The sequence below is a fragment of the Canis lupus genome, chromosome 17, assembly GCF_048164855.1.
Source record: "Canis lupus baileyi chromosome 17, mCanLup2.hap1, whole genome shotgun sequence".
Taxonomy (NCBI): domain Eukaryota; kingdom Metazoa; phylum Chordata; class Mammalia; order Carnivora; family Canidae; genus Canis; species Canis lupus.
The window spans coordinates 25,204,325-25,348,503 of NC_132854.1; the positions used below are offsets into that span (position 1 = coordinate 25,204,325).

Sequence of the window (144,179 nt, forward strand, 5' to 3'; positions counted from 1 at the left end):
GGATTAAACAAGATTCGGTTAATATCGATTGCTCAACTCTATCATTGAGAACTATTATTTTTTAAAACCTGAGGTGCTGAGGAGGTAAGATATATCCCAAACTCAGAATGATAGGTGAATGTAATTATATACATCTATATAGTGATTTATCTTAGTATTTCACAGGCTTCTGCAAAGGTGGAAAAGTGATGGGATACTTTTAGATACCAAAAGCTAGGAGAAAATATGCATTTGTAACTAGGTAAAAAAATCTAATGTTAATGTGATTTTTTTCCACTAATCTTTTCAGATGGCCAACTATATAAAACATATACCATATAACAACTCTTCACTACACGTTAAACAAATTGCTGTTTTCTGTATTTGTGGCCTCTTGCATGGTGAAATGAGTAGACTTTTAGAAAGCAATTGTATTTGAATCATGGTTGTAGCCTTTTTAAAAATAAATAAACTAAAATTTCTATTTGTCTCAAACTTTTGAGAATGAGAAGTGTTTAAACAATCAGATAAGAAAATATTTTGTGCCCGTGTTTTTTACTGGTAATTAAAATTTTAACTGGGCATGGAGAAAATGACAATTGCCTTAAAACATACATAAAGAGGGGATCCCTGGGTGGCGCAGCGGTTTGGCGCCTGCCTTTGGCCCAGGGCGCGATCCTGGAGACCTGGGATCGAATCCCACATCAGGCTCCCGGTGCATGGAGCCTGCTTCTCCCTCTGCCTATGTCTCTGCCTCTCTCTCTCTCTGTGACTATCATAAATAAAAATTAAAAAAAATTAAAAAAAAAAACATACATAAAGGTTTTATACCTGGAAAGATAAAAGAATGTATTTATTTATTGTCATATATTTAAATGTAGAAATAATTATAAAGATACTATAATATTCAGCAGAGTTTACAAGAGGATATATACACAAATGCCATCAGACAGAATGTTTTTTTTTTCTGAGATATAATTTCCTAACTTGTCAATGTGCTTTCCCAACTTAAATGTCTGTTCTTCTTCTTTAGAAAAATAATTCTAATATACATATATATATGCATGACTTTTGCATATTATTAACACCTTAGTATATATTGGTGCTTTTAAAGAGATTCCATATATAATTGATGTAAGAAAGAAGTAAAATATCAATGCTCACTTAGGTTTGACTTCCTAGATATTTTATTATCAGTTTAGTGGTAATGTGCCAGAAAATACACATGATTATTCTAATTACACTTTTATTTATATTTAATAACATAGAAACATTTGTGCACGGCTTTCATCCTTTTGAAAATGGCTTATTTTTCCAATAGCAATACATGTCAAAATGCCAAAATGACAGCTTCTTTATCTTCTTGAACCTCAAATATGATGTAGCTCATTACATTAGCACCAAGAAAGCAGGCCATAAATTACCACAGTGTGTTCAGGCATGTCTGCAGGCTTGACATCGCCTTCCTCATAGAATATCCATCATTCCGGAAATGTCTTGGATATTGAAGGGACAGACTGCAAAGAAATTAAATCCTAAAATAGATCCATGCAGTTTCTTATTGTTAATATCAGATACAAGATACTGTTATATCAGTTGAATTTCTACTTCATTGATGAACTTAGTAATCAAGACACATTAGAAAGAATTACATGCTTTAAAAACTAAGGAGAGTTTACAGTTTGCTTAGTTTATAGAGATTGGAAATGGGTAAAAGTGAAGTAAAATTAATAGAAAACAATTTGAAACATGAAAAAAGTATTTTTATTTTTTGCTTCATATGTTTTAGGAAATAATAAACTTTCATAAAATAAACTTGTAGAGTTATTGATAAAAAAGTACTTTCAGGACTGATAAATACATTATTCTTAAAGAATATGCTTGGGGTGATGATCAGGAAATTTTCATTGCACTACTTACAGTGTGTAACATAGGACTACAGTACAAATAATGTTTAAGTTGCAGAGGGAAAAGAACATGCTGAAAGGTACAAATTACAATGTCTCCTTCTGGCCTAAGAATGTTAAGTTCTCTGAGGGAACAAATGATAAAAAGGAACTATTTAAATGTAGTGCCCATTCAGAATATTAATTAAGTATGGAAAGAATATTCCATCACACATTCATTGATTTCTGTGAGCATCAATGCATGGTCTTATTGGTGAGAGATTAAAAAGGACAAGACATCAGGGAGTTTAAGATCCTATAACTTTTTTTTTTTTCTGGGAAATGGAAATGGAAAACTGGGAGGTAAAATATGTATTATATTTTAGTATTCATCTTAATAGTTTTCTTAACTGAGTATCTAAAACATCAATGTTTTGTTAGATTTCAGGTACTTAATTTTATATCTGATTCAAATTTTGTTTTTTCACAGCTAAAACACAGATCATGTTATTTAGTCTGTAGTTAAGCTAGAAACATCATATTTAAATTTAGGATGGCTATGTTAGAAAATGGTGAACAATGTATTGATATTTTGGAAAATGTGACAGACAAATGCTGAGATAAATGAGAAGGTAAACCAATCCCTCTGGACCTAAGGCTATGATAGAATAATGTCCTCCGCCAAACATGCAATGACCTCATCCCCAAAACCTATGAGTATTACCTTGCATGGCAAATGATCTTTGTTGATGAGGTACAATGAAAGAGAGTGAAAAAAGTGATCTTTTTTGATGGAATGGCACATGCCATAAAATAGTGAGAGCATCCTGAATTAGCCAGGTGAACTCCATCTAATAATATTAGTCCTTATAATCAATGAATTGTCTCCAGCTGGAAAAAGAGGACAGCAGTGAAAAATGGCAGAAGGGAAGTTGGAGAGAATTGAAGTCTGAGAGGGAATCTACCTACCACCTGGTGGGGGATATGGGTGCCACAGAAGTGTTGGGAGACAGCTGGAAAGCATCAGAATAAATATGGGCAAACTCTTGACACCAGCAAGGTCATAGACTTCAGTACCAGGAACTAAGTGCCTCCAGAACCAGAATGAGTTTGGAAGCTGTTTCATTTCCAGAGCCTCCCAAAACAGAAGGAGCTTGGGTGACACCAACTTTGGCCTCTGAGACCCTAAGCTGAAAACTGGCTGAGTCCATCTGGATTTCTGACCTCCTGAGGTTAGTTAATAAATGTGCATTGCTTTAAGGTGATAAATTGTGGTGATTTGTTAAAAGGGCAATAGAAAATAGAGCAGTATAGAAATCTCTATCAGAGAACTGTTTCCACTTAAATAATCAATGTTAAATGGTTAAAAGTTTGAAATATATTCAAGGTCTTTATTAAGTTGTATTTTCATTCTAATATAAATATGAAGAATGAAAGGAGATAATATTCATGCACATATGTTATTATGACAATTTTTAATACAAGTATGGATACAGTATGTTTCAGATCCTTCCAAATTGAAAATAGGGGAAATTATAATCAAAACTTCATGTGAGTAGAAAACAGTGAGGTGCCTGGTTTCCAATTTGTTATGGTAGCCCATCAGAGTCTGATATAGAAAACTTGGTGAGTAGAGTCAGATATTTGTAGACCTCCACTCCAAAGCAAGCTCATATCTAAACCAATTCTCAGTTGGTTCCATTAGTAATGAAGTAGCTCAATTGACCTGAGTTTTGTAAAAATTGTATTCCTTGCCTCATTACAGCTGGAGATTTTAGCAGTCATAAGAACAAAAAAACTGACAGGGCAGGTATGCAATACTTGTTTGACCTCAGCTATGATAAAAAACAAACAAACAAACAAACAAACAAACCCTATCTTCTTATGTAGGTGAATGTTTTTACTTGGGACAGCCTAAACCCATTTAGGGCAATGGTAGTGACAATGGAAAATACAAATAATTATTAACATTGCTGATCTTATTTCATGTAAACTACCTGGTCATTCACCCCTCATTGGCTGTGTGTGCCTAGATAGTTTTTCTCTCCCAAAGGATAGGTAAGTCCTAGTTTTAAATCTCTGATAGCATTTCCATGTAAATTCTGAGTATATTGGTAGAAATATAATAGGTATTGATGACAGATTTTGAAAATATTGTATAAGATACGATTTGCAGGTGAAAATTGAAGAATGGACACATATCAAGGGCAAATTACCAGAGTAAAACATGTTTAAATTTAGGATTCATTCTGTTGTTATCATGGGCAAGAATGGAAAGTCTTAGCAAACATCTATCCTCTAAATCAATCAACTGTTATGATAAGTCTTTGTGGAGTGCTTAAAGTACAGGAGAAAGTAAGTTATCGTACCCTGCTCTCTGTGTGTAAGAGTTAAAAGAAATACTCCTTTGTTAGATTACATTTGAGTTTATTTTAATGTGTTAAAGAATTTTGCAGAGAGGAAAAACCAGTGTTTTAAAATCCTCTTTACTCATTTAAATGTCTAGGTGAGAATCAATAAACTCTTACCATTTCTGGTTATATAATAGCAGAAAGCTTTCTGCATCTGCCTCATTGCTTGTCAATAACTGTCTTTTTTTTGTGTGTTTCAGAATATTACAAAGAGGACATAACCTTGCCATTGCAATTTTAAGCTGATTTTCTTTTCGTGTTCCCTATCTAGCTGCTTGGATTCCAAGGTCATCTCTTAGTTCTCCCTGTAGGCACTGATAAAAAGGTAAATTGAAAGAAATATGAATTTAAATTCTGTAACAACACCAACAAATAACCTACATAATATTTTGAACTGCCAGTTTAAAATATGAAGGCATCCTGACCTGAAATCACTAGGAGGTAAGGTCATAGGTGACCAAACAAAATAATAAAAGATTTAAAAGGCAACCTATTTTTAAAAAAATATTTAGTAACAGGTAGTCCTTATTAAATGAAATAATGAAGTAAGATTTCAAATTTTAGAGAATGCTAAATTCTCTAAATGATTGTAATTATGTGCCTATATTAATCTTTTCATGCATTATGGCTATAATATGTTCATGGCTTGAAAAAGTAATGAATCTCCTATTTTGTCATAAATAATATACTTTAGTCTTGTATAGACTGTTGCTCATTGTATTTGTAAATTGAAATGACAGCAGTAATAAAAACATTTTGTCTAACACAAGATCATGTTTGGGAAACAAAAAGGAAATAATCAAAGTAGAGATTTGGGTTATGGTTCCAATATGAAGAGCAAATAGCATGTCAGAGGTATTTTAAAGATAAAAACACACCAGAGGAATCAACAACATATGTCAGTCTAATGTGATTTAATTGTTAAATATGAATTTAGAATATTTTTAAATAATGAGGTAGTTATGTTAAGATAGATATTGGTATTCTGAATACCAATAGAAAAAAGTGTATTAATATAGAATAAAAAACTATACTGGAACTACATGTAGCAAATAAGTCAATTGCTAGATATTAAGTCATTTAAAAATTAGGGATTATATACTTTGTGTATTTCTTAAAAGCATTGCATCTTAAAGAGGAGTTAATAAGGCAAAAATGTAGATCTGCCATGTGATAAAATTTAATTCAGATAAGTTGGTAATGAAAATACTCACCTCATATTTAAGAATATTAAATTTCAATGGTCTATTTAAGCTAAGCCCACATATATCATAGGTATTGTATAAGATATATAGCATCCAGCTTATTCATAATGCTGCCATGGAAAAATATAAAGACCTTTAAAATGTTTTAGACTAAAAATCATAAGCAATAGGGCATAGAAAATTGTCTATTATGATATATCCTGTGATGGTCCAATATACATAACCTCTGTTATGGTTAGTTTTATCTCTGAAGCTGTCTAGGCTGTGCTGCCCCATTATTAACCAAATGCCAATCTAGGTACTACTGTGTAGATAGATGTGCTTAGCCACTACATAATCCGTTAACAGTAAGAACAGGATTACTCTCAATAATATGGTGGGCCTCATTCAGTGATTTCAAAGCCTCTGGTAGCACAACCTGAGGTGTCCCCAATACTCAGACAACATTATCCCTCAAGATTCAATATCAGCTCTTGCTGTAGTTTCCAGTCTTGTGGCCTGCCTGACAAATTTCAGGCTCACTGGCCCTGGGATCATGTGAGCCATTTTGTAAAAATAAATTTCCTTACAAAGGGGTAGGTAGATAGATTCTATTGGTTTTATTTCTCTGGAGGTACCCAGTTGATAGAGCATTGCATATAAAATGTAAATATCAGAGGTTTTCAATAATTACTGCAACAAAGTTATTTGACACATAGAAATAGAATTAACAAAATGCTTCAGAAGTTCACTTTTCTGCATTTATTCTATTATAACACACTGAATCCTAACTGAAGGCTATTTCCTAAGCACTAGTTTCCATGAAAAGGAAAAGCAGAGCTGAAATTTTATTCATTTTTATTTTTTTAAAGACTTATTTATTTGAGAGAAAGAGCTTGTGAGTCAGCACACAGAGTGGGAGGGAGAAGCAGATACCTTATTGAGCAGGGAGGCTGATGCTGGGCTTGATCCCAGGAATCTGAGATCATGACCTGGGCCAAAGGCAGACAGCTTAACCATCTGGCACCCCAGAGATAAAGTTTTAAAATCTTTTTCTATCTAGTATCCACATTTCCTTGGACTCTTCTCTTTTTGTATGTGAGATTGTGTGTTGTCTGCATTACTAATTGGATCCTTGCTTGTGATTGATACCTTGCTTACAAAAGCATCTGGACCTATATCTATTCTGGGGTTATTTTTATGTTTTTTTTTTTTTCAGTATAAACAGTACTAATAGAAAACTAAAACAAAAATAATAGAAAAACCTCATCGTATGAAAAACCTCCATCGTATGTAATACTATTCATTATTGTCACTTTATTACTTGAAACAATGATATGCAAAGATGTTTTTTACTCTTTTAAGCTGTAATTTTATTTTATTATTTTTAAAAAGATTTTGTTTATTTGACAAAGAAAGAGTGCAAGCACAAGCAGGGGAAGCGGTAGCCAGAGGCAGAGAGAGAGGAAGAAGCAGGCTCCCTGCTCTGCAAGGAACTCAGTGTGGGACTCCATCCTAAAACCCTGGGATTACGACCTAAGCCTAAGGCAGACACTTAACTGACTGAGCCACCCAGGCACCCCTAAACTGTAGTTTTAAATGGCCAAACTCTATTTATTTCTTCCATCCCACTGTCCTCTTTTAGATTCAGGTAACAACAGAAGATGAGACTACTGCACTGTTGTCAGAGATTTGAAAGAAATAGTTAACAGTGAAAAATTATGTCAGTAGATACCTGAGGTTGTCCTAATAAAACATTCTTTTTGATACTTTGTGATTCATGTGTGTCTATATTGCAATGTAATTAGGAACCCACAAGAATAGCAGCTAAATTAAGATTGTCAGTTTCAAGAACATCCCAGAGTTTCATAGATGTTTAGGGGAGAGAAAAAAAAAAAAAAAAAGAAGGAATTAGGTCAAAGTATGTGTGGGACATACAAATTAGCAATGAAAATCATGCAGTATATATTCTTCCTTTTTACAAATATATGAACTTATTTTCAAGTGACATTATAGAATTAAGCTCCAGGAATTAATTTCACAAAGGATAATTTAGGTCACTTGACTGACCAAAGGAAGGGCCACTATGTCAGGTATGTGGCCATAGAATAAGCTATTCAGTAGTTGATATAAATTTTGCTACTAAATATGTGATAGATTTTAGAAGTATAGATTGCCAAAGTGTATATGAAGCAATATATCTAAATAATTAAAGCATAAGTAATCAACCCATCAATTAAGATATTGTTTTCCTTTCTAGAAGTAAAAATTATAGCTAAAACCTATATATTTTACATTTTCAAATATATATTTAATTTTTTTCTTAGGAACAACTTCCACATACTGGCAGACATTTTGTATCCATCTTATATTGTTCTGCGTGAGAAATGATTCTCCTACGTACCTTATATTAGCAAATATAAGTTAAATTGTTATGTATATGCAATAAAAAATCAATAAAGTTTAGAAAGTTTAAAAGAATAAAGACTATAATTTTTTTTCTGATAAACCCTGTTAAAAAGAAAATTGAATTATCACAGTATATTATCCTTAAGATTGTTTGATATTAATTCATATAATCATTATAATTTTAATATACATGTAGCAATGAAAGAGTAAACAATGAATATCAAGTGATCATGCACCATTGATTGAAACATTTTTATTATTTTTAAAAGACATTTTTGTGTGATTTCACTTTGCTAGCCATTCAGCCACTCAAATATATATACTAAAGAGCTTTAAAAATAATTTAGATTAATAACTTTGATGAAAATAAAGGTACAGCCCATCTTCCTTTATAAGAGTATCTGTTTCTGGAAGATATGAAAAAATATGGACTTTATATAAAATATGCTTTTTATAACTAAAAATTTAGGTACCACTGGAAATGCTCAAATTAAGCACTTATGGAAAAAACTATAATGTGTTTTATGCTCAACTTATTTGAGCATAAATATTCAGAATGGTGATTGAAATAATTTCATATTTCTAATTTCAGAATTGTTGAATGTTACAGGCACTTATTTCTCATTTGTATTAGTGAGTCCTGAAATATTTAGATGAGGACCTGTAATTATGACCACTATTAGATTGTGGTTCAGGTTAATTCATTTTCAATCTGTGTTCAATTCAAATAGTAACTGTTTAAAATATGTAGGCATTGTCTCAGTTACTGCGGGTATTGGGGCATGAGAGGTGATGGAGGCTGTTGCACAGATAAGAGTAGAAGCTGCCCATCCTTTCCCTTACACTCACAAAGCAGAAGTGAGAATGTTGAGAATGTCAAGATAGTTTTGGATTTGAAGTGGTTTATAAACTAACGTAAAAAACTCCCAGCATCTACCCCATAACTAGGACACAGCCACGATGGTGGCAACATGGTTGACAAAATGGGTTGTGTCAGAGAAAACAAGACCGCACTCCTTCCACATGATGTCTCCCTCACTAGTTAGCATCCAGGTCTGCCAAAAACCCTACTCAGGTTCCAGAGAAGAGTAGATTTGTGGTCTGCATAGTGGAAAGTCAAGTGAGTTCTCATCAGATGGCCTTTTTATTTTCCTGCACAAAGATTGAAGGAAAGAGATGCCTTATTTAGAAGTGAAGAGACTGGAGGAGTTAGTGCAGGGCAGGGCTGTGATCCTGAATGTGACATCAACTCCCTGGTCTGCATTGCAGATGAGCTTACCTTCCTCCAGTCTGTACTAGAATCAACTACAATTATATCAGTCCACAGTGGTAGTTTTGCTGGATGAAGGACATGAAGAGCAAAAGGCCAAAGTCACTGAGAATACTGGTAACAGGGATTTCTATGATACACATAGAAAAAGAAGGAAGAGCAGAAGTAGAAAATAGAAAATGAAATAGAAGAGGGATTAAAAGATCAGAGTCAAAATGGTAGAACAGACATGGTAGAGACATATAGAATCAAAATATTGGAAAAATGTGATCAAATAGTACAAAAACCCAATTGATTATCTTGCAGACAAAAGAGTTTGAGGCAATGTTGAGTTCCATTGATGTCAGTCCGAGTATTTGGCTTACACCTACAGATTACTTTCACTTGTCCTTTTCTTCCACTGTCTGCTCCTTCCCACTGCTCCCCAGCTCTCATTTGTACTGACTGCCTCACACCAATCCTAACTTTCCACAGAAGAGCACATAGAGCAGAGCAATGCCTAGTATTGTTACTGTGGAATTCTGCTAACCATATACAGAGCTGATTTGGTGTAAGGATTATTGTAGTGCCTTCCTATGTTAAGCATTCCAAATAGTTTTGCATAATAGTAGAACCTTATATTCTTCCTTTTATGAAACTGTAAATGGTGAAGTGTTGTACGATTGAAATTCTGAGATAAAGACGATATTGTTTTCCCTTATATTGTACGTGGCTATGCTCGTGTGATACTGTCCATTCAACTATTAAGGCCTCTAAGGAATTCTAGGTTTCAGCTCGGAGTTGGCAAGCAAAAAGCATGAATGCTGCCTAATTGATAACTGCATTTGTCTAGCTGTGTAGAGAATTAACTAAAGAATTCTTCTTGACATACTGTCTCAATCAATCACTATGAATTCATCAGGATTTGAACATCAGAAGCAAGCTATTTGACATTTTTAGCCTCTCCTAGGGAAATCCAGAAGGATCTCTCATAATTGTCTTTGGCTCTAGTACCACAGGCAAATGTTCAAGGACAAATTACTTCTAAAGGGACAGGGAGGATTTGGTTTCATAGCACTCATGAGCACAGTGGGCTTTCTGCAATTTAGTCCATCTAAAGCTAACATCCACAGAGCATACTAAAACCAGATAACACAGAGTTTCTTTTTTTTTTCCATGTAAACTTCTGTTGGATCTTTGTGATTGAATTTCATGTTATTAAAGGGGGCACTGATTCTGCTGTTCATCACAGTTGTGTTTCACTATTCCCATAACTGGTGAAAATAGTGATATATTTATTGTACCTTGGTGGGCTGTTTGTCTTAAGAAATATGGAAGCATTTTACAAATTTATACAAAATTCCAAACCACATATATTCTTATATTCTCAAAATAAGTATATCTAGTCAATGTTGTCCTTTTATACTCATTCCAACATTATAAAATTGGGGAGTTGCTGATGTACAAAGGAGAAAATCACCTGCACATTTAGAATCTCAAGATTTCCAAATTTCTCAAAGATCTTTAAGGTTCAATATAGTTTATGTTATTATTTTTTTAATATTGACAGTAGATTTTCAGATAAAAGGGAGATTTTGTTGTTGTTGCTTAAAATTTATTTAAGAGGAAGAGAGAACACATGTTGGAGGAGGGGCAGAGGGAGAAGGAGAAGCAGACTACCTGCCCATCAGGGAGCCTGATGTGAGGTTCAATCCTAGGACCCTGAGATCAGAACCTGATCGGAAGGCAGATGCTTAACCCACTGAGCCACCCAAATACCCCGAAAGGAATTTTGTTTTATGACAGTTATATCATCATCTTCCCATATAAATATGGGAATATGTTATATATGGGCTGTCTGGGTTCTTTATTCCATGTATTGAAATATGTGGCTGTGCTTACTCTAATACAGTGTTCTGTAATTATAAAAATTGTTTATATTAATAATTCTAATTCTTTATAAATTATTTGATTTTCAGACAAGATAAGTTCACCCTAGCCCTCCTTCTTCTTACATATTAAGCATTATATTTTCTAATGTTTCACATTTAATATTCCTACATTCTTAGGATTTGTCAAGAAGCAATATTATTTAAATGCATTTCCTGGTGATCCAGTTCTATTTTCCTCATAGAGTTGACCTTTCTGTGGACTACCACACTCTTCTTTCTTTGTTAGTTTTAGAAAAAAGAAGTAAACAAAAACACTCACTGCCCCTATAAGTTTAAGCTACATCACAGAAGGTGAAATTTTGGTTTAACATGTTTTGTTTTGTTTTTTTTCTATCTATATATCATTATGCCACTCTGGTATGACTACAGTCACTGCTTTATAGTCCCCCTTTTTAATGTATCATTTACATATATCCCTTCAAACTGAAGCATGTGGCAAAAAGTAGCACACCAAGTTTAGGGAACCGTGTCTGTTCTCTTCCTGATTCTCATCTGCAGCTTTGGTGTCACGCTGATTCAGCTACTGTGAAGGTCTATGAAACAATTACCTGACATGATGAAGCAGTCAAATATTTTATTAAGCCAATTTTACATATGGACATAGATATATAAATCAAGCAGGATTTTTATTTCATAGAGAAAGCCCCCATTTTTCTTAAACAAGCATTTCAGATATGATTTAATTGGCCAGAATATATAAAGTTGTTTTGCCAGAAACACTGCTTCCATTAAAATGCATGCTATGTGGGGGTGCCTGGGTGGCTCAGTTGATTAACTGTCCAACTCCTGGTTTTGGCTCAAGTCATGGTCTGGGGCTGTGGGGTTGATTTCCACAAGGGTTCCACATTCAGCAGAGAGTCTGTTTGGGATTCTCTCTCTCCTTCTGCCCCTCCCCCATTTTCCCTTTCTCTCTCTCTCTCTCTCTCTGTCTCTCTCAGATAAATAAATAAATGTTAAAATAAAATGCATGCTATATGTAATTACTTGTTTGACCACTAGATTGACGTCATGATATTGGACATCATAAATATCTGCAATCTTGAGCTTATTTAACTTCAAGGAACCTCGCTCTCATTTTTAAAAAAGTGAAAATATTACCTCGAGGAAAATAATACTTTAGATTTGTGGTTTGAAATATGGACAATAAACTGGGGAGACTACATTGTAAGCTCTTATTATGTAAACTGTGAAAAGTTATTATGACATAAGTATGCCACATTACAGTTCCCACTTTCCTACAAGACTGTCAGAATTTATAGTTCATTTTCTCATTTGTTTTCATTGCTCTGTCGTATAAGCAACTGCATGGGTGGCAGAAGTCAGTAACAGATTTCAACAGTTTATTTCCAGTGAGATTTCTGAGTCCCCCCCCCAAAAAAAAAAACTATTTAAGAGGCAAAGTAACAAGCACTTGAGTCTGTTACTTTTAATCAAATGTGCCACAAAAGCTGAAAGAAGTAATGAAACATTTTATGTTTTTAGTATTCATCAGGTAGTGAATTGGACAGTAGGGAATATATTGTTGTTTATATGATATGAAAATGATATAAAAGAAGAAATCAGCATTTAAAAATACAACACACAAAAAAAATAAAAAAATAAAAAAAATAAAAATAAAAATACAACACATTCTTGTAAAATTATTTAAAATATTGTATCTGTCTTTGTAAGTTTTTATTGGAATATAAGGAAAATGTTATTCCATTGTCATTCCCCTATCCACTCTCACTTAATTTTCTGAGAAATAAAATAAGCCACATGGATTCAAATTCCAGTCTCAGATATAAATATTTGTCAGTTGAAGAATTGACAAGGGACGTCTGGGTGACTTAGTGGTTGAGCTTCCGCCTTTAGCTCAGGATGTGACCTTGGGGTCCTGGTATGGAGTCCTGCATCGGGCTCCCCTCAAGGATCCTGCTTCTCCTTCTGCCTAGGTCTCTGCCTCTCTCTGTGTCTCTCATGAATAAATACATAAAATCTTAAAAAAAAAAAAAAAAAACCCTGCAAATTGTGCCCTCTACCTGCCAACCCTACGCAGGGCATAATTTGGCACTCACTGCCCAAATACAAAAAGTAGGTAAGATGCTGTGTGACAAACAGTTGGGCAAATGGAGTTACCTCTCCCTCTGCCCTACCCACAGTCCAAATATAGCATCTCTGATCATGCTAGGAGCCTCATTATAATGTTCTTACAAGTTAGTATTGCCTTATCATAGCATGGAAACTCAGATCATTTTATTCTATTTCTGATGATGTAGCATGTAAGATAAATTACAATAAAAATATCCATCAAAAATGAATTATTTCCTGTTGTTTTTCAGAGTATCAGGGAGCCCTTCCCAATAAGAACTTGCTAACAAAATTTTCTTTAAAAACTTTAAAAATATAGTCATTTGCTTTATTTTTAGTTTATTTTTATCAATTAAAACACATTAAAAATACATGTTATAATGCTTATAACATAATCGCAGTCGCTTGCCTATCCCTTTCCATGCTAGTCAACTGCTACAACTTTATTATTTGCTTTATATTTTATTCACTCCCACTTTAAAAAAAAAAATATTTTATTTATTTCTTTGACACAGCATGAGGGAGAGTAGAAGCAAGGGAAGTGGCAGGCAGAGGAAGAGGGAGAAGGAAGTTCCCTGCTGAGCAGAAGTTCCCAGGGTCCTAGGACTATGACCTGATTCAAAGGCAGACGCTTTACTGACTGAGACACCCAGGTGCCCCTCATTTCCACTTTCTCACCAAAAAACCTGTTATTTCTGATTCTTTCTGTTTTAGACATAATTTATTCTTACTATGGAAAATCAACATTTAGTCAACCTAATACATAAACTCCTTCCACCCCCACCCCGGCACACTTTTTCTCCCATTCTCTCTGTACATAATATAACTTTTGGGGGTAAATATTCAGGATTTAATCTTTATATCCATATAAGTTTTTGTTGGTGTGATATGATTGTATTTCCTCTCTTATAACGTTCCATTAGGATTTTGTGAATTTTTGGTTTCCCCTTTTCTATCTAAATTCATCCATAAAAGCACAAAATAATTAAAATTTATATCTCAGTACAGAGAATAGAATCAGGTGCTATCAGGTTCACTTCAATCCTAGAGGTGGAGATATTTCTGAAGTCCTTCATTTCAGTTTGTTCTGAATTCATCCTAGTCTTATTCTCATCCTTAGGACTTTCTTTGTTCATAATCTTGAAAATTTCCTTTACCTTTTTTTTTTTTTTTTGGTTGATTGTGTCCTTAGCTTTGGCTTTTATCTTCTTATTTGTTTTCCTTCCTAGTTTTGTCTGCTCACATTCACCAGTAGTTCCTGAAAATAATCTGTGGGGAGATTTTTTTGAGAACCTGTATGTTTGAAGATTATCTTTGCAGTTGTTGAAAGCCTAGGTTAGAAACCTATTCCCATCAGAATTTTGAAGAGAGTATTACACTGATGTCTAATCTTCAGTGTTATTTAAAAGTTTACTACCATGCCAGATCCTTTATATATGAACTACATGTTCGTACTCATCCATATACCCATAAATATAAGGCATTTGGGAAATTTAAACTACCACATGGTTACAAATTAATTATTAAAACAATTCAAATAAAGCTTTAAGGTTAGTTTTAACCAAACAATGTGATGAATGTGTTAATTCTTCATTTTTTTTTTTTATTCAAAACATACCATGCTAATTAGTGGCTGAAATAAGCAATTTTTCTCATCAGTTTTACATATTTCCTTCCAAATCCACATTTGATGGGCTGGTAGAAAAAAAAAAATGAAACTTGCAGAATTTGGCTTAACATCTATTTATTTTCATCATTGTATCAAAAGACATTTTAGAGGTCACTGGACTAGAAATGAAGGGTAGTGATCTTTCCTGATAGATTTCAAGCAGAATAAGAGTAGAGGTTATGACTGCCTGCTTCCACTTGGATCTCCAAAAGTTAGCATAAGACCTGGCATATAGGAAATATTCTGTAAATGTTATATGAGGTTGTGTGTATGTGTGATGTATTTGAGTAAAATAATTCACCAATTAAAATAACTCACTAAAAATAACAGCATGATGTTTATAAAAGTCACCAGTGCTAAAAAAAAAATTAAAAACTAAAAATTAAAACTCACCAGTGCTAAAAGATATTTCCAATATCAAAATATTCTTTCTGACCACAGTAATATTTGGATGGGTGAAGGTTCAATGCAACTTTATTTATTTCCTATGTTCCTCCCATTAATAATGTTGTAATAGTTTAATAGTTCACTGTGTGAAACTATTCAAGCTTCAAAGATGATATTACATGTTTCTATTCTGCCAAACAAAGATTTTTTTTTTTGGTAAACTTGAAACGTGTCTTAGGGCCATTTTGAGATATCAAGAACTTACGAGGTAAAGAAACTTAACTTGTTTCTGCAAACTAAAATTATAATAAAGTAGTCTAACCAAAGATTTCTGGAGGCTTATTTTGGTGTTATAACCTTAATAATAATTAATGATCAGGATTTAGTAGGTATATGGATCATGCTTATTCATGTCTTTAGAATTCATAGACTAAACTTGTATAAAGCTTGGGGATAATATTGTATGGATGTTGAATTTATGCATTTTTAATGCTATTAAAGTAGAAAGTCTCAAATTTAAGGAAGACATAATTATTAGCTTATACTTACTGAGAGACTTTGAAAGTTGAAGAATATTGAAAAAATAGCTTGGTGATCAGAAGTCATGGGTGTGTTAAAAGGCAAACTGAGATACATTTCATTTTTTTTTTCAAGTTTCTTTGAGCATAAAGAGATTAGAAATGGCCAGCACCAAGCCTAAGGTGGTTAGAAGCACTCCACTGATAACAGCTAGGTTTTTATGCAGAAAATGCAGAAGCAAAACAAGGAGATTATTTGATTGGCTAGAGTTTAAGCAGTTGCTTCATTCGGAAAAGCTTAGTCGACTGTTGTGATTGGCTGTTCTTAAATTCTGTTTTCTTGGACTTGAGTGCATTAACTCTGGCTTAGGTTTTGGTTTGCTGACTAGGCTACCAAGGTATTAGTGACCTCAATGGCTCCCTTGTTTAATGACTTCAAAGGTGATTTTGTTTGTTTTCATTGAAGGGAGGAGGAAAACAGATTAAAATGATACTATCCTTCAGTAAGACAATATTTTTTCCTTTAAAGAACTTACAACTTATGTCGTCTACCATTTCTTTTAAAATATATATAAAAATAATGACTTAAAATATTGATAAGATAAATAACAACTAAAGGAAAGAAAAAAAAACCATTACTATCATGTGCAATGTAGATTTTCTCTACCTTGATATCTTGAGAATTACTAAATTATGAAAATAACTGAGAGGATAATTTATAAGTATTTTCTCATATGGCTGATTTTAATATTATGATTTGCAATGCCTAAAAAACAAACACAGGAAGAACATGGGAACAGTTTTGTATTTTCTGAAGATCAACTCATGGGGCATTTATTTTTAGTATATTTAAAACCATCTTTTTAAGGCTGTGTTTTCTCATGTTTTAATAGTTGGTTATTATTCTTATTAACTTTAGTTCATTAAACATGCCAGTTACCAATGATGGAGTGATGACTAATAGATTTCAGCCTTAAAGGAGTGTCTAGTCTACTGGGGGAGAAAGGTGACTTAAAAATGTTTCCTGGCAACAATTATAAATGATTCACAAGATCCGAAGATTCTACACAGTCAAGTAGATGTCTGAAGAGTGCACAGTATTGCATCAGAGTAGCCACTCTTTTCAGAAATATGACATGATTTAGTTTAGAGTAGATAAGTGATGAGATGTTTATAAAATTAAAAAAAAAACCCTCATTCAATAGTTCTGTGACGGAGATCACCTAGACCAACATAATGAAAATTCAAAGAACTATACATTTAGCTACTTTATCCACATGTGATTATCAGCATCATCAGATAATGTTATAACTAAAAGTTACAGCATATAGTGATAACTCATTCATAAAAAAAGGATTTTTGTTCAAATCATATAAAATCATCTTTACTACATTACCTTTAATCTTAGTTATAAACAAATCAATTCTGTCATGAACTGAATTCCTGATATTTAGTGAAAGACCCATGACATTGGAATATATTAGTTTAGCATACATGTATAATTATTGATAAGTATTGATTACAGTATATATTATGTCAAATTTAATAGTGAACCGAGGGCTTATAAGTATGCCCAGTCAATGGATTTGCAATTTTTCTCATCAATTGCTTTATGTATTTTGTATGAAAGTCCATCCATTTGCAGATAAAGTATTTATGTAGCATGCAGTCAAATCAACCTCATTAAAATATAAGAAAAAAATCTGCTTAACTTTAAACATTGTAAATCACTAAACCTTTTCATTTGAGGTCAATGACCCAGAGATACTTGAATTAACTACGTCCAATATTTATTGCAAAGGATGTCTTGAACCCTGTATCACTAAACTTTTCATTCCAAGAGCATTTTATGCCCTGTTCGTATTTACCATAGGATGAAGCTGAAATAAGCAATGATTACCTGACTTTCTCATTACTAGATTTCTTTCAAAAATTGATAAAACTCCAGGTGATTGTAAAACATAGCCAATTTGTTCTGCATGTCTAGCCAAGGCTAGTTGCCTGGATAGAAAAAAAAAAAATGGATCAAAGAAGATGCTAATTGAAGTACACATTTGTTTTTAGTGGATCCAATACACTTGCTGGAAGAAAATTTCAGGAGTTGGATAGAAGTTTAAGGGAAGGTTTAAAAGAATGTGTGTGTAAGCAAGAATTTTTGAGGCAGAATTTTTTAGGTAGATATAACTGAGCTTGAAACCTGAAGGAAATAAATATTGAATTTAGTATACATTTTTACAAGGGTAAGGAAAAGAGGAAGTTTTACATTGCCTCATCTGAATCTCCAGGTTCTGCTAAAGTATAATGAATGCTTGATTATTGCTCAAAGCAAGGAGAGAAGATAATACAGGAAGGAAAGGGAAATTGTGGATAGTTGGAGGTATGACAGCTTACAAACCAGTAATTTGAGTATGAAAAATGCTTTGAAGTTGATCTATTCAAGGAATGGTAATAATTCATTGTATCTTAAAGGAGGACAGCAATAACTAATGGATTAAAGCCTCATTTTTCAAATAAGTACATTTAGCTTATTAATAAATTGACTAAATTGGTTATAGTTTCCCTGTAAAGACTTTACTTAAGTCTTTAATTTTACCAAATATCTGCTTTGTGGAAACAGAACATTTATATTCTACTTTAACCATCAACCTGTTCTCTCATATTAATCTTGCACTAATTAAGGTGGTTTAAAAAAAAATAAGGTGGTTTAAATAATTTGATAATTCACAAAAGGTATTTATATTAATACTTCTAAAATAATTTAGCTAGTAAATTACTGCCACATTTGAAATTTATTTATTTATTTTTTTCTTTTTACATTTGAAATTTAAAGATGTGTTTCACTTATTGTATACTTTGACTTATCTGACGTTATTTTTATTTGTTTAGGATACATTGAATATTTTTGTTTTTCTTTTTCTTTGAGCCATTTTGCACCACTAAAACTAAGCTGGTGAGAAGGAACATCCTGGAGGGGTAGAGTATACGCAGGGTGGGGGGTGATGGAGATAGGATTTAGTGGATGGGATGTAAATGTCATCTGGGCATAGGACATCTTTGAGTTTAAAATATTCTATAGTGGCAGACATGTTAGTCATTTTTCCTTTTTAAAGTGAGAAGTAGGTTTAAATACCACCAGAAGAATGTCAAATTTTAGGAAGCTGGGAAAATTCCTAGTTCCTTGTTTGCACAGATGATTATATGCATTTATGCCTGATGAGTTTTCTAACTCTGGGTATTAACTTCAGATTAAGCATTACATCTAGCCTAATTTGGAGGATTTTCTAGCACTGTATAATATAGTTCTTTGTTTGCAATAGGAAACTGAGTACAATGTAAAACCATACTAGATTCTGCAAAGCCGCTGTCATTTGTTAGCATAAAGTAGACAGATATAGTTAAATGGCATTTTTGTGAACCATTTGCAATGCAATACTTAAGAGCCCAAAGTAAGAGCCTTTGATTTCTGGCATATATAGAAGGCAATATTCAACAATGATAATATATGAATAGAATTTTTAAAGATCATACAGTTAAAGCCCAAATAGATTTAAAGAACTTTAGAGTTATATATCCATCTGTAGCCTTAGCAGACTTAGAGAATATAGTTTATGTAGATTATTACAGATAATAGGTAGAAAATACACTGAGAAGTCTCTGAGTTCCTCTCCCTACTTCACAAAACTAATAGGAATGGATTTAAGCCACAGTAGATTTCTATTATCCTATGAGACCAATTGTCTCATTATGATTATAGTCCCAAGACATTTTAACACTGGTTACCTCAAAACAGTGTTATTAATTTCTTGAGTCATAACCATTGAGTCCTCCAAATTTCTTGTGAATCACAGCCATTGAGTCCTACATCAAAAAGTTTAGGTGAGCTACAACTCCTCCATTTCATATATATGATGTCACTGCCACCTGAATTTTAGTAAAATGAATTGAGTTTTATTTACTCATTTTTTTAGTTTATTTTTAATTCCAGATAGTTAACATATGTTTATATTAGTTTCAGATGTACAATATAGTGATTCAACAATCCATATATCACTCAGCCCTTATCATGACAAGTGCACTCCTTAATTCCCATCCCCTATTTAATCCTTTCACCCTATCCCCTCCCCTCTGGTAACCATCAGTTTGTCTCTATAGTTAAGAGTCGATTTCTTGGTTTGCCTCTCTCTGTTTTCCTTTTGCTAATTTGTTTCTTAAATTCCACATATGAGTGAAATCATATGGTATTTGTCTTTCTCTGACTTATTTCATTTAGCATTTTACCCTCTAGCTCCATCCATATCTTTGCAAATGGCAAGATTTTATGTTTTAAAATAACATTCCTCTGTGTGTGTGTGTGTGTGTGTGTGTGTGCATATGTATGTGTACACTCCTCAATATTCTTTATCCATTCATCAACTAATGAGTTGTTGGGCTGCTTCTATATCTTGGCTATTGTCGATAATGCTGCTATAAACATCAGGGTGCACGTATGCCTTTGAATTTAGGTTTTTGTATTCTCTAAGTACATATCCAGTAGTGTGGTTGCTAGATCATAGGGTAGTTCTATTTTTAACTTTTTGAGGAACTTTGATATGGTTTTTCAGAGTGGTTGCACCAGTTTGCATACCCACCATAAGTGCAGGAAGGTTCCCCTTTCTCCATATCCTCACCAACACCTGTTGTTTCTCGTGTTATTGATTTTAGCCTGTCTGACACATGTGAGGTGATATTTCATTGTAGTTTTGATTTGTATCTCTTTGATGGTAAGTGATAATCAACATCTTTTTATGTGTCTGTTGGCTATCTCCATCTTATTTGAAGAAATGTCTGTTCGTGTCTTCTGCCCATTTTTTATTTAGTTTATTTGGGTTTTGGGTGTTGAGTTTTATAAGTCTTTTATATATTTTAGATACTAACCCTTTATTGGATATGCCCTTTGCAAATATCTTCTCTTCCATAGGTTGCCTTTTAATTTTGTTTTCGTCACTGTGCAGAAGTGTTTTTATTTTGATGTAGTACCAATAGTTTATTTTTGCTTTTGCTTCCCTTGCCTCAGGAGACATATCTAGAAAAAAGTTGCTATGGCCAATGTCAAAGAAGTTACTGCTTGAGTTCTCTTCTAGGATTTTAATGGTTTCAGGTCTCACATATAAGTCTGTAATCAATTTTGAATTTATTTTTTTGTATGGTGAAATCAAGTGGTCCAGTTTCTTTCTTGCATGTTGCTGTCTAGTTCCCCAGCACTATTTGTTGAAATGAATCAAGTTTTAAAACTAGGTGATGGTGATATGAATATTATATATCAGCATTTATTGTGTTATTTATAACCCTAAAATGGTTTCAATTTGATTAAAGCAATGTTGTCCACTGGATTCTACATCATGCTCAAAATTAGAATTTTCAATTACAACATATGTTACCATTTCTCAAAGTCTGCAGTAACGTGAGTAGGTGGAGTATCAAAGAGAAAAGAATGTAAGCATTAGAGTAAGATAGAGTGAATGTTACATACTAAATAATAAAGTATAGCCACTGTACCATATATATAGATAGACTGTACCATATAGTCTTACATATTATAGATTTATAATAATATAATCAATATTATAAATGTATTATAAATCTTTATAATACATATGTGATATATCTATGTATCTCATCATAGTGCTATAAAAATTACCCTAGTAACATTGTGTATTCTCTCTCTCCATATATATGTATGTATATACATATGTGTGTATATATATATATATATATATACACACAAAAGTAATAGCATAGTAGTGTAAATTAAGAATGACTCTGAAGATTTATTATAGTGCTTTTAACCAAGATTGAGGAAAATTAAGAGCATGTTATAGGGACAAACAACGATGTGAGACATTCTGTATTCGAACGCCTGTGCTATAGGAGAGTCAGTAATTACATTCAATAAATGATAATAAGTATGGGTCATAAATGTAGCACAAATATCAGAACATCATAAATTTGTGAAGAATTTATGAGAAGAATAAATGCTGCATTGAAAGCCACCAACATGGGCAATATGTGCTATAGAGTCTGGATAAGGAGGCAATGAAAGTATCAAAAACAGAATCTTGAGATCACTAAGTTTTGAAGAGTCATGAAAAGAAGAGAAACATGTAGAAGAGGCTGCAAGTGACTTCTGAACAAAAGGAGAAAATGGAAAGTGTGATTTAGCAACATAAGAGACAGAAACATTGAAGACCTAGCCTTTCAAATGCAGCCAAGCTTTCAAGTGAAATCAGTTGTCATGGATGCAGGCTTAGTTAAAGAGGTAGGAATGAAAACAAGACTTCGTGATTCTAAGGTGTAAGAAGCTGAAGAATGGACACAGCAAATTGAATATGTCTTTAAAAAAGCACGTCTATGAATGAGACAAGATATGTGAGGTGTTTGATAAAGGGAGCTTCAGGACACAAGGAGGCCTTCTGAAAAGAAGATGAGAAGAATACAGCCTTGCATGATGGATTGTCCCAGTGAAAGAATATAATTATAAGATAAAAGGGAAGGTAGATATCAATTAGATTGATTAGGGTTTATGAAAAATACGAACAGGTATTATCCACAGGAGAGATAAAGAGAGACAAGAATTAGCTTTGGATTGGAGGGACACATGTTACCTGCCGCATTAAAAACGTGAGGTGATAATGTATATGTATATATAAGTTGAAGAATAAGAGGCTAAAATGAATCCTAATTCCTTATTTTTTTACTTATAAATCAGAAGTGGGGTCATTGGTTTCTTGGGAAGGGAATTAGAAGTGGGTAGCCTGGCTTAATTAGACTGATAATGTTTAGTATATTAAATAACAGAGAAGAGGGAGAGAAGGAAAGAGGACACAGAACATAATCTTAAAGAATAAGGATATTGGAGAGATAGGAAGAGACGGTAGGGGCTGAAAAAGAAACCAAAACAGTGGCCAGAGAAGTTGAAAGGAATCTGAGGAATAAAGTTTTCATGAAGATATATGGTCAGTAGGATGAAATGTCTTTCAGTTATTTATATGGAAATATTTAATACTTGTTTTGGCAAAATAACTGCAATTTCAGAGCAATTAGACAAATTTTGCATAAAAGCATGATTTAAAAAATGGAACATGGTGACAATCAACTTAGTTAATTCAAGGAGTTTGTGCAGGAAAGAAAACAGATGGGGTCATATGGTTGCCAGGCAGACCTGAGATCAAGGGATGGGATGTGAATAAGAAAGAAAAATCAAGTATGCTCAAGTAGTCAATGAAGGATCCAAAAAAAAGTGTCCGCTGAAGGCAGGACAAAATAAGATTAATTAGCAGATAAATATATCTGAAGAAGGAGGGGAAAAGAGAATGAGATGATTATTGCCAGAAAAAGGTAACTTCTTCTTGAATATTGGCAGCAGAAAGTTGAGCATTTCTGTTTGTGATTTTGAAGGAAACATTGTCTATTGAGAATGAGGACGATGGAAGATAATGTTTACAATATTTTCTCTGGAGAAAGGGAATAGGCAATAACTTGGAATGATTGACTTTATAGAGAGCCCAGATTATGTTGGAAAACAAGGATAGACACTGGCACAGATTTATGAAATTGAGCTATGTTTCTCTGGCAATAAATTTGAAGCCAATCATTTGTCATAATTCAGGTTCAGAGTGTCCTGGAGATAGGGTGGTATGGTGAAGGGCAATACACAGAGGGACTATACATATACTGATAAGTCAGTGGTTGAAATCATGGAAATGGGACCTAAACTGAATATGGAAAAAGGAAGCTGATGATAGGGAAAAAAAATCGAAGGACTAGAGTCCTGATGAGTGCCAGTATTTGATAAGTGGAAGCTCCAAGTAGATGCAGCCAATGTGATTAATGAGAAAAGTAGGACATTGCAAGGATCATTTTTCCCCAATAAAATAAGGATGAATTATGACAATATAAATGAGCCTCAGAGAACTGAGGTTTGCAAGAAAAAGCATAAGTGTGGCAGTGGCAGAGAGGAAGGAACACCTAGCTTGTGGGAGTAAGTTGTTCCTTTACTTCACAGAGATACACAGGAGATAGGTCCCTCAGGGGAAAATCTATTTTTGAAGACAAGGACATTCAAGATGCATTAGTGAAGAGTTTTTGATTATACATTCTGTACTCAGAATAGTGCCTTCATAGGGAATCATGAAAAGATTTGGGTAAGAGTGGGACAGTGAAATTTGTGTTAGTGAAGTAGAATTAATGAGAAGTATAAAATAGACATTAACATGAGATGACATGTAACCAGTGGGATTTGCCTTGTGGGTAATACCAAAGGATATTAGGCATGATATGGTAGTTTTAGTGGTGTCACATAAAAGTTTTTTAGTCCTATGAATCTAAAATATAACTAAAAAAATTTGTCTTGTAACTAAACTTAGGTGTGGCATGATTGTCTATATTTTTTCTTTCCAAATCACTTTATCAAGGTATACTTTGAATGCCATAAAATTGACCAAGTGTTAAGTGTACTATAGTTAGTAAATATACAGAGCAGTGCGACCATCACCACATCCCATTTTAAATTTCATCACCCAAAAACTTTCCTTGTGCATATTTGCAGTCAATGTGCTTACACTTAGCACCAAGCAAACACTGATTCACTCTCTGTCTTTATAGGTTTGCCTTTTCCAGAATTTCCTTATAACTGGATTCTGGCCTCTTTTGCATCTGGCCTTTTAATTAAGCATCACATTTTTGCTTACGTGCCACTTTATGTACACCACTTTATATTTCCATTAACAGTAATTTGTTTCTCACATTCCTGTAACAGTTTCCTCCACGTTTGTGCAAATACTTGATATCATAACTTTTACTGACAATCACCGTTCTAGTAGTACAGAGTGATACCTCACTGTTGTTTTAATTTTCATTTCCTTAAGGATATGTTTGCTATCTGTTCACATATCTTCTCTGATGAAATGTTTATTCATATCGTTTTTTTTTCTTTCAAAGCTGGTTTTTCTTCTTAGTATTGAGTTTTAAGTGTTCTTTACACATTCTGAATAAAATTATTTTAGACATGGGATTTGTAAATATCCTCTCCCAGTCTGTAGCTTATCCTTTTTTTTTTTAATAGTAGTGGTATCCTGCTACTTTGTTGAATATGGTTCTTAGATTTAGTAGTCTTTCTGTAGGCTCCTTAAAATTTTCTACATACAGGATTATGTGGTCTGCAAATAAAGGCAGTTTTACTTTTTTTTTTTTTTTTCCAATGTGGATGCCTTTTAGTTGTTTTTATTGTTTTAATTATCTGGCTAGACTCTCCAATACAGTATTTGAACAGGAGTAATAAAAGCAAACATTCTTGCCTTGTTCCTAATCTTAGGGGGAAAATAGTCATTTACCACTAAGTACAATAATAGAGATTGTTTTTCATAAATGCTTTCATTAGATAAATATATTGCCCTTTACTTATAGTTTATTGTGAGTTTTTAACATTAATTGGTATTGGGTCTTGCCTGATGCTTTTATTCTATGATATGATATGTTTTTGTCCTCTATTCTATTAATAAATATATTAAACTGTTATCAGTTGTTGAACAAACCTTGCATTCCTGGAAAAATTCCAATTTGTCCTGGTACATAATACTTCATATGTGTTGTGGGATTTAGCTTGCTGATGTTTTGTCAGTAATCTTTGTATTCATGTTAATGGAATTTCTATAGTTTTCTTGTGCTTTGTTTTGTTTTGGAATCTAGGTTATATAGCCTTCATTGAAAGAATTGGACAGTGTTTCCCCTTTCTCTCTTTCTAAAAGAGATTAAGATTGGCAGTATTTCTTCTTTAAATACTTGATAAAACTTATCAGTGAATTCATAGAGCCTGAAACTTTCTTCATAAGAGATTTTTAAAATTAAAAATTAAAAATTATTATTGATTTAATTTCTTATCTATAATAAGTTTAGTCAGATTATCTCTTTATACTGAGTCAGTTTTGTTAACTGCTGTCTTTGTATTAATTTGTTAATTTTATTTAAATTGCCTGATTTACTGGCATAAAAATTGTTAATAATATTCCCTTACAATGCTTTAAGTTTCTCTAGGGCCATAAATAATGGCTTTTTAAATTTCTGATTTTGATACTTTCTGCTTTCTCTATTTTATCTTACTTAATGAATGATCAGTCAAATTTCTGTTTTTTAAATTAATTTTTGGTTTCATTGATTTCATTTATTAATTTTTCTGAATTCTTCTCAGATATCTACTATTTCACTTCTGCTTTAATTCATTTCTTTTTCCTTTCTCTTGAAAATTTTCTCTGTTATTTACATTGAATAAAGATCTTTCTTTTTAAATAGAGACACTTAAAGTTACCAATACCTACAACCTATATTGTTTTTTTTTTGATTCAGTTATTTTCTAATTTCTTTGAGTATTTTTATTTCAACTGTAGGCTTATTTATATTGTGCTGATTAATTCCAAATATTTGAAGATTTCCCAACTCTGTTTATTTCCAATTTAATCCTATTATGTTTGGAGGAGGATATAATTTCAATTATTTCAACCCTTTTGAGTCTTTTTTATAACATAGCAAATGTCATATCCTGGAGAATATTTCATGTGCACTTGAGAAGAATATGTATTATTCTTTTTGTGTGTGCTGTGTTCTATAAATGGCAGATCAAGCTGGTTCATAGTATTATTCAAGTATTCTATATTCATGGTAATTTTTTATATAGTTGTTTTAGTAATCATTGAGAATGTGGTATTATGAATTTTCCATATATTCTTTCAGTGTTGTTGATGTTTGCTTCATGTATTTTGAGTCACTTATGCTAGAATGAATTTTTAATTATAATTCTTATCTCTTATGGATATATGTGCCCTTTCATTATTATTAAATATTTCTGTCTCTTGTAATATTTCTTGCCTTAACTTCTATTGTATTTGATGTCAATATAGCTACTCCCATTCTTCTGCCATTACTATTTGGCATGTATATCTTTATCTGTCTTTTTACATTCAACCTATTGGTGTTTTTGGTATGTATGTATTTCTTGTAGGCAGCATTCATTGAATTGTGATTTTTCATCTTGCATTTTGATTGAATTATTAGCTAAAATTCATTTAATATAATTCTCAGTATATTTGAGTTTCTGACTACAATTTTGTTTTCTTTTTATATTTCTCATATCTTTCTTTCTTCCTCTGTTCCTTTTTACTCCCATTATTTTGTGTTAATGATTGTTTTAGTGCCCATTTTCATTTCCTTGGTGATTGTCTAACAATATATTTATAGGGTTTTTATGCATTTTACTTTATCACAGTCTATTTCATTTTTTAAAAAAATTTATTTATTCATTCATGAGAAACACACACCCAGAGAGGCAGACACACAGGCAGAGGGATAAGCAGGCTCCATGCAGGGAGCCCGATGCTGGACTCCATCTCGGGACTGGATCCTGGGACTCCAGAATCACACCCTGGGCGGAAGGCAGGCACTATACCACCGAGTCACCCAGGGATCCCCTATCACAGGTCTATTTCAAGTTAATTTCAAGAGCTGTAGAAATTTTGATATTTTGCCTTACTTTCAATAACAAATAGCCTGCAAGAGTATCATGGAAGCTGACAGAGTATATATGACTCTTAGGGAAGAAGCACAGGACTTTATTACTCACAGCAATAAATGGAAGCAGAAGGATGGGCATTCCAGAACTAGTTCTTTGAAGCCTATTTCCCACAGGACTAACTGAAAAAGGTCGAGTGGCACTTGCAAACACAGTGAATTCCTTTACAGGAAGGAAACTCTGAGGTTAGCTTACTTAGATCTTCTATATAGGACTGTAAGCTCACCTGTATTTTGCTCCAGTGGGAAGACACTATCTCTATCTTGCAAGGCTGTTCATTATACAGATATCCTTAAAAAGATAGTCCAAACCAAAGCCAGAAATATATATTGTCTCTGCTGACAAAATATATGGAGATGTGAGGGACCTATGGGAATTTGCCTTCCAGTGATTAATACCGTCAATCCTAGTTAATTACAACAACTCTGCACTAATAGAACCCTGTCCCAACCCTTTTGTGCTATAATTTATATATGTCACATCTTCGTATTTGATCTGAAAAATGCAGTGTTGTAATTATGGCCTTATATAATCATGTGTCTTTTAAAGAAATTCAAAGAGGAAAAGAGGCATATTTTTAAAATAATTTAATTTGCCACATATTTGTCATTTCCTCTACTCTTGATTTCTTTCTGTGTATTTGTGTCAATATCTCGTGTAATTTCCTTTCAGTCTGACAGTTTCCTTTACTATATGTGGAATGACAGATATACCAGTAATGATTTTATCACAGCTTTTGTTTATCCAGGAATTACTTTATTTCACTTTTTTTTTGAAGGGGTGTGTGTGTGTGCATGTGTATGCATGTGTGTGTGTATGTGTGTGTGTATTCTCAACATGCCATTCTTTGGCCTTTTAACCCCCAGTTGTTTTGATGAGAACTCAGAATTAATCTTACTGGTGCTGCTCTCTACAAGGCAAATTTTTTTTTCCATTGCTTCCTTCAAGATTTTTTCCTTTGTTTTTGGCTTTTGAAAGCCTGTTTATTCTGTATCTGGGTGTGCATCTCTTTGGTTTTGAACTTCTTTGTCATCATTTTTAAAACCAAATTCGACAAGTTGTGCGTCATCATCCTTCTTTTTTTCTTCCAGTCCCCCTTGTCACTCTCTTCTGACTCCCAATTTATCTATGTTGGTGTGCCTGATGTCCTCTGGGTCTCTAAGCTTCTGTGTATTTTCTTTCATCTTTTCTTTCTGTTCTTCAGATTATGCACATTCTATTGATCTGTATTCATGTTCATTGATTTGTTATTCTGTCATCTTAAACCTCCTGTTAAGCATATCTAATTTTTTTATTGTTTTTACTGTTCACACTAGAATTTCCGTTTGGCATATTTGTAGGATTTCTGTTGTTTATTGATATTACCTTTTCACTAAAACATTTTCATGTTTTTTATAATTATTTAAGGATAGTTTTCTTTGATTCTTTGAACATAGGTCTAATAGCTGTTTTGAAATCATTGTCTATAAAATCTAATACCTGTGCCCATCAGGAATAGTTTCTAGAAATTAATAGTTTTCTTGAGTAAGGTTTACACTCTTTTATTTCTTTACATGTCTCTTACTTTGCTGTGGGAAACTGTACCTTTTGTACAATCTATTGTAGCATTTCTGGATTCTAGTTATCTTTTTTTTTTTTTTAACAGAGAAGTGTTATTGCCATTGCTAATTTTTGTTGTTTTGTTTTGCTTGATGCTGTAACTTTCCTGCACTTGATCTGTGTACTCTGTCTTCTCTGAAGTTGTGTGGTCACTGATGACTCTGCTCATTTGATCTTATGTTTTTAGCCCTAATTCCTAGTTAGTCTAGTAGGCAACCAATGGTTGTTGAAAGAGCCTGCTCAAACCTAAAGCTAGTAAGGTTTCCACTCTCTTACAATAGCTCTTTGTACCAGATTAGAGAATATTTCCAAAGTCAGGCAGTTTTCAAATCTTTCCACCCAGCTCTTTCCTGTCTCCCATGAGCAAGTGCTAAGTTTTCTATTCTGCCGTAGTTTCTTGGAGACCTTGGGGCCATTTGAGTCTCCTCTTTATGTACATAGTGCTACCCATAGAGCTCAGAATATGGAATTGCTTATCTAACTCTACTATGGCTCTTAATTTCTAGGATCCCTCAGCTAAAAGTTTTGATTGGCTAGTGGACTTCCACTAACTCCAGGCATGATTATTACCTTAAGCTAAGAGAGCTATAGGCTTTCTGTGTTTCCAAGTGTGTTTGCTATTTTTATTAGGAATATTGCTGGAGCTAGACTTCCCATTTTCTGAAACAAATTACATTTGCTTCCTCTGCCAGGGAAACTTCCAGTTTTCACAGTTGGCACTGCTCTTGTAGAAATACTATGCTGACTGAAATGATGGGAAGTGGGTACAGGAGAAGCCCTAGCAATAATGACACAGATTCTCACTGTTCTTACCTGAAATCCATTGGTACATCATTTAAAAATGCTTCTGTTTTTGTTCATTTGTTGGCCTTTGACCAATTTCCAGAATCTTGAAATAGATATAGATATTTGTGACAACTTTGTTCAGATACCAATTTGGATTTGAAGGAGACCATTTTATGACTTCTGTATGCCTCCATAACCAGAAGATCTCTGTGTTCTTTTTGATAAGACAAAATGAAACAAAACAAAAACCTTGATTTAAACTCTTTTAAATAACAGACTTTTGTAATTTTTCTCAGATATTCCTTGCTTAAAGAATTCTCCCTCAAGGCACCCGGGTGGCACACTTGGTTGGGGTTCTGACTCTTGGTTTCAGCTCAGGTAATGATCTTGGGGTTGTGAGATCAGGCCTGTGTCATGCTCTATACTCAGCAGGGAGTCTGCTTAAGGGTCTTTCCCTCTTCTCTGACCCTCCTGCTCATGCTCTCTCTCTAAAATAAATAAATCTCTAAAAAACAACAATAAAAAAGTCCTCTCATCCAGCCCACTCTTCCCTTTGTTGAGTTTTCAGGATCCTCTAGCAAAATATACAGTGAACTGTTATCACTGCCCTCATCAACCTGTTTGGATGGTTCCTCCATCACTTCTGCTGTTAGATCCCCTCTAACTGACAGTGAGAGCCCCTATAAAATTTTCTGCTTGTGTTCTCCCTCATGGCTAGTTTCTGTATCTCTTTTGGGCATGGGCAAGTGGGATTGTAGGTGTCCATCATGCACTACTGAGGAAGTGCAGGAGTCTGAGGAATTCTGTGTTTGCTGTCTCAGGCTTGGACACACAGTGCCATTGTGATGACTGAGAGAGGCTTTATCTTGAATTTGCAGCACTGGTCTCCTTTAAAATCATTTCTCCAAATGTCAAGAAAGTTGCACCATTACAACACCTCACTCCAAAAGACTAGATCTTAAAAACAACAACCCCCCACACACAAAAATACAGGTAGAAATTATAATCTAAATATCATATCTACTTTGTTCTGACTCTATATCCTCACATACTCTCCAGCCCTCTTTCTTCACAGTTCAGAGGATTATATGGTTGGGAGCAAAGATTCAGCTTCCTATATCTTTCTCCTTTATAGCAATAAGGAATATTTTTATTTAATTTAAAAGCTCAGTATTTACTAGGTTTTATAATCTTTTCTCAAGACAATGTCATTGTTCTGTCTCAAGACCTGATTTGAGAAGATCATCAGAGACAAGGGAGAGACATACTGCAGTTCGTGTATATCTTCCTGCCACAATTGCAATAGACTTTTCAAAATAGAATAAATCCTGAACATTCTCTGATTAGTAAAAGACATCTAGGCCTTGATTTATCATATTTCAAGGTGCACCCTTGACCAGAGGCACAGACTGGCAATGTGAATATCACCACATGCTGGAAAAGCAAGAGCCTGTGATGTTTGGGAAACACTGAACTTACAAGGGAAAGATGTGGCTGGGAATATTCTAGCCTAGTGGTCTCTATGCTTGTTGCACATTTTTAGTTGGTCAGGGAAGAGTTTGAATATAGCAGGGTTCATGTTCCACCTAGAAATCATGATCTAATTGTCTTGGGATATGAACACTGTTTAATTCTGTGATGTAGCCACAGCTTGTTTCAGCCTTTTTTGGGGGAGTTAGCAGAAGACTCATTTGGTTTTATGAATTTACTGTACATACTCTCAGAGAGGCGCTATATGAGCAAATGAAAGTCTTAGGTAGTTGAAAAATGCCTAGACTGTAGTCACTGGTGGCTAAAGAGTCTCATTTCTCTACTTTCCTTGATAGTCTTTTATCTTTCTACTTCCTATTACTTCCTATTATTATCATTATATTATTTATTAACGTCAGGGTCCCCAGACTAAAACACCCAGGCTCTGATAATATTAATGTTCTAGAACATCAAAACAGAGAACCTAGTCTTGAACATAAATAATGACCAGCTTGAGTTTACCTGCTGAAGTACTTCAGAATATATGCACTTTTTCTTTTTCTTTTTTTTTTTTATCTTAGGGAGTGTGTGCATGAGTGGGGAGGGGCTGAAAGTGGGGGAAGGGCTGAGGGAAAGGGAGGGAGAGAATCTCAAGCAGACTCCCTGCTGAGCATGGAGCCCAATGTGGGACTCGATCCCATGACTCTAAGATCATGACCTGAGCCAAAATCATGAGCCAGATGCTTAACCAACTGAGCCACCCAGGAGCCCCATCACTTTTCCTTAAATGACACATACAGCACTTCCATCTTTAAATTTTCACAAGTATTTGTTTATGGAGAATAAGCTGTCTGAGGCCAGCATGGTAGATTATTTTACTAGGCTTGCCATAATGAAATACTGCAGACTGGGTGGTTTAGAGAACAGAACAGGATTTTCTCACAGTTCTGAAGGCTGAAAGTCCAAGATCAAAGTGTTATCAGGGTTGGCTTCTCCTGAGGCCTCTCTCTTTGACTTGCAAAAGGCCACTTTTCTTCATATGTCCTCACATGGCCTTCTTCCTGTATACATACGTCCCTGCTGTCTCTGTGTCTTATCTCCTCTTTTTATAAGGACACAAAGCAGACTGAATTAGGTACAACCTTAAAAGCCTCATTTTAGCTCCTTCACTTCTTTAGAAACCTTACCTCAGAGGGGGTTGGAACTTTAACATGAATTTTGAGGGGACAAATTCAGCCTATAACAGCTGCTGATGCTGCTGAAAGAACACGGAGAAACAAAGCTTGAAAGAAGGACTGTTTTAATCTATGATCTTGTGACAACTACTTAAATTTTATTTTTTCTTGTTTTCTTTACCTATAAAATGAGGGGAAAGTGATCATCATAGTAGTTAAAATTAAAACATGCATTAAAATTAGGCTGCACAGTATTATGATATGAATCTCCATGGATTCATTGTGTTTCTGTGTGATCTCTTGACTTCTGAGCAAAGGGCATGCTTGAAAAGCAAGTGAAATTGGAAATTAAAAATAGTATATCCCTCTGGAGAAATTTGGAGTCATCCTAGGGCATTGAAGATGAAGCCTTCTTCCCCTCACTTCAACATATGCTTACATTATGGAGCAATAACCTAAAGATGGCATCCTAGTTTCCCATGGAGGAATTTTGCTTACATCCTATGGTACTGAGTAAATTTCACTCTCTCTGAAAGGGAGGATAGTAAGGTCACCAAAAACTCTGATAAAGATCAGAATCTTAAAATGGCAGATTTCCTTTCTTGTGGTGACAGGTTCTCATGGTGTCTCCCTGTGGGAATTGGGGTATAGTGAATCACTCTAAGTTATAGCTCTGGTTGCCTTTCACGTCATACATAATAAACTGTGCTTTTGATCCAGGGATCTTGTGTTCTTCTGTCAGTATGTAAACATAAAATTCTACTAGGCTAACTAGCTACTTTCAAGTCTGGTGAAATTTCAGACCCTTCACAATATCTGACTAATCCCAGATAAGCATTAAATAAATGCCAGTTCTTATGATAATTTTGTCAGGAATGTAGATTACTTTAAACTGGAAAGTACATAACAGAGAAACTTGGAAATCCTCTCTTGGAATTCTTTCTCAAGGGTGCAATTTAATCACTATATATTTACCATTTGTATGAATTAAAACTTTACTGAATTCACTTGTTCTTTTTATGATTGGAGGCAGAAATAAATTAGGAGCAAATATTCCACTTGAAATAAATGAGGAACAAATACTCTGCTTGAAATTTCTTGAAATATATTAATAATTAGAATATTTCTTAGACTATTTTAGAGATTTCTTGATTGTGTTAATAGGATATTTTTAACAAACTCTAATACAGTGGATGAGTTCAAAATAATCAACAACAATAATCATTCTTTTACACAATTGGTAGAAATGACTTTTGTTACATTTATTTAACAAAACTCCTTAGCTTAGCTCTAATTAATGAATCTCTTTGTCTTAAAAGAAAGGGATTGGGACATAGAAAATATTTTCAGTTTAATTTTTCCACCTTACTAGAATATGCTTGGGTTCACGGTCTTGAAAGCACAATCTCAGTAGAATCTGTGACAGAAACAAGATGCAGTATTTATAGCAGATTAACCTATTTGATACCAATAGTTATAATACCTGCCTTAACTATTGCACGTAATAGACCAGGCAGTAGAAGAAAAGTGCATGGATCAAAGTATCTCTAAGTACTATAAATAATGTACTATAAATACCAAGTATATGTATAGGATAACAAGTGCATGGGATGGTGTAATTAAGCTTTAAATTTTAACATATGGCTAATGCTAAAATTTTCTGTTCCACTCATCTCCAGTCCTGTCCCATGCTTTTTATTCTATCCTCTCAGTATGTTCCACTAACCAACATCAATTCCTCTCTTCCATTTTTCAAAGTGCAATTTGAAAAACAAACTAGAATAGCTTTTGATTTAATCTAATTTTTTGGCTTCATCCTAACCATGAAGAGACCTGCCTTAGAACCACACTTCCAGGTGATTCTTATGTGCACTAATTTTGCATTCTACTTTCCTGGCCTTTAAGTCTCTGTGAAACTTTCTCATTATTTTAAAATTCAGGCCTAATAGTTTAATTATGTTCTTAATTGACTTCTAGTAGATCCTGCCAGACAGTGCTAATAGCGCTCATATTGACACTACGCAGGCACTTCGTATAAGTTATCTCTCCTAATTATCACACCAGTGCCATGGAATGGTTTATTCCCATTTCACCTATCAGAAAATGAAATGAAGAGTTAAATAGCCTTATGATTCACTGGCAGCTTGTAGCAGAAAGAACTTGGGTTCTAGAATACCAGAAGCAGGCTGGTAGCCAGAAAAAAATAGATATTAATTCTATCTAGAGCTAGGCATTTCTGTCTAAAAATTTTCATACACCAGTCACCACCAGTCTGTCCCCCAATAATGTCTATCTACAATCATTTGCTTCTTTGTATCCCATAAATAGCTTTGCTGAAAAAACGTTTTTGAAGTAGTCATTATGAGAATAGACCATCCCCTCCTTTGAGATTTCTTTTTGATTCTACCTGAGTTTCATCATGTCTTCCTCCAATCACTAATTTTAAACTAATTGTAAAATTCTCCATCTTGCCTCCCAAAACTTTCTGGGAAACTGAATTAAAATGCCATGATTTTGTTCTCAGAATCATTCTAAGATTGAATTTGTATTTTATTCTTTTAATAATGTAACAGAATGCTCAGTTGTGCTTCTGTTGTTGCCCAAAATTGACAATGGTATCCAAAACTGGGGACTGAGAAACATCAAGCAACAGGCAGTTAGAGGCCAGATACTCACTTCAGCATTTAATAAGAGAAGCGACATTGGCTGTGCTACCCTGATTCTAATCTAGTTTCTGAGCCCTCCATTTTAAGCCAAGTAAGAATGTTTCCAACAAAATTACTCACAGAGTTTTAGGGTTGCCTTCTTTCTCCATTTGAAGGTCTGTTCTTTAAACTATCAGCTACATATGCTTATTTAGGCAAGAGTTGGGGAGGGAATTGAAGTGAAAATGCTAGGCAGGAAGAAGGCACAAAATGGAGCAGCAAGCATAACCATCACTCGAGGTGGCAAGGATGCATAAGTTTTCTGTGGTATTTATAGTACATGAAAATCAAATTTGAGACATGTTGCCATTGCTGGTATCTCAATCAGGAAGCCTGCCAAATCTGCTGGCTGCCAAGCGAACAAAAGACTGTGGGGTGGTAGCAGAAGGGTTGGAAGAAGGCAAAACAAAGGAATCACCCTCTTTGCATATCTCCTGTCTGTAAGTTTACCCATGTATACAGTGAGATAGCCAACCTTCACACTGTTACACAGAACATCAGTGATGACCTAGATATGGGAGGAAAGAAGATGCAGCCAAAAGAGACACTTGTTCTTTTCTACTCCTCTTATTCCTATCCTGGTCTAGTGAAGGAGAGCAGAACCTGAAAGAAAAAAGAAAGCAGTGAGAAAGTAGAAACTACCACCTACCCCATGTGGGCTACTAGGGCCAGAGTTGATCCTGACGTAGGCAGAGAAGTCTAGAAGATAAGCATTGAATGAGATAGGATTTTAGTCTATTGCACTTGATGAAACTTGTTTGACTTTTTCAAATCTGATAAGAACCATAATGTTATTGAATCTTCCCACAATTGGATGAAAGGACAAAGCCACTGAATCTTTTTCTCTTATTCGGTTCACACTTGTATAGCAAACAAGAGAAAACTAAAATACAATCCTATTCAGAATAATGGAGATTTAATTTGGCTTTGCATTTTTAGCCATTCTTACATGCCAGGATCTCTTTATCCTTTTTTAATCTAGGAGTTTTGAAAGTGTAGTGTTCATATGAGCTGCACTGACATCACTTGAAAGCTTGTTAGAAACATAAATTCTCAGGCCCTAACCGAGACACACGAATCAAGAACTTGGAGGTATGGCCCAGTGATGTGTTTTTTAACCCGCCTTCCAGGTGATTTTAGTACAAACGGGAGTTTAAGAATCACTGTGTATTTTGTTTTCTGTTTTGCATGTCTTGAGAGAAAGAGTTACACAGATTTAATATTTAAATCACAATTTTGTAGCTTCAAATATTCATCACTTCATTTCTATAGTATTTGGTTTAACTTAAAAACATTTTGGATCTTTTATTACAGTATTTCAATACTGTACTATACAATATTACAGTACAATGTTATTCAGTAATTTAAATAGTTTGGAATTTTTGTATTTTTTCTAAATGAAAATGTCTCATTTCATATATTTATATTTGTAATTAGTTACTGATTATTTAATATAAACTATTAATGAGCTATCCTACTGAGGAGCTATTCCATTAAAATTTCTTTAGAATATCATGCATGGCCTTTAAAAAATGTAAGTATTTCTGTAATTCAGTATTATGCTTTTTTTTTTTTTTTTTTTTTTTTTTTTTTTATTTATGATAGGCACACAGTGAGAGAGAGAGAGGCAGAGACACAGGCAGAGGGAGAAGCAGGCTCCATGCACCGGGAGCCCGATGTGGGATTCGATCCCGGGTCTCCAGGATCGCGCCCTGGGCCAAAGGCAGGCGCCAAACCGCTGCGCCACCCAGGGATCCCCAGTATTATGCTTAATTCAGAATGACAAAGTTAAATGATTAACACATTCCCAAAATTTATGTCTGGCTCAGTAATTCCTTAACAGTTTGTAACTGACCCATATTTAGCTGATAAAATATTTCTATTGCTTTGAAAATTTTATCACAGCCAACTTAAAGTTAGCTTCTCAAAAATGTCTTATGTCTGGTTTAATCTCTAAAATGCATTTCTAGCCTTGATTGGTATCTGATGATCTTTTTTTTTGTAATTTAAAAATTGGTAAAATCCTTTTCACTTTAATAATCATACATTTACATAGTAGTAAAACAAGGAAGAAGGTTGTTGTCCGTGGCCATAATATTTTTTATAAAAATACAGATACGTGTGTGTGCAAACACACACACACAGACACACATACATATTTCTAATTAAATCATGGCTTGATTCTACTTTGGAGTTAGAATAAGGGTGCATAAGGACTTGTTGGATAACTGTTTCTGAGTAAAATAAACTTTAAAAATTCTCAAATTTTACCATGTTGTGAAGCATAAAGCATTGCCATGTTATATTTAGAAAACTAGAGAAGAGACTAATGATAAATGTGCTAAATGTGCATAATAACACAAAAATGCATTTCTGCCAAAAAAAGGTGATCAGAGCAAAAGATATATTTTGATTTCATGTTAGTATTTACAATATATCCACATGCCCTTAGTGTAATGGAATTTGACTTAACTCTGCTAGAGTGGATTCATAACAAAAATAACAATATCACTGTGTTTTGGGATGTTCGAAGGATGTCAGGAATCTCTGTAAATGCTAAAAATACAGTGTAGTATACCAAACAAAGGGATGCTAAGAACATGTGAGGTCTAAAATTTGTGGATTTGGGCCAGCTGAGCACAGCAACAAGTAGTTCATTTTAGCAGCATGCACAAACACTTCTTTCATAGAGGAACACTCTGTCACTATTCCAGCCCTCTGCTCTCCCTGAAAAATCCCATACATGACATTTGCATTGACTTCATCAGCTTCAAATTGCACCATCATGAATACTAGCACGTATTTTGTATTCTTTGCATCAATAGCCAGGACAGGAGGCTAATTAGTGTACCACCAATGCTTTAAACACAGAGTTGCCATAAAGAGCAATTCTCTCTTACAAAAACCTCAACTTCAAAACTGTCAATTTAATCAGAGATGGGATTTTTTTTCCCCCTAACACAAAGTGAACCTGAAGAGCTACCCTATGTTAAAAAGTTTTAACCCTTATTACTAAAATGTCAAATAATATTTTAAAAACTATTCCAGCTTCAACTAAGAAACTTCAAATTCTATGTGAAATGAAGTCATTCATGGAAAGAGCTCATAAATTAATCTGACTGCTAGATAGACTTCGAATTCTGTGATAAATTAAATGCAATAGCTTATTGAAAGCTATTATAAAGTAACATGTGGTAACTTTATAGTATTTAGAGTATTAGTTGTGAGAAGGAAACTCAGAGCCTTTATTTTTAGTATCTGACCCCAAAGTTGTAAGAATGAAACTGAGAGCCTTTTTTTCTCGTATCTGATACTTGTGCTTTGAGCAAATATCACTGGGTTTAGACCTGCCATAGTTCTTAGAAACTCATAAATTTCCACTAAATAATAATATCTTGAGCATGAGAGTGAATGACCATGTATAATATTTCAACAGAATATATATACCTGTATATATATTTATATGTACTTATGCAGACATGTACAAATACACACTCTTGAAAAAATAGATACAAACTTTTGGTTTGTAAAAAACAAAAATTGGTTTTGAAATTGGTCAAGGGCACTTGATGGGATGAGCACTGGGTGTTATACTATATGTTGGCAAATTGAATTTAAATTTAAAAATTTTAAAAAAATTGGTCAAGGGAAAAGAAGATAAAACATCCATATATTATCTGAAATTGTTTAAAATTCTCCATTCGTAACCATGTAGTAGTTGTGACTGAGAGAAATCTCTCCAGTTTCGTTTTTGTGGAATAGTAAACAAGTGATCATTACCATCTATATGTGAGTCAGACTGTTATAGTGAGGTCAATACTTCTGTGTAGTAAACTTTTCAAAGCACAATTATAATTGAAAACAATGTTAACAATAGTTTTTGAGGAGTTATTTTGCACCTGTGATGATAAGGTTTGACCTTTAATGGCTTTTTTTATACCTGTATATATTCCAAAATAATCACCACAGTAAGTCTACTTAACATCCATCACCACACATAGCTACAACTTTTTTTCCCTTGTGATGAGAATTTTTAAAACCTGCTCCGTTAGCACCTTTCAAATATATAATATAGTAGTTAAAACTGTAGTCACCATGCTGTACATTACATTGCCATGACTTACTTTATAACTGAAGTTTCTACCTTTGGACCCCCTTCACCCATTTCACCCATCTCTCACCTTCCTGGAAATCACCAATCTGTGTTTTATATCTGTGAGCTTTAGTTTTTGTTTATTTGATTGGTTCATATAAAAATGAGATCTTAAGTTTGTTTTTTTGTTTCATTTATTTCACTTAACATAATTCCTTCAAGTTCCATCCCTGTTCCTTCTCTTTTATAGCTGAATGATAGTCCATTGTGTGTGTGTGTGTGTGTGTGTGTGTCACATTTTCTTTATCCATTGATGGAAAGTTAGGTTGATTCTGTGTCTTGGCTATTATAATAATGCTGCAGTGACCATGGGGATACATATATCTGTTTGAATTAGTATTTCCATTTTCTTCAAATAATGTCAGATCATATGGGAGTTCTATTTTTCATTTTTTGATGAACCTCCATACTGTTTTCTTTCCATTAGTGGTTGCATTAATTAATGTTCCTACCAACAGTATAAAAGTGCAATGCATTGTATATGACACAGGAACTACAGATTAAATATGTGATCTCAATGTGTTTAGAATGAATCTTCACAATTAAAGAACAATTTCATATTTTGTTTTGTTTTGTTTTTCTTTTTCAGAAGCCATTAACAATGTGGCTTTTAAAAAAGACTATGCACTATGGTTTTTATATAAAAGGTTTAAAAAACATAGCATGTATTTTTTAAAACCAGTGTAATAGGAAGCATATCATTTAATAATTTTCTTATTATGGCTACCAAAACCTCGACTGAAAATTGTAAAACATTATAGAACATCATTCAACTAAAAATTTTCTGAGATGATAGCATTAAACTAGCAGAAGAGTAAATTAATGAGTATATTAATTTAGAAATCATTAGCTCATATCTCATTTAGCTGTACTGCTAAACAAATCAGAGTAACTGAAAAGATTTTAATTATTTAGTTAAATGTGGTCTTAAACTAAACTCCTCTCCTGCCTGTGTTGAAAATAGACTACAGATGATTACATTTCCATAGACTTCAAAACATAAGCTTCTTTTGGTTTGAAATAAGAATGTTAGAGTTGCCAAGTATAAAGTTTATAACTGCTGTTATTTTGGATTATATAGAGTTATGAAAATCCAAATGTTTTACAAAGTTAAAAAGTATTCTTTTTTTTTGCTCACTTATAACTCAAAAATCTCTAAAGTCATTCTGCCAAAATATGCCAAGAAGCCCAGCTTCTTGCCATATGTCTGCATAATCTTATCGAATCACTGCTATCCACGTGCACACTCTCACACACATACAAACAGGGGATGCCAAAGATTAAAAATATACTTATTTTACAGAAGCTTGAATTGAGACCATGACCTCGTTTGAACATAGCATGTGGCCTACTTCTAGGGTTATTTTTAAGCTACCATTAACAGAAGTATGTATGTATATTTTACTTAATACTTCCTGTATTACCTCCTATAATTTCAATGTATCTTACTAGTCAAGAACTATTGAAATAATCTAATACATAATTTATTTTTTAAACTTCATTTACTATGTACAGTTTTCTTTATTTACCAGTTCATAATAGGAAACCATATAATAGTGGATGGTATTCAGGAAGCACTAAATAAGCACTAGCCATAATATAATTAATATTTAATAGTATTATTAAAACACATGTACAAGTTGATTCTTAGACAAGACCATTAATGTCTTAAGTTCTTAAAATAATTAATTCTTTTTTAAAAAGGATTTTATTATTCATGAGAGACACAGAGAGAGGTAGAGACACAAACAGAGGGAGAAGCAGGCTCCCTGGAGGAAGCCTGATTTGGGACTTGATCCCAGAACCCTGGGATCATCATCTGAGCCAAAGGCAGAAGCTCAACCACTGAGCCATCCAGGTGCCCCAAAATAATTAAATTCTATTAATAAGCTGTCAATTCGATTCTTTTCCTTTGTGAAACATAGCAGCTCATCAGTCTGTTCTGAGGTCATGATTGTCCAAAGTTCCATGTTTTCTGTTTCTAGATACCCATCACATACCTTCCTATAATATTAGTCTTCAGTTCCAGGTCCTGTGAGAAAACAGACACCAGGATTGTATTTTCCCTTGAGACATGGACTAAAGGGAATTTCAAATTTGGATGTTCTAAAGTGTTTAAAGAGTACCTACTGCATGCCAAAAATAATTAAAAACCATTCCTGTATGTCTGTGTTTTGGGAAAAAAAATGTGAGTGGGAAAAAGCAGGAGGAGTGAGCTCCTCTCCTTATCTCAAATATCACCACATTTGTTCTAGAATAAGTAAGTCTCAAATGCTTCAGGATATTGGAAGTTCTTTCCAAGCTGATCTCTGTTCACTCTTCTATACTAATATTTTACTGATTTTTCTAATCCAAATTACCGTGTCAAGATGTATGTCCTTTCAGATTATAATGTGCATTTTGCACCTTTACCCCTTGAATTTCATGTTTCTCTGCTATTTATATTCACACTGACTTGTGTGTCTTGTTAATTGTCTTTCTGTTATCCAGTTGATAGTGAGCTACTTTAACTTTGCTTTTATTCTTAGTCCTAGCTAAAGAACTCATGTTTATTTAATATGTGAACAAATGAAAACTTTTTTTTTTGAGAAATACTGAAAACTGTATATAATCTACTCAGTGGGAACTACTGCCATTCAATCCCACTATAATGAATTTAAATCACTTCAATGGCACTCAGCCTTGGATGCATGTATAATCACTTGGAAGTTTTGAAAGAAATCATGTTTTAAAGACCTGCTCCAAGCACTTACATTAAAATACCTGGAGGTAGAGGAGACTTGGCATTAATCAGTTTTAAACTCTCCCAGGTGATTCTGATGGGTAGCCATGGTTGAGAACCACAGGCATAGATGACCTTGTATCTATCTATAAGATTTAATATCACATGTACTTACAAGTTAGGACAAGGCATCAATGGGCTGGGCTGCCTATAATGTGGCTAATATGGATCTACTTCCTGGGCACTTTTCCAGTGCATAGTAATGTAAGAGGTTTTTTATGGAGTTCAGACCTACGTTTTATAATCTATTTCTTATGACTCAATTTGGTCATGGTTTTGTGACATAGCTGTGTCATTTTAATCTCTTCTACAAAAGAGATTTTGCAGATGCTTCTTTAAACTTTATTTGAACAAGCCACTTTGTGTTTTTTTCTGTGACACAGTCTATACCTATTAATAGATTGTTCTAATTCTAGTCAATTTCCTGTTAAAAAAAATAAAATTCAGCCAAGTAAATTTGAAGATCTAATTAGCTTTATTAAAGGATTCATGAATCAGGCACCATCCTATCTGGTAAGTAGAGAGGAGCTGGGAATTGTACAAATGAAAGGAGGGTGGGGCATCTTTACTACCAAAAGAAAAGGATTGTTCCAGGCAAGGTTGATTTTGACTAGGGGGAAAAATGGGGTCTTATCCAGCAGATGACCTCATTTTCCTTTGGGGGATGAAGAGGGCCCACATAGTAGATTGCTTCATTGACACCAATGAAGAAAATTCCTGACTGACTGGTTCAATTTCTGGGAGACATTGAAACAGCAGCTGGATTGAATATTAAACCTCAATTTGGGGACTCTGCATAAATGATGCCATTTTGGGCTGTAGTTTCCTTTTTAACATTCCTCATTTGGATTGATTAAAAATCAGCTTCCCTGGGACACCTGGGTTCAGTTGGTTGGGCTTCTGACTCTTGATTTTGGCTCATATCTTGATCTCAGGTTTGTGAGGTTGAGCCCTGCATCAGGCTCTGTGCTGAGCATGGAGCCTGCTTAAGATTTTCTCTTCCTTTTACTCCGCCCCTCCCCTGCACACACTAGTGTTCTCTCTCTCTCTCTCAAAAAATTCTGCTTCCCTATAGTTTTCCCCGGTCTTTGTACATGAAAGAATTCTGTTTACCATCTGTAAGTCCATTGAGTATTTGAAGATGATTATTTATTTTTTCCAAACTGTGTCTTTACATTCCTCTTATGTTATTTGGCTTTTGTATTACTTGGTTTGTAACAACTCTAATTAAAGTACAATTCTGCACAAATATTTAATAATGGAAAATGCATAGTGAACTAGCACACACTACAATAAAATCATATATTTTAAGGTGACAGTTTTGACTTGGTAAACCAAAGTTACCCCTCCCTTCCTACCTAGCCTGTATTTTTATTGTTTTTTTTTCCCCCAAAGATTTTATTTATTTATTTATTTCAGAAAGAAAGCATGCATGAGAGCATGCATGTGTTGGGGGAGGGGCTGAAAAAGAAAGGAGAGAAAATCCCAAGCAGATTTCATGTTGAGCACAGAGCTCTACAGGGGGCTGATCCCAAGACCCTGAGATCACAACCTGAGCCAAAGCCAAGAGTCAGACTCTTAACCAACTGTGCCACCCAGGTGCCCCTATTGTGTTTTATGTCTAAATACAGATGTTATTTTTATCGTGGCTTAATATTAGTTTATTTCACAATTCTCATCCTATATTCTTGCAGTCTAATTGGTCTAATGTAAGAAAAAAGAGATTTCTTGAGAAAGCTGGAGGCAGAGATGTTTTTCAGAGTCATTTGGGCACTAACTATGAGTTCTTCCTCTGGAAAAAGTATGGCCTTGCTGATAGAGAGTTTGTTTGATTCAGGACGCCTATGTATTTCCTTAAAAGAAAACACATTGATTGATAATTTGAGATTTTCTAAAATGTCAGCTGAAGTTCCATGCATGAAATGTCAAAATCATGAAACAAATTGACGTTTTGGAAACTGGCAAGACCCTACCTTGTTCAGACAGTGTGCTATGTAATGTGATTGCCTTCCTCTACCAGGGACTACATCTGTTTGGGCATTTTTATTATGATTTTATATTTTTAGATAAATAAAATGACAATGCAGTCTGTGTAGAGTATGTTTATCTGTGTGTATGTATGTGTATGAACATGTGTAATTATATGCTTGCATTTTGTTTTGCTTTGGTAAGCAGATAGATATTCCTTTCCTCTTTATTCAGCTTGTCTGAAAAGCAACGCTCATCAGGCGTTAAATATTTCTTCCCGTTCTGGCTGATGCATGGCATCAACATCCAAAATGACTTTATCAAAGATGTTAATAAAAATGCTGAAGGGAAAAGGTACAAAGATAGGACTTTGTAGCATACCACTTAAGAGGGCTCCCAATACTTCCTACCTGCAATTTGAAAGCAATCCATTACTCAACATTCCTGGGACATTATTTTTCAAATACTTATATCATCCTTCTACTCGTGAACACACAAGGAGAAGGCACCAGGTATAAACCAGAAAAAGGGCCCTCACCAAATAATGCAATCATGTTGGTGCCCTGTTATTGGACTCTGAGTATCTGGAACTATGAGAAATAAATTTTTGTGTTAGGGGAAAAAACAACAACAACTAAACTAAACATGGTATCACTGGGACACCTGGGTGGTTTAGTCAGTTAAGTGTCTGCCTTTGGCTCAGGTCATGATCCCAAGGTTCTGGGATGGAACTCCACATCAGGGGCTCCCCTGATTGTGCTCTCTCACTTTTTCAAATAAATAAAATCTTAAGTGATATCACTAAGAATTCCACTGGCTTCATATAGCAAAGGTTTATTTCTCACTACTGTTCTGTGTCCTCTACTGTGGGTTCTATTTCTTAATGTTCTAGAATTCAGGCTGAAGGAACAGGCGTATCTAGGATATACTGGTTTTGTGGCAGCAGTGGAATAAGCAGTAGAATAAGCAGTGTCAAACCCGTCCAATGGCTCTGAAAACTTGAATGTGATTGTGGTTGAATGTGATGTATCACTTATTCCTTCTTCTCCTTGGACAGAGACAATTCTATGGTCTATTGGCCCTGATGCAAATGGGAGAGGGAGGGTATATTCATCCTACAGGGAGAACACTGAAGAGATGTTTCATAGATTGGAGCAGTGGATATCTAGAAAAAATAGTACAATCTACTACGGAATTCTTTAAGGTCAAGAGCCTTGCCTTACCCATGGCTATATTTCCAGAGTCAACAATAATGCATAGTACATAATAAGATCTTAATACTTGTTTGTTTATTGAATGGAAGGATTGATGAATGACTGAATGAACAATTGAACGATTAATTTTCTGATATTAAATACAGATGCCATTGAATACCAAGCTAAGCCCCTTAACATTTTAACTGTTAAAAGAATAATTAATCATTAGAAGACTTGACTAAAAGATAGCTAGAAATTCCTAGTGAAACTATGGAGCAAAATACAGCCAGAAGACCATCTTCTTAAGAGCCCTCAGAGAGATTGTTAAACATGCAGAATACTTGAGCTAGATATTTTAGTTCAGATTCTACAAAAGTGCCTAAATAAGTTCATTTTCTTTCAATGGATATATTTTGTAATTTTAAAGTACCCTAAAAAATAAAGTACCCTAAAGTTTTAGAACTCCTCACTGATGCATATAAGAACAAAGAACTATTACCTAAACATTTGAGCTTAGAGAATTTGTGGAGAAGTGGGTTCTGGAGAAGAAGCCAAAAATATCATAAGAGAGATGAAATTGTTGATGTGATAGGATTATCTGTTAATCCTGCCTTTAGGTGTACTATTGTTTCCCCCTCCTTTTTGTGAATATTTCTTCCTTTTACATCTAAAAATGACAAGACCTTTCTTAGGTGAAGTTAGCAATTACTCAGAGAGTAACATTCTTCTGACATATATTTGCAAATTCTAACCAGATTGCTGGATTGTCACCTGGAGGGAGGGGATAGAGGTAAGTGATGGTGTAATGAGGAGGTGGCAGGAAGAGGTAGAATGAAATAAAAGGTATAAGAACTACACCAGAAATTGGAGGATAAAAAATTAGGCATTTGGCAGGATATTTGAGCTGAGTTCTCAAACTTGTTTTCAGATGTGCTATAAAGTGTTACTTTTACTTTCTCAGAAAAGTAGAAGCATTTAAAACATATTAAGCAACCAAAAAATGTTACCTATTTCAAATATATATATTTTAGTTTAGCTTCCTCATTTAAGTGTATTATTTTCACATAAATGTTCATTGTTTTAGATTTTTGTCTCCTGCCTATCTAAATATAGATGAAATATATTATGAATTAATAGATAGTATTTTGTATTGCCATAAAATTTTAAATAAGCTATTGTTTTTACTATCTTGCTTTATTTAGCAATAAATTTATATAATTAATATAAATTATGTAAATTAATAATTATTTTTAAACATCTGGAGCCATTCCTAATGTCATCGCTAGAATTTCTTTAAACATTCTCGGATATCATCATCCCCTATGATTGTTATTAATAGGATGTTATCCATTTATATGATATTGTGGTTTCTTTTTTTTAATATTTTTATTTTTTTTTAATTTTTTATTTATTTATGATAGTCACAGAGAGAGAGAGAGAGAGAGAGAGGCAGAGACATAGGCAGAGGGAGAAGCAGGCTCCATGCACCGGGAGCCCGATGTGGGATTCGATCCTGGGTCTCCAGGATCGTACCCTGGGCCAAAGGCAGGCGCCAAACCATTGCGCCACCCAGGGATCTCGATATTGTGGTTTCTTAATACTTTCCCATTTCTTATAAATAATCTTATTATAATACATTGATTAAGAAGACACTAGCATGAGACTACAAACAAACCTCACAACAAACCTCAAATTACTCATCTATAAGAGAGATATAAAATACTGTCTATCTCAGAGAATTATGAGCACTGAATAAAATATGTTTAAAGGCATAACACATCAAAGAGTAAGCAGTCAATATTAACTATTATTAGACATTGGTATAATAATTATAAATTATATGGATGATATGTATTGCATATTTCATTGGGAAAATTTTAATTTCACTAATATCAATACATATTATAATATGTTGATGAATCTGACAGTTTTAAGGTTTTTGACACATAAATTTTATTTTATAATAATTTTCTAGAGAGCATGCATAGAGGTAAGCCTTGAGTACTCATATTTTCACATTTGTTCTTTCATTTTTAATATTTGTTTGGTTTGGATATAGAATTCTAAATTCCAAATCAGTTTCCCTCCCATCAGCATCATATTGTTTGAGTTAGTATGGCTGTATTCAACATCACCTGTCTGATAAAACATGCTATTATTAATTATTATTATTTTTCAAATTTTCTTAAAACATTTTCTGCATAATCGAGTTTTGGTAATGAGAAAGTTGACACTATTATTTTCATTCCTTTGTAGGCAATTTTTCTTCTAAAAGCTTTTCATATTCTCCATTTTTCCTTATACTTCAAAATTTTTACCATGATATGTGTCTTTGTGGGTCATTTTTTATGCTTACTTCTTAGTACTTGACAGGCCTTATAAGTATACAGAATTATGTATTTCTTCAGCTCTGGGAAATTTTCTTCTAATATCCCAGATTTATTTTAAGAGTCTCTAGTCCTAATATAATTACTAATGTGGTTATATAAATATATGCATTAAAATTATTTTCAACTTCCCTTGTATACTTGAAACTGTATACTCTTTTTAACTAACGTGTAAAAACAAAAATTCAAAATGTATAAAATCTTGATCTCATTCAAGGAGAAATGTGTCAGAAATCTAAAAAATTCATTTATGAAAGCACAAGCAGTGTAGTAAAATTGATACAAATAATATTTTTCAATAGACTTTATTTTTTTTAAGATTTTATTTATTTATTCATGAAAGACACAGAGAAAAAGGCAGAGACATAGAGGAAGAAGCAGGCTCCTCACAGGGAGCCTAATGTGGGACTCAATCCTAGGACCCTGGGATCATGACCTGAGCCAAAGGCAGTCCCTCAACCACTGAGCCACCCAGATGCTCCTCAATAGACTTATTTTTTGAGGGTTTTAAATTTACAGAAAAATTGAGCAGAAAGTAGAACTTTACCATAAATCACCTCACCTTTCCTCTAGTTTCCGCTATTATTAACATCATATATTACTTGAATATATTTGTAAAGTTTAATGAGCTAATATCAATACATTATTAACTAAAACCCATATTTAACATGAGGGTTTACTTTGTGCTGAACATTCTATTGGTTTTGACGATTGTATCATGACCTTTATTCACCATTACAATGTTATACAGAATAGTTCACTGCTCTGAACTTTAGTGTGTTTCACCTTTTGATCCTGTCCTTTCATTCTAACCCTTGGCAACCACTGATTTTTTTTTTTTTTTTTTACTGTCTCCATAGTTTTGCCTTTTCCAGAATACCATGTAGTTAGAATCATATAGTATGCAGACTTTTCCTATTTAGCCAGTTTCTCTTAGCAATATGCATTTAAAATCCCTTATTGTCTTTTTGTGGCTTGATAGTTATTTTTGTTTTTAGTGTTGAGTCATACTCCATTGTATGGATGTATCACAGTTTGTTTATCTAGTCACCCATTGAAAGACATCTTAGTCACTTTCAGGTTTTGACAGCTATGAATAAAGCCTCCATGTGCAAGTTTTTGTGTGGACATATTTCACCTCATTTGAGAAGATTCCATAAAGTACAATCATTGAGTCACATGTAAGAATACATTTAGATCTATAAAATTCTGCCAAAATTGTTTTCCAAAGTGGCTGTACCGTTTTACACTCACCAGAAATGAGTGAGCATTCCTGTCACCTTATAACATCGCCAGTATTTGATATTTTGGTGCTTTGAATTTTAGGTATATGATGACATTTCATTGTTGTTTTAATCTGCTATTTCCTAATAATACATGATGTTTAGCATCTTTTCATGTGCTTATTGGCCATCCATACATCTTCCTTAAGGAGTTGTCTATTCAGACCTTTTGCCTAGTTTTTATTGCATCACTTATTTTCTTACTGTTATTTTCTTATTTACTTTTAAATCTTCTTTGTATTTCTGGAAACGAGTTTCCAGGTGTTTTGCAAATATTTTCACCTAGTATGTGGTTTCCCTTTTATTCTCTTAAAAGTGTATTTTACAAATTAAAAGTTTTTAATTTTAATGAAGTTCCAAGTTGTCACTGTTTTTTTGTTTTGTTTTGTTTTGTTTTTGTTTTTGTTTTGTCTTTCATGGATTGTGCTTTTGGTACTGTATCCACAAAAACATTGTCAAACCCAAGGTCACCTGATTTTTCTCCTATGTTATATTCTAGGAGGGTTTTTTTGTTGTTGTTATTTTTATTTTTATTTTTTATTTTTTGAGAGAGAGAGAGAGAGAAGGAACATGCACCTGGTGGGTGGGAGAGGGGCAGAGGAGAAGAGAGAATCTCAAGCAGGGCTCGAACTGAGGACCCAGAGTTAATGACCTCAGCTGAAATCAAGAGTCAGACATTCATCCAACTGAGCCTTTATATGCCCCTAGTTTAGGAGTTTTATAGTATTATTTTACAGTTATTAGGTCTGTGAGCCATTTTGAGTTAATTTTTGTGAAAAGTAAAAGGTGTGTTCTAGATTCATCTTTTTAGGCATGTGGAATGTCTAGTTGTTCCAGCACCATTCATTGAAAAAGATAATCCTTTTGTCATTGAATTATGTTCTTTTATCAAAGTATACTCACAATTATACATGTGGAGAGAAGGGAATGTTTTAAGAATTGATTGTAAGAATTAAGAAATAGGAGTAAAAACTGCCAGCTTATTTATAAATTTATGTTCAGAATTTTATGCTACAGAATTCATGTTCTAGAAGGCAATATAATCATGATTTTGAATTCTTCTGGTCAGAAATGATTTGCATCTCTACTAAATAAAATTCATGGTTTAGTATGCAACTACAGACTCTGGGTCAGAATTAGTAGCAAATAGTATCTCAAACAAAAGCACATCCCATACGGATTTGAACTCGAATGTCACCTCTTCAGGAAGGCCCTTTCTAACTATGATATTTTAAGTAGTCTCTTCCTCAAGAACATTTTATCAGATGATATGTTTATTTCCTTCTTTATATTCCTAGCCTCTGTGAATTTTAGTGACATAAGTGTAAAAGAAATTGACTACAAGTAATGAAACACCTCTAGGCATGGGCATAGGAAAGCCCATGTGAAACCTTTCATTTACATTATACCTGCTACAAAATGCAAGAAGGTCTTGTTTGGAGGTGGAGGAGTAATGTTAAGATCTGAGCAGCCTAGATGACTGATTAGCTACCTGGATGGTAAGAAACAATCTCATCTAAATAGATGTCTGAGCATAGAGCAGACACAGAGCAGCAAGAAATAAACTTTTGTGTGTATAGAATTTGTGCTGTTTGTTAGTGTAATAAAACCCAAGTTGTCATAATTAATATAGTATGTAAATATTAATACCCAGTGAATTAGATACATAGTAAAGGAAAATAAAGAAAATATGTTTATCCTGATGAGAAAAATCCTAAATGAAGCAAAATAATTTCATTAGAGGACACAAGTGAATTCATTTGGTCAGGTCAACCTTCCAGAGAATTGTGGGAGATTTCAGTTTAATTATATACATGTGCTTCACATGTCTGTGTGACCCATGTACTTAGTAATCTCTTAATTAACTAAAGTAAAAACCAAATTGAATCTAGTAATGAGATTCTCCCGGAGTTACTCTAATGTTTACAGGCAGAAAAGCCAACAAAACCGTCATGAGGGTAAGGAGCAAACATCATAGACCTATCCAAGAGCCAATAAGATCAATTCTCACTTTCTATTTATGTGGTTAATCTTCTCAAGTTCAAATGTTGGTCTTCATTTTTGTCTTTGCCTATTTAATTTTGTTCTCTATTTATGTACTTCTCTGCTCTCCTATGTCCTTTAGAGCATGGAAATTTATAAACTGTATTTGTCCCATGTCTTACTGGCTGGCTTTCTAATAGTTCTGCCAATAGCAATCATTGTTGATAGAGATCAGAAGGAATGAGAAAAAGAAGAGCTTCCTGATTCTAGCACAGCAGTTAAAGAGGTCCCCAGTTATTTGTTTTCACTTTCCATGGTTTCCATTACCTGTGGCCAACTGGGATCTGGAAGCAGATGATCCTCCTTCTGAGGTGTCCTAATGCTGTGTCGCAGGCCTACATCATTCATCTCATCCTCTAGGCATTTCATCATTTCACATCAAGATAGGTGAGTATAGTACAATAAGATATTTCAAGAGAGAAAGAGATATGTAGATATCACAGTTACATAACTTTTATTGCAATCTACTGTTGTAATTCTTCTATTTTTATTATTGGTGGTGTTAATCTCTTACTGTGGCTAATTTATAAATTAAACTTTATCAGAGGTATATATGTATAGGAAAAACCATAGTACATATAGGTTTTGATACCGTCCAGGGTTTCAGATATCCACAGGGGTGGGGGTTGGTTCTTGGAAGGTATCCCCCATGGATAAGGTGGGGGGATTACTATATTGGCAGTTGCTAGCATTATTTAGAGCAGTGGTAGCCATGAGGTATTATTGGATACTTTTTGATTGTGTCAATGACTTTCATCTTATTAGTGTGTCCAGAACTACTACTATAGCCTCTTCTAGTGTGCAGTAGCTGATGAAAGGTGGTATACTCCATTTCAGATAAATTATTAGCAAATCAGATTTTTTTGTATTATCTCTTCTTCCCTTTTATTCCTTCAGTCCATTATATCTCTTTTGATCATTCAGCCGTCTGCCACCTGTGTAACCATTCAGCCTCTTTGAACAATATGGATTAATAATTTCCCTTTCCCTGACTTAACTGTAGAGTTCATAGTGACAATATCTTTGACCTATTACAGGAAGGCAACAATGAGGGAACTAGCAATTTGTCAAAAACTAATGAGTGAATGTGATATAATGTGTATCAAATAGACATATTTCTATAAAACTGATATATATATATAAACTGATTATATAAACTGATTCCTTTAGTAATCTAGAGTCTCTTGAACAATCATTGAAAATAGAAATAAGCCATTACAGTGATTTGGGTAGCCTGAAATAGTTGTCTAAAGTTTCATGCCCTACAATTCATGTACTTTACTCTGCTGGATAGATCTTGGCATTTTATTTTACATGCTATTCTAATAAGCTCTTTCATTTTTTCAGCCCAAAGCAAACTACTTTAGAACAATAATTTTATATGGGGGTGTTAGAATAACTCTTAAAAGCATAGTGACCAAAACCAAAATTAATAACTGACAGCTTAAACATAGAGGAAAAGGAAATAGTCAAAAAGCAAAACATAGGAATTGTTCAAGTATTATCATACAGAACAAAATGTATAGGGATACATTAATTTACTATATTCAAAATATCCCCACATATCTAAAATAGTAAATTTTCCTAGGACATTTAGCCATTAATAAAAATTATTTTAGCTTTTAAATTTTAAAATAGCAAGTGTGTACATTGAATAAGTAAAATTACATAACAACTATAACATGATCTAATTAAGTAGAATATGTGCATAAAGAGCTCTGATACCTAAATGTAAATTCTATTTCTCTCTATATATAACGTTCATGGAAAATTTCAATTTATATTGATCTTCCCAGCATAATTTTAATGGTATTTTTCTTTCACACAGTTATTTCAATTTGTACACGAAGTGGCTATACTATCTACTGGTAATATACTTATCATTACTATAAAACATGTTTTTTGCTAATATCCAGTAGTGAACACAATTTCTGACACACAGTGGGAGTGGCAAAGATTCTTGCTTATCCTGAGTATCCATATATCCATACTCCTATTTTTCCAAGATTATGCATTCCAATTCAGAATATCACAGGACTTTTTCTTTATTTTTTCTTTTCTTTTTTCTTTTTTTTCTTTTCTTTTCTTTTCTTTTCTTTTCTTTTCTTTCTTTTCTTTTCTTTTCTTTTCTTTCCTTTTCTTTTCTTTCTTCTTTCTTTATTTCTTTTTTTCTTTCTTTCTTTCTTTTTCTTTCTTTCTTTCTTCTTTCTTTCTTTTTTATAAAGCATCAAGTGTGATTGTGTGGATAAATTCAGGTCAGATTGGGTAAGGAGAGAAGCATAATCTGGAAGTTTCCAGAAATTTAAGAGAGTTGGCAGATACATTTTGACTTTTTCATCTCCACCCTGTTGCTTCTTGGGATGTATATGTTCCATTTTGGAACATATAAAAACATATAAAACTTTCAGAATATAGCAGAATTCTGAACAGGACAGTCCTTGGTTCCCTGGGGAGTTCATAGACCAGACACAATAACTCAGTCAGGACCACTCACATCTAGAGTGTGTTTATATAAGAGAGACATAAACACATAAGGCATTTATTTGTAGTCTTTACTGAACTAGTGGATCTTCAATAAATGTCCAAAGAATGAATCAATTATTGAATCAAGATCAAACTAACATTCAATTAAACTTAGAGACAATGTTTTATTTAAAATGATTTTAGCAGCAAGGTGCAGAAAATCCAATTCAGATAGCTGTGAACAATATTAATATGTATTTAATCACATAACAGAAATCTACAGTTACCATGAGATTCAGAGTCTGATGATTTAATGGCACAATAGTAACACAATTTTTGCATGCTCTTTCCATAGTCTCATTCAGTCATTCTTTGACAGTCATGGTAGATTTAGGATGATTGCTGGAAGCAATAACAATTTTATTCAGCAGGAAAGAGATGACTGCTCCTAGATTTTATAAGTGGAAAACTTTTCTGGGTAAATCAGTGATAAACTCCTGTTGGTTTCTATTGTATTCATTCCTTTCACTGTGAGAGTATTAAATGTTGATTGATTTAGGCTGGGGTTTCTGGAGCAATAAATGGCAAGGGAATGAGATACTCATTAGAGTCTTTGACTTTATAGCCCATCCAACATCTACATAGTAGATGGTTGGGAAAATAATGATAATTTATGGAGTTCAATGACAATATCTAACAATGCTTAGCACATTTGCCACCTGACATTGATGCTTCCTTCATTTCTCATATATACTTTCAACTGTCTCATGTCTAGCATTTCAATGTAATACACATCCTTCTTCATCAGATGCAGATATCTTTATTCATGGCTTGGTATGTATATATAGCAAATCTATCTCCAATGTATGTGTATAAACATATAATTTTTTTAAAAAAAGTAATAGAGCAAAGAATTTTATTTGTAAAACTTTTAATAGAAAAGACTACCACTTTTATTTGTTCACATGTCACATCATATTGGAAAGGGAAAAATAATTCTTTGAGGTGTTTGTAGAGTCCTCTTTAGGAAGAGTCCTCATGGCTTCATCTGAGATTGATGAATATTACAATTTATACTAAATTTTAAGTTATACTAAAAATTATTGTCCGCCAGTGAATTACAAATAATGTCGAGGTAAAAATAGCAACATGTTATATTACTAAATTATTTCAGCATTATTATTGACATCATAGTACTAACAAGGAAACCTAGAAAAAATAAAATATTTATCTATAAGAACATTTTATCTATGCAAATTACCTTTACAAGTTAGAAAATTATCTATTTCGTTATGCAAATTACAGAGAAGTTATGTTTAATAAGAATAAATATAGAAAAACATGTTTGGGGCAGTTTGCTTATATATTTTTCCTTAAGTTTTCTTTACAAGTAATCATTTATGCAGTCTAATTTATTAGAGATTGAACTTTAGCAGTTCATCACCATTTATTTAACTTTTTATAGAAAAAAGTATTCAAGAAAGTGGAAGTTGATTTTTAAGACTTCCTTCCTTCCTTCCTTCCTTCCTTCCTTCCTTCCTTCCTTCCTTCCTTCCTTCCTTCCTTCTTTCTTTCTTTCTTTCTTTCTTTCTTTCTTTCTTTCTTTCTTTCTTTCTTTCTTTCTTATAAATCTAGCTTCAAGACTACTTTTCTCTAAATATTCCTAGGGCTACAATCAGCACTAGTACAGAGATTTCAAATCATTTGATCTACAAAGTTATACCTGGCAGGTCAGTCTTATTTTTATTTCATTCTTTTGAGTATTTGGCAGGACTAATCATGTTGATTGATATGTGGTAAAAGAAACTGCTGAGAAAACTGCTTCCAAGCAATGTGTTGGTGATGAAAATGGGGCTATTTAAGATTTTTAAAATAAAGATGGAATAACTTCAGTATTAGGAAGAAATGCATGGATTTCAGTGGGAATTGGAATAAGGCTTCTATTTGGACTGATATAGGCTAATAGTCATGCTAAATTGGAAACGTCATTAGCATTTGCTGTCAAAAGAAAAATTGAGACTAGAAAATGCCTAGAAAAGTTTTCTTCATAGTTTATTGTTGCACGTAAACCAATCTGGAAAAATTATATAAGTGGTTGTCAATGGTTACAAGGTGAAATGTACATTTCCCCTACTTTGATATGTATGATTTCACTCTTCTTAACTTTTTTGGTTAAATTATAACATGGTAAGAACAGATAATAAGGCACATTTTTAAATCACATACTTCCTATTTAAAATTATTTCTAATTTTATTAGAAAGTTATTATAGAAATGTTATAATAAAATGTATCTCTAAATGTAAGAGTTTTGAAGCAAAGGGGTAAAGAAAATACTCTGCTAGAGTCATGGAGCATGCACTGTCTTGTAGGGAATGCCATCAGAACTCCACAGGGAACATCCACCAAATTCCATGAGGAGAGGAACATATTTGTTTTATCCATGTCTGGATCACCAGGAGTTAGCACTGTGCCTGGACAAAACAGATGCTCATACATATATTGATGAAATGAATGCATAGAATGTTGCAAGATCTTGTCTTCTCCACAGAGTGTCCAGTAGACAAACATCAAGTAGTGGATTCATGAGCCAAATTTGATCTAAGTCCTATTAATGCTAAGACTGTGTTTGGTGATACTATGAAAGAGGAAAAGAAACATAGGAACTTTTGTTATGCAGAGAAATGAATTATTTCTTTTTCCCAGCTTATGTGTTTTGTAAACTTATTTATATTCTATAATTATTATATATTTATATAAATGAATACGTAAGAAGGTATGTGTCTTAGTGCTAAAATGTCTATCAATAGAGAAATCATTCCAATAAGAAAAATCCCCTTACGTATAATATCAGTACACCACTGTCAAAAAGTAACATTAGAGTAAGACCACATATTGATGCTCAATATTTTATTGCTTAGAAGTTTCAGACTTCTCCAGTAATGTTGTTTTGTGTTGTATCTGTAATCAGAAATAGTTCCTGCATATATCCAAACAAATGGTGCCAAGCTTACAACAGTGGAAATAAACCAAAACTAAAAAAAAAAAAAAAAAAAAAAACAGTAACACAGGAAATTTACAGTTTAGTGTTGCTTAGACTGGGAAACCAAAAGGGAAAAAAAAGTCCCATTTAGGGGGGATATTAACTACTTTAAAAGATTTTTCTAGGATTTCAGAAATTCACTATAAAGTAAGTATTTTTGTTTTTGTAACTCTAAATTCCAAGAATACCTTTTAATTCTATAGGACTTCAGCAGGAAAACAAATATCCACACATGTTTAGAAAAAAATTTGAATATAAGTGAATTCAAAACGAAGGGCATTCAAAGGAAATAATGAGCCTGATTTTTTTATTTTAATTTTATTCATCTATTCATGAGAGACACAGAGTGAGGTAGAGACATAGGCAGAGGGAGAAGCAGGAAGTCTGATAAAGGACTCTGATCCCAGGACCCAGGGATCATGCCCTGAGCCAAAGGCAGATGCTCAACTACTGAGCCACTCAAGATGCCTAATGAGCCTGATTTAAAGAAATGTTCCCTGCTGCCCTGCACCACCCAAGCTCCTGTGCATGTTCTCACTGACATTTAAAGGCATGTACAAGACTTTTTTTCCCAACTCACACTACTGACATACTTTTTATTTAGAAACTGCTTTTTTACAAATGTATGTGAGTGTGGCAGTTTTTCAGTAACAGATATACTTTACCTCCATACCTACACATGGTAACTGCAAACAGAGTGCAAATGGTATCAGAAGAATATGTTGGGTTATAAAGGAAATCAAAATGCTGTACTACATGATATAATCCAACATTGCTATCTCAATATTTTCCAGTAAAACCATGGAATTCATAATGTAGATGACATTAACAAAAGATGACAATAGATCTGTTACTTTGGGTAGTACTTGAAATTGTAGAGGAATGATGAGTCACTATAGCTTTGAAAATAAATAAAAATAAATTACCCAGAGAAAGAAAAAAAGGTAATATTAGAGATGAATGTCAGAACATAAAACCCCACTAAGAAGTACTTCTCAGTATCACTCAATATTCCTAGCATCTACACTACTGAAAAGATAATAGAAAATATGCCAGTAAGTCTGGATAAAAGTAAAAAAGTATTAATTTTGGTTTTATATGGTTGTGTTTTCTATGTGCAATTACTATAAAATGATACATTCTGTGAGAGGCATTAAGAAATATATGTAAATATATATATTTTAAAAAGGTATATCTGTATACATAAAGAATGATAAACATCATTAATAGCAATCTGTCTACTTTGAGTCCCAGATAAACTTCATGAAACATTCAGAGCTGTATAAAGACAATAATCTTGTGATAATTTCAACATTCATCATTAAATGTAAATACAATTTTAAATTATTTTGCTGTGGTAAAAATTCATGGATTTTGGATTTATTTTCCTAAAAATTATATGATGATAAAATAATTGAACTTTTATTTGCTATGCACATTTCAGCTGAAAACCACATTTCTTGGAGATTTATAACGATAATAATAGGAGTCAGAACATTCAAATTAATAGCAAATACTGAATGTAAAATATGGGTAAAATGCCATAGCTTTAGGAAAATCAAATTATCCCTATGCAAATGTATATTTTATTTGCCATAAATTTACAAATGATTGCATTGTCTTTCTTTGTAATAATATATACAAGTATAATCACCAAATTGTGTTGTTGATATTTTACAACATGCAAGATGCTTTCAGCCATAAAAATAGCCAGTTATTTTGCTAGCAAAATGAGTCTATTTAGGAATAGCAGAAGAACTGCAATTCAAGACAGACAAACCATTGTAAACAACAGTAAAGTTCGAAGAGACAAAGGGAAGGTCAGCTTTTTGGGTTTTAGGAGGAAATTGGGAAGAGTTGTTTGAACAGAAAGAAGTTCATTGGAGAAGAGCAAGAATGATGAGGTGGTGGTGGTTTCTCATTGGCTACAAGTGGTGGTTAAAGTGTTGTGGCTGGGGCCGTTAGAGATCTGCCTTATTTTTCTTAAAGGCAGAAGATGAAATTCCTATGCAAATGGTGTGTCCTGTCTGTTCAGGAAAACATATTCATCCGGTGGTTAGGCCCACTACAAGGAGCGGTACCTTTGGGAGAGCGCCCCCTTCAGGGCTTCCCAACCCCACTTTAAATGAGGTTTCCTTGATTAGTGTTCAAAATTCGAATACCGTAAAGTTCTTATTCTTAACTAAATTTCAGCCTGAACTCATCATCTAGAGGCAGTCTCTTCACCCCTCATCTTTAAACCAAGTTACTTCTTAAATTTAAGCTTTGTTTCAAGTGTAATTGTGAGTGAATAAATTAATCATGTGCTATAACATAAGAGAGGACAATAGGCCTCAAGGGAGAGGTGAATGCAAATGAACTGAAGAATGTAATGTTCAACTTTACTGCAATATTATGATTTGCACTTGAGCAGATGAGAAATAGCGGGGGTGTGCAATCTGAAAATCATCAGTACGGTTAGCTCTTCCCTGTTCCCAAACTAAAAATCCATCAACAATCTGAATATCAGAATATAACTCCACACTCCAAAAGCCTTTAATGGTGCAAACTCATCTGTGCTACTGCTCTATGTACAGCATACCAAATGTACCTATTTAATTATTTAGTACCTATGTAAATTTGTGTGTATGAACTTGTATCTTGCAAACACCTGCTTCTAACATGCATAATGTAAACATAGTCCCAAACGAGAGGAGTTGTATAAAGGATTCCTCATAGATTTTCCAATATACTTCACCCTGCTATTTTCGTGATGTTGCAACTGTGTCTAAAAATTAGAATATAAAATACATGTAATGAGTTTTATATTTTTTATTGCCTAAAGCAGATAGGTCACAGAATAATTTAGATGGCACTTACATTTTGTTATGTTGACAGTTTCCAGAGAGCAATGAAATGGAAGCTACTTTCACCTATGTCTAGCATGTCAGGAATATTCCATATTGGCTCAATATATAAAGAGATTTTGTAACTTGTTAGTGATATCTGAGAACCATCTGGAACTTATATCTTCAATACTGGGTTTTGAGTATTTAGGTAATTTAGCCAGAGACAGTAGAATCAAATGTGTCCTTGATTTCCCCTACTACTGCAGAGCATTAATTTGGTAGATGTTAAATTATTTTTTTTTATGTTCTTGAGTAATCCATGGAATATACACCCTACAACCTAGACATCTGTAACTAATGCCCACAGGAGACAGTGGGGGAAAACTCACCACAACTCTACAGCTGTAGATCTAGATTAGCCCTAATTTCATAAAGAGTAGAAAGAGAGCATATATGTGGGCTGAGAGGAGAGAAATGTATAGAGGGGGAAGAAAAAAAAAAAACTCAAGGTGCTCCTCCTAGATAAGGTATAAAGTTTGAAGCTGCAATTACAGATTATTTTGTAATGTAAGAAAGAAGACACATAGCTTCTTCATATATATAATTCCAAAGGAAAGAGATTTTGGGTTTAATGAGGCATGTAAATAAATTCATTTTTATGGTAAGGATAAAAATCAATCAGAAGGATGTTGAGGATTTAGACAACAAAGACTTCACTACTAGACTGTAGCAAAGCAACTTAGCATGCTATTTTTCCTGGAAGTGTATCTCTCAAGTTCCTGGTTGGAAATTCTTGCTCAATCTTGTCTTCAATTAAAAGATTTTGTTGAATTTCTTTTGATTTATGATGCTATGAAATGTAGAGAGGATTGTCTGTGGCACAAGAGGACTAACTCAAAAGCTCATTATCAATAAGCATTAGGTGAGTGAGCTTAGAAGAGTCATTCAAACCCTAGAGGTTTCAGTTCTCTGTGGTTTGCAGTGATAACATTTGTTTCAGATTTAGATAATGAGTATAAATTGCACATCTAGCATAGGGCAAATACCAGATACTACAGGACTATCATGGCATTCTATGATAACACTCTTTTAATAAGACTTCCATTTTTAAGATAAAATATATACAAGTTATTAAATTTTACTCAGTGATGTCTGCAAAATAACCCAGATGTTTGCTATTCTGCCCTTGAGTCCAATGACCCTTGATTATCAATAACAATTACGAACAACATTTTGGCCATGTGTTCCTATCTTTAGTGCTTCTCAACAAATAGTATTGAACAACTGACCACAAAAACCTAGGTTAAAATATTTTCATAGAAAATTTAACATTTTATTGAGCATTGTTAGTGGTATATACTTTATATAGGTTATTTTAAAAGCAGATCCTCTTTTCCATATTTTTCAGATTGTCACTGAGGCTTAAGAAGTTTAAATAGATTGCCCAAGTTTATAAAGCTACAATTTAGGCTCAGGTACAATTAGGCTCCAGCTTCCATCTACTGTGCAACACAATATTTCTGTAGTTGTGTGGATGGACAATAATGAGCTGGAATGCCCCACAGATCCCTTTAGCATCTTGTTCTTGTGGATTCTGATCAAAAGAGATCTCTAAATATAATGAAAAAAATTCCAAAATGCATGGTATTATGTCAAGAAAGGTGTTTTCAATTCTATCAAAATTATGATTCTTGGATTACACAAATAGAAAACAAATTGCAAATGGAAGACAGCTGGAGATCTAGATTAGCCCTAATTTCATAAAGAGTAGAAAGAGAGCATATATGTGGGCTGAGAGGAGAGAAATGTATAGAGGGGAAAAAAAAAAAAACTCAAGGTGCTCCTCCTAGATCAGGTATAAAGTTTGAAGCTGCAATTACAGATTATTTTGTAATGTAAGAAAGAAGACACATGCACTGCTTTTCCTTTCATTAGATATTAAGTTACCTGCATCATATTATTGCCACAGATTTCAGATCCTTAGAGATAACACTTGCTTTTATCTCTACATTTCCCCCTTTCCACAGGGCTAATTTATCTTCCTCTTCAAGCTCTGATATTTCTTGTTTTCATTCTTATCCCACAAAACTGCTCAACTCATTTCTATTCTATCTGTTCAACATTTTTTTTTAATCAATATATATTCTATTCTTCTTTTTCACCTTTGGGTAAAGGACTATATCTGACCTCCAAGGCGACATAAATGGTCTCTTTTTCAGTACACTTTTAACAGTACTTCACTGCCTCCCTTACACTCCCACTCCTGCTTTGCCTTCATGTGTTCTGAGCGCAAGCCATGTACTCCATGCTTTCAAACATGGTCTTCTCTATGAACGAAATCTCTCCTCCTTATCTACCCCATTTAGTTACATCAGACTTTTAGGTCTCAGCTGCTGTGTAATTTGCTCTGGAAGGACTTGCCTTTTTCTCTTGGCTAAGTTGGATCCATCATTCTTTTGTATTTCCACGTTTATAACATTTATTACATTTAAATTATTTGTTCGTTGTCTTTGTCAAGGAGGGCAGTATTTTTTTTTTTTTTTTTTAATTCACCAGAGCATTCTGAGGACCTGGCATGATGCCTGGCATATAATAGAAGCCCAGCTCAATTGAATTACATTTTTCTGTCATGAAAATTCTACATACATTGACGTGGGCACTGAAGTTAAATTTAAAAAATATATATATAACATATGCACTACAATATGTGAATAGAATGAATGATGTATGCTCCATGCTGTCAATTTAATTTATATCCTGGCTTACATATTTCTATTTCTCCATAGTTGAAACAAATTATACTTATATTTTGATGGAGTTCAAATGGTGGTAATTAAGGGTACAGTCTATCACTTACTCTTGTGGACAGACCCAACAATTTAGATAACTGGGAACCCAGTGAGCTTTGAATTATTTTTTCTGTTGTTGAAGAGAAATTCAGATGCACATAGTTTACACAGAGAGAAAAGTTATAAGGTTGGTCACATACAAATTTTAAGATAAATATTTGTTATGACAAATGGCAAGATAATGAGTCTCTGCTAAAAACAAAACAAAATGATCCCTCTTTATTACAGGCTCTCCACTGCACTGGTACATATAATTAAGACAGGAAAAGTTTTTATTAAATCCTCTCTGAATTTGCTTGATTATATTCTGCTTTTAAGCAATCTGTAATCTATTCAGAATCTTTTTAGAGATCTTGAATTTGATTGTTTTAATTATAACTCTGAGCTTCACATAAAAGCTTGGTTTCCTTTTCTGTAATGGTGGGGAATCTAATGGCACACACACTCATACACTCATGATAAAATCCATGAGTGGTTATGCCTGATAAACAAAAATTGACTCTTTCCTTCCATTTTTTTTTTCTTTCTTAAAATACATGCCTCAGACTATCAAAGTCAAAAACTCTGGTTCTGCTTCTTCTTAGACATGAGATTTTAAGTAATTTCACCATAAACCTAAGTCTATTTCCTAGTCCATAAAAAGCATATATGATATTTCCAGGTCACTTTCTTGGTTAGTTTGCTTAGTGATAAAAATTAAACAGTGGCTAGAGAAAAGCTTGGATAATATGAATACTGTCATATAGGGATCCCTGGGTGGCGCAGCGGTTTGGCGCCTGCCTTTGGCCCAGGGCGCGATCCTGGAGACCCGGGATCGAATCCCACATCGGGCTCCCGGTGCATGGAGCCTGCTTCTCCCTCTGCCTGTGTCTCTGCCTCTCTCTCTCTCTGTGTGTGACTATCATAAATAAATAAAAATTTTTAAAAAATACTGTCATATAGATTTAAAATAATAAAAACTTAGTCATTTCTTTTTTCTACTCTAACCTACTCACAACAATGTTGTTGACCTTTATAAATAAGGGATCCTGTAAGGATCTGTGCCTAGTTATTTATTTATATAGACATATTTCTAGGCAGAATTTTTACAGTGAATTTAATTCCCCAGTCAATGACTCATTTTAGTATACTGTTGTAGAGTTTAAATCCAATATCCACATAAAATACATTGAGTCACTTTTTTAACAAAGATTTGACAGCACAAGCAGGGGGAGCAGCAGGCAGAGGGAGAGGGGGAAACAGACTCCCCACAGAGCAGAGAACCAAACATGGGGCTCCATCCCAGGACCTTGGGATCATGACCTGAGCTGAAGGCAGATAGTTCTCCGATGGAGCCACCCAGGTGCTCAGAGTCATTCTTTTCTATGCTAGTCTACACCTGTAGTTCTCCAACTATACCATGGAACAAACTTACCTTCAGAGTTTGCCAAGGAAGAAACTCTGGAGGTGGGACCCAGTAACCTAATGAGGTTGATTTTTTTTTTTCTATGCAAGTTCCTCAAAGCGATCTATGCTGCTACTCCAGTGGTAGCATCTTGAGAACTAGTGTTCTAGCAGTGCTTCTCAGGTTTTTAAGATTTTAGCAATGGCCTGGCTTTATTAGCCCAGTTATTTCATTGCCCTGAGGTATTCTTCAACATCGCTTTTCCCCCTCTCCAAAAAAGAAATAAGAATTGAGATTCACTGCTTTAGAAGCAGTGTTTCTTGGCACACCTGGATAGCTCATGGTTGAGCATCTGCCTTTGGCTCAGGTTGTGACCCTGGGGTCCTGGGATCGAGTCCTGCATCGAGCTCCTCACAGGGAGCGTTCTTTTCCCTCTGCCTCTGTCTCTACCTCTCTGTGTCTCTCATGTCTCTTTTTAAAATCTTAAAAAAAAAAAAAAAAAAAGCAGTATTTCTCAATCCCCTTGCCAAGACCATATCCAGTTAAATCAGAATCAAAAGGCAGGATTATATATTGTCATCTAAAATACTCAATACAATTTTATCATTCACTAGGAAAAATCTATTTGAATAACAAATAAGCACTGTTTATCTAAATCATCCCAACCTAGCTATATGCTGTTACAGATATCTAAGGGTTACAATGATCAGAGGTGTAGATTTTTCTCCTTTCCTGCCTTTAATTCAATCATGGGATTTTATTTATGAAAAAAACTCCTCCTATTGTGAGCATTCTGATGCAGACAGTAACTAGTATACCAAGATTGTGGTGCGGTTAACCAACTAAGTATGAGAAATAACTTTCCCAGGTTCCATTTCTTTATGATAGAGATAAAATTCCCGAATTTGTAACCATCTGAAAAAGTAATTGCAAGTATCTTCAAGGCAAGAGGACCCTTAATAATCACCTTTGTTCCAGTTTGAGATTTTGGAATGTCTTTACCTTTCCTAATACATACTTACCCTGATAATAAAGCTTTGATTATGTACTTTCATTATGGAACAATAATTATGCTGCCATGGACTTTTACAGATCATCAGCATATGAGATTTGACATTTCATAAATGCTTCTCAACAAAAGAGTACATATGTATTTCCAATGTTTACGGAATAACATCATTTCAGGGTATAATACAGAAGTGAAAAAATTATGATGAAAGAAAAATTGTACTTTTAAAAATAATTTTAACTCTTATAAGCTTTTGTAAAATATAATAACCATGTTGGTATTCTTTAGATGCATATCGCGTATTCCTTAATCATTCATTAAATCCCTGTATTATAAATACAAGGATAAAAAGTTTTCTGTCTTTGAATCATTGATAAGTGGAAATGAGCACTTTTAGAATGTGGTTTTTAAGTTATAAGTCCCGTTAGATTTTTAGAAAATTTAAAGATCTAAAGAAACAAAGTGGAAAAAGAAAAGCCATCTTAACCTAATACAAAGATAGTAGCTTAATTATTGTATTTTTTTCATTTTATTGCAGATTACTAAATATTTACTATCCCTTTATTTCATTTTAAAAGTTTAACATAAAAAAATCTCATCATTTTTCATAAATATTTTAATGGTAATTAGAAGTAGCACTTAGATGTGTTCATTATATTTAATGTCCCATTTGGTAAAATCCGTATTAATTTTGATCAAGTGTTTTCACAACACAAGGAGACAATTATTTTTATATCTTTTACAATGAAGTTCAAAAAGCCACTCTATGTTTTTTGAAAGATTTTTTAAAAAGTTGCAGTAGTCTGCTTCTAATACTTGTATTAAACATTTTTAAACTCAGTTTAATATATAAAAATGCATATATATGTAATTAGTGATTTCACACCTGTATAACTATCATGCTGTTCAAGAAATAGAACATTACCAGCTCCATGGATGTACCTTTACATCAAGTTCCAGGTATTAGCATAACTTCTTATGCCATAGGGTAGTTTCACTTGTTTTGTAGCTTTATCTTTTGTGTATAGCACACACACAATCTAGCTCCAGATACCTTTTGAGTGAGATTTACACATCTTTTTACCATAACCAAAAGCAGTGGTTGGTTCATTTCCACTGATGTTTGCTACCCAAATGAATATATATACCTAAACTTCAGTTTGACTCTTAGCTGCCAATAATCAATGGCATAATATGTACATGTATAAAAATGTGACTAAATTGTCAACTAGAAACTGAATAAGGTTTTAAATAACATAATGGACAGAGAATGTCCATTTGCTATGTTATTAAGTATTCATTATGTTTACATAGTCTCCATAAACTATTAAATTCTCAAGCATCTAAAAGCTTTAAAAATATATAATTTTGCTAATATATAATACTCTAAAAATATAAGTCAAAACACATACCATTTTTGCCTTAATATCATGAATTCCCACTTTCCAACCTTAAAAACAATGGTAAGAAATGGTTATTAAATGATCTCTTTATCATACAGGTTTTACATATTGATTTAGGGAAAAGAATAATCATTTTTTGTTAAGAATTGTCTTAAATAGTTAGTGATTCTACATGTAATGAAATAGGTATTTATGAAGTTAACCAAATAGGTAGTTGACAATTAAGAGTTAATAGACAAATTATTAATAAAGTATAATGTATTTATTATAATAAAGCTGAAATGAAATGACAGTTATACAAATACAGATCAGTCAGTAACTCCACACTCAATAGCTATGGTTAGGAAGATTCCAGTAATGCTGATTATCTACCCATCTTCGATCTAACTCCCCCCGCCCTTCTCTTATGAAGTGAACCTCTGATCATACATGATGCCATGCATCTCAAGGGAAGCATGACAATATTATAATAACATTGTTTACATTATAGAATGTGGGTAATTTTAAATATAAGTAGTCTTGAAGTATAAAAATCAGTATTATAATCATGTTATTTAGAGAATTCACATCATCCTCTGAGATTCTGTTAACAACTGACTGGCTCTGAATCATATAGGATTTTCTTGAGGTGAGCCTACAAAGAGTGTGAGCAGGTTCAATGTTGGAGATCCAGTTTACCATATATTAAGTGAGAATTTCTAAGATAAAGTAAGCTAGAAAAGAAATAAATATAAAAATAGAAATAGCACCAATAACAAAATAACTTTTTCATTTTAGATAAATTTGTGGTTCTATAGTAGACACTTTTCAACTAAATAAAAAGTACAAAACCAACAAATATTTTAATTAAATCTATAAAATGATATTTATATCTAGTTATATTTAAAATGTCAGCCTGGCTTCAAATTGTAAACTTACAAGTTACATATACATATTATCTAACAAAAACATAGACATACATATTACCAAACTTGAAAGTTCCCATACTGTTTAAAATTTATGCCTATACATATATTGTGTTTTACAAAAGTGTGTTTCAGTGAGCAGCTGAATTACACAAATGTAATTGGACAACACAACAGTGTACCAAAATTTGATAAGGAGCCCCGGGACTTATTGCACATTAATTTGAGAAATGCCCACTGAGGCCCATTGTTAGATCCAATGAAGTCTTGATCCATTTCAGTATAGGTGACTTCTTCACCATCATTGGTTGGCAAGCCTTTCACGGGTAGTCCCTTCCTACCATGATTAAGATACAGGATAAGAAACAAGTGTCTTCTTGGCATTAGAAAAGACCGATAAATTGGGAAACACTTTTTCACTTCATATTTTAGTTGCTGTTTGAACACAGGTTGCATCTTCTAATAGGCTTTAAGAATTCAGCCACTGGAGACAAAAATAATACAACAAAATTTATATTCCTTGACTACCCTTGATTTGTATTAGAAGGGCTTATTATTTACCCTTGCTATACATGAAGAACATTGCTGGTCTAATTTTTGAGACTTCCTTTCATAAAGAAGAAAATCTTGCCTTGCTGCTCTCAGCTTCATTGAGAGAGATATATAGTCTGTAATATCTCTCTAGGTTTAGCCTGGTTTAGTGGAGTTTATTAAAATTTCAATTCTCCAATTTTTTTTCTCCCTCTCTCCCTTCTCTGTTTGTACCTCTCTTTCTCATGGTTGCTATAGAAAGACCGATTCATTTGACCAATGTGGACATAGATTGTCACTGACATCTAGTAAATAAGTGCTCTGATTTCCATTTTATCCATAAAGACATAACCCTATAGTAAGTCAATGTCTCTATTATCACATCAGATCATAGCAATATCATAACTTTACTATTTCCAGAAATTCATTTTCAACATTTTTTTTTGTATATGCAATTTAAAGACCTAATTTTCTTAAATACACATGTGACTTTGTTTGGCTTTAAATTCTGGCCAAAAAACATTTGTACTATTATTGTTGTCTTTAAAAATCTGATACAACAACCTTTATCATAGTATCAGAATTCCATTAGCATTCTTTAATCTGGAATGGCTTTTGCATAACAAATATATTAAAGTCATAATGTAGTTTTTCTAATGGTAATGTATACACAGAAAAATAAATTTTCTTGGTAGGTAGAGAATGTATTTTAATGGATGTTTAAAGAAACCATGGTAGAACATATTATTAATGTCCTAAGAACCATAAGGAAAGGATAACATGTTAAAAACAGAGACACAAAACTTGATGTCAATACCTATAAACAATTATACAGATTATGAAGATGTGTTATAATGTTTTAAATTCTAAGGAACACTTTTTAAAAATTATTTATTCATGAGAGGCAGAGAGAGAGGCAGAAACACAAGCAGAGGGAGAAGCAGGCTCCATGCAGGGAGCCCGTTGTGGGACTCCATCCTGGGTCTCCAGGATCATGACCTGAGCCAAAGGTGGATGCTCAACTACTGAGCCACTCAGGTGTCCTTAAGAACATTATACAAGGTTGAGCACTCTATTTTACCACATTCAAATATTAAGACAGGATATACAGAGATACTTAGAGAATCTATGTATGTAATCAGTCTGTGCTTCCAACAAGAGTGTATTTGTAATGTATTATACATCAATTATACACATTATTAATGTATAACTCCTTTTGAAAAAGATACCATTTTCTCTTCAAATTTGATTAATGCATTCTACATAACAGTACCATAATTTTCATTTATGACTTCTACGATATTCTTTCACAGGAAATTATGTTAACTACATTTCCTATAATACTACCTCAACTAAACAGCTTTAAAGTTACCCTGCTGTGTAAATGTAAATATGTTCTACCCATGCTGTTTCATGCTGCTCTGTACCCCTATGCTAGAGTAACTTGTGCATTCCAATTGTCTGCAATAGATGGCTTAAATATATTATTGGTCTTTAAAAACTGGTAATTTAAATATTAACTAAATGATTATAAAATATTTCTGTAAATAATTATTTAAATACCAAATTTTACAGAGTGTTTTAAAAATATGTGCCCCATAAAGAGTCGGGGGAGGACTTTAGTAATTTTTATGTTATTTTCCACATACTTGTGCATGTGTGTGTTATAATCATTGGTATGGTAGACTATTGAAACTGACATAAATTCTAATCTCATTAAATATTAACTTATTAGCTTACCTTAACATCAAACATGAACTTATTCAATTGTGTGACTTTGGGAAAGTTTAACTGCTTTGTAGCAGTTATATAGATTATTATTATTATTATTATTATTATTATTATTATTTTGGCTAATGAATAGTAGGTGTGATGAGAGGACTGATTACTTGATACTGTAAATACACAGAACTTGGTTTCTAATAGATGCTCAGTAAATGGTACCTAAAATAATTTCCATATTTTCAAGGTAAAAAAGTCTTATCTTTCTGATACTCTCCTTTGTCATTTCTCCCTTTAGTTCTTTCATGATTTGTTTTATTAAATACATGATACCGCATCAGATTTTTGCTTTGTTGTTAAAGAGCATAGTTGGAAAATAAAAGTAGGTAGCTGCAAATCAAAACATAAAACATTTATTTTCATGTGCAGTTTAACTTGCATACAGTGCAGGTACCAAAATAAAGATGCAGGTGTAGGTTAAAGGATTAAGTTCTGTGTAAGCCATAAACAATTGGTTTTTGATAAACATTATATTTAACCACATTACATTTAAGTTGTTATAATATTAGCATATAAACTTAATGGTTTTATTTTGTAAAAAGCAATTGTAATGTACATTTCATTAAAATAAAGCTCTTTAGACATTTCTGAAAGAGAGAGAGAGAAAGCTAGATTTCTTTCAGTCATGGAATTTTCTACTCTGAATTAATATTAAGTCATTGAAGTATATCTCCATCCAAGGAAGTAAAATTAGAATAATAGGAACACTAATATTTGAGTTTTCTCCATGTTGCTTTTCTATTTTTTAATCCATTATTGGCTATTTTATGTGTTTATCTTGTGAAAGTAAATTCTTCAGTACTTCTAGGCTAAGAGTTTAGGGACGACTGGGTTTCAGCCTCATCCTCACAATAAAAAGAAATATATTTGAAAACTCTGGGACTTCACACCTTGCCTGCTGTCTGAAATATTTTACTCTAAGGGTATTTCAAGTGTCTGAAAATAATTAACTTCAGAATATGTACTCTTATTAAACTTAGACTACCTAGCATTTGGTCAAATTGGTATTTTCTTTCATCTAGATTTTTTAGCTTCTAACATCTTCAAAAAGTATCTGAGGCCATTTTTGAAGGAAAATGTAATTCACATTCCATAATAGTCTTTTAAAGAGTCCAATTCATTTGGTATACTAAAGTGGGACAACTACCATCACTATTTAATTCTAAGAAATTTTCATCACCCTAAAATGAAACCTGTACTCATTGGCAGCTACTCTTCAGTGCCTTTTCCCCCAAATCCCTGGTGATCACTAATCAACTTTGTCTTTATGGATTAGCCTATTCTGGCCATTTCATGTAAATGGAATCATAATACATGACCTTTTATCTGGCTTCTTTCACTTAGCCTCATGTCTTCAAGGCTCGTCTTAAACTCATTATAGATAGCAAGATTCTTAATTTTGCAGCACAGTCCTTACTGGTTTAAGTAATGCTCAGACCATTTCAACTTCTGAAAAAGTTTGATTTATTGCAATTCTGCAATTTTCTTTCAAAGGTGGAAAGACAAATGTAAGCCATGTCCCTTCTAAATGAAGTGAGTTGGAGTTCTCATCCTTCACTTTATGCCTTTGCTTGATTCGCTAGCTGTTCTGTGAGATCTGTGAAATAAAGGTGATGTCTGGCCCTTGTCTGTCACAGTTGCCTGCCAGCAACCATTATGGGCTGCATAAAAACTACATAAGATCCTTTTATCATGCACTGGAAGGTTGGCAGTGCAGGTAAAACCTTTTTCTGTCAGGTAATTCATTGTTCTCACCTTAGAACACAATTTAAAAAGGCCCAAGAGAAATGGAAAATGATCTTAATGTAGATCTAACACTTTTAAGCAGAAGAAAAAATGATGAACTGCTTTTACCTCCTTCAGAAATTTAATAGATAAATCAATCTCTAAATTTTATATAAATGGTGGAATGCATCAAAGATAAATCAAAGAGCCCGATAAGAGCAAAGTAGGTGCTGGAAAATCTCTGCGAAGTTACGAACAGCCATATTTTAGCATGCACAGCCAATTTTCAGGGCTCTAATTAATGTTGAATGTTTTTAAATAATGCAATACTAATTACAGGCAAGAACGGATACCCAGAAAAGTACACATGCTGAAATACAATTGTACAGTTGTATTACTAACCTAGTTCATATTAATTTTTTTAATGGGATACTATGGCTGAGAAGATAAAACTTTGAAGACCTTGAAGTGAAAAATTCTCGAAGGCTCAATTTAGAGTTAATAGTGTAGGAATTTTGCTGTTCACTTCAGTTCTTTATTAGGATTAAATAGGCAACAGTGAAGGATCTTTGACAATTGATTAATTTGAATGTGGGGGCACAGATTCTAAATTTAATCCTAGTCATATTAAAGTGATATCACATTTGCTGAATAATTAGCTGAGATTCAAAAATAGAGGAAAAGCTAGGCATAGTTACCAGACAACCCACCTGTCTGTCAGAGGAATCTTGGAATTATAGATGAAAATGGACTTAAATGCCATAAATATTCTATACTGTGTGAACTCCAGGACTTCTAGGTCCTACCTGGGTAACTTTAAATTAACTAATGATGTTTGTTAATAATAGCATCAATAGACAATTGTGAAAACTCAAGAAATGATATTTTTAGGGGCCGGGTACTTTGCTTGGCACATGATTAACTCTTGGCATTACAATGATAGCTTCTATTTGTTGTCTTTCAAGTTGGATCTTCATGTTAATTTCTCCCACCTGAAGTTTTAATCCAATTAACCTCATTTAATTCAATCTTTATACTTTCTTTTATAGTCCAGCTTTTAAAGCTAAGCCTAGTAAAGTAGAGAATGGATAAGCTAAAACCAGAAAACTATAAATGCACTGGATTCTTATTCCAGCAGTGGTACCTTTAGGGTATGTTTCAGAAGTTCAACATCTTCAAGGGCTTTTAGGCTAATGAAGAATAATAGCAATTTTTAGGAAGACTAACAAAGTTGACTTTACAAATTAAACTTTGGTTTGAATTGGGATTCACCATTTTGTTACTCTTTTACATTTATTAGTATTAATAATTTTCAAGGTTAACGTAAACAAGTAAACTCACATTTTTCTCATTGCTTTCAGGTTCAGTATTCTTATGTCATAATGTCTGTAAGATGTAGCAAAAGAGGTCAATTACCTTTCCAAAGTCATAAAAATAAATGAATAAATAGAGCCATAAAAATCTAGTCTTTATTTAAGCATTTCGTTTCCTAAAATCATTTATGTTAGGACTTGGTAAAGAGTTCAGTGAATCCATAAAACCTACCATCCATGAATTTGTAATTTAGTTTTAACTGAGCTACGCTTTCATCTTTTTTTTCCTCCTTATCTTGCAAAAGTTTGGTCATTTGAGATCTCCCTGGCACCTATGTCAGAGACCATATTGAAGCAAAGAAATTTTAGCTAATAGTAAAAGTTTAAATTTTTGTATAGAGAGATTAAAGAGATTAAGCACAATTAAAGTTGGAGATTGTCTCTGAATTTCTCTTATTCTCATACCATTCTACTTGTTTGCATCTAGCATACAGTGAATAACTTCCTAATTTTGAGATATTTACAGGTATTCAAAACAAATGTCCATATTTTCTGTTAGGAAGTAATGGCTTGAAAAAATAACCACTGAATAAATACTAGGGTGAAAAAGTTTCTAAACATACCAAACTGAATCATACCATCTATAATATTCCTAAAAATTAGTAACTTTTATCATGGGGATTTGTCACATTCATATTTAAGAGACTGAACAGTGAAGGTGGTATTTTCTGCATGGTTACAGGTAAATTTCTTCTCTTTAAATTGAAATCACTCTTTGTTGTATTTTGATCTCTAATATGTTGAAATTTATACAGGTGTTTTTTTATATACAGGTTTTGATTTTCTAAAGAAAACTCAAAATCAAATACTTTAATATTTGTTGGTAGATTTTTAGAAAACCACATTTTGGTAGGGTGCTTAAAATGATTTTTGTACACGAGTGTTTTAGAGTTGTGATATCCTTTCAGTCACTAACACTAGAAATCTTTTAACCCTCACCTTAAAGAATGGTCTAAATTATTCTATCATATTTACTTATTGCCATCCTGCTCCATTGTTCATTTAAGATTTCATAATGCCTTATCTAGTAGTGGTCTAATTGTTCACTCAAAATCCAATTTCATTGTCTGTTTATATACTCTTCACATTGTGGCTAGTTATTGTCCTAATGAACAGTTTAGATTGAGCTACTGTTTTACAACTGTTCAGTGAATATTAAAAAACAAGCTTCTTAAATTTACATACAAGGCCTTTTGTAATATGTCACTACATCCTATCATCTTTCTGTTACCCTCAAACCTGTCTTTGAGTGTTTATGACATGCCAAATTATCTATGATCTTAACAACACTGTGCTAAATAGGTCTAGTTGAAAATGAGTATGAGGAGGGTCTGACCAGTTGTCCCAGACTGGACAGCTAATAGTATGGCCGAACTAGAATGCTTACTAGGCTAGCTTCTTCCAAATTTCAGCCAGATTTGTGATTTGCCATTCTCTGAAAATTGAGGCTTATAGTGTTTTCCAATGCCTTTTCTAAAACCCTTCCCTTTTTTCCTTCCTTCTCTACTTCTTCAGAAGCTGTTATTTTCTAATGTTGAACCCAAATTTGAGATTCTAATTCCTTACCCAGATGAATAATTCCATCTTCCATAATCAACTGGAATTATTTATACACATAGTACCATGATAATATGTCTATATTCTATTAAAGATCGAAGGTATCTTGAATACAAAAATTATATTTTCTTTTTCTCCTATATTTCCATTCATGATTAGAAACACATCTTTATACTTATATAATCTGAATGACAAGCAGATTCAGTATGTTTAATTCCATTTACTTTTATTTTTTTCCTAATTTATACAATAGAAATTTAATGATAGATTTCAAGTACATTACTTATTATATTTTGGATTCTTTGTGACAACATGATTTTCTAAAGTTTGAGGCAATATTAGAATAGTATCTACTGAGTCTCAGAATCCTGCTGCATACTAATACTGATTACATTGTAAATCTTGGGCAGAAACATTATAAATTAGGACCATCAGGAATTGAAAGAATATACAATCTCTTCAGTAATTAGTATTTTCTTTAAGCTCTTAGCTAAGTTTTGGAAGAAAAAAACATGTTTCTTCAAAAATAACATTTAAATACATATGTCCTTGTTTCTATATTAAAATATTTGTTAATATATTTCTAAAGTGCCTCTTTGTAATATTCTTTATGAATGATATAAATTGATTGTAATAACAATACAATAGAGAAAGTTTTCTCAAATGCACACGTAGTATGGTAAATGTATGTAAAGCATAGGTTTCTAGAAGTCCCTTCTAAAAAGAACAGAAAACTCAAATATTATAAGTATCATTTTCAACTTTATGTTGGTTAATAAGAAGAAACGGAACTAGATTAGTTATTTTTCACATAATGTGTGAATTTCATAAATACATTATAGAACTAGTTTTTGCAAAGCAGAAATAATAAAACATAAACAGTACTTTGATAACCAAGAATCCAAACCACTTACATTTTATGGTACATCAAAATTCTAAAGACTAGGAAAATCAAAAATTCCTGAAGATAGTTGGATTTAATTTTTAAGTAGTGATAAAAAGCAAATAATTATAAAAATCACTAGATAGAATAGTCATAGAATTAAAATAATAGTAAACATACTTGGTATTTAATTCAGCAAACTAAGTTTACCTGTGAAAGTGCTTTATTTAATATTTTTATAATTCACATAGAATTCCAGTTCAGTAAAATTTAATTAATTTCAGTACTAATTTTTTAGAATTAGTTACAATTTGTTGGGGGTTGCAAGGATATGTGCCTATACTAATTATATAAAAAAATTTTATAAGGAAGTAAATGATTTTTAAATGCACCATATATGATGACTAATATATTGATTGATTTTAAAAAGCTTTTAAATTAACATAATATGCTGGGACAATTTTTATTAGACCAACTTTACTGATCTAATAAAAGATGTCATTTATTGAGTATTTATGACTTGCCAAATTATCTGTAATTTTAACAACACTGCTAAATAGGCCTAATCGAAGAAGAGTATTATGAGGTTCTAAAAAGTTGTCCCACACCAGACAGCTAATTATATGGCTGAATGAGGATGCTTAACTAGGCCAGCTGATTCCAAAGCTGATGAATAAATAGAAGCTTAAAGGATTCCTTATAGTCTAGGTGAGTGGCTATCTCAGATTCAGAAAGACTAAACTAAAATTTCCTTGTCTTGATATCAACATATTGAATTAAAATGTCAATGACTCAATATAATGGATTTTTTAAATATTTTCCAAATGACTTTGATGATCAGCAAAATATGAAAATCTAGGTAAAGATGGTAGCCAAGGACACTACAATTAGCCACTGAATCAGAAAGAAAGTATGTATTTTATTTCTATCCTGCTATTTAAAAACTGTTAGGCAAGTCCTATAATTTTTAATGAATTGCCATGTGGTGTCTCCTTTGTCTCTTCATTTCTTGGTATGAATAATGCTGGCTACTGATGGCAGGAAGTGGCAAGTACTACCAGCAATGCTGGGAAATCACCCCAAACCAACATCAGTTCTAAACCACTACAAAATCTTATTTCACAGATGCTTCTTTAACTAGTGCCTCAAAAACAAATAGCTTGCCCCCTATTCTGCATTCTGGATTATGTTTTGTGATGTGTCTTTCATAATTTTCCAGCAATAATCCTCAGTGAGCCTTGGTTAGGCAGGCTATAGGACCATGGTCCTTTTTTTTTCTCTAAAGGTGAGACATATTTTAGTGACATTTTCTCCCTAGCACTCAAGCATCAGCTCCTTCAGGCTGAGTCAGAAGGTGATCCAAATGACTTATACTCCAGTACTTCTTCCTGATCCTGAGGATTTTTAATGGCTCATATTAAATACTGTAGCCACCTTTCCATGACAGTGAATTCTTTTCCAGAGGTTGACTTGATATCTTCTCTAACTCAGTCCCCCAAACAACTTCTCAACTGATCTTAAAATAATGTCTATGAATGATACAGCATTATAGTGATTACAATATACATTATTATTATTTTTTAAAGATTTTATTTATTTTTTCATGAAAGACACAGAGGGAAAGAGAGGCAGAGACACAGGCCGAGGGAGAAGCAGGCTTCATACAGGAAGCCTGATGTAGGACTTGATCCCGGTACCCTGGGATCACACCCTGAGCCAAAGGCAGGTGCTCAACCGCTGAGCCACCCAGGTGTCCCAATATAGAGTAAATTATGAGCTGTACTCTATATTGTACACTATGCATATTATATATCTAGTGCATATGTGTATTATATGTATATACACACATAGAATTTTTTTTTTTATTTAACTTTCATCTATCCCCCATTTATTTTGCAGCAAAAAAAAATTATGAAGTGGTTGTAAATTATTAAAATTGTGTGGAGTAAGACATTAAGACAGAGAAGTTAGCTAATTTGCCCAAGATAAAAGAGTTAATATATTACAGGTGAGATTAAGGATCTAGGCATTTTGGTTTAGAACTAACATTCTTTATGGTGGCAATATTTATATTGTCTGTCTCTGCCTTTCTTCTTTCTCCATATTAAATTGATATAGTCATATAAATGCAATATATGCAACTGTTTCATTTAAATATGAATGAATAAGTCTAAAGCCACAAAAGAAGATGTGTTACTATTCAAATGGTTTAAGTATATTAGCCTGAGGATTTCTTTTCACTTTGGATGGTTTCTTATAAAAGGTCAAGTTAATAAAAATTACTTACTCTTTCTACTCAATTAGTCATATATGTATAATATATCCACCTTGTGGTTGGTACTATGTTTGTCAGATTTTTAAAATATAAAAGTAAAACAGAAAAATCTTATTGGTGATCTGAGAGAGCTTTTAGTTTTACTTATGGGCAAAATTAACACAGATTAAAATTAGATGTCAATAAAGTAATAAATTATATGTTCTACTCTACTACCAAAGAAAAGGCAAATTAATTTTAATTATCAATGAGGAGATGGGACTTGAGTTCAATGCTGAAGGGTGGTGGGACTCTAAAATCATCAAAATACATGGAATTTTCTAGAATATGTTTTTTGAATATCCTATAAATACGAAAATGTTTACATTTAGGATGATATATTTGGAAAGAGATAAAATGGAATAGATCTGGTGTGAATTCCCAGGCACTGCTCAGTAATATGGAGTGATTCTCATTGCATACATAGGTTTATTCATTCAGAAATAATGTTGAGTGATAACATTTGTGCAGCGTCCTGAGCAGGTTATGTTTTCTGTTGCTGAACAATTTTTACCTCCTTTTCTAATGGTAATATAAAATTCTTTTAAGATAGAAATTATATATTAGCTCTCCAACCATATAGAGCCTGCAAATGGACAAAGTAGCCTGGATGAAAGGGAGATTCTCAAGTGTAAGCAAATTCAACCATGGCCTACATAATTACAAAGAAATAGCTTAGGAGAAAAATAAAATGGTGTCTCTGTGTGTGTGTGTGTGTGTGTGTGTGTGTGCATTTTTCATTATTTGCACATAAAATTTAAAATACTTGTGATGGCAAGAGTACTTACATTTAGTTCTTATTAAAATTTTTTTTAGCAGATTCTGATTATTACTCTTACGCTAGGAGTCTAGAGACCTACATAATTTTAGCTGTAGTTAAAACAAAAATAAATTTTTGTAGTTTTGGTTTTCTAATTACACATAGGTTATGCATTTAGAGTAATGAACATTTTCACTTATCTAAATAAGTGACATTATAAAGACACAGATTAAAACTGGTTTGCTCTACATATACTGTAGAGGAAAAATAGTAATCAAATTACTGTAATGAAGATGCACTCTAACAGATTCAATGAGGATTTTACTACTGAGTAGTTGATAATCTTGAGTGATAATGACTTTTGTATATCTACCAAGCTTAATCTTTAAAAAATTAGTGTTCTATCCTTTATAAAAAGATCTAACCTTATGTTAAATAAATATTGTCAAGATTAATATATTTGTCATTTTGACCTCAGATGTCCAAATTGCAATGTAATCACAAAATATTTCTAAGGACATTTTAAATTAAGGGAGGAAATACATAATTGTAGCATTCATTCATGCAAAAAGCAAGTAGAATAGATTGATTTGAACATGAAGGTAAGTTAGAGAAAAACAAGCAATGTTCCTCATCTAAAAAAAAAAGTCTTGTTTACTTAAGAGTAATCATAAAAATAACTTCCATAGAACAAACACACATAATAAATCTAGATCTAAGGGAAAAGGTACATTATGAAAGACATATACAGATGCATTCACTTTGCTCAAATAATTTCCACAAGAAATAGTAATTGCACACACTTTTTTTGTCACCATGGAGCTAGGTTCTGGGGATAGAGAAACAAAGATAAAATCATTTTTGAGGAGCTAACAGCCTGCCATGGAAAATAGTTACTTGAACTTATAAAAAGATGTACAACTACCATAATGGAATATACAGTTGATTAAAAAAAAAAAACTAAACTAAGAAGTACATTTCTCCAACTATTTTAGCACAGGGTGTTGGTACTGGAAGGGTATTGGAGTTGGCAGATGGTAACTGAGAATGCACCCTGCAGAATTGATTACTAGGCTGCGTATAAAATAATCATATTAGATGATATCTAGGTCTATAAGGACAACTACCCAAAATGGGTGCCATGAACATATGCAGGAGATAAGCACTGTTTTAGAAACACCTAAATGATTATATTTTTCTAAACACCAATTTGAATTAGACAGCAGGGGCAGTTATTGGAGAAATAAGGGGCTATATCTAAAAAAAATGTCAAAAAATGTAAACTATTCAAAAGGCAATTATGTTATTCCAACTAGTCTGGCACCAACTATACATACTATGATTCAATTCTGATACTAATCACATTGAGTTGGCACAGACCCACAGATGAAGGGCAGAGTCCTCTACAAAAGACTTCTTTCACTTCAGATGCCAGCTGCAAGTCTTGAGGGCATCCTCAGACCCTCCCACTTCTGGCCAACTGGCTACAAATTTAGGGGTTTCCACAATGATTCCCAGCAGGTTTAATAATATGTTAGAATGATTCACAATACACAGGAAAATACTATGTGCATAATTTCAGTTTTATTACACAGGGAATGCAGAACTTCTATGCATTCTCCTTAGGGAATCAAGGAGTGTCACCCTCCTAGCACATTAATGTGTTCACCCACAAGGAACCTCTACTAGGTTTGGGCATACAGAGAATAAATTGAGATTTCATTATATGAAATGATATATGATTGATTAAATCTGTCCATGTATTTGAATTCAATCTCCAGCTACCTTCCTCTTCTTAGAATTTGGGCTAGCTCAATGTTCTAACACATTAATCATGAGATTGTTCTTTCTGATGACCAGCCCCCATTCTGAAGCTATGTAGGGGCTGACCATGAGTAACATCATGAAGACGTTTCAATATTTATCAAAACTTGACTAATATTGTTTCATCCATTTGCCTTTTTTCTTTCCTCACATTATTTTGAGTCAAATCATAGATACCATTTGTTTATAAAGATTTTTAAATTATTTGTTGTAACTTGGCTTTGCTCTTAGTCACAAACATTATTAAAGACTAAAGCACAGGGCAGCCCCAGTGGCGCAGTGGTTTAGCACCGCCTGCAATCCAGGGTGTGATCTTGGAGACCCTGGATCGAGTCCCAGATGCATTCACTTTGCTCAAATAATTTCCACAAGAAATAGTCATTGCACACACTTTTTTGTGCTCTCTGCATGGTGCCTGCTTCTCCCTCTGCCTGTGTCTCTGCCTCTCTCTCTGTGTCTCTATGAATAAATAAATAAAATCTTTAAAAAAAAAGACGAGAGCACAAAGAAATACAAAGAATGAAATAAAACTGTGTAATGGAAAACATGATCTTATTAACTCTAAGTATACATGAAAATTTAAACAGGCCACTTTAGGGCTATGACAAAAGTGAAGGGAAGCTATGATCTTTAGAGTCAAAAAGTTTAGGCATTATTAGCAAATGTTAACTAATTTTACAGTCATCAATTTGACTACTGTATTTTTCCACCTTCCATTTATAGAAGCAGATAAAATACTTTACAATATATTTTACCAGCTCAGCATATAGTGTATGGATTATATCAAAGTAGTAACCAGGGGCACCTGGGTGGCTCAGTCGGTTAAGCACCTGACTCTTGATTTCTGCTGGGGTCATGATCTCGGGGTTGTGAGACTGAGCCCCTTGTTGGCTCCAGAGTTTGCTTGAGATTTTCTCCTTCTCCCTGGGCCCCAACCCCCTACTTATGTACACTCTCTCTCAAATAAATAATTAAATTCTTTTTTAAAAAATGTAGTCATTTGGGTCCTGTGGAAACCCTGTAAAAAATAGTACTTTAGGCATCTGCTAATTTTTTTAAATGGAAAAAAAAAAACAGTTTGCTGTTTTGGAGTGGTACAAATTTAAATTATTGCAAAATACAAAGAGATGCAGAAATGTTTACCACTCTGACAACATGTTAGTAAATAAAAGTTTGATTTAAAGTAATATAAGTGAAACCTTTAAGAACAAATTTAGAACCAAATAAATTATGAAAACAGAACTGCCAATTGATTATGAAAGCAAATTTTTTCTTTTTGTTAATTTGTTGTTGAATTTCAATGCTATAACATTTTATAATTTATGTGGGTTTTTTTTTCCTCCTATAATGAACATCAACTAAATTTAATACATTGCTAAATGGGAAAATGTTTGTTACTCTAAAATAAAGCACTTTGTTAAAATGACTAAATATTAAACATTCCTAGAGAAATCCTTTTAAAAGATTTCCTAGAAGAGAGAAAATTAAGAAATGTTGCTCAATTTGTAGATATTTTTATGAGTCAAATTAATTACAGGTGGGCTGCTAAGAATGGTATATACCAAAATATTTATTATTGGGATTTGTTCATATAATTGTGAAAAGGGTTAAACAATTTAGCTATAACTATTATTTCTTGTCAGGTGGTGACTCTAAAGAAATGAGGGCATGCAGTACATCAGGAAATATATAGTGTCAGAGCAAAGACAAACTAAAACTTGTGAAGATAAGCTAAAACCTATGAGGATGAACTGGAAACCATATTAGCCTCTCCACACCTCAAATTATTCAACTTCAATGATAGGGATGATTTGCAGAAGAGACTGGTGCTGTTTGTCAAGGGCATAAATAAAAATCTGGCTCAGGAGTCAGTGGAGCTGGAGGAGGAGATCTAGCAGATGGCAGAGGAGGTGGAAGCCCAGTTACGGTTTCATGCCAACAAGGTGAGTCAGCAAATATGAGACACTGTGCATGAGCTATAATTGTATCCGATCCTACACTGACACCCGGAGCCTCAATCTAGCTGTTGTTCACTTCCACCTTCTAAATCTTACACATAATGTTTTTCTTATGGCCAAGCTTAGCCCAGAATATAGAGGGAAAGAAACTCTGGGAAATAGCATTCCAGCTTAGTTAAATTGACACAATAGAAAAACTATCAATATTCTTTTGCCATCCTGAAATCTATATGCACTTTTATAACCACAAATGAATTCTAAAATCATACTTCCTCTTAAAATGATGCTACATACTAACCTTCTTCCCAAATTCACTGAGACCTTATATTTGTCTTTGGTTGATGCTTATTCCTCTTCAGGATGAGTCACACTTTGACATTCTGTAACCTAAATATTGAGATACAAGGTTAGCCACTGTTACCATGTCTTATATTTGCTGATTGTGAGGAAAAATGCTTAAATTGGTCTCTTACTAAAATAAATAACTATTACTCAACTATTGTAGACCTCATGTCAGGCATTTAGTCATGAGTTCATAATTGGTGTTTTTCACTACCTTTTCCCACTCTCATTCTGTATTGCCTTTATTCCCAGCAATCACCTCAGCCCACTGTGGTTTCTTGTCTGGTTGAATAAGCGAAACCTTTAAAGTGGTGGGGTCATTACACATTCTGACTGAACTGGATTGATGTGATTTCCCATGGACTCTAATCATAGGATTTGGGAGTGCCCGTAAGATCCCCGGAAAACCAAGCATTCTTCTCCTTACCTCCTATTTCCTAATTGCATCACAGTTTCTCTTTTATACTTAGGACCAACTCCCCCCACCCATCTGCCAGCCCGCCCAGCCACAGAGCAACCCTTCCTATCCTATTTATCTACTGGTATGAGTAGCTCTATGAGGTTACATGGTATATTCAGTCGGCAATTATTTGAAATCATTGGTGTGTCTCCCCGTGGAAGCTGGGTTTTATTTAATGATACTGAATCTGTGATATAAAAACACATGTTCTCATGTATAAAAGTAATATTTAAGATTTTTTTACTCCTTTTTGTTACACTTGCCCGGTCTGTGTATAATGATATAGAATGAGTTACAAAGCTTTCTGTTAACCCCGCCTTCCAACCTAAACCTATTTTAGCAATTTTTAAATAATCTGTAAATTATCTATCGTTTGGTGGTTCAGTGGTGTTCTTTCCTGAATACATTTGGCTTTATTTAGCCCCTTCAGTTGGTCATTAAGTTCCTTTTCAATTTTTTTTAATCTCTTCATATTTTCTGTTACATTTTGAAAATGAAACTTCCCCTTAAGTAATTAACCTCCTGGCTAATCAATGCAGTCCTGACTGTTCTCTCAGATTTTAATATTACTCTGTGGTCACACTGGGAAAAATCCTCTTTTTGGATGCCAATTCTTTCAGTTTTTAGGTTCTAAGTTTTTATTGCTACATTTCATCATTAATCATATGTGCCTTATTTTGTGAAAACCTAAAGTTATTCTTGTAGAAATATAGTTCTCTACCACGTATATGTATAGAATTCCTTCATCACTGTTTTATAAGTGTTGCATTCTATTTCCTTGTTTTTAATTTTGTTCATCTTTTGAATGCAAAATATATAAAAATGTCCGGAGAATAGTGTGACACACATGTATCTCAAATAAGAACAAATTTATGTTGAAATCCTATGCCCATTGCATTGATATTAGATGATGGACCCATTGGGAGGTTATTAAGGCATAAGGGTGGAGCCCTCACAAATGACATTAATGTCTTCATTACAAGAGGCTCTCTAGGGGCACCTGCTTGGCTTGGTGATTGAGCATCTGCCTTTGGCTCAGGTTGTGATCCCATGGTCCTGGGATCAAGTATCGCATTGGGCTCCCTGCTTCTCCCTCTGCCTATGGCTCTGCCTCTCATTCTATGTGTCTCTCATGAATAAATAAATAAAATCCTTAAAAAAGAGGCCCTTGAGAGCTCCTTTGCCCCTTCGATCATATGAGGATATAAGAAGTCTGGGACCCTGAATCACGGGTCCTCTCCTGACCACACTGGTCCTCAGAATAGTGAGCAATCTGTTTTTTTATAAGCCATGCAGTCTGTGGTATTTTGCCTGGACAGACTAAAATACCACTTATAGAATCAACCATGAAGTCATTGAATATACTTAAAGTAGGCATATTAACATTTTTATTGTTCATTCTACTTATTTAATAAATCTTTCCCTGGTGCCTAATATGTGGCTGACAATGGTCTAGACATTGGGAACCCGGCAGTGTATAAAACATAGTTTTTGCCTTCTTGGCATTTATATATATTGCCTCTAACTTTCTTGATATGTTCACATGTCAAATGGTCTTATACTCCACTGCTCTTCAGACATTCAATTACAGGTTTATTCTCTAGATCTTTTCATGATCAGTAACAGCCACCTCCTCAGACTAATCTCACTTGCAAGTACATCAGTATCTGATTAACACCTCCTTTCCACCTCACTAACTATATTACTGCAATTACAACAATCCTTCTAACCCACCATAGTCTACAACTAATACTTCCAACTATTTACTGTCTATTAATACTAATATCTTCTTTATCCCCATAACCTGATTAAATTTCATGATCATTCACTGTACTCATTCTGTGGCAAACATCCTCATTCCTTTCAACTCTTATTTTTTCATGCTCAGTTGCTGAAGCTGCACCCCTGGCCTGGAACTATAATGCTGAATATGGCTAAAGGCAAACTAATCTTGCTGAATCTTCCAGTTTAGATTCATGATCAATGATTTCAATTGAACACTCACTGCTCTCCCACAATCACATTTTATTTCTCTAATCCATCCCTTCTCCCAGGCTGAAAGATGACTATTTTACATCTTTTTGGATTTCAAACATTTAACATTTCCTGCTTCTACTTACACTCTACTAATACCCCTACTTTATATTTTACCAACAGAATAGAATACAGAAGAGAATATCCATAAACTCTCATAATTTTATCTACCTCGTGTCCATGCACATACCATCTGTTCTGTCATATTGCCATTAATGAAGTGCCAGACTTCTTCTAGATTTAACACTTTTACTTACACATCCAATTCCACATCCTTGGTAATGTTTCAAACCATTGCTCCAAGATTTCTCCCTTTCTCTTTTGTATCATTTTTTTTTCCCTTGCTACTGAATCCATATTTACAGTATAAAACCTTTTTAAAAAAGTATTTTAGAGGGAGATAGAGCATGTGAGTGAGGGGAGGGGCAGAGGGAGAGAATCTCAAGCAGAATCCTTGCTGAGCATGGAACCCTACTCAGGGACTGGATCCTAGGACCCGAGACATGACCTGAGCCAAAATCAAGACTCAGGAGCTTAACTAAGCCGTTCTTATTATTTTCATGTTGAACAAAAGACAGGACTTCCCTCAATCTTATTTATTAATTTGTCCTTACTTCTCTACCTTCCTTTGCAGCAAAACTTAACTTTATCATATATATATACCCTCTGACCTTATTTCCCTTCTTATCTTTCTCAAACCTGCTCCTGCCAGGCTTTTGCCACTATCACTATATCAAAATATCTGTAGTCAAGGTGCCAAGACATTAAATGATTTCTCAGCTGCTAAACATAATGGTCAATTCTCCATTTTCCTCCTGAGCCACAGTAGCATCTCATATAATCTCTCTCCCTCTTTTTCTTTCTCTCTCTCTTTCTCCGCCTCCCCCACTTTCTCTCTCTCTCTTTCTCTCAAAGCCCTTTCCCCCCGTCCTCCAAGTATCTTCCAGGTTTGGTGTCTATCTCCCTGATCATTTCCTTGGATTCTTTCTCATTTCTTTGCAAATAGATCTTACAGTACTTCAGGTGTCTATCCCTGAAATATTTTTGGCCTACCTGCACTCACTCAGAAATTTCATTGTCTCATGCTGTATTTCCATACTCTGAAGAATTACAAAATTGTGTCTATAGCCAGAATCTCTTTCCCAAATTTGACTCAGTTATTTAAAGGCCTATTGACATAATCATATGAATGTCTAATAGATATTTCTCTAATAGATACTTACTTTTGGTAAAGTACCAAAAATTGAGACCTTAATTACTCTCCCACCTCCCACCCCAAATTCTTCTCTAGTATATTAGGGAAGAATTTTCCAAGTTCCTTATGTCTAGTTGGTCGCACCAAATCCTTTAGAGTTTTCTTAACTGATTCCTCCCCCCTCACATTATTCAAGTCTATTTAGTAATCTTATTTGCTTTATATTCAAAATTAATCTGAATCCAAACATTTCTAATACTTCTGATATTAGCATTCTGGTCCAAACCACCAAAATAGGTCAAAGGGAATACAGCTTGGACTGCCACACTACTTCACACTGCTCCTGCCTTTTTAAAAATTATACTCCATTCTCTTTAAAGCAGTGGTCAGATCACATTGCTTTAGCTCAGAATCCTCCAGTGCTTTCTCATCTTGCTTCCAGGAAAAAGCATAACTTTTACAAGTTGACAAAGTGCTATGCAATCTCTAGATCTGTAGGCACATTATGGGTGTTTTGCACAGGTACCCTAGACTGTCCCCCCATCTCTACCCCATCCCTGTGACTCTACTTCTAATAGCACAAGACTGCAAGTCTCCACTGAGGATTGCCCTAAATGACTGTAGCCATTTAGGCCAATGACTGAGCCAATGAGCTGAGTGTCCCTGAGAATTTGTATTCCTTCAAGCAGTCTTTGGCTTGAGGACTGACTTGTGCTGGCATAAGAAAACCTAGCCATGTTGACTGCAATTGAGATCAGATCTGGAGGGTGATTTGTACTCTAGAACTCCCCTGCAAGATCACAGTCTTTCTTTGCTCCTTCCATATCCATTCTTGAGTACACCTCTCTTTTATCAAGTTCTTCTGGAGAACACTTCCATAATAAATAACCTGTGTGAATGTATACCCTCAAGGGTATGCTTCTGGAGACCCAAACCCAAGAAAATCCTCTATTCCAGTTACCTTCTGGGCCACATCTCCTATTACTATACCCCTCATTTTCTCAGCTTTAGGTCTTTCCTTCCCCCTTCTGGCTTTTCCCTATGAGAGCAAGCATGTTCCCTTCTCTGGCCCTTTGCATTTATTCCCTCTGCCCTCTTCATCCAAGTATGTTAAGCCTGGTGTTTCACCCTTTTTTTTTTTCTTTGTTCGAAGTATACCTTCCCAGGGAGATCCTCACTTTTAAAATGCAGTGATATTCCTCACTCCCAGCACACACTGCTTCCTATCTTTCCATCTTTCTTTTCTCCATTGTAGTTATCAATCTCAAGTACAATGTGTTTTATGGGTAACACTTATGTACTGCCTCCTACATCACAATGTGAACACCTTGAAGGTAGGTGTTCTCTACCTCCAGATCCTTCAACAGTCCCTGGTCCACTAATGTGCCAACTAGTTTTTAGATGAATTGGACATGTTTTTGAATGCATATATGTAAATGTTAATTTTTTTTTACAGAAAATATATTCTACTCTTATCATTGTGAAGCATGTTTTTTTGTCATTCACATTGTTTTTGAGGTGAATCCAGGGTGATATATATACATAAGGGGCATTCATTTTTAATTGTTTTAGGATATTTTGTCATTTCAAAGTAGTTCTGAGAAGGGAGGAAAATATATTTTTAGTCAACATTTAAATACAATTTTCTAAATTTACTTACAGAAAATCTGTACAGTTATTTTTTTTAGCAATGAATAAAGTTAATATAAAAACCAATTCAATAGGAAAAAAATTATCACTAAGCATTTCTATAATGGTTTTCTCTTTTAGACTTTTACTTCTAAATTGAGATTTTTTTGTACAAATGTCACATTGTCATAGTTTATAAATAGACAGTCTTACTCTTTAAAAGAAGCACTAATTGCAGAACACTTGCTGCATAGATAGATAGGTGAATGACAAAATATCAGAGCATAGTAATTCATTCTTTAAAATCCAGGCAAGGTAGTCTAATTTCAAGTACTAACATTTTAACTTAGTCTTTAGTTTTGAAATAATTGACAAAATACTTGTTGAGATGAAGACATACAATTGGAATGAATAACAAAGACCTCTCCTAAAAGCAATGTCTCTAACGCTAGGGATATATTTATGAAATGTTGTTCATAAGAGATTTTTCTTGAAATAAATGTGAGATTATATTTTTTGAAATATTCCATAAGAGACCCCAGTTTCAAAAGTGTTGCTCTGTGATGGTGGGTTTAAAATGCACACATAAAATATTTTAAAATAAACTGGATTTTTAAATGCTTGCTTACCTTCAGAACAAAGTACCATTTGTGAAACAGGGTCAATATTAACAGTCAACTTGATCTTTCAACAAAGAAACATGATTTAGAAAATTATCAATCTATAGAAATCAGTCTTCTGTTTTTTTCTTTAATACTGCACTGAAACAAAGTGTTTCTCATTGTCCCGGTTTGAGATCAGAAGGTCAGTTTTATCAGTGTATTGTAGTGGAATTATATTATGCAAAATAGGAGACCTAGATTCTGTGCTTCCTCTACCTAATATTTCAAAGATGACTAAAATCTGGAGATTTATTCAGATATAGTGTTCCTATATTTGAGATACATATAGTTTTTAGAACTGTCTGTAAATAAAATATACTATTTTTACCAGAATGTGAGCTATAATAATATAAAGCAGTTTCACAGTGTTCATTATATAGTTTTAGTATGAAAAATCAGGTGGTAAGTAACACATCATGTTATCTACTGGAGAAACATCACTGTTATTAAGGATGCAACTGCAGGAGAGCTTCTAATAATGAAGCTGTTACACATTAAATTTCCAAGCGTTTTCAATTACAACCTATATTTGTGCCTAACATAATTTGTGAGACAATGCAGACACCATTCCTATCTTATGAAGGAATTCACCCAGTTTTATTGGTAAATACTATAAATTATGATTTTTTTTTTTTGGGGGGGGGGCTTGTTTGTTTTTGAGACATCATTCACGAGTACACCACTGAGTGTTCCCTCTTTTTGAATCAATTTTGGCTCTGAGGTGACTTCGACCAATCGATTTTAGCGGAAGTGATTTGTACCAGTTTCCTGGCCTAACTCTTCAGATTATCCTCCCCTTTATGCCTCTTAAAATATTGGAAAATGCCCAAGCATTTTCCAAGTTCTTGGAAAATGCCCAAGCAATTGCTGAACAGTCCCACATGGACAAAAACTGAGGCTCCCAGTTTATGGCTAACTAAGCTGTCAGCCACCTTCAGCTGGATCCTTAAGCTGTGGTCAGTCATCCCAGTTGGCAACACATAAAAGAGAGATGCGCTTCACCCACCAAGCCCAGCCTAAATTGTCTTCTAAATTGAGATTTTTAAGCAAGACAAATTACCATATTGGCTTTTAGCCATTACATTTTTGGGTGGTTTGTAATGGTATGTTAGATAACTGAAACACGGAGACATAGCTTAAATGCAGACAAATTAGGACCGGACCCTAGGTTTATTAATACCTAATGGCAAGTTCTTTCAAGATCATCATGCTTCTTTTCCTATCTCCCCATAATAGTACTGGAAAATGAAAGAATGTGTGTCCTATCCTGAATAATATAGAGAAAAAACCAAAAGGAATGATTAAACTATTGTTTTTCTAATAATATTTGACAGACTCTTTCCAAGTTACTATTGTGGAATCAATGCTGGCATTCTGAGTCAATGTTTCAGAAGTATATAATAATCAGTTTCTCCTTTCCTGATTATAAGTTTCCATGTAATAAGCATAACATTTGGAAGTCAAGTCATTGGTCTTTGTTATGTGTCTAAAATTAGTATCTGTTTTATTTGCTGACAATCTCAAATACAATGAATAATAATAGTGGAAAAATTGGCAGGAAATGGAGCATATAAATCACTAAGTCAAATTGTAGTAACGTTAAAAAATTAACTGTAATGTACAGTTTCTTATTGGTATATCTGAAAACATAATTTTGTCGATATTTAAAACAAAGCAATCAAGAGAGAATCATTGTTAATAAGTTAATGTGTCAGTAATTGTAGACCCTTCCAGGATTACATTATTTAATAACCTGCTATTAGTGAATAAAAAATAAAAGTACAAATCAAAACATTAGGTCTCCTTTCAAATATCACAGATTCAGGTCTTGATTATCTGTCACCATGAATATTTTTGTGGCATTCTAAATGATTCTGTTATCTTCCTTCTCTAGATCTGTTACTGCAAAATACACCTCTAAGTAAATAGATTCTTGTACAGAACATCTTTTAATTCTCTAAGGAATAAACCCCAAATCCCTGTATTCTCTGTGAAAGCTCTCTTTTCAACTCTCAAAACTTCATTCTACATCTTAAACTAATTTCTCTCTTCCCAAATATTTTTCACACATTCTTATCCCTACTTTTGACCACAATGACATCTCTATTGGAAAGTCCCTTCCCTCCATCTGTATTTACTGTTGTTCCAAGTCAAATATTAAGAACCAATTCAAGAATGATGCATGAACTATTCCCAACTACCCATAACCAAAAATAATAGCTCATACTCCTATATTCATTTTCTAGTCTACTTTTCTATTATAGTACTTCAGGTATGTTAATTTTTTATTTATTTCTATAAAAGCACACTTGTATTGCTAGTAATTCTCTAGTTTCCAATCTTACTTTTTCTTTATTAGCATTCTCTGCTAGCTTTAGTTTAGTACATGGGTGCACATACAGAATCACTTCCTACACCTTTTGTAGAGGTAGTATGTAATAAAGTCCTTGCCAATTGTTATAAGAATAGGCCTTTCCTTTTTAAAAATTAGGCTCTGGTTCTCCTTTTAATTTTTTCTCCTTCCCATGAGATGGGACTTGGATCTGGCACTGGTCAACCAAGTTTGAGTATGCAGATAATGGCAATAGTTGAATGAGATGAGACACAAGAGTCAAGATCCCTAAACCCTGGATGATCTACTAGAGCAAAACTGCTATTGAAAACTGCTGTTGAAAATCCATATTTTCAATATGTGGGATTACCCACTTATCTCATTGTTATGAGTGAAAAGCAATTATATATGATTCTGTATGATTCATCTAGACTATATATCCCAATACGCTAATCCACTAATCTCCAACCTTTCTGAGTATAGAAATAGTGTATTGGACACCTTTTGCTCTCTCTTATTCCTAGCATAGGGCCTTGCAGACATTAGGTGTTCAAAATATCTTGTTAAACTGCAATTCACTAAAAAAAACCTAATTCTATCTGTAGAAAAAAAATCATATAAACTTGATCATTAAATTGATCTCATCAGCATTAGCTTATTTTAGAGTCATCTTTTAAAATAATTAGACCATTACTTGTCATACTAAAACATTAAGATATTCACTGTTTATGATAAAAGTATATTTCAGGATTAGAGATATGTGGAAAGGAAATGCTGGCTGAGAGGATAAAAAGAACAGAGAAGAAAGACTTCATGAAGTATCTGTGCTTCATTTATAGTAATGCTATGTGCATAAAGGAGACTCTTAAAAATGATCCACAAAGCAAATGGTATTTCAATAGTAAATATCACAAAGACCTAAGGAAATTTAAATCTAATTCAGAATTATTCAATAAAGGTCAGTGAGAAATAGATGGGGAAAAAAGAATATCAGAAGATAGGAATTTTCAATAATGTCCTCATCAGAAAGGTCAAAGTTATTTCCCTACTGTTTTCAAAAAAGATAAAACTTTTCAATTAAGAGTTGCTAAATAGTATTGAGTAATACTAAAGAGAGGACTTTCCCCTCAGCAATTTTTACTGAAAAAAAAATCATTTTATCTTAATTCATCACTGTATACAAGAACCAGGACTTAAAAATAACAAAGCTAAGATTTTGCTATAAGCCCCCAAGCATAGGTAATATTTCTCTCCTCACTCAGCTTCTGTCATCTTGTAACCAGAAAGGTAGAAGTCCTGCTGAAGGCTGCCTCTGTGCAGTTTTATAATTAAACATAATTCTGAGTCACAAAGTTCTCACAGCTTCTGTAAAAGCTAAGGGAAAATATGCAATTGAAATAAAATGTTCCATATAAATTCAGGTAGACCATGGGCACCATGAATCTATGTAAAAAACCCTGAATTGAAAGATTTTACCATGAAATGAACTAATCCTTTACTTTTAGTTCTCTTATATTCTGACTTAAATATACAGAGTTGAGTTTAACGTTTCTAGATGAAGGATTCCACAAAGTATCTGATTTCTGGTATATTTAGGGAACTGGCCTCAGGTGTATGTTTATAGGAGCTACAAGTCCCCCCCCCCCCCCCGACCTAACCCCACAAAAAATGTTCCATGCATAACAGAGTGATTATAGGGTAGCATGGTCTAGAATTTAGATGGTTTGGACATTTCTGAGTAACCTTTTTAAAAGAAGGTTGCTGGGGGTCATTGTGTGAGTGAACAGATGAAGTGCTCATCCTTAGACAGTAGAGTCAGAACACAAGGCACTATTATAAGGTAATTATCTCAAGTGGACAGAATGACAATAGTACATAGTGATTAAATTTAGAAGGAAGTAGAACCACTTTCTTCATATGCGTGTAGAACATAACACTGAGCTTTAAATGTGGCAGGAAACAAACAAAAATCTTAGCATATACCAGCATCTTTAAGATGAACAGTGAGAGAAATCACTCTTTTGGCACATATCAAAATCAGTGATGTCATTTGGACATCAAAAGTCTTAATAGCACAGAGAGGGCAAGATGGCGGAAGAGTAGGGTCTCCAAATCACCTGTCTCCACCAAATTACCTAGAAAACCTTCAAATTATCCTGAAAATCTATGAATTCGGCCTGAGAATTAAAGAGAGAACACCTGGAAAAGTCTTAATAATATATTACTATAGGGCCCAGATTAGGGAAGACGGAATTTGCTGAACAGTGGAAATAATGCTGTTAGTTTGTCTGAGATATCCAATGGACCTTCTAAATATTACATAAATATATGTGGGAAAAAGAGCACACGGTCCTAGTTATAAGTAATCTATGAAATTAAGTTAAAATATGAGATTATTTTGCAATTAAAAATGCTAAGGCAGTCTTGTTAAACATAAGAGTGGGCATGCTTATACACTGTTGAAACAAATATAAGCTTATCTTATAGAAAATAATTGACTACTTTTATAAAAACTCTAGAAATATTCTTTCAGTAATTCCAGTGAAGGAAATTTATTCTAAGGAAATGGTCACAGAATGTATATTTACAAATATATTTACAAAAATATGAATAGAACATGTTGCAGTGAAAATCTATATAAGGAAATTTGTTAATAAGGATGGCATAGTTACATATGGAATATACACAACCTTGTGAATTATATCTTATTTTGCATGGTATTTATTTTGTGGAAAATATACAATATTGAACAGGATAGCAGTAATGATTCATTTTTTTCCTTAAAAAGTAAGATCAAGTTTCATAATTCTTACTTTGAGAAGAATTCTTATTTTGAGAAGGTCAGTGTTGTTGGAATATCTAATACTGATTTTTGAGCCTAGAGAGGAGACACTGGTAGGTTAGTATAACAAGGTTCCCTTGAGTTAAGGAATCATCATAATGGAATATGTTAGTGCCTGGGTCTTGATTGCCATAGAAAATATCTTTTTTTTTTTTTTTTTTTGCAAAAACAAGTGTTGGGCCAGAATTAGTCTCAAAGAAGCCACCTTAATATTGTGGACATTCACTTGGGAAGAGTGTGCATGTGTGTGTATACTCAAATAGTTCATTGGGAACCAAGAATTATGGTGGTATCAAATAGTATGGTTGAGAATAACACTAGAGAGAATTTTTTTTAATCCAAGAAACAAAATTTTGAAAATCTAGCAGCAATGTCCATGATCACATCAACACATAAGGGAGAGCATCATATAGAAATTGCCTCTTTGCAATAATAATATTATGTATAGTAAAAGCAGCAATGGAAGCAGAGAATGGATTCTGGTTGCTCGATGATCATATCTTCAAGTTTTACCCGTTGGACCAAATGAAGACACTGACTCCTTGGACACAGTAAGTACCCGGTTTTTGGCTTTGTATTTTTTTTTTTTTTTTTGTAACTTGTCACTGGCGTGGACACTGTAGAAGAAAAGTATATTTTCCACAATAGGCAAAATGGAAGAGTAAAAATAGGATATTGTGACTTTATATTTTTAGAAAGCCTATAAAAATGTGCTTGAACACTTAACATGAAATGACATGATCATATTTGCATTATAGTACTTGATGTTGACTCTCTGGAGAATAGATATAGTAGGATATGACCAAAACCAAGGGAACCACTTAGGATAGTTCTATAATAGTTATATATCTAATATAGAGAGAAAAGGCTTGACCCTGAGCACCTGAAATAGAAATGAAAATTAAGGAACTTAAGTATAGACTATTTATTAAATATATGTGAAAGATAATTAAACATATCAATAGTTTCTTAAGATTGGAAAATAGATGGATAACAGTACAAACAGAAAATACAGAATTGTTTATGCATAGACACAACTGATTCAGTTTTGGAGTTTGTTCAATTTGATATACCTGTAGGATATCTAGATGGCGAGGTGAGGAAAAGCAAACATGATTATATATACAAATCTTAACTTCAAGGTCTGATCTTAAAATAAGAGGTTTGGGAATCAACATAGACAAGGTCATTGATGCCACAAGAATAAGTAAGTTTGTGGGGAAAAATGAGCAGTTTGTGAAGTTAGAAGACAAGTGGGTCTGGGAAAAATCTATAAAACAAATATATGGAATGTAGGAAAGAGATTAATGTGCTCATAAAAAGAGTAAAAGTAAGAATGAGGAAACAAATAGTGTTTCAACAATATCAAATGAAGTCATGTTCATTAGATATGGGAATTAGTAACTCCTTGGTGATCATAATAATAGCACTTTTAGCTGAGTGCTGAGAACAGAAGCCAGACTGCAGTGGGTTGAATAGTGAATGGGAGGTGCAGAAGTAGACAAAGTGTCAAGGTTTTTCCTTTGAGAATTCTGGAGTAGAAATGGAAGACAGCAACTTTGAAGTAGCTGAAAGAAAGAGAGGTCTGTGCTAGCATATCAAAGTCATTTTTATCTTCTGCCTAAAGACTCCCCCTTTAAGTATATTTAATAGTCTGGATGTTGGTGAAAGTTGAAACACGGTAAGGATTATTCTTTGTGTTTGAAAAAAATCAAGGCCCCTTTGATAAGACTTTTAATCCTGTGATTCTTACTTATCTTTAAAGTATAGTTAAATTTCACTTTCTTTTTTCTTTTTTAAAGATTTTATTTATTTATTCATGAGAGACACAGAAAGAGAGAGAGAGAGAGAGGCAGAGACACAGGCAGAGGGAGAAGCAGGCTCCATGCAGGGAGCCCGACATGGGACCCGATTCCAGGTCTCCAGGATCGCGCCCTGGGCTGAAGGCGGTGCTAGATCGCTGAGCCATCCGGGCTGCCCTAAATTCCACTTTCAATCTAATAAATATAGCATCTTAAAAAAGATTTTGGAAGATGAATAGGAATCAACTGGATTTTTCAGGATCCCTACAATAATATCTAGTTTCTTCATATCAACAAATAATATTAACTATATTTGATCCCAGGGCAGCATTTGCATAAATAATCAGAAATAAACACTAACTAGGGAAATGTGGGAAGTGACAAATTCTGATTAGACAGTAGCCAAAACCAAGCAGTTCCATCAACAGTATATCAAAAAGGGAATGCAATAAGGGGGGGGGGCGGGGGTTACATCCTCTGTAGAAAATTTAAATACAATAGTGAAATAGAATAAAAGTGGGTGTATGTGTTATCATCACCATATGCCAACAATTATAAACAATTTCTGTCATAAAATACCCTTTCCTTCCTTGCTGGACTGCATCAAATCCCACATTCAGCCACTGTCCAGGTATGTATAAATTATCAGTCAATAACCAATAAGCACAAAGTATTTGTAAGCATCCACTGTGTTTCTAGCATCTCTCTAGATGCATAATGACATACACACCTGCATATATTAAGAAGACAATTGTGACATTGGCTTATTTTAGGTTGCCTGAAAATTGAGAGGAAGGGTAAGTGATAATTCTTGTGTGAGCACTGTGCCTGGTTAACACCCCAGAAACTTTACACATTTCAACTATGCAAACCTTATGTAGACAAATTACATAGTTTAAAAGTGTCTTTTATGCACTGAATGAACTGAAATTCAGAAGGTTAAGTGACCTGTCAGAGAACATATGACCACTAACTGGTAGAATTAAAACTTGACTCTAAACTCTGCTTTTCTCCGCTAGTAGTTTTTTTTTTTTTTTTTTTTAAAGATTTTATTTATTTATTCATGATAGTCACAGAGAGAGAGAGAGGCAGAGACACAGGCAGAGGGAGAAGCAGGCTCCATGCACCGGGAGCCCGATGTGGGATTCGATCCCGTGTCTCCAGGATCGCGCCCTGGGCCAAAGGCAGGCGCCAAACCGCTGCGCCACCCAGGGATCCCTCCGCTAGTAGTTCTTAAATTGTAGGCCAGAGTTTTCCTAATTGCAAAATCTTTCAAGCTGCCAACTTGATACAAAGATACAATACAAATTACCTTTCCCCCAACACTTAGAGAACAAATATAGGGAGAAATAGAATACTACCTAGAGTAAGAGTAAACAAAACATGCTGCATGGAACACATTTACATAAATGTATTTGATGCATTTAATGGGTTAGAAACTGCTCAAAAGGGAGACTAACCCTATAAGACATGGACTGCCTCTTATCAGCCAGCACTGTCCTGATTCAATACTCAGAGTCCTTTTCCAGCATCACATTGCTGCTCTACTTAAGAAGAGAGGAAGAACACTTTTCAATACCAAAAAAGAGGAGGAAAAAGGTATGTATAGTATTAATGTCATGGAAAAATACCACGTGCTTTAAATTTGTCATGCAATTCATTCTAAGTAACAGTGCACTTCAAAGATGACATCCAAAATGATATTCCAAAAAGTATATTGCCTGCAAAAGTCTTTATAATGTGTACCATTAGAGTACTACATTTTAAACCAATTATTTCATTAACTGCATTGCAATTATATGTAAGACAGATTTTCTTTGGTGACTGAATAGAGATGCAGATCAGTTTTGGTAATAATAGAGACAGAGTATGAATAAGGGCTTTATGTACCAGTAGTTCTGAAAGTGGTAGCAAACTGAAAGGTAAATTAGAGATTGAAGGTGATGTCAGATTACAGTGTGACTTAAAGAGAAAGAGTCTAGAAGCTTTTATTATCACTGTATTACCTGTCAAGGCCAAATGGAAAGCTAAGACTCAGTTTATTTTTATGTAAACTATAAAACATTAATATCCTGACCTTTCCAGTTTTACTATATGGAGATTACAGAGAGCTTAGTTGTATAATTTACTTGGCCTTGTCTATTTATTCTTGATATTTACATGAAGAATTTTTAAATGCACAGAGCACATAGGAAAAGTTCACAAGCAATGTTCAAATTTTACTTTATAGCATGAGTACTTACTACCAAATATTGATTCTTCATATTAATGTTCTAAGCAGAGATTTTTTTTACAATATAGCTATACTTAGTTTTGGCATGTGAAGGAAAATGAGATATTAACTTCAAGAGTTATTATATAAGGTATCATTCTGATAAAGCCAATGACCAACTGTGCTCGTTATCAAAAAACAATTATTAGTAAAGTTCAGAAAATGTTCCCTTTATGGAAAGCTGGTGATTTATTATATAAAATGTGAAATAAAGGAATGAAAAAATAATCAGTTAACTGAAGAACAAGTAGAAAAATAATTGCAAGTGGAAAATTGAGTAACAGATCTACCACTGTCCTTCACTTTCAACCCAACTCAAAGAACAGAAGCTCAAATTTGAGAACTGCTTTCTTTACAGAATTCAGAAAATTGATAATTGACATTTTCAACCTATCGCAATTCCTATTAAATTTGAACATAATTTAGTTCTATGTGGCATTTCATATGTGCACACAAATGCCACATAGAATACAGATTATAAGGAAACAGGGATTTTATGATTATAGGTTACATCTTACTATATTTCTATAGGTTTTATACAAAACTATAACAATTGATTGGAAAATGTAATTTTTGAATTATTCAATTAGAAAAATTCCCATTTGGGCCAAGAAAAAATGCATTTATGGTGGAACTGACTCAAATTTAACACTGGGAGTTTGAAATCTCAGGTCCTTCACATCCTTTAGCTATGTGATAATGGGCAAATAATTTAACAATATTTTTTTTCTGCTTAATCTTCCAGAAAATATAGTATTTGAAGGATTCTGGTAAGAATTACAAAGAGTTTTTGTAAAATTCACAGCATGAGTCCTAATATGGTGGGAGTTCTTCAAATGATACCTTTTATTTTCCTTACTTTTATTCTTTTAGAAGAGTTACATTTCATAATAATGTTATAGTTTGTTCCTGTTTCTTAGTAAACTATTTTCAATAGGAGCAGCTACTACTTCAACAAGCACCCAGCTTTAAATAAAAATGTTGGAAAAACCATTCGTCCATTCTTTCATAAGATTATTCTTCTGGTTTGTTAAAATATGGTTCACCATAAATGTTTTAAGATCTAAATCTTTGAGAAGAAATCTTTTAGTTTTAGAGAATATTTATGGAACATTTTTTCTTCTTTCTTTTCCAAAGTAGGTTAAAATCTGAGCAAAATCACAAAAGAAAACAGTAACAATAACAAGCTCAAATGCTACTCATCTGTCCCCATCTCCTTTCCTATTGGCAATTAGGTAGGGGAGTCTTAGACTAAATGTACAAATTATCTTATCTTTAAAATTGTATTAAAGATCACTGTGTGGCCCTGCTCATTTGTGTATGTTGTTTGGAGCATCTGGAGGAGTATGAATAGTATCAGGAAGAAGAAGAAGGAGGAAACAGCACGAGTGCCTGACTGGGAGGAGGCCAGCTGAAGATGTGCAGGGCAAGCCTGAACCTGTCATTGGTGCGAACCCAAGTATCATTGATGGTCCTTAACAGGAACATCTGGTAAACTCCACGATCAACCTTCAGCTGACCCACAACCATGCTGATGGTCCGCTATCTGGTGATGGCTGATAGTTCTGCCCGTGATGCTGTGCTGGATTTTCTGGAAGGGAAAAATTAGACAACTTCTCCACAATGGCAGTTTTCCCCTGGAACTGCTGTCCTTCCACATAAAACATGATGCATATATAAATAGTGCCTGGTTGGGTTCTGTTGTTATCAAATAACTGATAGTAATGTTGAATGCAACTGGATCCAGTCTGCTCCCAAGTTGGCTTGTCTCCCATTCTAGGGTGTCATCAGTCTCGTTGGGACCTAAGGGGCTGGTATGGTGGCGGCAGCAGCAGCAACCCAACATGGGTTGCTCCCTACTCTACCATTTTGAAACTAAAATCAACTAACATCTTTTATAGTTTCAAGAGAAAAATAATTGAATTTATAAAGTTTTCTGAAAACTGATATACTCAAGAATTTGATCTATTCTCAGATATTCTGAAATTTATTTTAAAAGCTTGCCTTAGCTAAAAATAAGTTGAAATCCATCTTTCGGGATCCCTGGGTGGCGCAGCGGTTTAGCGCCTGCCTTTGCCCAGGGCGCGATCCTGGAGACCGGGGATCGAATCCCACGTCGGGCTCCCGGTGCATGGAGCCTGCTTCTCCCTCTGCCTATGTCTCTGCCTCTCTCTCTTTCTCTCTCTCTCTCTGTGACTATCATAAATAAATAAAAATTTAAAAAAAAGATCCATCTTTCCCTCAATTTATCTCCTAATAGGTAATAGTAAGGTTATATGGATTGAGGACAAAAATACGAATGCAAAAGATGCAATAGTACAAATGAGTCTCATTAGGAAAATGGATGAGAAATGAAAATATGGCAGACTATAATGTAATTTTTAAAAAAATTCCTAAATGTATAATCCTATTCTTTGGCTCTACATGTGTTTATACTCAGAGCAGATGATTAAAGGGCCTGGAGACTACCACAAATACCTCTCCATTCTCTAATTGCTGAAATTACTTGTAATCAACAATCTGAAAAATACTCTCATCTAACTTCTTTAAGCAGTTTGCAAAGCCTCTGGCAGAGAAGATAGATCATATCAGCCACAGCATCAGTCCTAAGCCATTTCTTAGGATTAGTCCAAGAACCAATCTGAGATGACCCTACTGAACTTCCAGATCATTACATTAAAAAACACTGACAGCCTGAGGGTTGCCACAACGGTTTTCTTTCTTCCTTTAATGTTAAACTCTGAAGTCTGCTTGAGGGAAAGGAGGCTGACTTTCATTTTTTGACTGCCTCAAATTATTTTTATGAGAAATGATCCTTATAGATCACCAACAGTCAAAACATTTTTTATGTTAGAAGACCCCCAAAACAGGTAGAATATATAAGAAGGATTATTCTCCCCAAAATATAGAATAAATGTGCTGCCTTTAAAGCAATATCTTTAGATAGAAAGCTTTAAAAACAGAAGTAGGAGGAGTATAAAAGCACATCGGGGCCTACTGCCAGAGGTAAATATATATTTATTAAAATTCACCTGAGTAGGAGGACTGTTTCACTTCATTATCTCCTTTGCCTTCCAACAAATGAATCTCTGTTTATCAATATCCCCTACTCATCATTGCCATCCATATACTTGAAAAAAAAGAACCATAAAGTATGAAAAAATACGGAGAGCTTCTATACTAATTTTAGAGAATATGAATCAGTCAATGTTATTTGCATGTAGTTTCAGCAGACAGCCAGCATCTTATTTGCTTTGCTGGAAATACATACAATTTCCCCTCAAAATAGAAATATATATGCTTCTTGTCAGATTTAGGACAAAGTATTTTGCATTTTCATAACCAGGTTAAAGTAAACTTATATGTATTTGCAAACACTAGATTCATTATACTTGTTTTACATTGTGGATGACATTTATCATATGGTAGTAATTGCTACTTTATAATAGTTTATACTTAATTTCAGGATTTTTCATTTACAGGAACATATGTCCATGTGCATTGCAATTTCATAATAAAAACACTGCATTAAGCTAGTTTTAGTAAAAATCAGCAATAAATAAGTTTTAAATATAAAAGCAACGTTGTAATTAAGATTTTTTTTTTTTAATTAGGTATTTCAATGGTAGAGCACAGCTTAGGCCTAGTGCTCTGTGTTAAGAATATAAAATTGGAAGAAGATATTCCAGACTTTAAGAAATGTACTAATAGAAAGTGAAGCAAACAAAAGAAAATAATGATGAGTCCTATAATAAAAGTATGCAATGCATATGGCTGAGAAACAAGAGGGAGACACTTAGCATTCTTTGCACAACTTTTTATGACTGTGCTGTCTCACACACCATTCATTAGCAGACAGATTTTGCCTTATAAGGTCATATAATAAAATGTAATTAGTAATATTGTATATTATAAATATGTTAGATCATAGAAAGATGTATTAAAGTGGAATGTGTATTTAGTTGTTGGCACAACTCAAACTCAACTCCTACACTAGCATAAAGAGTTAATCAATCTATTTCTCTCTTTTCTACATTGCATGGTGTAGCTACAGGCTGCTGTAGAGTCCCACACAAACAAGCAGACACCCTGTTAAACCTGAAAATTCATGTTCACCAATTTCAACTTAGCTTTCAGTAATTCCTTAGTATTTGTATCAGTCTATGTGGTCTGCTCTAAAAAAAAAAAAAATGTCATAAACTAGATAGCTTATAAGCAACAAACATTTATATCTTACAGTTGTGGAGGCTGGGAAGTCTGAGATCATGGTACCCACAGGTTCAATGTCTGATAAGAGCCAGTTTCCTCATAGATGGCCATCTCTGCCCCATAACCTTATGTGGCAGAAAAGGCAAGGAACCTCTCTGGAGTCTATTCTATAAAGGCACTAATTCCATTCAGGAGGGCCCTGCTTTCATGACCTAATCAGCTCCTGTAGGCCCTACCTCCTAAATCCATCACATTGGGCATCAAGTATCAGCTTATGAACTTGGGGGCGAAGAGGGTAGGGACAGAAACATTCAGCTCATTGTAGTATTTTTTTTAATAATTTATTTATTCATGAGAGACACAGAGAGAGGCAGAGACATAAACAGAGGGAGAAGTAGGCTCCCTGCAGGGAGCCTGATGTGGAACTTCATCCCAGGACCCTGGGCCATGACCTGAGCCAAAGGCCGACTCTTAACCACTGAGCCACCCAGGCATCCCTCACTGTAGTATTCTAATGCATTTTCTAATCAGCTTTCTGGAATATCTGCAACAACATTTTAAAACTTTATCCATTCTGAGCATCTGACATTGCATCATATTCCACTAAAAAAATATGATGACCAAAAAAAAAAAAATCCAATTCCTAGCACACATGATCCAAACCTAGCTTTGCAGACCTGCCATCTATAATTTCACACATGATTTAGTCCTGATTGCGTCCCTCCTCCTATAAAGGCAATCTTTCAGTTTTGCTCTAAATCCCAGCCTCTCCCTTAACTCTTTACTCCTAGTTTTTATGTTTTTTTAATCTTCTGTTTGTAGGTCATCATCTAACCCTTTGAATTTTATGCATATCTTTACATATTATCTGGTGATGTCTACCTTAAAAATTAAGATATTTACCATTCAACAACTGTTCTCTTTCCTCTTCTTCACAGCTACATGTGGTATGTGCTGACTATAATCCCTGTTCCTATCTCCCCATATCTCATTAATTTTCTTCATGCCACCAGATAACTACAAGTCAGTCTAACAGGATCTGTCCAACGAAAACATTTTATTCTTTGCAATATTCAACATAGTATCCAATATTGTCAAGAACTCAGTTGAGTAAATATTTGCTAGTCTTCTTTATTTGTAAGGAAATCTTTAGTAAAATATCAACATATAAAGTGATATAAAGTGATGAGACCCCAAGAACAAAGATCACTCATTGAATGTTTTCAGTTATTTATATCTTTATACTCCAAAGCTTCAGAAAACAATAATTCTCAACTCTAAATGATAGTAAATGAATGTTCAAAGGAAGAAGCCTAGGTAGTGTTCACTGGGGAAACTATTCTAGAAAGGTTGTAACATGCATTTTCTATAAGGAGAATTGCTAATTTTTAGGGTCATGCTGTTGTGCCCAAGATTGTGAATCCGAAAAACCACCAAGGAGTCGACACTGATGCAAGTACACGAGGGTTTATTTATAAGCTCGGGCTTGGGTCCAAGTATACTCCACACAGCTGAGCAGGGGCTTGGACCCTGAAGTGGGTTACAGCTGGGTTTTTTATGGGCTGGTCTAGGGGGTTTTCAGAAGGCGTGGAGGAATTTTTTTTTTTTTTTCCATTCCAATATGGGGGAAGGGGTGGGGGAGTTTCTTAAGATCTGATATGGGATTCTCTGCTGAGGGCAATTCTGAGATCTGTGGTCTTTCTGATATGGGATTCCCTGCTGAGCACATTCTGCAGTTTTTCCTGTAAAGTTCAAATCTTATTCACAGGAGCCTAAGATGGCTGTACTTGTGCTAATGCTAAACTTGAGGTGGAATGGCCTTAATTTTTCTCAGCCTCCACAATGCTTCTGAGTAGGAGTTGCAACAAGAGAAATAACAGGCTAATTTCTTGACAATTAGAAGGAAAGGGCAGAGGGAAGTACAAAAGAGGTCCTGTATATGAGGGAGAGATAGAAGTAATAGAATTGAGAGATGAGGAAGAAGAGCAGGTGAGAATGGGTGTGAAACCAGGAATCTGTTCGGTGGAGAAAGCCTCCCAGCGTCACATACCATCCTAATGCTGAAGTTAGAGGTTTTCTCCTGTGCTGTGCAAGTCAAAATCCAATTTAACTGGAACTTTAATCTTAGTACCCTCTTGGCTTTAACTCTAGTTTAAGGTTTCCCAGGGCCTTCCAAGCAGAACTCTGCATTCTGGAATACTATTGTGAAATCTACCTGGAATAGAACAACAAAGGGAATGGAAGGTCTGATGCATCCTACTACTCCCTTTCTGCCTCCACAGAATGACAGTCCGCATGAGGAGACTTTTGTGAGGATTCCCTGTGGCAGAAGGCAGTGAAGACACCCACTGTTCTAGAAAAATTACTCTCTACATACACAGGACAGAAAGCAAAACCAAACCTGAGAGCACTTGAAGTTAGTTTGGGGACATCCTTTCAGAAGGAAGTAGGCAGAAGTACCTAGACGTACATAATAACTCCCTTCTTCGTGAATGACTTTTAAAAAATTATTTCTCTATCTCTGCCACTTATTCCAATCTCCATCCTTGATTTGTATTAGCCAAAACTTTAAATGTTCAAATTTCTCAGTCTCAGTCCAAATTTAGTTGGTTTCTCATTAGTCACCAAACCCAGTGAATTCTATCTCAAAAATATTTCTTTGATACAAAACTTGCCTGGCTTCATGGCAGCATCTGGTCTAAGCCATGATGATGATTTCTTGTTTTGTCTCCTGCAATAGCTTTCTTGTTATGGATGTTCACTATGTTTTTTTTTTTTTTTTTCCCAGATGGTTCTCCACAAAGCATCCAGATAGTCCTTTCAATATAAGTATTAGCTCTTATTTTCTTGCATAAAATATTTCAGTGGCCTTCTTTGCTTTTAGGTTAAATATTCTAAATTCTTACATAGCATATAAAATCATGCCTAAATGTCACGTCTAAGAACAACACCGTTTCCCTTACCCCTGTGCCCTGAACTGCAATCATAGTATTGGACTTTCTCATACATCCTAAGCTACTAAAGACCTCATTTCTTCACCTTTTTAATATCTTTTTAGATCTCTGCCAAGCAAGAAGTTTCCAGTTAGCCTTTAACAATCACTTCCTTCTTTCATCTTGGATAATTTCTATAGGTCTTTTATAAATGATCTTAAATATATTTGTGGATGCTTTCCTCTGAACCCAAACTCACACTATATTCCTCTGGTGTCTGTGTCTGTTAGTGTGTGTGCATGTGAGCGAGCATGCATGTCGGTATGTAGTCCTTGTATCCTAGTTTTTCATGATGCTTATCTACTGTAAGTACGTGTATAATTATTATTATGTCTATCTTACCCTACTTGGCCAAAACAATTTTGGAAAGGGAGTGGATCCATCTGAATTTGATTTTGTACTTTTGAGAGCACAAAGCAGCCTTCTTCTTGTCCGTTTTCTTCTCTCCATAACAGTATATTTTGGATCTAAAGATAGATTTTAAAACAAGAATTGAGGTAAGTCATGAATTGGGTTTGAGAATAAATATAATAAAAATATCAAAACAGTAACAACAGACTAGTGAGCCAAAAGATGAAAGGATATGAATAAAATAAAAGTACCAGCCTAGAATACAGTGCTCTGGAAAACTAATGTACCAAGAGTGCCAATTATCTTTTCAGAAAATAAAAATTTGAAAAAGAAAACCCATATGCATTAAAACTTCATTTTCATTTATTAATAAAATGTACTTTTTGAAATGTTGCCCACCATTCCACTTTTAAAACACAGAAGTGCTTGTTCATGGCCGCTTATAGTCGTTTCCACATGCATGTGGCTTTTTAAATAATTACAATCAAGGTAGAGATTTATTTTGTCTACTGACTTTTTCACTCAACTTACCATAAATATTTTCCTACAATATTTACAATAATCATTTTAGTAAGGGGCATACTATTCTACTGAATTAGTGTAGATTTATTAACTGTTCCTGATTTCTATGCTTATTTTTCTTTCAATTTTTTTTCTGTTAAAAATAAGTCTATAGTAATAGCTAGCTTAATGGGCATATATTTTTCAAAGCCTTTAATATTTCTTTAAGTTTATCTTCCAAGAGAGATATTAATCTGAAAGTATGAACATGGATCTAAATGTAAATTTCAAAATGCTTTACACAAATCTTTTAAAAACCATGGAAGAGAGACAGCACAAAAATATATCAAAGTTGATGAAACATATGTAAGGGGAGAAAATATGGATTAAAGTCAGAGTACCTGGCCTAAATACCTAGGCTCTGTAAATTAACTGTGTTCCTCCTTTATCTACCCTCTCCCTTCCCCCACCTCTCATTCTCGCTTTCTTGCTTTTGTTATCTGCTGTTATTGTTGACAGACCGCAAAAGCATCCTAGTCTATGTGAAATTAGCTTTCCAAAAGGCAAAATTGCTGTTTGAGAAGATAACATTCAAAATGATTCCTGTGAATCAGATAGTCTATTGTGAGACAGACTGAATTATGCATTGAGTTGCCACAGAATGAATATTACTATTTCAAGATTTTTTTTTCTACCATATTTATAGGAGCCAATAAGTGGAAGGAATTTAAGGTTTCTTCTTTCTGACTGGTTTTACCCCTTCCTGTCAGCCTCCTTTCTTACCTCATTCTCTTTACCAGTTATCTTCCTAAAGATAGGTACTTAAAACACAAATAATAAATCTTAATTGTTTTGTTGATGTTTAATTGTAAAGAAGAGCTTCATCAGTATAGCAAACTCATTTTGCATTTCAGAGGAACACATTAACTTTCAGCAGAAAATCCCCAAGACTTTGTTTTGCTACTGCTTTAATTTTCTTTAAACCTAATTTTCTTTCTTTTTTTTTTCTTTCTGTTTGTTATGTAATGGAGCTTCTGAAAACACAGGCAATCTCTGCTCATTTTGCCTTGAGCTAGCATGGGGTTTGCTTTTTTTCTTCCTTTCTCAGGAAGTACGATTTCTGAGAAAAATTAATGGATACTTCAGAGCTATTTTACTCCAGCAAATGTAAAGAAAAAAGGAATACACGAAGAATAAAAAGCTTAGAAAATAATGGATGAATGGTTCTAATGTATATTGGAATACCCAGAGTAAAACAATACACAGTATAGATTTAAAAGGACCTACAGGCCCAACTTAAATATATTTTCTTTAAATAACATAATTCTCCAGAGTATGTCCCTATGTGTTTACAGAGACTCCAACTGCATTTCAACCGATCAATTCTAAACTCAAACTTTTGAGATTATGAGAAGAAGTGGAAGGATAAGTCCAAGGATAAGGTAGTCTTTTTTTTTTTTTTTTTTTTATCAGAATATTTGCTAAATAATAATGTGGACAGTTTGGGTATCTTATAGAAAAAAAATGGATAGATACCTCTGAATAGGCTTTGTATGTAGAATTTTCTACACAATATAAAGCATCATAAATGTTGATTGCAGGCTCAGCACAAAGTCGTAAAAACCTATAGACCTTTCTACCACGTTCATCTTTTCAACCTCCCTCCACTCTAACCCCATGCCCAGCCCCCTCCACTCTCCATAAAACTTCCCAGATTGATCCCTGCTTCTTTCTACATTTTGGTTCCCACCAGAGCATCTATTATGTGAAATGTAACTTTGTCCCTTTTTTTGGCCAGACTATGAACAGATAAACAGACTATTAGGAAATATATTTTAAGAGATTAATTGTAAAAAAAAAAAAAAAAAAAAAAATCCCTCATTTGCTTGTAGGGACTAGCAAAAACCAAAGTCCCCAAACTGAAAGGGCATGCTAGAGGAAGAGGAGGATGGAACTCTCAGGCATAGGTTAAACCTGCTGTCTTCAGTGGAATTTCTCTGCAAGAAAAACTCAGTTCTACTCTTAAGGTCTTTCAACAGACTGAATGAGGCTCACCCAGATTAATTAGGATAATCTCACTTACTTAAAGTCAACTGACTGTGGAATTTAATTATACCTACAAAATGCCATCACCACAACACCTAGATTAATGTTTGAATGAGTAACTTAAGCCAATAATGTAGCAAGTTAAAAAATAAAATGGACAGCCACAGTCTGTGTCTTGTAAAATTGGCACACATACACATCTTAAATCTAATTCTCAAATAAAGAGAATAACAAGTCATGCTTCCATAGTACATGACAGAGCTGTCTTGCATAAATCTTTTTTTTTTAAGATTTTATTTATTTATTCATGAGATATACAGAGAGAGAGGCAAAGACACATACAGAGGGAGAAGCAGGCTCCATGCAAGGAGCCCAACGTGGGTCTCGATCCTGGGTCTCCAGGATCAGGCCCTGGGCCAAAGGCGGCACTAAACCGCTGAGCCACCTGGGCTGCCCTGTCTTGCATAAATCTGAAAACAGGCTATCCTCTCCCTAGAAGAGAAGGAAAAGTCTTGAGGTAATGCTCATATTTCTCTTTGATATGTGTTAAAATATTGTTATATAAAATTAACTGTTATAAATACCTCTTACATTAGATGACAAGGGAATAAGAGAAGAAACCTATCTAGTATGTGTATATACATATATATAAATGTATATATAAACACATTAGTAGGAAAGTATACATAACTATTACAATCCTCATTTCTGCAACGGATCACATAGTTGTACCAGGAATTTATAACTACTTTCTTCTCTACCGATTCCAATTTCATTCTTCAAGGGTCTGGGCCATTAGCAGTCCTGTCCAAATTGTATTTTTACACTGACTTCAGTCATAGGCCATGATAGCACTAGGGGAATGTTCTGTATTTCAGATATACTCTTCCTCACTTCTATTGTGTAGTAACAACTCAATTCCCCCTTGATAATCTGGATCAGTCAGCCCAGGCAATAGTATCACAGCTCTCATTATTGCTTACTAGTTCAGAGGCATGCAGAGCCCAACGTGGCCAGGAGGCAGTCTCAGCTTCCACTTCAGTAGTGGTACTGTAGCATCTCCTTGTGGACCCATTCTTTCCTTTGGAACTAAGGACTCCAGACCAACAAAATCTAAGGTCATGGGGACAGGACATCAAATGTTTGTTAGTGTAATGGGACCACTCCCATTTCCATTCTTTGATTCCTGGATCAACAAATGCTAGCTCTGAAAGAAACTGCACCGTACAACAAGGCTAGAGCACATGCTAGGCTAGAGCACATGCAACACCCTGGAAGACCTTGCATAGGTCCCATAAGGTATTGCCATCTGTCTGGTACCATTACAGAGTCTTTAGAAGGATATTTTACTATTCATTTCTGGATGATGCAAACACAGTAAGACCAGGGATTTTCATGAGCATGGGCCCATCACCACACTTTATTTGCTATTCAGTGAATTCCTTGAATAGAAACAATGCTATGTGGAATACAATGAAGTTTGATCAGGCATTATATAAGTCCTGGGTAATAGTGTTGGCAGAAGTATTTAGTGCAGTAAAGGCAAATCCATATCTAGAGTAACCATCTATTCCAGTTGAAGAAAAGTACTGCTATTTCTATGACAGAAACTGCCCAATGTAATCAGTCTACCTCACCAGCTAGCTGGCTGATCAGCTTGGGGATCCAGTTTTATTCTCAGCTTCTGGCACAACCAGTAGCTATAGGAAGACCAGGCTTGATGGGTATAAAAGTCTGTATTGCTAAAACTATGTAAAATATCCATCCCTACCACCATAGGCAATCTGCTCATGAGCCCAGTGGGTAATGACAGATGGCTAGGGGAAGAGGTTGACTTATATTCAAAGAAATGGGTACTCTTACCCACTTAATTTTAAAAATCTGAGGTCACCATTTCATGAGCACTCATATGGGATGAAAGCATCTTCATATTGTTCTCTCATTCATAATGAAGTATGCACATGCTTCTTCCCCAAATCTTGTGACTAGTTTTCCCAATCATGTCCTTCTAAATCCTGACCATCTGGCCAAAGCACTAACCACAGCTAAAGAGTGGCTATAGACTCATGTCTATGGTCATTGGATTTACTGGATTATATGTTACATATGTTAGAAGCAGTTTGAAAAAAAAAAAAAAAAAAAAAAAAAAAAAAGAAGCAGTTTGCATGAAGGTCCAGACCTTTTGCAGAGCCTTCCCTTATTCTGGGCCTCACTCAAAATGAACAGTTTTGGTCACTTAGTAAATGGTTTGAAGTAGCATAAACAAATTAAGAATGCTTCCATTTTCCATGGAGGCCCATTAGGTTTTACACTTCTTTTGTTGTAGGAAAGGCCAGATGCAGCTACTTATTCATCTTGGGAAGGATATTTTAATACTCTTAATATGCCCCATACCAATGGACCTCTAGAAATATAATCAAGATGACAGGATCCTGAATTATTTGTTGGATTTCTCAGTGTCTGACACACACTCTACTTGATATATTATTTAATATTAATATTGATATTTATATATTAAAATATTAAGTATAGTCTGCTTGCCAGGTCCAATCAGCAGAATATCAATAGAATGGACCAGAGTAATATCTTGTGGAAGGGAAAGGCAATCAAAATAACCCACGAGTTAAATTATGATTCAGGGATGGAGAGTTGATATCTGTCCTACCTGTGAAGTAGGACAGTGAAGCTAATAGTTTGCTTACCTTGCTACCTGAAAGAAGTACTTTTGGCAGTATAGCTATACCCTAGTTTTAGGGGATATCCTGATTTGCTTAAGCAATAAAATGTTCCACATGTGAAACAGCAGTTGCAACTGGAGTCTACCACCTGGTTAAGCTTATGAAAACCTACAGTCATTCTCCAAGATCTGTTTTCTGAACTGGTCAAATAAATAAGTTGAATGGCGGATGGTAGGAATTACCGCATCACATCCTTCAACTTCTTGATGAGGGCAATCCCTGCAATCCCCAGGAATGAAGCATTGCTTTAGCTTTACTACCCCCCTTAGGTAAATGCAGCTCTAATAGCTTCCATTTGGTCTTTTCCACCATAATAATTATCACTTTATAGTCTGAGGAACCAAGATGGAAGTTCTGCCAGTTGCTGAGTGTGTCTATTGCAAGAATATATTATGGAACTGAGGAAATAACCACAGTGCATGTTTAGTAAACAACCAGACTGACTATGATGAGATGGATCTGAGCTAAATTCCACTGATCACCTGATCTCTATAAGCCCTCATTCTGAATGGTGGACATGGTGATATTGTGTCCCCAGCAATTAATTTCAGTTCAAAGAAGTGTCTATCAATCCCCAAAAGTATTATTTCCTTTTCTCCAAAGCCGTCATTCTGGCAAGTGGCTCTAAGTCCTTTGAGAGAAAAATTAACAGTACGCACCTTTGGAAGTATTATAGGGTCCTTTCTTAGGTAGAGTTCTACATCTGTAAACTGGCTCAAGTCTGAGAGTTGACTAATGGGCCATGATTCAGTGTTTTACTGATTCAAGATGGACTTTTGTGCACCTGACCTACAACTCTTCTGCTTATACAGCTCAATTCAGAATTTAGCTTCCTTTCCTTCTATTTCTCTTTAAGGTCACCATATTCAACTCACCACGGATGTACTTCTCTAGGAGTTAGATATTCTCACTGCTTCAACTCTACTTCTATCAAGTTAAAATATCCACCTTATCTTTGATGGTAAAATATCACTATCAGGCTTGTGCAATTCTGAGATTACATTATCCCCGATGCTTTTAGGGAACCCAGTTAGATGGGAACAGTTCACTATAATTTAGGATTTATAGACAAAAAACAACCACAGGGCTTTTCAGGGATTTTGAGACCCTATTCACAAATCATTTTCTCTGTTTTAGTGACAGGTGTGTCCTCTGGACCATCCAGGACAGATTAAGCAGTTCTTACTGATAAATTCACTCTAACATGCCTCTCTCCCTAAGCCTTTGGATATCTTCCTCTGAAATATGACAAAGCAGTTCTGGCATAGATTACATTAATATTTCAGCTCTAGAACTAGCAAACTGTTGAACCATCTCTAATTCCTCAAGCTAAAGCACTAAATCCAGAATCTCTGCTTAGTGAGTCCATATCTAAAGATCCAACCGGATCCAACTTTGTGTTCCTTCTGCTATGATCTCCATCCCTAGAATCCATTTCCATACATATTTTCCAGATTTCTCTCTGTATAAATTGGAAGAAGTATACCATTTTTCTATCGTATAATACAGAGCTTCATGGATTACAGCTTGTACCTCATCTTTGGGGTCTGCTGGAAATAGAGCTTGGTTCTAGGTCTAGCAGCAAATAGAGGTCATGGGTGTGGGTCTTGAGGAGATCATCAGCAGCTTGTGAACCTCAGGCCCACCCAATTTATCTAGGATAATATCCCTTACTTAAAGTCAACCAATAGCAAACTTTAATCACACCTACAAAGTATAGCAACACCTAAATTAGTGTTTGATTGAATAACTGGGAATTAAAATCTAGCCAAATTAACACAGTCTCCTTCCTCTCCATGTATTCCCTGAAGGCAGTCTCCTCACTCAGTTCTTTTTGGAAGTGTAACCATGGGACAGCTTGTCTTTTCTTTCTTTAAAGAGAGGGGGGGAGAGAGAGAGAGAGAGAGAGAGAGAGAAGGAGTGGGGGAGGGGCAGAAGGAAAAGGAAGAGAATCTTAAGCAGGCTCCACACCCAGTGCCTGAGCCCAAATGAATATAGGGCTCGATCTTACAACCCTAAGATTGTGACCTGACCTGAAATCAAGAGTCAGATGCTGAATCACCTAAGCCACCCAGGTACCCCAACACTATTTCTTTTCAATTGCTGCAGATACAAGATACAAAGTTTGAGTGCTGAAAATTTACGCTGTTTTGGGAAGAGCAAAGCATAAAATGACAAAATGCAGTACGAAGAATATATATATATATGCAAAAAGAGGTATAGATGAATGGATCAGAAAGTGCTGACTGCTGGAGTAGTTTCTAGTTGTTCCTAAGATCCCAGCATACTTCTATCCTTGGATTGATAAGCCCTAGTATCCCTGCAATACATTCCTCCTTTGAGCTTATTTTAATTGGATTTCTGTTGCTTGAAATAAAAAAAAAAATATTCTATGAAGTTTTCGAACAAACTATTTGAGAGGAGAAAAAAAGCACTATTGAAAAATGGAACATAGTGAATAAAAAGCAAAGCAAGACATTTTGACAAAAAAATAATAAGGGAATGCAATAGGATTCAAAGCCCAGACTGTCAAGTTAGAGAAAACTGTTTCAAACCATGCCAGCAGTGTGACTTTCCATTCATTAATTAAAAAAAAAAATAAAAATAAAAAATAAATAAAGTATCTCCCATGCATCAGACATCATCCTTGCCATGGAGTATATTAGGAATACATAATCCTTATGTGGAATTTAAAGAGTAATGAATATTCCATATTTACTGTCCCCGGGATCCTGTATGCAGACTGAGGTTTGATGTTAAATGCTTAACCAAAATCAGAGGTAGAAAGTATTTATGCCATCTTCACAGACATGGTAAGGACACAAAATATTACATGTAAACATTTTAACATGTCACTGGTCATAAAAGTTAGTACTTAACAAACAAATAGACTTTGTTAGTTAACAAACAAATAGACTCATTTTTAACATTATTTTAGTTGATGTTTTCTCTAACATCATTTTCAGCTTAGGCCATCATAACTCTAGATTAAAGATAGAATTATGTCAGGGGTTAGCAGCCACTATTTTCATTCTTTCTTCTTCCTAATGAAACACTCCTATTTTCATTTAAGGTAGCAATATGACTATTAGAAAATAATAGTTTTAAAGATTTTCTTGCAGGTTGGTAGGACCACATATTTAATTCTGACCACTGAGATAGATGTAAAAGCATTGAATAGTTTAAGAAGTCCTTCAATCAAATGTAGAACAGGCATTCTATAATGGGTCTTTTCTTCTGTTTTCCTCCCCTTTCTCAAAACTATTTTGAGATGGAGCTGCAGCAGCCATTTTGTAAACTTGCAGGAAATAACTCACTAAGGATGACAGAGCAGAAAGAAGAAGCCTTGGTCTTAGTTGACTGCACAGAGCTACTAAACTAATGGTCAACCGCTTACCTCTGGGGTTCTTTTATGTGAAGAATAAATTGTATTGTGTTTCATCTTTGTAGTGTGGCTCTACTATAGCAGTAAAACATAATTTGTAACTGACACAGTGTTTTTTAGGAAGTACCAAATTAAGATCAATGTCAATAGACAAAGATTTCAAAACTCAAAGGAATAAGGACAAAATTCAGTTTTGAACAGCTATCAGTATATGCCTTCTCTTCTAAAAGCTTTTCTCTCAGTAAGCCTAGGTCCAGCTTGAAAAAGAATTTGCATTAAAGAAGGGTACATGCACTAAGATAATATCATATATATTTTTAGGAACAAATATAAAGTACTTGCTAAAAAACTGTTAGAAACCAAGAAGACTAAAGAACATATGTCAATCAGAGATAAGGAATGACTTGCATCTAAAGGTTAAAATATTTAAACCCTAAGAACTGGAGATACCCTGCCGGCACTGGTATGTTTCCTTGGCATTTATATTGTCATTTAAAATGTTCACAGCATGCAATATATTGGGTTTATTCTTCTTGCTTTATGGGAGATGGAAGAGAGTGAAAGGAGTAGAGAGAGAGAGAGAGAGAGAGAGAGAGAAAGAGGTAACAGGGAACTCACACTTTCTGATGGCATACAGAGTCTTGGGAAACAGGTATACAAATAAATTTATATATAATTATGTATAATTAAAAAAAAGATTTATTTGAGAAAGAGAGAGAGAGAAAGAAAGTGGTCGGGAGGAACAGAGGGAAAAGGAGAGAGAATCTCTAGCAGATTCCTCACTGAACACAGAGCCTGATAGAGGGCTCAATCCCAGGACCCTGAGATCATGACCTGAACTGAAACCAAGAGACAGACATTTAAATGACCGCACCACCAGGTACCCCTATATATAATTAAAAAAAAATATGTCAACATATATGTACATATACTATGATGTAATGATAGAGACAGAAACAGCTTCACATTAAGCAGATATTGCACATGAAGAGCTATTTTCCAACACTGAAATGTGAGAATTTGCCCAATACTCCATTTTCTGCTGCTTCACTCCTTCCTCTTTCCCTTCCTTCCATGACCCTTTCCCACATACACACATATCAGACAGTTCAACTTGAAATTTGAAAATTCCCTAGTTTCCTGGCAGTCAACTTCAAGTTGAAATCTTAAAAAATGATGAATTCATACAATTATATCAGCTAAAGTAACTTATACAGGACAATTTCAAACCTCAGATAAACTATATCTGATTAAAAAAAAAAAATCTAAATTAGAGGTGCCTGGCTGGCTCAATCAGAAGGGCATGCAACTTTTGATCTCAGGGTTGGGAGTTCGAGCCCCATGTTGGGGCTTAAAATACTTCAATAAAAATTTTTAAAAATCAAAGTTAAAGAATGAAAGCCTCAATATATATGTGAAAGGACAATATCACAATACCCAAAACTTAACTGGAATTTTAAAGCTATAATTACCTTTTTATATTGTCTTCACTTTATCATATTAGATTCACTTTGGCACTGCTGGTGTGCCTCTTGAATGGGATTGCTCAATATTTTTCTATGTTGCCTCATCAGCCCACTCCTTCAGGAGCTTTTCTCCCAGGACCCAATAGTGAGAGCTCTTTCCTTTTTCTAAGGGTGAATTGCAGGGCCTAACACTACTAATGCCTTGGAGACCATTATTATCTCGTGGTTAATAAGGCATGTTGAATTCTCTGAGTTCATATCTCAGTCTTGAAATCTTAGTCACATTATATAAATTAAAATTCAGTTTCCCTTTTTTTTTGGAAAGTGGAGATAACAACATACCATCATTTATAGGTCTTTAACCAGGATTAACAAAGAAAATATATGAGTGATGCACAGCACAGTGCCTGGCACAGAGCAGACATCCAGTAAATACCAATTCTTATTTCAGTCATGTTAATCGTAGTCACATAAATCTCTTAAAACAAATTATATTGCAAACTTTCTTGGAGACAGGACACTTGTCTTATCTCAATATACATCACCGTTAAAACTTAGCATATTGCCTTACATATAGGGAACATTCAGTATGTAATTGCAGAATGATACATCAGCTTAATTCAAATATTTATTGAACATCTACAGCGAATCATTGTTCTGAGAACAGAAAATATGGTGGCATATAAAAGAGTAAAGAATTCCTTTAGGTTAAGTAAAAAAAAAAAAAAAAAAAAAAAAAGAAAGAAAAGAAATTAAAACCAGAAATTCCTTATCTTTGGATTCAGATTGATCATGCCTATTTCAGTGACACTTCTCTACAAAATTTCTGCTTGAAATCTTCTGCTGTATCACAAAATAGATAACCCGTCTTGTCAGAATTGCAAATAGGCTCTGGACTAAATTGTGCCTGTTTTTTGAGAGCAAAGTCCACAAATATCAGTGTCTTAACACTGATGTATGTCAGTGTTCTTAAGGACTGCAATGTCAGAGTAATGATTTTGAAGTTTCGTTTGCACAGCATGCAGTAATCTAATGGCAGAACAGAAGGGTTCTTGGGAGGAATTGAGGGGATGTTTATTAGGACCAAGAGAACTACTTTGGCCACATAAACAGTAAACAGGGGCATGTGTGTATTCACACAGCCAGAAGAATCCCAATTTGGGGGCACCTGGGTAGCTCAACTGGTTAAGTGTCTTACTTTGACTCAGTTTGTGATTTTTGCCACCACCCCCCTCCTCCTGCTCGTATTCTCTCCTTCACTCTCAACTAAGATCTAGAAAGAAGAAAAAGAAGAAGAAGAAGAAGAAGAAGAAGAAGAAGAAGAAGAAGAAGAAGAAGACGACGACGACGACATGCCAATTTTGATCACTCCCTGATTAAAAACTTTCAGTGGCTTTCCATCAGAGTTCAAATGAAATCCAAATTTACCATATATGGTCCTTTGCTACTGCCTCAGTCTCATTCCCTACTGGTATTTTTTTTCCCCTTCTTAGATATAAATCCCATCACAGAAAGGCCGTTATTCTGTTGATTGTTCCAATTCCTGAAACAATGCTTGACAAAATAAATGTAGAAGTTCTTAATTTATATTTGTTAAATAATGAATGATCAGAAAAAAAAAAAACTGTGTTCCTTTCTCTAAAGTGAGGGCAGCCTATATACATGGCACCAGTTGACATCAATTAGTTTCAGAGTTTCAGGAACACTATGCATATTGAATTTACTTATTAAAGTATAGTTGATGTACACTATTCTGTTAGTTTTAGGTGTACAATATGGTGATTTGACATTTAAATACATTACAAAGTGATCACATGACAAGTCTAGTTACCATCACTATACAAAGTTATGACATTATTGACTATATTCCCAATGCTCTATATTATATTCCTGTGACTTGTTTTATAACTAAGTTTGCACATTGAGTCTAATAGCACTGGACATCAAAGAGAGGTACATTCGCCAGAGGGGGTATATAAAATGAGTCACTATAGAGCGTTACATGCTGTGTATTGTACAAACCCCCATCTGCAATATAAGATTGCATCCAGATGAAATAGATCTTTCTGGGGCTCAGATTCATCTGCCAACATATCAGGAGGCACAGTCTGGCAGACAAGCTCTGTAAATGTGTTACGGCTGGCTTCTGACAGGAATCTACAGCCTGGTGGTACCTGAAGCTACAAGACTACTGACTATCCTTTTTCTTCTATCACAGGAAGGCAGATTCTACTGTTTATTGAACAAGGAAGTGTAGCACATAAGAGAAACTGCGTGCACCTCTTAACAGTGATACAATAAACTGATTTATCATCCAGGCTCTGATTAGACATACCATTTATACAGAAAAGCTCATTTCTTTTGTTGTTGTTATGTTATCCAAGGTGGGGCTTGAACTCATAACCCTGAAATCAAGAGTCGTGTGCTCCACCCACTGAGCCAGCCAGGCACCCCTCCTTCACTTTTAAGCAAACTAAAACTTACCTAATCATTGTGCTCAGCAACAGGCCTGCCACATGAAAACCATTCAATAGATAATACCCAGTAATATTTCCTAGATCCTTTTACATATTCCTTGGAAGAGTCTAGACAGTTTTCATTTATGACTTTTTCTAGTTTATATAACTGCACATGCTCAGTTCTTTTCCTATTGCCTATTTTCCTTTTCATAGCAGTTACCTTTAAAAAAAAAAAGGCAGGCATTTAAACATTTTTTAAAACTATTTTTCCTTCTAAGAAAATTGGTAAATTAATTTTCAAATCTAGAATTATGGAAGAAAACATTGGTATGAAAATTGGTTTATGGTTAAACTACTGATTATTATCAAAGTAATTTAATGTCTAAAATAAGGCATTGACACATATTTTCTACTTGCAACTTGGATACATTTATACAGCAATCACCTTTGGTATTCCAGGCCTGTCTTTTAGGTGTCTCTTTTTTTTTCTCCTATGTTGGAAAGCAAGATTTATTTGGTACGATAGGTTCTTAAACTTTTATTTCCTGTATCATAATCTGACATCCTATATTCCTCTTCACCCAAACTAGCTGAAACGTTTAGTTGTGACAGAATCAGATTTATTTCAGCAATGATTATTAACCTATCCTTTTGGATAGCTGCTGCAGTAAATTCAGGAGATTGACAGGAATGAGGACACTAGCATATTTGGAGATTAGATTTCAGTTAGTTAGAACTAGGGTTTGTTAACTGGCATGTGCAATAAACCAGTTGGGATGTTGCTAAAAGAATATGCAGGCAACAGAAAAATTGTTGTTATCATTTATTAAATAATTATATTGGGGAAATATACCATACCATGGAAACTGGGGTTTCTATTACACAAAATATGTTTAGTGTATTTTTATATATACCAAAAAAAGTGTTTAAAGAAATCTCAAGAATTCTCAAAGAAGGGGCATCTAGATGGCTCAGTTGTTGAGCATCTGCCTTTGGCTCAGGTTGTGATCCTGAAGTCCTGGGATCGAGTCCCACATCGGGTTCCCTGCAGAGCCTATTTCTCCCTCTGCCTATGTCTCTGTACTTCTCTCAGTGTCTCTCATGAATAAATAAATAAAATCTAAAAAAAAATAATTCTCAAAGAATTCCAAACATATAAAAATACTTTAAATAATTAATGTAGTTTTTCCCCTTTAATAAATTATGAATCTATAATATATATCAAATATATCAGATACTATATATTAGGCATAATGTTAAATATACTTTTATAAATAATATATACCTATTTATATTTTATATATGTAATTATGTAATTTTATATATTACATATATAATGATATACCATGTTCATTTGTATGTAGAAATACTAAGAGGTAAAACATCCTGAAGGAAATGATAGAACTAACATTTGAAAAGGCAATGAATATAAATGATTAAGGATAAATTTTTCCAAAGGCCATTATATCTAAAGTATAGTTTAAAAAAATCTTGGCATAAAATCATCTGGAAACACTGGTAGTCAGTAGCATCCAATTAAGCTTCCGTGACTATATGGAAGTGTTTTATGCATCACTCTGTAGCTCAGTAGCATTTCTCCCCACCACATGTATATACATGACCCTCTTATGGCATATGATAAAGGTCTATTGAGTATTTACTTTGTTCTATAGTACTTAAAAACACTCTACCCCTGATAAGCTAAAAGTAATCTAACATTCAATCTCTCATGATATCTCATCCACCCCACATGCCACTGTGACCACTGTCTTTCATAGTCTCCCTAAGGATGACTTTCACTGCACATGTGGTAGAAGTAATATAAAGAAGCCCACACTACTGTGTGCACATGCATGTGTGTTTTACACCATATAACTCTTTCTCCTTGTTAGGTTAAGAAGTCACAGCAGAAGTGCAGTTAGAAATTAAAGAACTGGGCAGCCCGGGTGGCTCAGCGGTTTAGCGCCACCTTAGGCCCAGGGCGTAATCCTGGAGACCCGGAATCGAGTCCCACGTCAGGCTCCCTACATGGAGCCTGCTTCTCCCTCTGCCGGTGTCTCTGCCTCTCTCTCTCTCTCTCTCTTTCTCTGTCTCTCATGAATAGATAAAATCTTAAAAAAAAAAAAAAGAAATTAAAGAACTGAATTAGTCTTTTTGAATGATTAAAGCTAAGATTTACATTTGAAATATACTTTCTGAACTATCCTTTTCTACTACAGAGATTAGCACATAAGTGCTCTCTCTAGATGAGAGTAAAAGGAAAATTACTGGAAACATTTATAGTCCAGTTCTGGAGTGAACAGGAGGGAGAGAAGATAGAAGTTCAGTTTGAGGATATGAAATTAGGGGGAAACCAATGTTATATTTCCAAGCAGCAAGTCTTGACAGGAAGCAATTTTCAAAGATAAGAGTCAGAGAATGATGTGTAAATAACCAGGCCTGAGCTACCCCACAGGGACCCATGAGCCCCTGCTTGCTTAAATGCTTTCCCATATGGTTGAGAGTGATGTGGATGGGTCTAAGAATCAGTGTAACTAGAAGGGCCTTCTGGCTGGAAAAGGAGAAGCCTTCAGGGAATATGCTGGACTGTGCATCAGGGTCTAGAAAGAATGTGGACATCAGCAGAGACTAGCATGAACAATGATACAGCCTGAGAGAAATAAAAAGCTTCATCCAAGTTGAACACCAGAGAGGGCAATGTCTAAATGGGATTCTTTAAGAACTAGAGACAAGCATCTGGATGTTAGCAGTTCACTTTGCAGGTAAAGAGAATACTGGTGGAGGAATAAAGAAATGATACCAAAGAAATCACCCTAGAAAGAGAGAAGTCAGCAGTTGAGCTTAATTCAATTGGGGAAATTACAGGGCCTGCCTATGACACCTGATTTCAGATGATCCCTCCTGAGCAGCAAGGAAGTGGACAACTCCCATTGTCATTAGGCGGTCATTGATTCAGAGCCTTTCCCAGGTGTCAAGTTCTCAGCATCCCCAGTGTGCCATAATCATGGCAAAATGGACTCAAATTGATGAGCAGTCTCTGGCAGCATGAAAAAATCCCTCAGTAGTAAAATGCAGGTAATAGCAGTTGGAAGTTAGAACCTGTGTATTTTGAAGAGGCAAGAGTGAGAGCATAAGAATGGACATTGTCACTACCTGCTACAATGCACAGATCTGCAAGAACTGTACATAAATTCAGTCTATCCTGTCATTGATTCTTCTGGGGTAGTAACTGTTCACCATTACCCCTGGATGGATGAAAACATTCATTCAGATGGCAGTCATAATTTTACATCTGGTCTAAACCTTATTGTGTCTCCTGGTAGAAGTATCCTTCCTGGAAACCAGGGATGCTACCCAGAAAGTGTTTTTGTTGCAGATGGGAATTGCAATCTGGCCAGTTAGGTCATGAGGAGTTACAGTGATAAGGATCCACTGCTACATCTGCCCCTTGAGTCCTAGACATGTGTGATACCCGTATGGGACACAGCAACATAAAGTGACACACTTGAAGTACATTAGTCCAAACTGCGGGGTGCTTGCCCCATGATACAGCCTATGATGCTGACAGCTTTGCCAAGTGTTTCACCTCCTTGTCAATGAGGGGTTTGACTTGTTAAAAGCCACATTATATGGGTCATGATGATAAATCAGGCTGCCTATGAGCCCCAGTATACTGGTGCTATATAAGCCCCAGTATATTGGTGCTATTCCAGTCAAGGAAGGCAAAAACCAAACCCAGAAAATGTGTTAATCCACATCAAAATGAATTCCAGACCCCAGTAAGGAATGAGTTTAACATAACTAACTTGTCACCAAGTATTTGAAAGATCAAGCAGGGGTAAAAGCTAGAGAAGCCTTGGTCAGAGATAACCCTTCCCACTGGGGTATATAAAATTCCCATCCATGATCATGATGGCTATGGCATTATTGATTTTTTTTTTTTTTTTAGGTACTAGGATAGCTGAGGACAGGGCCTGTCCAAGCTGTCCTGTATGGGTTTTTAGAGTCTCCTCCATGAAAGATCCTCTTGAATGGTAGATAATCCATCTCTATGCTCATTCCCATGAGACCAGCTACATGCTTTCTAGCCAGGCTACAGAGGCTCTACTTTCCAGTAGTTCTCCTGGCCTCTGCCTCTAAACAATGAGCCACAATGACCACACTTTATGAGTTCTCTCAGGCTACTCTCCCTCCATACCAAGCTGATATGCAGGTGTACCACCACTCCAAGCTCGGTTTACTGGGAAGTTTTCTCCTCAACATGGTCTTGCAGGGCCACCTTTAAGTGATGCTTTGAGTAGCAGTGCACCATAAGATTGAATAAAGCCACCCATAAACTATGTTTTTCTACCTGCTTTTCAATCATCTGGTATATATAAAACATCACAGGGCTATGGTATGATCTAAAGGGTGAGTGCAACAGAGGCTAGTGGCATGGATATACAGGCCATGTTTCTATAAACTAATTTGTGTCCACCAGACCTTCTCAAGACAAAATATGTATACAGTTTCACTTGCATAGTGAGTTGATGCTTTGATAACCAAGCCTTATGATTTAACAGGTCGGCCACACCTAGCTCACGATGGGCAGCTCAGCTACAGAGTTGCTTATTTTCCCACATTTAGACATTCAATCTCTATTAGGATCCAATAGAAGGTCAGGTTCTGTTTTTCACATGGGGAAGAATTTTCTGCTGCTGATGGCACAGATTTTCTTCAGAGATATGGACAAGTCTATGGGAACCATGGTCTAATTCCTTAGGGTCTAGGCAACCCTATCTACCCTGGGCATCTCTAGCAACCAGAGATCTGCTGGGCCATATAGTTTAACTGGTAGAGCTATAAATATCATAGCTTGAATCTGCTGCAAATCCTGCTCTTCCTCTGTGCCTCACTCAGAAGGGACAACTTTTCAAGTTACTATTAATAGTTTGGAGCCATCTTCCAAAGAAGTCCAGAATTGCTGTGCCTTCTTTGATGCAGATGCAAGGTGCAGCTTGTTTTTTCTTTTTTTTTTTTTTAAATGGGATATAATGGAGACATATTAACACTATATCCTATAAATCAATGGGAATGATCCTAAACTCTACCACCTCCCTGGATGCAATATTGCTTCTGATCTTTTACTTCTACCTGAGTGAAGGGATGTAGTATAGGGCTTCCACTTAAGTCTTTCCTTTTGTTCTTAGTCCACAAGTCTTGGAAAAAGTGTGAAAAATTCTTCCAACTTGAAGCATATCCATTCTGATTACATACTAAGGTAACAAAAGTGAACATGGGACGGATCAATGGCCCATTGGTCATTGAGAGGTAGACTTGGATCAGGTTACCATTTACCTACTAGGTTCCATAGTAATGAAGGGAGCTGATAATGCTTAAGAAAGAGTGGAAGAGGTATTTATTATAAATTCTTAATGCAGAGATTCAGATATTCCCAACTTGGTTTAATGGTTTCAGTTGTGGTCATGAGAATATACTATGATATACAAAATATGTCAGGATTTTGTAGCTGATGGTATGTAAATCCACATGGGAGAAGGAATTCACAGGGATAAGCTTGATTAGTAACCTCCAAATTAGCTATTACAGCTAAATAAATAAACAAACAAACAACCACCACATTGGAGAATCCTCTTTGTACACACACTAATGCACACACACACACACACACACACACACACACATCTATCTATTTTAGATAACTGGTTGAGACTTGTAGCAATTACTTTGCAAGAGTTGAAATAATATATTTGATAGTGGTAACTAACAGTATATTTAGGTCAGTACACATACATAAAAATTATATTCTAAATGACTACTAAAAATTACAAATTTTTAAATATAGTCAGCCCAACATGTTCATCTGTAAATGAGAAGCTTATATCAAAATGCTATAGTCCCTCATGTGAAAGTCCTTCATGATTTTACACAGAGGTCATAATGTTTTTCCTTGGAGTAGAAATTAAAGCTATGGGACTATCAAGTGTATGTACTACTAATGTCTCTTACCTGTTCAGAATGAAAGGACTAGAACAATTGTTCTATTGAAAGCAAAATATCTTCTAATAACATGAAAAAATTGGTGGATGCCTGGATAACTAGGCCTTACCGAGAAAGATTAGAGTAAAAAAATTGACATACACACACAAATAATGGGAAATAGCTTCTTTGTTCTGAAAATGTGTAATCCACTCTTTCTATACAAGAAAATAAAAACTGAAGGAATTCACCCAGTTAAACCGTAAGAGCAATAACAACAGCGAAACAACCTAGAAGCTAAAGAACTAATTTAGGGATTTACTCGAATTACTGAGTTATGAGCTTCTGGCATCTGTAAGCTACTTCACTTTGGAAAATTAATTTCATGCTTGCCTACTCCTGTAAAACTCCTGACTGAAGGGTCTCGTCTAGGTTTGGAATGGTCAAGGGAATGTCAAAACTGTGCTTAAAGACAGCTAAGGAAAAAGCTGTCAACATCACAGCAATTATTTTTTCTTTCTTTTTAAAAATAAACTATAAGTGCTAAATTAGAGCTTAGTTAAGGATATTAAATTAGGGATATTAGGTAGAAACTTTGGTTTATTAAGAGATGAAAAAACTTTTTCCCCAAGAAGACAGAATCCAATTTTGAGTAAGAAGCTCTTCATGTATTTTTTAAGAAATAATTTCTTAAAATATAAAGCATAACACAGAATTGTTTAAGTTTACTTTAGACTTAGATTTCAAGTGAAGAACACTTTTTAAAATTTTCTGGATTAGGATTATCTATCATAATTCTACAACTGTTTTCCTATGTAGTAAATTCTGTTATTCTTTCAGATATACTTGGTGAAAACAATTCCACCATAGAGAGCATTACTTTTCCTGATTTCACTTGGAAAAGCAGACATTTATAGATCTACTTTAAAAAAAAAGAAATAAATGAGAAACTAAAAATAATGCTAGAATATTAAAAGAAATAGAGGAAAATGCTGGAGTATCTATCTAAATACTGGAAAACATGAATCATGTATACTGGGTGGATATTTAGAAGTCTGCATAGTTCAGATGGATATGATACAATCTTTTTTGGGCTCACAAAGGAAATAAACAAGGTTTCTATGGGAGTGGAGAATTAAAATACAGAGTCAAGATTTGTAGAACTACAGCATTTGGCTGAGCTTTTGTCTATCAAAGCCATTTTATAATGCTTAGACTAAAGAAGTACTGGATCCCAAGATGTGCCACTCAGACCCTAGTAAAGGAAGGCTTGATGATCACAGGAACGGGTGGGGCCTGGGTGTAGGGTGGGTGGCCGGGGGTGGTGGGTATTGGGCCAGAGGAGTGGGGAACAACGGTCTCCAGCTTCCAGCTCCTTCAGGTCTAGCTCAGCTGCAGAGCTGCTTTGCCTGATGCCTTACCCTTAGAGCAGGAGTGATGGCAGAGGAAGACCACTTACATCATTGAGCAAAGTGTGGCATAAATACCCAATCATTTCAGGCTAACCTGGGGTACTTCTATTGGGCAGTACTTACTGCAGGGCTCTCAAGTAGCTGGCTGATGCTTTATCACAGTTATAGCACTACTGGATTTCTCCCTCTGCACAATCCTGCCTCTATTCCTTTTCTTCTGAGGTGCCATTCCTTAATAAAGATTTTTATACCCCAGATCCATTACAGTCTCTGTTTCTAGAAAATCCAAGCCTTAAGACAAATATTCTGGTATATCTAAGGGTTTCCTTAGACTCATATCGGCCTATGACTATTTCTCCCTGGCCTCCATCCTGATTCTCTGATGGTCCACAGAAATAAATGGTTTGAGGGGGAAAAAAGAAGTACACAGTATTCCCAACATGAAAAAGTTAAACAAGCAAACTTCCTGGAAGATTTGGTTTTGTACACAATAGTCATTCAAGTTATGCCTCATCTAGTTTATCTTTCTAAATGTCCACATCTGTTCCCAATCAGTTATTCTGCCTCAAGAACTTCTGTGGGTATTTTGGGATTAAAATGTTGTTTGCTGGATAGATTTCTACTTTTTCTCCTGCACACCAAAAGATCAGAGCTCCTCACAGAATACCACTACTTATTTGATTCTACCTGGGGTAAATCCCTGTACTTTTCAATCACTCCTTGCTAGTGTCTTTTCTATGGCCTCCTATTTTCACACTCAGGAGGTATTATAAAGTTTGCTTCAGGTGAATTCACCAGAGATGAACTTTAAAGTTTTTCTGTCTTGGGTAGAGAACAAACCCCAAGGGCTTCTTATTGTACCAAAATTTCTTCTCAGTTTCTTATATTTTTCTTAGTGGTACTTCTCACCTGGATGTCTTAGGGACTCTTTGCTAAGGACTCTTCTGCTGAAAGCTTGTTTCATCTCTAATTGAACATCTGCATTTCTGGCCCGAAGGAAGCAGAGGACTTTATGCATATTCATAACAGCTTATTCTATATGATGCATACAAAGCCACTGGTGCCAAGACTCCTACCTATGGATTGCCATTATTAAATCTCATCCCTCTGATCATCCACAGTTCTGGTCATTTGGGCCAATGTTTCAAATCTTTATGAATTTGCATTAGAGTTACCATTACATGTATTGTTACCTGCTAACCACTTTGCTTAGGAATCTACCTAAGTATCATGTTTAGATAGGATATGTATATTCACACATGCACACAGATAATTAAAATTCAAAATAGTCTTTTAGTTCTCTGGTGTGCTGGCCTAGTGGTATCTACTCATTGCCCATTTTTGTCAACAATGTATGTTTGTATTTCAAGAGAAATTTAAACTTATGAAAGTTTTATTTTCCCATTCTCATTCATCCACACGAGGAAGCCAAATTCCTGAAAAGTTAAATATTTCTCCCAAGGTCACACATTTAGTAGGCGAAGGAATCTTTGAGATAGGTTTTACCGACTCCAAATAACATGCACATAACCACTTCGTTGTTTTGTTTGCCTAAAGGTATTTGAATGAATGCAATCTCCACATTCCTTGTTACAACAGTGAAGGTCAACATTAGCCTATAGGACTTTCCACCCCAACCCCTGACATTTAAAAAATGTATCTCTCTCCCTTAAGACACTTCCATATATATGAACATTGTCAAAATGTAGGAGCTTTTTTGCAGCAAAATATTTGGTCATTGGACAGAAATCATCCCAATATTCAAATCGGTGAGGTTTATGATATGAATAGGTTCCTCTTGTATTACACAGTGCACATCTGCAACTATGCATAGTAGCCCTGATAACATGATAAGCTTTTAGTTTTAACCTAAAGCATTCAGCCAATATGTTTGATATATTCACTCTGACCCTACAGGAAACTATTTCAGCAAAAGGCAGGGAGGGGGGAGCTCATTTTTCAACACAGTTAATATTTCTTAAAAAAGAGTCTTGGGGTGTCTGGTGGCTCAGTCGGTGCCTTTAGCTCAGGTCATGATCCCAGGGTCCTTGGATAGGGCCGCACATCATCAGGCTCCCCCCTCAGCAGTGAGCCTGCTTCTCTCTCCTCTTTCTCCCCACTCACGCACACATGCTTGCTCCCTTGCTCTCTCACATGCTCTCTTGTTAGCTCTGTTGCTATCTGTCAGTATCTCTGTCTCTCTCTGAAATAAATAAAATCTTTAAAAAAGTTTTTAAGACCACTCCTAGCACAAAATACATGAAGAACATGGAGCAAGCAGCAGAGGAAATTCAGAGATATACACTATGTAAAGAAGGGATCTTTTTGTACTAATACATAACTAGAGGCAGAGATTCAGCAGCACATATTGGAGGAAGCTTATCTTCCTAAGAGATAATTCCTGAAGATATAAAACTCAGTGAATTTTCACAAATTGTAGATGTGGAAATCTAGAATTTTAATAAAATAAGAATACTCATTAGGAAGGGGACATATTATTTTTTTTTTTTTTTTTTTTTTTTTTGAAGGGGACATATTATTGTACAGAAACACAAGATGAACAAATCTGAAACAAAGCCAAATGAGGAATTTGAATGCACCAAAATTATTAAAAAAAAAAAAAAAAAAAAGGAAAATGTATCCTTTAGCTAAAGGCTTTTCATGAGCATTGGTATAATTGAATGTTAACATCAGCTCCACCAAATCTTTAGTTTTAATGTACAGATAACCTGTCAGGTAAATACATATGCGGTTTTCATTCACTGCCAAGGGTCTATGCAATTTAATCTTTTTACTTTGCTCACAAAATATGGAGTTAGATATATCTGAGTTATTACAGGAGAGAAATACAAGCTGATGTACTCCATCTGACTACTATAGTTGATTCTGGAGTCAAAAATGTGCAGCTCAGATAAGACAAGCACATTTCCCATGACTAATTCTCTTTTATAACAAAATATTCTACTTTGAATGGGCTACATGTACATAATTCAAAAACACGTCAATTTTCCCAGTCTGAACTAGAAGAACTCTTCTTAGAGCAGAGGATGGTTAGCAAAAACCGATGAGTATCTAGCAACTTCCAACTAACATACCCATGAAGACACAAGGAGAAAAACGCCTACAGCATCGAAACAGTAGGAGTGTGAAACCAGAATGGAAACTACCATTGATGCCTCATCTATGAAATCCGTCTCTAAATTTGGAAAGTCCTTGTTCCGACCCAATTACTTCTATGCAGGTTAACAATGGTGAATAGAGAGTATTGGACTATCATTCCCTAGGTCTTTGATCTTTAAAAGATTTCTCTGATGACACTGACTTACATGTTTCTTAGAAAATATAGAAAACAGATAAACACCAATAAGGAAACTAAACTTTCTCCACATTCTGCCACTGGGAAACATAATGTATATCCTGTTTAATCCAATAGCTCATAACACATTTTAATTGAAGTTTATTTGATTCCACTAGAATTAAAATCCTATTAGACTTTAATGTTCTATCATGAAAACTTCCTATAACCACTTTACTTTTCAATGTTGTTTACTGCCCCCACCCTAGCGCTTAAAACAGTGCCTTAAAATTTTAAGTACCATATAGAATATGCTATTGGTGTTCTTCCCTTATCCTATATCCTCACTGACCAGATACTAGATACTCTCTGGATGTTTTATACTTTGAGTTTTTTGTAGAAATATGACTTTAGAGTATACAAAGGTCCACATGTGTGTTCAGGTGTGTATTAAATGCTTGGATATGTACATATGGTACAAGGAGAGAGGTTAGTGGAATCTGATATTCAAATTCTAGGATACTCACTCCAGGAAAACAGGCAACATTTCAATTTCTCATGGAAATGTAAATTGTAAAATTTCTGGAGGACAATTTGGTTATAGCAGAAGAGAAAAAAAAAAAAGCACTTTGCGAAGTGATACAGGCACATGTTAAAATTCAATATAAAACGGGGATCCCTGGGTGGTGCAGCGGTTTAGCACCTGCCTTTGGCCCAGGGCCCGATCCTGGAGACCTGGGATCGAATCCCACGTCAGGCTCCCGGTGCATGGAGCCTGCTTCTCTCTCTGCCTATGTCTCTGCCTCTCTCTCTCTCTCTCTGTGACTATCATAAATAAGTAAAAATTTTTAAAAAATAAAATAAATAAAATAAAATAAAATTCAATATAAAACAATTTCAGTAGGGCAGCCTGGCTGGCTCAGCGGTTTAGCGCCACCTTCCACCCTGGGCGTGATCCTGGAAACCTAGGATCGAGTCCCACATCAGACTCCCTGCATGGGGCCTGCTCCTCCCTCTGCCCATGTCTCTGCCTCTCTCTCTCTCTGCGTGTGTGTGTCAAAAATAAATAAAATCACAACTAACTAAAAAAATAAATAAAAACAATTACAGTAAGTGTATCTCTCAGCTTGAACTCCCAGGTCCCATGACACTCTTCCTAATCTTTAACTAGATTTTACATATGGATCTATAAAATTCTACGTGCTGTTTTATAAAGGATATAAGCCCTAATACAAATGAGACCATAACATATTATTCTTCAGACCTCGATCATTTTCATTCAAAAAATGCATCTTGGGAATGGTTTCCTGATAAACCATTCTGCACCCAATTCCCACACATGGAGAGAAGAGGCTTCCACACAGCCCCAAGCAATTCTCTAACACCAGCTGGGTGTCTTAAAATTCAATTCAGTCCTGACACGATCTACCGAAGATAGCATCAGATCCCACAGATAAAGGACTCCATCCCACAAGACTCTCCTTTCCTCACACTTCAGATGCCCAGCACATATCTGAGTTATCACCTGGGCTGCTGACCAACCAGCTAAAGTTCCAATAACTTCCTCCTTGTGTTTAATTAAGTTTGCTGGAGTAGCTCACAGAACTCAAAGAAATGTTTTACTTACTGGATAACTGTTTTATACTATGATGGTATTACTCAGGAACAGCCAGATAGGCAGAGAGCAAGGTATGGTGAAAGGGAACAGAACTTAATGCTCTCTCACTTAATCTCCCAAGCGTGCACCATCCCTGAAGCTCTCTGAAACCTGTCAGGGTTTTTCATGCAGGCTTCATTACATAGGCACAATTGTTTTAATCATTGCCTATGATTCAACATCCAGCCCATTTCCTCTCTCTGGAAATTCAGGGGTGGAAGTGAAAGTTCCAACCCTCTGATCACATAGTTGCCTCTTTTGGCAACCAGCTCCCATCCTCAGGTACTTACAAAAGTCACCTCACTAGCATAACTCCAGTTGTGGTCGAAGGGGTTTGCTATGAACAAGACACCCATTTTACCTTTATGGCTTTGAAGGAATTTCGGAGATCAAGGACAAGAAACCAAATATTATAACAAAAGTTGACCCCATTGCTCTCACAGCTCAGAGAATTTCAAAGATTTTGAGGGCTGTGAGCCAGGAACCATGGACAAAGACCAAATATATAGGAGAAACATATTTTGGACATCCGAATGACCAAATATATGTTTCTTATTAATCACAAGATTACACATGACAACAAATATATCTACTTCATTATGAAAATTTCTGCCTGGCATTCCATTGCATGAATATACCATATTAAACAGCAATGAAATCATTCTAGTACTCTTCCTCTTCTTACACAAACAGTTCTAAAATGGGGACTCATTCTTATACATGTCTTTGCTTCAGGTGTGGGTATATACATAGAATTTATATACAAATCAAATGACATGTGAATTTTAATCTTTATATCAAACGGCTATTGAACATCACTACAAATAAATATTGTCACAAACTATTTATGAAAGCACTCATGTTAATCCTACATGAGATTTAACTTTTTTTTTTTTTTTTTTTAGTTTTGTCAATCCCATTAGTGGAAAGAGCAGTTTTAATTATTTCAATGTTTACTTACTAATTGGCTGTAATTTAAGGAACTATTTATGTTAGGTTTATATTGCTGCCAAAACAGATTAATGCAAAGTTATTGGCATAAATCAACACCCAGCTATTACCTCATAGTTCTGTAGGTCAGAAATCCAAGTGTTCATCTGAGTCTTCTGCTGAAGTGCTCATGAAGATGAAATCAAAAGATTAGCAGGAAGCTTACCTTCCAAGAGAACTTCCAAGCTCATTCTGGTTGCTGGCTAAATTCAGTTCCTAATATAGTGGCAGAAATGCAGAGCCCATTCCCCTCTGGCTGTCAGCTGGGGCTTAGGCTTTGTTTTTAGAAACTGTCCATATTCCTTCTCATGGTTTCCTAGGTTGTTCTCTGGATATATTGCTGCTTTTAAAGGGTCCTGTGATTAGATTGAGCCCAGCTGAATCTTTTAGAACACCTACTGTATCTTAAAATTCATAGCCTTAACAAACTTTTTTCCCCATGTAACTTACACGTTATAGGAATGAGGGCATTAACATCTTTATGTGAGAGGCATTCCATTATAAATATATGTATATATATGTGTATATATATATATATATATATATATATATATATATATATGTATCTGTAAGTTCTCTAAATCTACAACAGGGAAAAATTTATGTCTACCTATTATTTTATCCTCGTATTTCTCCTTCGAACTGCTGGATGGCAGGAAAAAGTATAGTATTTTATAGATCTTCAACAGGAAATAATTATAACCATAAATTACACACTAAGAATTAATCTTCCATGTGTAAAATCAACATAAATATGTTCACAGATGTGTACCTGGGAAAAAATACCCTAAAGATAAAAATACCAAAACATATTCCAAGAACTAACCATGAGGTAAAATTATGTATCAAGACATGGGAAATTTGTAGTAGTTAAATAATACATAATTTGTGCAATTTCCTACTATTTTTAGGTGTGTATTAGTATTAGGGTATTGTCCTAAAATATAGTATTAGACATTGTGATAGGCAGCATAGTTCCTCCCACCCCCTAAAGATGTCTATGTCTCCATCACCAGAATCTGTAAATATGCTAGGTTACGTGACACAGAGGAGTTAGGGTTGCAGATTAAGGTTGTGGGGATGCCTGGATGGCTCAACGGTTTAGCGCCTTACCTTTAGCCAAGGGCGAGGTCCTGGAATCCTGCGATTGAGGCCCACATTGGGCTCCCTGCATGGAGCCTGCTTGTGTCTCTGCCTCTCTCTCTCTCTCTCTCTCTCTCTGTGCATCTCTCATGAATAAATACATAAAATCTTAAAAAACAAAAAACTAAGGTTGCTAATCAACTGACCCTTAAATAGGAAGATTTGGGATTAGAGCCAGGTGGTCTCAATGTTTACAAAGTGTTCTTAGAAAGGGAAGAGGGAAACAGAAACGTAGATCAGGGTCATGTGGTATAATAAAGACTGAATCTGCTGTTGCTGGATTTCAAGATAAGTATACCATGAGGTAAGTAAGGAATGCAGGCAGCCTCTACAAGAAAAGGTAATGGAAACCATTTTTCTTGGAGCCTCCACAGAGAAGTGTAGTTCAGTCAACAGATTCATTTTATCCCAGTAACATCAGCGTTGGACTCTCTCAATTCTAACTCTTAGAACTATAACACAATAAAGTTGGGTTATTTTAAGCCATAAAACTGTAGCATTACAGCAGCAATAAAATGTTAATATAGGCATCAGTTACAGCATATTTAAGAAGACTTTTAATGAGATGGAAAATAATTGCTTTATAAAGTTAGGGTAAACTTCCAGGAAGCAAGATTATGGAATTATATATAGTTTGAAAAAAACAGCAACAGTAACAAACTTGCTCTTTGAAAATACTAGTACTTAATAGCAGTTAAGCTTTTATTTGAATGCTACGTATTATTTTTAGCTCCATGTGGCCACTAGAAAAGCAAAAACATGCTAATCCTTGGTTTAACCATTTATAAAATGTGGAAAGTTATTTCTACTTCATTTGATTTTCATAGGTTTCCAGAAACTGATATATATATATAGCCCAGTACATGACATATTATGCACACTTGGTAAGTGTTAGCAGGTAGCAAACCTCTATACTTACCTTTATATGACCAGTTTCTTAAGATCAAGCAGCTACATTAAACATCCTCCTCACTACAGTATTAAACTAATTTTCAGAATACATGTAAATGAAGTTTGGTAACTCAAAAGAATATATAATTGACATGAGGTCAGATATATGATGAAAGAAAAGTAAAATTTTCAGCCTGTATAGTGTAGGTGTTTGGTAGATATCACCATCATGCAGGGGGTAGAGTGTTCTGCTCAAGGCTTGTTGACTTAAGTATATTCGATTCATCACTATTTTTTTCTTTTGTCAATTTCTACCATCTGATTCTGCAACAGTATTATTTCATGCATCTTCCAATGTCTTTCATGGCAAAGCAAAAGAGCTATGTATTTGGGAAGCAGGTATGAAACAGCCCAGAAAGAACCACTTGGAAGCTAATAATTGCCTTTACACATTGCAATGTCACACAACCAAAAACATAGACTAAGGGAATTGGATGGAACAGTATGTGACATCTGGTCTAACTTTCCTATTTTATGTATAAAGATAACAAGTCCCAGTAGCATAACTTGCTGAAGGATATACAATGCTTCAGACACTAAGAATAAATCCTAGATGTTCCTCCTCCTAGTAATGCACATTTTATGTTTCAATGTTTATTTATCACTTTATAACAAAACCACTTCCCTAGGTTTGTCCTCTTATTGTTGTGCTTTGCATTGAAAGCAAAAACTACTCAGTATCCTCCTTAGGGTAGAACTGTTTGCTGTTATTGTGCCTGTAAGGAAGAAGCTGACCCATGGGGCAGCAAGAGGCACATTGCTGCTGTCAATACAAAGGGCATTGGGGCAGCAGGTGAAAAGACTCAGCAATATGTAAAAATCCTTTACAGCAAAGTTCACCCAGGTGTTTCTTTCAAATTTCAACCTACTCCCTCCCACAGCTCCTTAAGAACAGGTGTGACCCATGGAACATCAGACTCAGCAGGGGTAAGTGAAAGGTCATACAGAGTTGAAAAACAGCAGAAAATTTGAAAAATAAGCAAATTTAATAAATAGCATCTGTTTTCAATATGGGCTTCTGTTTAAACTTAACATTCTATCTTTAGTTCTGAAGGGAAAAAATGACTGACTAATCTTGATCTAGAAATTAGTGGCACAGATTATGAAAGATAGTAATTCCAAAGGTCAAATACATTATTATAAATGAATTATTTTAAAATTTATACATGTTATTTCATAAAATCATAGTCATGAGGATAAAATATATCAGTCTGTCACTTAGGCCAGTCTCATTTATTCTAATTATCTTGTTCTCAATTTGGGGGGGGTTTCTCATTAGGAATTATCGTTAAAAGTTCATAAGCTATTCTTGACAGTGAATAATGAGCAAATTGTCAGATTTAGCCCATGCTGACATTTCTGTTCTCTATTTGATGGTTGTTGACCTCATTAGGTGCACTTATAAAACAAGGCTTAAAAAATCTAAAAAAGGTTAGAGACTTGAAAGTAAACTACTGTATAACCTGTCATTATCCCAGCCTCAAGGAAGCTGAGTTAGATGTACTAACATTCCCTAAGATGCTCAGAGAGAAAAAAATAATAATTAGTGAACAGAAATATTTATACAGATTTTAATTTTAATTATCCTAACCAAAGCATTGCCGGTTTATCAACTTTAAATAGGTCATATGCAGCACAGGTGGAACAAACATAGCATATATGGTGTTCAAAATATAACCAAGAGATGAAAGCCTATTTCTTCTAAAGGAGAATATACTGCATATCTCTGAAATCTTTAACTCATTAGCTGGTTTCTAAGTACACTCAAGTGCTTTCAGTACTATTTTTCTCCCATTTTTAATAAATTCAAAAGACATTTTCTTTGGTATTAAAATCAAATAACTAGAGTTTTGTTTCTTTTTTTTTAAGATTTGATTTATTTATTCATGAGAGACACAGAGAGAGAGAGGCAGAGACACTGGCAGAGGGAGAAGCAAGCTCCATGCAGGCAGCCCGATGTGGGACTCGATCTGGGGACTCTGGGATCATGACCCAAGCCAAAGGCAGGGGCTAAACTGCTGAGCCACCCAGGTATCCCATAACTAGAGTATTGTATTTGGAAAAAGGATCTGTAATTTTAAGGAGAGATTTTCTCTGACATGCCCAAATCAATGACTTTCCCATATCAAAGCCAGCCTTCTTTTTGGTTATTCTTAATGCATTTAAAGTAAGTGAATATCAAGGTATTATGTTTTTATTTTCTAAAAAGGCAGCCTACTGGCTCCGTTACCTAAGGGAATTCTATACTGGTTAGGTTTGAAGACTTCCTTACCTCTTGAGTATTTGCGGTGTTTACTTATCAATACATACCATTGGAGAGAATACACAAGATCAAAGTTAAACAATGAAAAAGTTAAAACTAAAGCAGATTGGTAGGGCAGCAGGACTGTAAATAAGAAATAGTAATCATGGAAACTTAAAGGATACCCTCTTAGAGTAGAAATATAGCTCACTGTAAAGCTTCTGACATTTCCCTTCTTCTCTACACAATACAAAAAGGGGGGGGTGGGAAATATATGTTACATAGGTCTGTGTAAGCACATGACAAATATATAACATAGAAAGACTGTGTCCACAAAGTAAGTCATCCTGAATACATTCTGGTTCTTACTTGCAACAAATAAGCCTAATTTTTAAGATGGCTGATTAATATTTTTCACTCTTTGGTGAGCATCAGGTTATCAAAGATAATCTAAGTGTCTTATCTTTAAGTATCATGATAGAAACAGAATTGTTATGGGTTAAATTGTATTCCCTAAGAATTCATATGGTGAAGTTCCAACCTCAACCCCCAGTACCTCAGAATGTGGACAGAGTTGAAAATAGGTTGTTGCACATATAGTAAGTTGAAGTCGTACTGGAGCAGGTTGACCCCTTTGTCCAATATGACTGATGTCCTTATAAAAATAGGAAATGTGAAGAGACATATACAGAAGGAGGACACCATGTAAACATTAAGGCAGAGCTGGGGGTGAAGTATCTATAAGGTAAGTAATGCCAAATATTCTTATTTCACTTAGAAGGAATCAACTGGGGACACCTGAGTGGCTCAGTGGTTGAGTGTTTGCCTTCGGCTTGGGTCATGATCCCAGAGTCCCCAGATGGAGTCCCACATAGGGCTCCCTGAAGGGAAACCTGCTTCTCCCTCTGTGTTTCTGCCTCTCTCTCTCTGCATCTCTCATAAATAAATAAATAAAATGTTAAAAAAATAAAAGAAGGAATCAACTGGAACAGCCTCTTGATTTTGGACTTAACAGCTTCTGGAACCGTGAGACAAAAAATTTGGTTGTATGAGCTTACTTTGTGGTACCATTTTTAATGGCAGCCCTTGAAATGTATTACATTTTGTGTCTGCATTATGTTCCCTCATGTTAGCACAGAGGTCTGAATAGGTGGCATATTTGTACATATACATGAAGAGAATAGAGACAACTGTCAGATTGCCTTGCACTTAGTGATAATAAGTAGATGTATACATTGTGTCTTATTGAGCAAAAATAGGCAAGGAAAAGAAATTCATAGAAGCACATTAAAAGATAATATTCTCCCCTAATTAAACACTTAGAACACTATAACAGTAGGACACATTAATTTGTGGGAGGTACAGAAGTCATGCCCCGTTATATGTTCGTTATTTAACTACCATTTCATAAAATGTATATAATTAAATACTGAGTTATGATAGCAGTTCAGTGGGAAGTGGCAGCCATTGGCTGAGTTTCTGCAAAAGCAATGAAATGTGTCAAAATAATTCAGATAGTGTTGTAGTAAGTCTATTACCTACATTCTCCATCAAATAAGCGTGATGTTTTTGCATGTAGCTTTCATTCTTCCAGATAAAAATATATGACCCTCTTCTCTACTATATATAAATCATTTCGAGTTTTAGGTCATTTGGAAGTGGGGAAGTCAATTAACTTAGGTCAGCAACACCGAAGTAGTGGCAGTGGGGAAAAAAAGGAGGTGAGAAACACAGCAGTTCAGACTGACATGAAAATGCCAAATATAGATAAAGGTTTTCCTGGATGAAATATATGAGAAACCAACAGCCAAAACCAAACACTGCAATGTAAGAATAACAATCGTGAATAGCCAACAAGATTCACTCATTCAGTCAACAAATATTTGTTCAGTATTTACTATGTGCCTGGTATTAAAACTAAACACTGGGAATATAAGAATACAAAACAGAGATTGTCATTATCTTCATGTTGGAAAAAGAAACATAACAAATTAGCAGTCAAATGTATATGATGATTTCTCTATAAGCACTTTGAAGAAAATCAAGGTGTAATAGATGCTTTAGATGGGTTCATAAGGAAGAGATTTGTAAACTGACGTGTAAGAAAAGGTAAGAAGTAACCTGAAGATGAAGGGAGAGCTTTCTGAATGGAGAGAAGAAAGAACAATAACAAAACACTGTGCTCTACAAGGGAAGTCTGTACTTCTTGTGAATCCCTGCACTGAAATTGAATGGCTTTTCTTGAATTAAAAGGATATTCATCTGAGTTGGAAAAATAGAGCTAGTAAGTAGCAGAGGCAAGATTTAAAACCAGGAGGTGTGACTTCACAGCCCATGGACTTAATACTCTTTTGTGGTATATCATTTGTACTTTTTATTTGGTTTATTTCATATTTAACCAAATACATGTAATTCCATAAAGAATTTATTTTTTAAGTTGTATATCATGTTGTGTTTTAACTCTATATGTCATCAACAAGATCATCTTCATAAAAACATGAAGAGTTATCTGTTTTTTAGCCTGTTCATGTTCTCATTTCCCAATCCAAATGCAATAATTCTTACATTGTACAAGTTTAAATAGTGGCAAGTCCTTTCAGAAAAATTGATTGTAAATGCATCTCACAGGCAAAGCAGACATGAACTGGCTTTGATCCTTTGAAGAAAATACCGAAAGAAAAAGATTCTAAGTATAGAAGTGGAAGATTTAGAAAGGAGGCTTTATTGGGCTCAGCTTGGGGTGGGAAAATGACTGCATCATCCTTGGTCAGGGGAGGGGGAGGCAGGGGCGGTGGGGTGGTTTCTCATTCATTTCCTGGTATCAGACTTCATAGTTTTCTGATTCACTCTCCAAGTCAAAATCCTTCCTGGACTCCCTAGTCCTTTCCTTATGCCATTAATCACCCAGAAAAGAAACTTATTTTGAAAGAGTAACTTCATGTACTCCTTAGGTACTTACAAACCTTTATATTGAGCAAGACATGGAGGCAGGTGCTGAGATGGAGATCATGCCTTAAAGATCTTAGGTGACTGTTGAAAAGCCAGTTACACAAAGGCCTGGAACAGAACATAGGAATGAACTTTGCATTATCTAGATCAAGACAAATACAGCTTAACATCACTACTGTAAACATATAAAATATCCTTGAAATATTTTTTAAAAGATTTTATTTATTCATGAGAGACACAGAGAGAGAGAGAGGCAGAGACATAGGCAGAGGGAGAAGCAGGCTCCCTGTGGGGAGCCCCAGGATCACAACCTGAGTAGAAGGCAGATGCTCAACCACTGAGCCACCCACACGTCCCTTCTCAAAATATTTTGTTGTTGAAAATTAAAATATCATATTTCAGTGCAATTTTTTATGGTTCCCTCACTAAAGGTGGAGGTTGCTATTTAAATATACTGAAAATGACTTCTGAGCAGAATGCATAGAAATACTGAAGCTCTACATCTGGCATGTGAGCATGCATAAACACACACACATATACCTCACACACACTTAAATCAACATCTTAATTCCATGGAAACTTCTATGTTTTTCACTATTTTTCCTTCTGAAATTATGAATATATGAAATCTAATACCCCAAGAGCTGTGGCTGTCTTATTTTTGGATTTTATTAACTGCTCTATATTCTACATTTAATTCACATTTTTTTATTGTTGTTCTCCCAGCTTCTATAAATGAAATGTGAAGACCTATCTACCTTTAGTTTACAGGAGAGAAAAGAGAACCTTATTGAATTTTACTGTTGGTCTTAGGAAAAGTTAACAAGGTGAATTGATTGTGCCTATGAGAAGGTAAAAATTTATTGCTGTTATTATAAGATTCTCTAAATTTAAATGTGTTTCATCATTGGTTGTGAGTTTATATGTGGGAAGACAGATGTTAGCAGTGTCTTAGTTCTTCCTATTCAGACCTGTATCACTTACATTTAGTTTGTTCAATATAAGACAGTGAATAGCCAAATTTCCTTAGTATAAACAAGAGAATAAATTCAAAACTTTCAAACAAGTTATAAACAATGAATGTCAAGAGCCTGATTAAGACTGGGCTGCATTTACTAGTAGTAAATAGAAATTATAAAAATATTATAGTGAACATTTATGTCCACATACTATATAAAGATAGTCAAAAGTATTTTATCTTTTAAAAGCCTAAAGCTCTTTTATTTAGGCAATTTCTATTTCAATTTATTCTTTGATGTGTCAACCTAAGCTCTAGAGAATTTCTCCAGTGAATGAATATCTTTGCGTTGGAATATACTCTTTGAATAGAGATTGATGCTAGATTCATTCTGTCAGCATTTTACTGCTTGCAGAGAAAGGATAACCATTACAGTACATTTAATTACATTAATACTGAGAAGAGGAAAAAAGGTCACTGAAAGAAGTCACATTTGAAACTTGCTTTTTATAGCTATTGCCTAATTTTTTTTCCTAAATATTTTTTATTTTTTTTTTTTTTATTTTTTATGATAGAGGGAGAGAGAGAGAGAGAGAGAGGCAGAGACACAGGCAGAGGGAGAAGCAGGCTCCATGCACCGGGAGCCCAACGTGGGATTCGATCCCGGGTCTCCAGGACTGCGCCCTGGGCCAAAGGCAGGCGCCAAACCGCTGCGCCACCCAGGGATCCCCTAAATATTTTTTAAATGAGTTTTTGGATGCATAGACTTGTAAACATGGATCTAGATGCCCTGGATTCTAATTTTCTTTCTTTTTTAAAGATTTTATTTATTTATTTGAGAGAGATATAGTGATAGCAAGAGAGAGCATGAGTTGGGTGGCCGTGAGTGGAGAGGGAGAAATAGGCTCCCGCTGAGCAGGGAGACCTATGTGGGGCATGATCCCTGAGCCAAAGCCAGATGCTTAACTGACTGAGCCACCCAGGCACCCCCTGGGTTCTAATTTTCTTTCTCCTATTAACTCACATAGCTATCAATATAAGTATACAACTTCTCTAGCTTTAATGTTTTAATCTTTGAGATTAAAAAATATATATAATTTATTACATATGGATCTATGACAAGAGTAATATATTTTATAAACACTTTAACACATGTAAGTGGATCAATACTTTGGAATATTAACAAGGTAAAGAAAATAAAGGCATCATTTTTCCTTTAGATATGAGAGTCAGCTGATTTGGGGGGAAAAGTCACTATATATAAACATCTTAAAGGGTTCCTGAGTGGCTCAGTTGGTTGAGCATCCAACTTTTGGTTTTGGCTCAGGTCTTGGATGATCTCATGGGTCATGAGATAGAGCCTGGCATGGAGCTCCATGCTCAGCTGGGAGTCTGCTTAAAGATTCTCTCCCTCTGTCCCTTCTTCCATGTGTACATGCTATCTCTCTCTAAAATAAATAAATAAATCTTAAAAATAAAAACATTTCTAAGAGTATTTCTCTAAAGTCTTTGTGTTGGAAACATATATAGATACACAGAGTTTTCCTTTGAAAAATATAACATTTGTATTATAGTGATAACCTCCTTATTGCTTGTGGATCCCAACCATCTCCTGTACACAGAATCTCTTCAGACCACATAGTGCTATTGTGTTACTACATGGACTGCAATTCATCAGTTGCAGCCTAGTTAGCAATGTCCTATAGGGGAAAAGCACCCAGGAAAACTTGTACATTGCTCAGGTAACGCTTAAAGAAACAAGTAAAAGGGTAGAGGAGGAAAGCCAGATCATCCATGGTCATAAGCAAGACACATAATGAGGCACCCCATCAATGATTAAAGAAAATTAAGTAAGACTGGATTTTTGGTTTACAGGCAGGAGCAAGAATTTCAGACTTCAGGGTCACATAGTTATTACAATTATCATTATCATTATTTATTTGTGGACTCTATGACTTAAATGGTTCTCTTTACAGCTGGGGGGTTTCATTGCAAAAGCAGTGTAGATGGCCAAAAATACTGGGGAAGGGGATATTGAAGATAATCTAACATACCATGATTAATTGAAGAATAAAAATAACTGACCAAAAAAAAAAAAAAAAAAAGAGGCAGACTGCTTTTCTAATACATTGTCACCCATAAGCTTTTTGTTTATAACTACTACTATTTACCTTCCAGAAATGTACAAAGATAGAGACACTGGAAGAGAAATAACAGTCCTATTCCTCACTCAAATCTATTTATCCATTTACACAGGGAACCATGTTTGTACCACTTTGCCTTTTATGGTGGCCAGGCAGATAAAAGGCAGGTGGCTGTTACTTCTGACCTAGTCATTTTATCAGCTACATACACCATGGTGAAAGTAAAACTGTAATGAGGTGACAGAAGTCAATCTTCTCTATTGCAGTGCTAGTTTGTAGCTAGTGACTACATGAGCCCTAAATAAACAGAATTCATTTTCTGGATTTCTAATTTCCTTTACTTTTTTTTTCTCCTAAGATTTTTTCTTCATAATTTCCATAACCTAAAGCCATCATTAGTCACATGATTTCACGTTGAAGACTCTGAATTTTGATCGATAAAATAAAGATTTCTTAAATGAAATTTTAAAAATGATGAATATTTCTTGAATATTCATCAAGTAAATTTGCTCCTGGATCACTCCTTTCTTATTGGTAATAGAGGATGATGGACAAAAATAGTGAAGTGTAACAATGAAGCTATAGTAACTACATTAATGAATCTCTGCATTTTAGTACCATAGCAAAATAGAAGTTATTTCACACTCATATCAAAGTCCAACATGGCTATTTCTGGTCAGCCAGTGGGGTGACAGTGTTATTAAAAAAATTCATGGACCCAGGTGAAAGAAGCACTATGAATCAATATTTAACATGTGGAAGCAGATACTTGTGTGAGAAGTTTTTTGAATAAAACCTAGGAGTTTTACACATCACTTTTGTTAAAATTCCATTGGCTGGAACTCCATGATATGACCTCTCCCAACTGCAAGGGATTCTGGGAGATATAATATAGCTATATGCTCAGGAAAGAGAGGAGATGGACTTTCGGAAGAACGATCAGCCATATATTCCACAGTCAGTCCTTCTGATCAATAAGAATTGATGTGCAGCCTTCTTCAAATCTGCATATTCCCTCTAACCCAAAGGAGAAAACCCAATATCCATACCAGGTACTGCTTGTATCACAAAGTGCATTATCTCAGGATAATGATAATTGGAACACATTATTCAACTCCATATTTGGTACCTCATGGTCTGAAATGAAATTGAAGGATGAATTATTTGCCCCTTATCAAACCTCACAGCATGCCATGGTAAACCAGGGACAAGATAACCTCAGTAAAAATATCCTTTGGTAAAAACACAATACAGCAGGAGCTGCTCTCTGGCAATGATGGCTGAGTCTCCATCCTAGGAAAGGAGGGATTTTCTTGATCAGATTCAGGATCTCTGGCATTCTTTGTTGGCACTTGATTCCAATCTTTGGGAGTTTCTTCATGTCATAAATTCTTCCATGATTACATCTGAAGTGAGGAGTATGTCTCCTTGGAAGAGGGGTACTTCCTTTGTTGCAAAGATTTAAAGCCCTAGGGTTGTTTTAGAGCTGCCAACCATTTAGATGAGGCTTTTTTTTTTTCTTTCTTAGCAATGTCATTCTTTTTTTTTTTTTTTTGTGACAAGAATTTTTTTTAATTTATTTTTTATTGGTGTTCAATTTACTAACATACAGAATAACCCCCAGTGCCCGTCACCCATTCACTCCCACCCCCTGCCCTCCTCCCCTTCTACCACCACTAGTTCGTTTCCCAGAGTTAGCAGTCTTTACGTTCTGTCTCCCTTTCTGATATTTCCCACACATTTCTTCTCCCTTCTCTTATATTCCCTTTCACTATTATTTATATTCCCCAAATGAATGAGAACATATAATGTTTGTCCTTCTCTGACTGACTTACTTCACTCAGCATAATACCCTCCAGCAATGTCATTCTTAAAGGGCTTAAGTTTCTGATCCATTTGCTGTCAGTTACCTGCTAGTAAACACATCAAAGTTCTTTTCTAGTTATACTCTTTATGTCCCTCCCCCCCCTTTTTTTTATTCTGGTCCTCATGCCTCTGAAACAATTTAGTTAGATGGAAAGTAAACCCCTGCTATAATTTTAGCAAAGAAATTCTGTTTTGTCTTTGTCATGCAAGTCTTTTTTCTAGTATTATCTCTTCCTCTTTAGGATCTTGCTTTTGCTTTCCCCAAGCATGTGTGGCCCCAAATTTCTCACTACTTTCTCTTTCCACCTCTGTGGTGAAATTAGTCAATCCCTGACTTTTCTTTCTCTTTTTAACCCTTTGCTGAAACATCAAATTAAAGATAACAAACATGAAGCCTCTCACTTTTTCCAAATGCTTCCCTAGAGCTACAGACTTAAATAGGGCATGGTTTGCTTTCTAAATTACTGCAGATAGTAGACATTTTCTTAAATATTTCGTCACTTTTTTCAATGTTTTAACCTGTAGTGGTTGTTATCCAGTCAACTGGAGCATAACCAATGGCAGCGCCTCACTTCTATTCATGAAATAACTTGACTAACACTCTCTGAAATCAATGCCAAGAGTTTAGATGCACAACAGACTGCAAGTCTGTTTCATACATGTAACAGTTTAATGCCTGTGTAGTTGGATGTAGACCAATTGATTTTTTTCCATGCAATTAATAATTTACTCCAGTTCTTTCTATTTTATGGCTCCAAATCTTCTAGTTTAGGGCCTCTTCATTCAAACTATCCAGGCAGCAAAAAGAGAAAAGGAGAATGGAGAAGCCATAAATAATTCTTAAAAACTTTGGGCATGAGTAACACTGACCAGATTGCTTCTAATTACACTTCTTTGCTGAGGACTAGTGATAAGGTCACATAGAGGCTTACATAAGGGAGAGATGGGCTAGATGGGCTAGCCTCTGGCTCTATCTTTGCTATAGAAAAGGATATAATTCTGGGGGGAAATACTGTCTCCATTTGTGATGGGCTGAATTTTGTTCCCCTCACCCCCGATTTGTATATTGACCCTTACCACCCCAGTATTTCATAATGTGACTGTATTTGGAATTAGGGTCTTTAAAGAGACAGTTAAGGTAAAATGAGGTCATTAGAGCACTCCTTAATTCAATCTGACTGGTGTCCATGTAAGAAGAAATTTGGACACAGAGGGACACAGATAAACATGGAAGACTGCATGGAAACACATGGAAAAGACAGGTGTGTACACTGAGCTGAGGAGCAAGGTCTGGAATAAACCTTCATAGTCCTTAGAGAAAACCAACTTTGCTGACACCTTGATCTCATCCTTCTAGTCTGCAACACTGTGAGGAAATAAATTTCTGTTATTTGTCACCCAGTTGGTAGAACTTTGCTATGGCAACTCT

General features: G+C 34.6%; 2 long non-coding RNA genes and 1 pseudogene across 8 annotated transcripts; 1 reads left to right on the plus strand and 2 right to left on the minus strand.

Moving 5' to 3' along the window:
* Positions 1 to 1,263: 1,263 nt before the first annotated feature.
* LOC140608337 (uncharacterized) lies at positions 1,264 to 103,427 on the minus strand. Of its 6 annotated transcripts, none has more exons than XR_012010348.1 (7): positions 103,276 to 103,427; positions 81,745 to 81,833; positions 72,119 to 72,163; positions 65,844 to 65,881; positions 51,125 to 51,213; positions 35,521 to 35,648; positions 33,582 to 33,757 (listed from the first exon to the last, which is right to left on the minus strand). It is a non-coding gene; the product is annotated as an uncharacterized lncRNA (long non-coding RNA). The 6 variants fall into 6 exon arrangements; XR_012010350.1 differs by lacking the exon at positions 35,521 to 35,648 and adding an exon at positions 35,695 to 35,744; XR_012010351.1 differs by lacking the exons at positions 33,582 to 33,757; positions 35,521 to 35,648 and adding an exon at positions 1,264 to 1,496.
* Positions 98,373 to 98,791, minus strand: LOC140607731 (nuclear transport factor 2 pseudogene; annotated as a pseudogene).
* A 601-nt stretch (positions 103,428 to 104,028) lies between the features above and the next one.
* On the plus strand, positions 104,029 to 113,252 carry LOC140608338 (uncharacterized). 2 transcript variants are annotated; one of them, XR_012010355.1, is made up of 3 exons: positions 104,029 to 104,715; positions 106,426 to 106,512; positions 113,126 to 113,252. It is a non-coding gene; the product is annotated as an uncharacterized lncRNA (long non-coding RNA). The 2 variants fall into 2 exon arrangements; XR_012010354.1 differs by lacking the exon at positions 113,126 to 113,252 and adding an exon at positions 110,711 to 111,163.
* Positions 113,253 to 144,179: the final 30,927 nt, after the last annotated feature.